Consider the following 144,179-nt stretch of genomic DNA (forward strand, 5'->3'; position numbering starts at 1 on the left):
TTTTATAATTCTACTGTTTGTTAGAACCAAAAAATTAGTATTATAATTCTACTGTTTGTTAGAACTAGAAAATAAACTTTCATAATTCTAGTGTTTGTTTGAACAAGAAAATAAACTTTCATAATTCTACTGTTAGAACCAGAAAATAGTCTCATAAATCAACTGTTTGTTAGAACCAAAAAATTAATATTACAATTGTACTGTTTGTTAGAACCAGAAAATAAAGTCTCATAATTCCACTGTTTGTCAGAACCACAAAATAAACGTTTATAATTCTACTGTTTGTTAGAACCAGAAAATAAACTTTCGTAATTCTAGTGTTTGTTTGAACAAGAAAATAAACTTTCATAATTCTACTGTTAGAACCAGAAAATTAATATTATAATTCTACTGTTTGTTACAACCAGAAAATAGTCTCATAAATCAACTGTTTGTCAGAACCAAAAAATTAATATTATAATTCTACTGTTTGTTAAAATCAGAAAATTAATATTACAATTGTAATGTTTGTTAGAACCATAATATAAATTTTCATAATTCTACTGTTTATTAGAACAAGAAAATAGTCTCATATTTCGACTGTTTGTTAGAACCATAAAATATATTTCCATAATTCCACTGTTTTTTAAAACAAGAAAATAGTCTCATAAATTGACTGTTTGTTAGAACCAAAAAATTAATATTATAATTCTACTGTTTCTTAGAACCAGAAAATTAATATTATAATTCTACTGTTTGTTAGAATCAGAAAATTAATATTACAATTGTAATGTTTGTTAGAACCAGAAAATAAATTTTCATAATTCTACTGTTTGTTAGAACCAAAAAATTAGTATTATAATTCTACTGTTTGTTAGATCCCGAAAATAAACTTTCATAATTCTACTGTTAGAACCAAAAAATTAATATTATAATTCTACTGTTTGTTAGAACCAGAAAATTAATATTACAATTGTAATGTTTGTTAGAACCAGAAAATAAATTTTCATAATTCTACTGTTTGTTAGAAGCAAAAAATAAACTTTTGTAATTCTAGTGTTTTTAGAACCAGAAAATAAACTTTCATAATTCTACTGTTAGAACCAGAAAATTAATATTATAATTCTACTGTTTGTTACAACCAGAAAATAGTCTCATAAATCAACTGTTTGTCAGAACCAAAAAATTAATATTATAATTCTACTGTTTGTTAAAATCAGAAAATTAATATTACAATTGTAATGTTTGTTAGAACCATAATATAAATTTTCATAATTCTACTGTTTATTAGAACCAGAAAATAGTTTCATATTTCGACTGTTTGTTAGAACCAGAAAATAAATTTCCATAATTCCACTGTTTATTAGAACAAGAGAATAGTCTCATAAATTGACTGTTTGTTAGAACCAAAAAATTAATATTATAATTCTACTGTTTCTTAGAACCAAAAAATTAATATTATAATTCTACTGTTTGTCAGAATCAGAAAATTAATATTACAATTGTAATGTTTGTTAGAACCAGAAAATAAATTTTCATAATTCTACTGTTTGTTAGAACCAAAAAATTAGTATTATAATTCTACTGTTTGTTAGAACTAGAAAATAAACTTTCATAATTCTACTGTTAGAACCAAAAAATTAATATTATAATTCTACTGTTTGTTAGAACCAGAAAATAAACTTTTGTAATTCTAGTGTTTGTTTGAACAAGAAAATAAACTTTCATAATTCTACTGTTAGAACCAGAAAATTAATATTATAATTCTACTGTTTGTTACAACCAGAAAATAAACTTTTATAACTATACTGTTAGAACCAGAAAATTAATATTATAATTCTACTGTTTGTTAGAATCAGAAAATTAATATTACAATTGTAATGTTTGTTAGAACCATAATATAAATTTTCATAATTCTACTGTTTGTTAGAACCAGAAAATAAATTTTCATAATTCTACTTTTTATTAGAACAAGAAAATAGTCTCATATTTCGACTGTTTGTTAGAACCAGAAAAAAGTCTCATAATTCTGTTGTTTGTTTATTTCGAATATATATCATAAATATTTAAGATTTTGACCTTTCTAGTCAGTGCTGAAAGTTAAAAAATTGAAGGGTGCAAAGAAATGCAATTTAATTAAAGAAATGTCAAGTAAACAAAAACACACTTTTTGCTAAACGTCGCCTAGCAACGCCAACACTCGCTGCTAATACGTCGCCTAGCAACGAGAACTGATTATAGATAGTTTGTAAGGATAAGCTCAACATAAACTACCCTCAGTGACGTATCATCTCAAATCTTTCCTTACTCTTTGTAATCCTCTCTAACCGAAGTGGATTTGTATCGTTTCGGTTTTTAATGCATAATCTCATACACTAATATATTAATAAGAAAGTTTGGTACTGAACAAAAGAGAAACTGGCATGTTGGTTTCTCACAAATAGGCCTAGATATTTTCAGTAGTTTACTTACATTTCAAAAATCTTGACAGCATTGTAATAATTGTAGATGAAGAAAACAGACATCAAACGATTGTGTAATAATTATAAATTAGGAACACAGCTTTTCAAATCCAGCTGCCGTTGTCATTTCAAATGTTACCCACGGAATCTATCCAATAGTCAAGTCTTCTACTACATGACCATGACATGTATCCAATAGTAAAGTCTCCCGTTCCATGACTATGACATCCATCCAATAGTAGGGTCTCCTGCTCCATGACCGTGACACCATCCAACAGTAAAGTCTTCTACTGCATGGTGTGTCTCCACCATAGTAAAAACAGTTTCAATCCCTGGATGCTCATTAAACGAACAGCATTTCACCATATGACAAAACAATCTATCAATGCTTCCCCATACTAATCTATCAACATTTCCATCTTGTTGGTCCGCCTATAACCTGTCAGTGTTTCTAACTTGTGAATCCCCAGAAAATCTATAAGTACTAGCATACCTTTATTTATTCTACAATAAAAATCTGCCATCAGGAATCATAAGAGTACAACTAGATTTTGAGATTTCACGTTCTACTCCATAACATGTCGAGAAATTTTATTACCATGCACGTTAACACATGTGTTACTTGTTTCACTTCCAAGCTTGTCGTATCCCGCTAGGACAGTAGTAAGTCTTTGGATTTACAACGCTAAAATCAGCGGTTTGAATCTCTTCGGTGGACATAGCAGATAGCAAATAGCACAAATTTGATACATTTTAACAGTTAATTAACTTCTAAATTCAAGTTAAATTTCTGGTTAGTTGAGATATATATATAATAATATGTAACGTACATAACGTGATAAATCTGAGACTCGTCCGAAATAATTTATAATAGGTGACATAATGAAATCAAAAAGAGCTACGGTTCTTAACATATATTATTTTAAAATATGCATTCTAGAATCACATAACATAGTACGATACGCAAATGCCAGTTAATGTGCAATATTTTCTACGGAATTATGGAAACTATTAATTTTATTTATAAAATATATCTCTTCTTTTTCACTTCTATATTTACGTGCAGAAATAAAAAACAGTAAACATAATAATAAATATATTATTACAACTATTATGTATAAATACCATGATTAAATACGTTTATTTTTCCATATTATATTCTGCCAGATCCACTTGGCCCAGCAATTCCGACCAGAGAAATGCGTTCTTTAAAAGAATTTATTCCTTAATCACATGTATAATTAATTTTACAATATTTTGTCAGTTAATCCACAAAGATAAGTCATTCTTTTAAAATCTCTCCACGTGTAATAATTTCATATATTCATACATTTGGAGAAGTATTTCCGCAAAATGTAATTTAAGGCTGTTAAAACTAAATACAGTTAATCAATAACATTTTTTTTATTTAGCGTTCTCCCTAGAGTTACATTAATTACTACTTGGATGTTGAATAACAGTGAACACATCTTTGTAATTCAAGAATTTATAATAAATAATTTCTTCCCCAGTTTTATGCTAATTGTCATATGATTTTGTACATATACATATATCAAGGTCAACATATGAAAAGTGGAACTCAAAATCTAAATCTTTCACTTACAATTAAACTAAAATTTGTAATATTTAAGCAAACAAATCCAAATAATATAAAATAGATCAAATATCGAATCAGTAACACAAATAGAAAACAAAAACGACAAATATTACAGAAATCGTCAACAAAAGGTATAAAGTTAAAGGTAAGGGGCAATGAACAGGTAAGAGGAAGATAATTTTTCATGCCTGAGCAGAAGATTCTTTGGGGAAGCAGCCCAGTAAAGCACTTTTAGTGGAATTATCCCAGGGCCTTTTAGCACTCCTACGTTGTTTCTGGATAGACCAGTGAACCACAAAAACATGGAAACTAAAGATATGCCCAAGCCTTGAGGACAGTGCAGTGGAAATCCTTGAAGGACAGTGCAATGGGAACTGTTGAAAAACTGAGCGATTGGAGCTCTTCTAAACAGTACAGAGGGGATATTTGAGGCTAGTACAATGAAGCTCCTTCAGCACAGTTCAATGGGATAAAACACAGCATGGCCAGGTGGGTTAAGGCGTTCGAGTCGCGGGTTCGAATCCCCGTCACACCAAACATGCTCGCCTTTCAGCCATAGGGGCGTTATAGTGTTACGGTCAATTCCACTATTCGTTGGTAAAAGAGTAGCCCAAGAGTTGGCGGTGGGTGGTGAAGACTAGGGAAGGCATCCCTCTAATCTTACACTACTAAAATAGGGACAGCTGGCGCAGATAGCCCTCGAGCAGCTTTGCGCGAAATTCAAAACAAACAAACAAAGAAATATTCCGCACAATCTGTGTACTGCCGTCCGTAATTTTGAACTTAAAAATAGCTAGTCAAAAACACTCATTGCCAACTCTTGGGTGACTGTAATTGAATAGTAGGATTTTCACAAATATTCTTACAGTGCAAACACAGCCCTAACATGCGAAACAAGTTTTGTTGAAACGGTCCATGAACCATAAGCTTTCTGATCCACATTCCAAACACACTATTATCAGGCCACGCCCGACTTATTGGTAGTGAAAGTTACGTTGTGAAATATAACAGATAAAACTGAAATACATAATACTTAGAACTATCCTCATATTATTTTATGACGCCGTATATAATGACCAAATGTACTGTTTGATATAAACTTTCTTTTTTATTTTGTCCAATTTATATAATTTTTCTCGTTTATAAAATAACCTATTTCAATATTATTAAATTCATGACAACAGAATTTAGAGAGAGAGAGAGAAAAAAAAAAAGCTATAATTTACGTCTCAATAAATATTTAGTTTTAATAGGGGGCGCTCTTTTCCATGCTCATTATTCCAGAGTGATAGCTTAAGTAACTTAGGTTAAGTCTAACTCAAATTTTAGAAAATGACAACTAAAGCTTAAGAGAGCTCCTGGCTTTAAATCCAGAAGAGCAAAAGTCGTTTGAGAGCGATATTAAAGCTTTTCAGAAAAAGGTAAGCTCATTATATTGTTATTGCATTATTAACTTAATAATGTACTTTATGTAGGCTTAGTTATGTATCATATACACACACACGCACATAATTTTAAAACAAGGGAGCTGTTGGTCAATCCTGGCCGTCCTATCTTTCATAATAGACTTGAAAATAAAGCAAATTCTCGTCAATCAAATATATCAACTCTCATATTAGCAACATCTACCACATATAAAGGCCAATTCTTTACCGTAGTGTTACAAAAAAAAACAAGGTTGTTTTATTTAGCTGAAGGTGACTTCTATTTCTACTATGTCAGTATTTTTGTTTGTGCCCCCCTCTAATAACATATGAGATAATTGTGTTTTACTTTGCTTAATGACAATATAAAAATCTCTTTGTTTCTACAACCTGTTGACAGAAGTCAAAAGCTAGTCTGTAATATGTAGTCTGCACAGGAATGTGTTGCTTGTGCACTTTATTTTTGAATAAAATTATTCATTTAAAATATTTTGATATTTCTTCAGAATCTCAACAGTATTTGCTTGCCTAGTTTCTTCCTTGCTTACTCCAGTTGTCGACAATGAGGTGTTAATAAAAGTATGTGTTAATGAAAATAGGGTTGAGTTCTGTTAATATTTTGACATTACTATTTTCCCTCAAAGAGGTTACATCTCACCAGATGACAGAAATTTCAGAATAAAATTTTCTCTCCAATACCCATTCCCTGAGCACTAAAAACAGAACAGTCTAATACAAAACAATGCCGTATTGGAAGTTGGTGTATATATAATGTACTCTTTTACACCACAACAGTGCATATATTAGTCTCCAAATGTTACCATCTTATTTGTTATCAAAGGTAAATGGTTTTCTATGATTCTAGTTTATGAATAACATTGTATTTCATTTCCAACAAGTCGTGATATGCAGACTATTAATTTTGTATGCTCATGTCATGGTACAGGTTATTTTCAAGATGTTTTTTTTATATGAATCATGCCAGAGTGTAACATGTAATATTGGAATTCTTATTTTATCAGGTAAACTTAGCCAACTTGGATGTATATTTTGTTTTTAGGATGTGTTAAATATCTTGTGACATTTCTTGAAATATTAAAGTTGTCAACTCTGTGTAGGGCTGAAGTTTCTAACACTAATTTTGTTACTGTCATTTGGTGATCTGTCAATCTTGAAGTCCTAAAGTTTCTAACACTAATTTTGTTACTGTCATTTGGTGATCTGTAATAAACTCTTTACTCTTTTTTACATCCACCAATAGAAATCCAAATGGATTCAGTCTCTTACTATTATTCTTAATATTTTAACTTCAACAGGATGTAATTAGCATGTTACACATACAACCACTCCTATCTTTATATTCTAACTTCAACAGGATGTAACTAGCATGTTACACATACAACAACTCCTATCTTTAATACTCTATTAAATAGCCTGTAACCTTGTATTTCAAAGAAATTTTTTCATCAAAATCAACTTTGTGTAACAATATTTCAGTTATTCCATTTATAGGAAAATCCTCCATTCTTACCAATGTTCTACAGTCATCTATTTTATTTCTTCTGGCATTACAATAGTGACACTTAAGCCTAACTGTATTACTATTTCCTATATTAAACTTTACTCTGCCCCTAATTCTTTGTGAATTTAGTTTATCCTGTCTCTCACCAATGTCTAGCCTTTGTTTAAAACTTCCCTTACAGTTAGGTTAATAGCCCTGTAAACAAGTCAGCCTCTACCTTATTTAAATGTAAACCATCCATTCTAATGTGCTCTCTTCTTCCATTGAACCGATCCAACCAGTCAGTTTGGTCATCCTTATTAACCTCAGCCTAGTATTTAGTCCTAGTGACACACTTATAACTTGATTCCCATTGGCAGTATCCCACACAAAATTATGTTGTGCCTTTTCCTTTAAATGCCTTTATCAACCCAATGTACTTATTAATTGGTTCCTCAGACCTACCTTTCTGTAAGTTGTTAACCCCTACATTCATTATGAAAACTGTATCTCCCTTAACTATATCTGTCAGTTATATCCTCCACCTGTGCCCCAGGATAGTATAATGTAATTCTTTTTTCCCTATTTACCCCACAGACTTCATGCCTTGCCACCTTTAACCTACTTATAATCCACATCCTTCTCTGATCATTTTGTTTTCTTTCCTCCAATAGTTCCTCATCTGCAGAAGTCAAGGTGTTAAAACAGAATAGGCTTGTTATAACTAAATTCACTACTTTTAACCCTAAAAGTACTCTTAAGTTTCTGAAAGTTCTTGTTAGCTGATGTATTCCTTTCATGTAAGAAGCTCTTCCTGAAATCTTACCACTTCCTAGTCTATGATTCTTTTATTTCTTGTCTCCACTTTAATTGATAGTTTCAGGTCTTTCCTTTAATTATACAGAACTTTAAAATATAACTTAATTATTAGAAATGGCAATAACTTGTCTCTACTTTGACGTATACATAATGTTAATATGTTGAGGTTGAGTTATTTGATAACTTACTCTAGTCTGAATTTAAACCAATGAATTTGTGTTCAAATACATAATAGTTAAAACATTGAGAGACAACAAACTAGTATTTAGATTGTATTTATTGATTAAAACAATATATTTATGCTGTTTTATGATATATCCAGTAAGTTGAAGTACACGTAAGCCTGTTACACGTCCTATGTCTATTTTAACATTGGTAAAATTTACACTACTTGACTCTTAAGTTCAAACTTTGACTGTCTTTTATTTATTTACCAGTTTTACTACATCTAGTTATTCTTGTTTACTACAAGTTGTAATAATTTTAAGAGCTCAACTTTTCTACATTATCTCTCATCTGTCTCTTGATCGTGAGATTATTTTGTTTTAAAGACTGATAAAATAATAGGAATGTTATACTTCAGCTAAGTTATAACACAGAACAGATTGCAAGTCTTAACATCATGGTGATATGCTGAACTAATAATGTCCAGTTAACTCATTATCAACTTAAATTCATATAATCAATTAGTTTTAAATAGTTTTGAAGTTTGTTCTCTGGATTACTTAACTTTTGTGTTAATAACTTCACTTATCCTGTTTTCAAATGTATTAAAATAATGATAGTCACTTGACCTTTTTTATTTCTCTTCCATATCAGAATGTAATCTGAATGTAGAAAGTTTGTTTATATTAATGATGGACACAGTACAGTATTAGATCTACAAGTGACATGCCCTTATTTCAGTGTTATTTCCTATCTGGACATTGTGAGAGCAGTCACAGCTTGGCATTTAGCCTAACTTTATAAATAGTTGATTAGTTACTTGAGAGATAGCTAAAGGTTTGGATATTTGTGATCAAATGATCTCAGTTACAAACAGTTTGATTTTTTCTTTCCCAACAGCAGAGACAAGAGGATGTTCTGGTCCCTGGTGTTGTCTACCTGAAACATATTCCTCATGGCTTTTATGAAAATGAAATGTACAAGTACTTTTCTCAGTTTGGAAAAATTAAAAACCTTCGACTTGGAAGAAGTAAAAAAGTAAATGTTATTTTTGTTAATTATGCAGCTTACTGTAGACCAGTTGACCTATTGAGGTTAAATATATAAAGGTTATTTTTCTATTTTAGCTTAGAATATGGACTTATGACTAACTTAAGTAGTTAAAGGATGAGATCTTGTTGGGAATTCTTCTAAAAATATCACTTATACGAAAGGTAATGAACTGATAAATTGATTCATTGTAATTAATAATGGTATAAGATATGTTCATTAGTTGATCAGTTTTAGTTCTGATCATTCTAATCATTGTAATTAATAATGGTATAAGATGTGTTCATTAGTTGATCAGTTTTAGTTCTGATCATTCTAATCATTGTAATTAATAATGGTATAAGATGTGTTCATTAGTTGATCAGTTTTAGTTCTGATCATTCTAATCATTGTAATTAATAATGGTATAAGATATGTTCATTAGTTGAGCAGTTTTAGTTCTGATCATTCTAATCATTGTAATTAATAATGGTATAACATATGTTCATTAGTTGATCAGTTTTAGTTCTGATCATTCTAATCATTGTAATTAATAATGGTATAAGATATGTTCATTAGTTGATCAGTTTTAGTTCTGATCATTCTAATCATTGTAATTAATAATGGTATAAGATATGTTCATTAGTTGATCAGTTTTAGTTCTGATCATTCTAATCATTGTAATTAATAATGGTATAAGATGTATTCATTAGTTGATCAGTTTTAGTTCTGATCATTCTAATCATTGTAATTAATAATGGTATAAGATGTATTCATTAGTGGATCAGTTTTAGTTCTGATCATTCTAATCATTGTAATTAATAATGGTATAAGATATGTTCATTAGTTGATCAGTTTTAGTTCTGATCATTCTAATCATTGTAATTAATAATGGTATAAGATGTATTCATTAGTTGATCAATTTTAGTTCTGATCATTCTAATCAATAATGGTATAAGATGTATTCATTAGTGGATCAGTTTTAGTTCTGATCATTCTAATCATTGTAATTAATAATGGTATAAGATGTATTCATTAGTGGATCAGTTTTAGTTCTGATCATTCTAATCATTGTAATTAATAATGGTATAAGATGTATTCATTAGTTGATCAGTTTTAGTTCTGATCATTCTAATCATTGTAATTAATAATGGTATAAGATGTATTCATTAATTGATCAGTTTTAGTTCTGATCATTCTAATCATTGTAATTAATAATGGTATAAGATGTATTCATTAGTGGATCAGTTTTAGTTCTGATCATTCTAATCATTGTAATTAATAATGGTATAAGATGTATTCATTAGTTGATCAGTTTTAGTTCTGATCATTCTAATCATTGTAATTAATAATGGTATAAGATGTATTCGTTAGTTGATCAGTTTTAGTTCTGATCATTCTAATCATTGTAATTAATAATGGTATAAGATGTATTCATTAGTGGATCAATTTTAGTTCTGATCATTCTAATAATTGTAATTAATAATAGTATAAGATGTATTCATTAGTTGATCAGTTTTAGTTCTGATCATTCTAATCATTGTAATTAATAATGGTATAAGATGTATTCATTAGTGGGTCAGTTTTAGTTCTGATCATTCTAATCATTGTAATTAATAATGGTATAAGATGTATTCATTAGTTGATCAGTTCTGATCTATGTAGATTATTTTACTTTAACCAGAAGTCAGTGATAAATGCCCATGAACTGTAAAACAAAGATTATTGAACGGGAAACCTATTAGAGAAAGTTATATACTTAGAGTTAAGATTTATATCAACCTTGTGGCCAGTGTAGCTAATTAATTATGTTATGTTTCGAGTGGTGAAGGTTAAAATGTATTTTTTTGTGAATTGGCTACTCTTCCAATGAAATATCACTTGGTTTGACCAGCTTTGGATATTAGGTTGGTCCTAGATACATATATTTAAGTATGGAACAGTAATTGATACAGGAACACTAGTTGTTGACTTCAATTACTGATAATGAATTCATTTCTTGTGAGAAATGTAACATCAGTATAACATGGCTGAAGATTCTCTAAGCCACTCTGCAGGTGACTGGCATCTGTGGCAGAATGCCATGTTATGTTTAACCTGTTAATGTAGAACTATATTGAACAAGTTATCCTTCAGTGTTCCATTATTTGTACAGTATGTTCAGGAAAAATACACAAATAGAAGTCAAATAACCATTACATGTCACTAGAATAAAAACTGGTTTTGTTATCTTTTATAATGTGTCTTAGGTTACATTAAAATGATGTAGGTCTGTGTATTTTCATAGAAATTATAATATAGCCTGTGGACAACAAGTGTACAATTGGTCCTTCATGATAGTCTCTGCATGTCTGCCATTGAGAAAAGTAAACATGTTAAACACATTTGGGTAGTGATTGATTCTCTTCTTAAACTGCTCTAAAGTCTTGTCCTACTTTACTGGATATGGTAATTTATTCAATAAGTTAATTATCTTTGTGTGAAAAATAAAACTGCCTTACTCACAGCCTAGCCCGTCTGTTCCAGATGTTAAAACTTGTTCTGTTATCTTCATTATATGACACAAAGAAATCAGAGGCCTTTATCCTATCAATCTCCCTCATATCATATTTTATCTTAATCTCTCTCCCTCATATCACATTTTATCCTATCAGTCTCTCTCCCTCATATCATATTTTATCCTATCAGTCTCTCTCCCTCATATCATATTTTATCCTATCAGTCTCCCTTCCTCATATCATATTTTATCTTAATCTCTCTCCCTCATATTATATTTTATCCTATCAGTCTCTCTCCCTCATATCATATTTTATCCTATCAATCTCCCTCATATCATATTTTATCCTATCAGTCTCCCTTCCTCATATCATATTTTATCTTAATCTCTCTCCCTCATATTATATTTTATCTCTATCGGTCTCTCTCCTCATATCATATTTTATCTCTATCAATCTCCTCATATTATATTTTTTGTCTATCAGTCCTCTCTCAGATTACATTTTGTCTCTATCATCTCTCTCCCTCATATCACATTTCATCCTATCAATCTCTTTCCCTCATATCACATTTTATCCTATCACTCTCTTTCCCTCATATCATATTTTATCCTATCAATTTCCCTTCCTCATATTATATTTTATCCTGTCAATCTCCCTTCCTCATATCATATTTTATCCTGTCAATCTCTCATATCATATTTTATCCTATCAGTCTCCCTTCCTCATATCATATTTTATCCTAGCAGTCTCCCTTCCTCATATCATATTTTATCCAATCAATCTCTCTCCCTCATATCGCATTTTATCCTATCACTTCCTTCCTCATATCATATTTTTCTATCAGTCTCTCATATCATATTTTTTATCCTATCAGTCTCCTCCTCATATCATATTTTATCCTATCAATCTCCTTCCCTCATATCATATTTTATCCTATCAGTCTCCTTCCTCATATCATATTTTATCCTGTCAATCTCCCTTCTTCATATCATATTTTATCCTATCAATCTCTCTCACCCATATCATATTTTATCCTATCAATCTCTCTCACCCATATCATATTTTATCCTATCAATCTCCCTCATATCATATTTTATCCTATCAGTCTCCCTCCCTCATATCATATTTTATCCTATCAGTCTCCCTCCTCATATCATATTTTATCCTATCAGTCTCCCTCCCTCATATCATATTTTATCTTAATCTCTCTCCCTCATATCATACGTAAGAGTTTAGTACTGTCACTAATTATGTATTTCTCAATATTGTTGAGTGAAAGAAATGACCTCTAGCTCTGATCTGTAAGGTACTTCATGAATCTTTCTTCCATCCTTTAGTAATGTGATTTTCTTAGATAATCCAAAATTTTTTGAGACTATTATTACCTCCTTTTGTTTGTCCAGACAACATCTAATGTCCTTAGTAGAAGTTACTAAAATAAGATATCCATATTGGGTTCATGTTTTTATTTATTACATTTCACTAAATGATCTAATTTCTTTTAGCAGGCTCACAGAAATTTGACTGTAATTTTTAGTAAGTCCATTTTTCTGAACTAACATTAAATCTTTAAAGCAACAATTTTGATTAGTTTCTCCTCAGGACAATTCTACTGTGCTGTTTTATTTAGTGATGGAAATAAACTTTTATTGATTAAATGTTTTCAGACAGGAGGAAGTCGAGGCTATGCTTATATTGAATTTCAGTGTGATGAAGTTGCAAAGATTGTTGCAGAGACCATGAACAACTATCTGATGTTTGACCAACTGATGAAGTGTAAGTTTTACACTTGAGACAAAAACTTTGTTTTTATAAGTTTGATATGACATCTGTCATAACTGAACATAGATATTTACAGACAAGGTTTCTCAGTAAATGTATTGACTTTCTTATAGATGTTTCTGTACGTTCGAAAAAATTTCAATTTCATTTTGTATCCTTTTTACAAGAACCTTTCATAATGAAACCCATGTTTATATGTTGTCTTCTTTTACAGGTAAGTTTATTCCACCAGAAATGGTTCACCCATTAACCTTTAAGGGTGCAAGGAAAAAAATACATCTTGCTAAGTCTGTTACAATGTTTCATCAGAATAAGTGGAAATGTCCTGAGAAGGAGAGGAAGAATCTGGTGAAACGAGCCCGAAGGATCAAGAAAACCCAGGCCAGACTGGCGGAGCTAGGAGTTACATTTGATTTTGACCTCAGAGTGCGATACATTCATTTTACTTTGTATTATAATTGTTTATATACCAGTGTTTATATGTTATGAATTTTTCATATATTCTGAGTGCAAGACTTACTAAATATGATATATGGTGTGAATATTTAGACATAGGAAAGTGTTTTTGGAGAAGTAGATATTTTAACCAGCATGAGGTGCACATCACATGCTTGTACAGAACATCACGTAAGAATGTAGACGTACGTCTTAAAATGTGTGATTCGGAACACGCTGCTCCTCTACAGAACAAATACCAAATACCTCATGCCACTGCTGAAAATAACTTGGAAAGCAAGAGGTCTTTGATTGAACTACAGATAATAATGAGAACTGCACATGGCTGTAGTCAATAAGGAAGGGAACATAGTCCTAGCACAATAGTCCACTTCAGTGGTTTGAGTACATCAAAAGCTTGTTTTGTTCCTCTTTGTTGCACTGTTCATTTGTGTTCTTTCTCATGAAGAACTATGCAACTCTTAGGTTACACTTGTTACCTGTAATTTTCTGTTAACATTTAAATTATTATTATTTCTTTGCTTACTTTTCTTGACCTTAAAGAAAGAAACATGAACAAAAGTATACAAATTGCTGGAATCTCCAAACTGTTTGTTTGTTTCCTGTTGTCAATCAGAAACACTCTGACATTGAGCAGATTCACTGTGAATCAGGAAGTTGATTCTGTTGAACTTCTTTTTGTCAGTTTGACTGTCTGTGAACCTGCTACATATTTGGATGATTTGTACCAATTCTTCCCATTGCTATCTTTGTGTTTGGCTCTTCTTTCCCCGATGAGGTAACCCTTACTTCATCCTTCACCACTCTAATGTCTCAAGTACTTGATATTTTTCTTTCATCCCGTTGTTTCAGCTGGTTTACATTAATGTTCAATCTTGAGCTTTCTCTTTCCCTCTTCTCTGATATTCACAGTAACTTTAATTCTTTTCTGTCTCAGGTTTGTGTTATAACCCACTTGTTATGTCCTCCACAATGTTGAGACTCCCTCTGTCTCAGTTTTGTGTTACATATAACCCAGTTGCCATGTCCACAATGTTGAAACTCCCTCTGTCTCAGTTTTGTGTTACATATAACCCAGTTGCCATGTCCACAATGTTGAGACTCCCTCTGTCTCAGTTTTGTGTTACATATAACCCAGTTGTCCTCCACAATGTTGAGACTCCCTCTGTCTCAGTTTTGTGTTACATATAACCCAGTTGCCATGTCCTCCACAATGTTGAGACTCCCTCTGTCTCAGTTTTGTGTTACATATAACCCAGTTGCCATGTCCACAATGTTGAAACTCCCTCTGTCTCAGTTTTGTGTTACATATAACCCAGTTGCCATGTCCACAATGTTGAGACTCCCTCTGTCTCAGTTTTGTGTTACATATAACCCAGTTGTCCTCCACAATGTTGAGACTCCCTCTGTCTCAGTTTTGTGTTACATATAACCCAGTTGCCATGTCCTCCACAATGTTGAGACTCCCTCTGTCTCAGTTTTGTGTTACATATAACCCAGTTGCCATGTCCACAATGTTGAAACTCCCTCTGTCTCAGTTTTGTGTTACATATAACCCAGTTGCCATGTCCACAATGTTGAAACTCCCTCTGTCACAGTTTTGTGTTACATATAACCCAGTTGCCATGTCCACATTCCACTTTCTTCAAGCATCAATCCCATGAATTCCTTCTTCAAGTTTATGGACTGTTTTTTCTCTTTGATCAGTTTTTTTTCTGACTTGCTTACTTACTTTTCTGTCTGTCCTCTTTTCATATTCTTTCTGAGAAGTCAGATTTTTCTGTTTAAGACAATTCCTTTTGGGTTGTTAACACCCCCATATGCTTTCCTATAATTTAGAAAGATATTAGCTGAAGTTGATGCTACTCAAGTTGAGTGCTACGGTGAAACTTGGATCACACCAATTGGCTTGCTATTACCTTTCTCTCAGAAATTGATCCCATTGTCATCAATCTACCATCTGTTAATGACTGCATGGAAACAGTAACTGATTACATTTTTCAAGTGGCTGTTCATTCTGTATCTCAAACCGTAACCCATGGTATCCTTGTCTGCACTGGTCTTCAGCTTGTCAGCAGGTATAGAAGGCTTAGAAATTGGTCTGGGATATCTTTTGCAGGTATCCCATTCTTTCAAATTGCATTGTATTCCAGCAGGCTCATACCCATGTGTGGAAAGTCAGGCATCAAAACCAAAAGGAATCTTGGATTATTTTCATAACTTCTGTCATTAGTTCCAAAGTCATATGGGATAAGATTTGGAAGGGTAGTGGCAGGTATGTTCACTTTCCATTTTGCTCTTCAATGGCTAGGAAGTTGCTGATGCCCAGAGTATTACTGACACTCTTATCAAGAGCTTTTTTAGTCTTTCCAGTACTTTTGTTTCTTCCACTGCTTTCTTGGCTATCAAGTCCCAGGCAGAGCAATTGTCTCTTTTCTTTGGGCTGATCGTTTCTACAACTGTAATTGTCCCTTTACATTGGTGGAACTAGAGTTTGCTCTTGTCAGGCCTGATGATGTTCACTATGAGATGACGTGACACCTGTCTCCTGCCTCTCTTGCTCCACGTGAATTCAACCCTTTCACATTCTTTCACTCAAGACCTTCGAGTCCTTCAGGGATGTGGCTTAAGTGTCAACCTTTTCAGTATCAAGCAAGATCAGTGTTAACACCACAGCAAACAGTTTTGTCTTTGACTTTTCCAAGATGACCATGCATTTTTGTCATCCTCATCTCAAGCTCCATCTCAGTGATGTTTTTCTTCCCATGGTTCTCGACGTAAAGTTCTTGTTTTTCATCTTTAACCATAAGCTGACTTTAATTCCTCAAATCAAGCAGCTGTGTGTCAAGTGTGTGAGGGCCCTGAACATTCTCCATGTTCTATCTGCAACCTCATGGGGAGTGGATTGGTATTCTGTGTTCAAGATCTTTTGTGCCCTAATTCAGTCCAAACTGGACTATGGGCTTCTGGTTCCACTAGAACCTAATCCTTGAAGATGCTGAACCTCATTCAACACCTGGGGCTTCAGCTTTGCATGGGCACTTTCCACACTTCTCCAGTCCAGAGTTGTACACTGAGTTCCATGAACTTCCCCTTACCCTCTTCCATTTCCAACTTTCTCTGTAGTATGCTATCAAACTTCAATCCTTACCACAACATATCCCACCTGGGGTTGTGTAGCCCCTCCTCAGGGAGATGTGCTCTTTCAGAATAGACGGTTTGCCATTTGTTGAATGACTTTGCTGTTTCCAATAAACAACCCATCCTGCCATGTATTATTAACATCCTCACCTGTGACCTTTCATTGAATTATCTGAGAAAGTTGGGTACTCCTGATTGGAAGTACAGTCTTCTCTTTACTAAACACCTTTCGAACCATCCTTCACTTCTATTTATATATGTGGTTCAAAATCAAGTGACTTTGTGGGATTTGCCACAGTTTGTTGTGGCTTAATGGTTATTCATAGGATACTATCTGCAATTTCTGTGTTCACTTCCAAGATGTTTGCTATTTCTCTTGCCCTTTATCATGTAGCAGATAAGCAGTTCACTGTTTGTACTATTTATACTAACTCTTTTAGCCTTCTGTTGGCCCTGGAATTGCTTAGCATTAGTTCTAGCCCTGTTCTTGTAAAAATTCAAGAAAGGCTAGTTTAGTTTTGTTCATCTTCCTTTAATATCCAGTTTTTCTGGATGCCTGGCCATGTTGGTATTAGCAAGAACAAGCTTGCTGACACTATAGTTAAGTCTTGGGTGGGGGTATATGGAGACTTCTGGTTCGTGTAACCCCAGTGATGTGAAAATGAGTGAACAATACGTTGATAAGAAGTAGATCAAGGGTTTGAACCTCGAAAATAATAGTACAAGCTACCCCAAAATTAACACGTGCACATTCTTGGTGGTTCAGAATTTATATACTCTTTTCACCACTAACACAAGATACTGACTGTGGTGGTAAGGTTGATTATTTATCTGAAGTGGTTTACTTATCTCTGTGTAGACTTAGGATTTGTGTGTTTAATGAAACTTTTATAGTAATGCAAGTGTGAAAAAGGTGCAGCTTAATTTGTAACTATATAATCTGAAGAAGAGACTTTAAACTTTCCTAGGAGACTTTATCATAGATATTATAAATTTACCTTCATTGAAATAGTTGATACCTAGTCATCTTAATAATCTGTTATTCTCTTGGTAGGAATTATTTCTCTCAGAGCTCTAGTTGTAAATCAGCAGAAGCTCTGATTATCAGGGCATTTTTAGTCATAAAATGTTTGTCAGGGGATTCTCGATATGCATCAGAAACTTTGTCCCATATTGTTCAGTGGTAGAATTTATCTCACTAAAAATCAAGTCTCTGTACCTGTGAAGAACACAACTTGGATAACCAATTGTAAAGCTTTGAGCTTAACAGCAAGCAAACTAGCATAAATTATTCTAATGGTAAAACCAGCAGTAACTGTGCTAATCACAATATTTTGAGTTTTAAAATCAGTTGCAACTGTGCTGAACAGGGGATTTTGAGTGTTAAAACCAGCAGCAACTGTACTGATCAGGGGATTTTGAGTTTTAAGACCAGGAGCAACTGTGCTGATCAGGGGATTTTGAGTGTTAAAACCAGCAGCAACTGTGCTGATCAGGGGATTTTGAGTGTTAAAACCAGCTGCAACTGTGCTGATCAGGGGATTTTGAGTGTTAAAACCAGCAGCAACTGTGCTGATCAGGGGATTTTGAGTGTTAAAACCATCAGCAACTGTGCTGATCAAGGGATTTTGAGTTTTAAAACCAGCTGCAACTGTGCTAATTAGGAGAGTCCTAATTGTAATCTCAACAGAAAATGTGTCATGATAAATAAGTGGATATTCAAATGAAAAGCACTTTTAAGTTTCTTTTTCTCTATGTCTAACAGCTTCCTAGAAGACCAACGTCAAAAGTACAAAATGACCTATCAACATCAGATCGTGTTCAGTCAAATATTCAGGAAGATAAGAATACTGATGTTATTGAGGTTGACAGCAGTGAGGACGAAATCTATTTCCGAACACCTCCGAATGTAATCAAAACCAAGAAAATTAAAAACAGCCAAGTTAACGACACTACAGAAACTTCAAAGAAAATCAAAGCATTTAGTTCTAAAAAAAACACTATCGTCTAGTGATAAGGAATTATTTAGTGACATGATTAAGGCAGAGAAGGTTCGACACAGAACACAAAAGAATAGACAATTAAATATTAAACAGAAGGCAATATCTGTGACCAAGAAATCTGTCTCCAAGATGCTAACAACAAAGAAATTTATTATGTAGCAATCATCAATAAATCTTATTTTTGACCATTCTCTGTTCTTGTGGAATGAGTTAACTCCATAATCATGTATTTAGGGCTAACATCGGATTATGGCGTTACATCTAATAAGTTAATCTTTTGCTAAAACTTGTTATTTATGATACAAAAATAATATAATCTCCAGAACAAGGCTGTTTTTATTTCAATCAACATTTAGCTTTTAAAACTCAGAAGCGAACAGGTTGTTATACCGTAAGCCCCCCAATTAGGAACTGTCAGATTTTACTTTCCTTCCATAAGTAATACTCTAGTTTTAGTAATAGTAATAGTCTTAAGTGATCTACTTATACGGATTCTGACTTTTGTTTTTGTGTTCATTCTAAATATCAGATTTCCTAAACATCTATTTGCCACAACTATCATGGTAAACCTTTATGACATTTGTACATTAAAATTATACAGGCATTCTGAAAGAGTGCCCATAAAATATCTAAAGAACTAATTCAGTTTTTTAAAAAATCGAAAACTTTTTCCTTATGTTATAAATTCTTTCATTTCAAAGTTTCCAACATCAACTTGAGGTTTTATAAATAACACCACAGAATAAAGTAAAGAATTACTGGTAGAAAAACGTAAACAACAAATTAATTGGATCGTTTGTTTCTAACATCTTTATCTTAAAATAATCCATTAATACTCAAAATAGGCAGAAATTACTGATCCAATTAAACACGCTGCACAAGCCAAAAATAGACTGGAACTATGTTTTCTGAGAACCCATCTGAACTTGTACATAATCTCTCAGATCATGTTTTAAACAACTCTGAGAAACGTGGTTTAAACTCCTAAAAAAATCGGTTATACTAATTTTTTGTAAATTTTGAAGAAATTACTAACCAGTGTAAACTGCTACTGATTTGGACTGAAAACGGGTGCACTGTTGATAATTCTGTCACACAAAAAAAGAGGTGTAGCGTTTTGTGGGTTCCATACTTATTAATTAAAAAACAAACATAAAAATAAACCTGTCCAACGATGAAACAGCTGATAATCTGAAACTTTTAAACAATGTAGAGCTCTGAAATCCTGACAGAGGAAATGGTGGTGGTGTCATTCTCAACAAAGACCACCTTCATAAGGTCTGTATCATCTTAAATGGTGGTGGTGTCATTCTCAACAAACAAAGACCACCTTCATAAAGTCTGTGTGTATCATCTTAAATGACTACAGTCATAGATAAAAGATTCCACCCAAAAGAGAGAAAATAAATTTCAAAGACCCAATTGGAATTAAAGTGAATAACATTTCCGGTCGCGTATAGAACCAGGTTAAACCTGTTGGATCACATAGTGGCATTGTTGTGTGTGGTCTGTCTAAACTAGTTGTACCAGTCAGACCCATTATACCCAACATAGGAACACAGTTATAAACTAGCTGTATTTTTAATCAAGTTGTTACTTCTGTTTACTAATAACTTTACTGTTAAAGATTTCTTTGATTTCTCTAGTTTCATCAAATCTATGAAATTTTATTTCAGTCATTATACACAAACACTCCATTTGATGATGTAGTCAAATTAAGTTGTGATTTAGTAGTTTCTGACAACAATAAATTTATTGGCTTAACTGAAAATACATTTAGTAAACTACTAAAAATTGTCACCAAAGAATCTCATTTTATGTTTAATAATAAAACATTTGTTTATAAGTGGTACCTTAATGACACTTTTATTGCTTTCAGAAAGCAAAAATGTCACAAAGTTTCAGAATTACTTAAAAACATAGGAATATCGACTTCAAGACACAAAATAATCAAAGCTTCCTTTATTTACACCTAGAAGTTATCAGCCCGAAGCTAAGTACTACCACAAATCAACTTTCCTGACCTCTGCTGTCAGTTCAGTACATTTATATTTGACTGTTACTAAACTAATTTAATAAGTATTTCAGTTCGTAGAGCATACAAACTTACCAGGTATTATGGTTGTCTTCATGATGTAGTTACTGATATTTAAAAAATTTATATTCTATTAAAAATTCCTTCCCTCTAGCACTCATTAATAAGACTATTTTTAAATATATGTTAAAGTTTAAAACCACATGTCCTAACCTCAGCGTTCCAAAGTGTCATATCACCCTGGTTTTGCCATCACTGGTTCCCATAGCATCAAGCTAAAAAGTAAAACCAATAACAATTTACGACCAATTTATCCCCAAGTCAACCTAAGAGTAACTTTCAAATGGATACGCAATTTTCTTCCTGTTTAAAGACAAAATATATTCTTCAAAACAAGATAATATGTCATCTTAAATGACATAATATATAAATTATATATTACCACGTAATCAGTGGTAGAATATAACATTTGTTTCCTTATTTGTTTGTTTTGGAATTTCGCACAAAGCTACTCGAGAACTATCTGTGCTAGCCGTCCCTAATTTAGCAGTGTAAGATCAGAGGGAAGGCAGCTAGTCATCACCACCCACCGCCAACTCTTGGGCTACTCTTTTACCAACGAATAGTGGAATTGACCGTAACATTATAACGCCCCCACGGCTGGGAGGGCGAGCATGTTTGGCGCGACGCGGGCGGCGAAAAACCAACCAGTGAACACTTCAGAATAATAGATTTAGAAAAGGATTGAATGAACGCTGCCTGAACTGAACAATCAACTTGTTACATCACAAACTATCATCGTACCTGAAATAAACACAAAGTTAAAAACTACATACAATAAACAAGTGTCAGTATCTACTGATATGACAAACATCTGAGAGATATAAGATGATCTCAAACTAACAAAATGATACATTTATAAAAGAAACACCAACTTCTACCAGGAAATAAAACATATTAACTGGTATAATTATGTATAAAGTAAGTTCAAATAAACCAAAATATGGTTGAAGAGAATCACGTAAGCATTTTCATCAGTTTCCGGGTCATAAGTCCAAATATTATCAAAAGTTTCGCATAAAACTCTTTTGAGTTTACCATTTAGTCAAAGGGTAACGTGTAACAATAAGTCAATATAAGTGTAACACGTAAAATGTGTTGCTTAACACAGATAATTTACTGTTACTTTGTATCTACGTAACTGTAAGATGTGATACGTGTGTGGTTTAGTTTACACCAGATAATTTACTGTTACTTTGTATCTACGTAACTGTAAGGTGTAATACGTGTGTGGCTTAGTTTACACCAGATAATTTACTGTTACTTTGTATATCTACGTAACTGTAAGATGTAATACGTGTGTGGTGTAGTTTACACCAGATAATTTACTGTTACTTTGTATATCTACGTAACTGTAAGATGTAATACGTGTGTGGTTTAGTTTACACCGGATAATTTACTGTTACTTTGTATATCTACGTAACTGTAAGATGTAATACGTGTGTGGTGTAGTTTACACCAGATAATTTACTGTTACTTTGTATATCTACGTAACTGTAAGATGTAATACGTGTGTGGTTTAGTTTACACCAGATAATTTACTGTTACTTTGTATATCTACGTAACTGTAAGATGTAATACGTGTGTGGTTTAGTTTACACCAGATAATTTACTGTTACTTTGTATCTACGTAACTGTAAGATGTGATACGTGTGTGGTTTAGTTTACACCAGATAATTTACTGTTACTTTGTATATCTACGTAACTGTAAGATGTAATACGTGTGTGGTTTAGTTTACACCAGATAATTTACTGTTACTTTGTATATCTACGTAACTGTAAGATGTAATACGTGTGTGGTGTAGTTTACACCAGATAATTTACTGTTACTTTGTATGTCTACGTAACTGTAAGATGTAATACGTGTGTGGTTTAGTTTACACCAGATAATTTACTGTTACTTTGTATCTACGTAACTGTAAGATGTGATACGTGTGTGGTTTAGTTTACACCAGATAATTTACTGTTACTTTGTATATCTACGTAACTGTAAGATGTAATACGTGTGTGGTTTAGTTTACACCAGATAATTTACTGTTACTTTGTATATCTACGTAACTGTAAGATGTAATACGTGTGTGGTTTAGTTTACACCAGATAATTTACTGTTACTTTGTATCTACGTAACTGTAAGATGTGATACGTGTGTGGTTTAGTTTACACCAGATAATTTACTGTTACTTTGTATGTACGTAACTGTAAGATGTAATACGTGTATGGTTTAGTTTACACCAGATAATTTACTGTTACTTTGTATATCTACGTAACTGTAAGATGTAATACGTGTGTGGTTTAGTTTACACCAGATAATTTACTGTTACTTTGTATATCTACGTAACTGTAAGATGTAATACGTGTGTGGTTTAGTTTACACCAGATAATTTACTGTTACTTTGTATATCTACGTAACTGTAAGATGTAATACGTGTGTGGTGTAGTTTACACCAGATTATTTACTGTTACTTTGTATGTCTACGTAACTGTAAGATGTAATACGTGTGTGGTTTAGTTTACACCAGATAATTTACTGTTACTTTGTATCTACGTAACTGTAAGATGTAATACGTGTGTGGTTTAGTTTACACCAGATAATTTACTGTTACTTTGTATCTACGTAACTGTAAGATGTGATACGTGTGTGGTTTAGTTTACACCAGATAATTTACTGTTACTTTGTATGTCTACGTAACTGTAAGATGTAATACGTGTGTGGTTTAGTTTACACCAGATAATTTACTGTTACTTTGTATCTACGTAACTGTAAGATGTAATACGTGTGTGGTTTAGTTTACACCAGATAATTTACTGTTACTTTGTATATCTACGTAACTGTAAGATGTAATACGTATGTGGTTTAGTTTACACCAGATAATTTACTGTTACTTTGTATATCTACGTAATTGTGGTTTAACTAAAAATTATGGGTTTTTACCGTCTTACATTAAGTATGTTGTGATATTACCCGTCTTGCAGTTTTTGCAGAAGATAATTGTTCTTTGTATTCTCAGAAAAACTGCTGTTGGTTAATCGGGCGAAACCTGTAACACGGTCTCAAACTACACATGTACTTCGCTGTATCTCAGTGATCATTCTTTCCGGAAGTTTATTTCAAATATTGTTGTTTTTCAAACAAGTCATTTCTTAGAATCTCTAGCAAATAAAACTATGAATAAATTAATCTCATCTTCATTAATTTTACTTTTCATCACTAGGTGTCGTTATTTCGTTTACATATCATAAATGCAGGTAAAACTAAACTTGATGTAATATCATTTTTAATAAATACTAGTAAAACTGGAGTTAAAGTAATGTCATTGTTAATAAATACTGGTAAAACTGGAGTTAAAGTAATGTCATTGTAAATAAATACTGGTAAAACTGGAGTTAAAGTAATGCCATTGTAAATAAATACTGGTAAAACTGGAGTTAAAGTAATGTCATTGTAAATAAATACTGGTAAAACTGGAGTTAAAATAATGTCATTGTAAATAAATACTGGTAAAACTGGAGTTAAAGTAATGTCATTGTAAATAAATACTGGTAAAACTGGAGTTAAAGTAATGTCATTGTAAATAAATACTGGTAAAACTGGAGTTAAAGTAATGCCATTGTAAATAAATACTGGTAAAATTGGAGTTAAAGTAATGCCATTGTTAATAAATACTGGTAAAACTGGAGATAAAGTAATGCCATTGTTAATAAATACTGGTAAAATTGGAGTTAAAGTAATGCCATTGTTAATAAATACTGGTAAAACTGGAGTTATAGTAATGTCATTATTATTAAATACTGGTAAAACTGGAGATAAAGTAATGCCATTGTTAATAAATACTGGTAAAACTGGAGTTATAGTAATGCCATTGTTAATAAATACTGGTAAAATTGGAGTTAAAGTAATGCCATTGTTAATAAATACTGGTAAAACTGGAGTTATAGTAATGTCATTATTATTAAATACTGGTAAAACTGGAGATAAAGTAATGTCATTGTAAATAAATACTGGTAAAACTGGAGTTAAAGTAATGCCATTGTAAATAAATACTGGTAAAATTGGAGTTAAAGTAATGCCATTGTTAATAAATACTGGTAAAACTGGAGATAAAGTAATGCCATTGTTAATAAATACTGGTAAAATTGGAGTTAAAGTAATGCCATTGTTAATAAATACTGGTAAAACTGGAGTTATAGTAATGCCATTGTTAATAAATACTGGTAAAATTGGAGTTAAAGTAATGCCATTGTTAATAAATACTGGTAAAACTGGAGTTATAGTAATGTCATTATTATTAAATACTGGTAAAACTGGAGATAAAGTAATGTCATTGTAAATAAATACTGGTAAAACTGGAGTTAAAGTAATGCCATTGTAAATAAATACTGGTAAAATTGGAGTTAAAGTAATGCCATTGTTAATAAATACTGGTAAAACTGGAGATAAAGTAATGCCATTGTTAATAAATACTGGTAAAATTGGAGTTAAAGTAATGCCATTGTTAATAAATACTGGTAAAACTGGAGTTATAGTAATGTCATTATTATTAAATACTGGTAAAACTGGAGATAAAGTAATGCCATTGTTAATAAATACTGGTAAAACTGGAGTTAAAGTAATGTCATTATTATTAAATACTGATAAACTGGAGTTAAAGTAATGCCATTATTATTAAATACCGGTAAAACTGGAGATAAAGTAATGCCATTGTTAATAAATACTGGTAAAATTGGAGTTAAAGTAATGCCATTGTTAATAAATACTGGTAAAACTGGAGTTATAGTAATGTCATTATTATTAAATACTGGTAAAACTGGAGATAAAGTAATGCCATTGTTAATAAATACTGGTAAAACTGGAGTTAAAGTAATGTCATTATTATTAAATACTGATAAACTGGAGTTAAAGTAATGCCATTATTATTAAATACCGGTAAATGTGGGCTTGAAGAAATTACATTGTTAACAAGTACTGGTAAAACTGCTGTTCTTATTCACTTTATTTTCACTGGTTTTACAACTTTTGAGAGTAAGAAACCAGTTTTAGAAGGGTGTAATTAATCTTGCAATCAGAAACCTGTTTGGATTTATCACGCTAAGACTTCAGGTTAGCTATTTGCTTATCAACTAGCAAGCAAAAGCCTTCTCAACTACTTTGATACTTGGTTTATAAGAACAGACACCTAGAGTTAATTACATAAATCCGATCCATAAAACTTCCAGCCACATTTTAAAGTCTCATCACTCGAGAATGTTGTATACACAGCTGTTAATTAGAATAATTCGTCCACATGATTGCATAACCTCTGTTTTGTAAGATATGTGACTTTTATCTTCGTCCAGAGCCCTATCACTTCATGATACTTAGAAGAGATTACAAGGAAAGGTCACCTTGTTACTTTTCGACTTCAAAACATTTTAAACCGGTTATGATCTTCGAGTAAACTCGGATCATGAATATTTAAAAAATAACTGTGTTCTTAACAATTGTTCAAGGACGCTTTAATATATGAATAAAATAACATATAACAAACCTAAAGTAATTAAAATAAGTATTTATCATTACGATAAGACTATTAGAGAAGAAAAGTACAGTAGTGTAATATGAACATTAATGTAATGATGTAGTGTACAGTAGTGTAATATGAACATTAATGTAATGATGTAGTGTACAGTAGTGTAATATGAACATTAATGTAATGATGTAGTGTACAGTAGTGTAATATGAACATTAATGTAATGATGTAGTGTACAGTAGTGTAATATGAACATTAATGTAATGATGTAGTGTACAGTAGTGTAATATGAACATTAATGTAATGATGTAGTGTACAGTAGTGTAATATGAACATTAATGTAATGATGTAGTGTACAGTAGTGTAATATGAACATTAATGTAATGATGTAGTGTACAGTAGTGTAATATGAACATTAATGTAATGATGTAGTGTACAGTAGTGTAATATGAACATTAATGTAATGATGTAGTGTACAGTATTGTAATATGAACATTAATGTAATGATGTAGTGTACAGTAGTGTAATATGAACATTAATGTAATGATGTAGTGTACAGTAGTGTAATATGAACATTAATGTAATGATGTAGTGTACAGTAGTGTAATATGAACATTAATGTAATGATGTAGTGTACAGTAGTGTAATATGAACATTAATGTAATGATGTAGTGTACAGTAGTGTAATATGAACATTAATGTAATGATGTAGTGTACAGTAGTGTAATATGCACACTGGTGTAGTGTGCAGTAGTGTAATATGTACACAGGTTCAGTTTAAAGCAGTGTAATATGTTCACTGATGTGGTGACGTAGTGTATAGTAGTGCAGTATGCATACTTATATAGTGTGCAGTAGTGTAACATGTACACCCATATAGTAGTATAACATGTACACCCATATAGTAGTGTAACATGTACATCCCTATAGTTGTTATAATCCAATCAAACAAGAACTTTATTATGTAGTTATATCGAAGGGTAATATTTTCTAGTAATCTTATAAATAAATGCAGACGATATAATTTTTAATGTAGGCTTAGCTTGTTCACGCTGATAGAACTTTAAGAAGAACGAACCCGGAAACATATTAACGTTAATAATTAGGTTGGTTGCATAAGTTGATTAAACTTATACCACTTTTATGTTGCATCCTTGTTGTTAACACGGTTTTACTGAGGTCTAGAATATGTAAATATTACTGAACCCCACCCAGAATAAGTGAGTACACAATAACATATCTAATTATATGTATAGATAGATTTAACTGTTAGTGCTAACTAATGTATCTGATTACATATATATGTACAGACTTAACCGTTAGCTCTAATTAATTCAACGTTTGAATATCTCTAAACGATAAATAATAGGTTTTAGCCAATCTTCGAATATTATATGTGAGAAAACGGAAGTATGTTTAAAAGTTAATACATGTATTTGTTTCTTAGATTTATTTTATTATGAGACGAACCAGTAAAATACCGATAATTCTAAACTTAATAATATTTAGTTTAGTTAATGTTTAGAACTGAATAATGTATTCCATAGATTAGAATACAGGAGAATGTTATAGTTAAGGATCACATATAGAGACCTCTGGTGGAAGGTTTTCTCTTGATCTACCTCTGAAGTACTCTCATATCATTCAGATAATATTTCTATGTGTACTGTTCGCGCATTATAAACTGTCACACATTAGTAATAAAACTTAATAAAATGGTTAACACTTCTCAAGTTTGGTTAAACTGTCACACAAGAATTACAAGTCTTAATAAGATGGTTAACACTTCTCAAGTTTGGTTAAGCTGTCACTCAAAGGTTACTAGTCTTTACACAATGGTTAATTGTTTTCAAGTTGGTTAAACTGTCATACAAGGATTACTAGTTTTAATAAGATGGTTAATAGTTTTCAAGTTGTTTAAACTGTTACACAAGGATTACTAGTCTTAAAAAGATGGTTAATAATTTTCAAGTTAGTTAAACTGTCACACAAGGATTACTAGTCTTAATAAGATGGTTAACACTTCTCAAGTTTGTTTAGACTGTCACACAATGATTACCAGACTAAATATGATTAAACTCTCACACGAGGATTAACAGTCTTAATAAGATGGTTAATAGTTTTCAAGTTAGGTTTAACTGTCACATGAGGATTACCAGTCTTATTGAGATGGTTAACAGTTCTCAAGTTTGTTTAGACTGTCACACAATGATTACCAGACTGAATATGGTTAAACTGTCACACGAGGATTACTAGTCTTAATAAGATGGTTAATAGTTTTCAAGTTAGGTTAAACTGTCACACGAGGATTAACAGTCTTAATAAGATAGTTAACGGTTTTTAAGTTAGGTTTAACTATCACATAAGGATTGCTAGTCTTATTGAGATGATTAACAGTTCTCAAATGTGCTTTTCCCAAATTAAATATTTCTGAAGACAACACAAGACTATATCACTTAGTGTTTCGATTCTCGAACATCGTCAGTATAACATTGTTACTGTTCGCGTATACTAAACTGATTACCCCTTTCATTGGTACGAGCCGTGAATCAGATGTTCAGTGTTTAACAACGAACGATTCAAGGTAGCAGTGTCTTGCGTACAACTCTCACGTGACAGAATAAGTTGCCTCGAGTTTACACCATCACATCAGACGCAAGGTGAGCGCGTTAGGAGCAGATTGCACGCGTAACACAAACCATTGCACACGTAGAGTGACCGAAGTGTCTTCGCAATGAATTTTCCATCAAGCCGTGAACGACTGGACATGAACATAAGGGACAAAGAAAACAGAGACGAGTCCATAGCTGGCAGCAGAAGGAAGGGCTGGTACGTGGAGACGAAGACGGTAGTAATAGTTATTATACTTTTCCTACTGGCCATATTTATCGTCGGTTTGTTAGTAGGTTACTTAGCGCCTAAGTGTGAAACAACAGAAAGAGACGACAACAGAACAAGCTCAAAGCTCGAGAAAAAAACGTATCCTTACGTTCTTCTACCAAGTAGTGTCGTTCCCATACACTACCAGGTGGAGCTACAACCCTTTCTCATCCCGGACAATTTTACTTTTGATGGATCGGTTCAAATCACAGTGTTATGTACACAGTCCACAGAAAATATCACAGTTCAGATCAAAGATCTGACGATACATCACAACAGCATACAACTTCGTCGAGGAAGAGGTGGCTCGAATCCAAAGATAGAGAAAATCAGTTACGACGAAACAAGAGAGTTTCTCATCTTACACCTGGACTCCAGCCTAGAGTCACAGGAGCAGTACGAAGTAGCCATGAAGTTCAGGGGAAATCTGAACGACAAGTTAGTGGGGTTTTACCGAAGTTCTTACCGTGACAGCACTGGAAAAACAAGGTATGAAAACTAATTAAATATACTAACATTTTGGTTAACAAAGCCACTTGTGGTTTAACAGATTGTGTTAAAAAATTAGTACTGTGGTAGATACAGTCACTGTTTGTGTTAGTTTAATTGTAAAAACAGTGGTATTGTAGTAGATTCAGTCACTGGTTGTATTGGTTTAATCGTTAAACAGTAGTACTGTAGTGGATACAGTCACTGTTTGTGTTGGTTTAATCGTTAAACAGTAGTACTGTACTAGATACAGTCATTAGTTGTGTTGGTTTGATCGTTAAAACATTAGTACTGTAGTAGATACAGTCATTAGTTGTGTTGGTTTGATCGCTAAACAGTAGTATTGTAGTAGATACAATCATTAGTTGTGTTGGTTTGATCGTTAAAACAGTAGTATTGTAGAAGATACAGTCAATGATTGTGTTGGTTTGATCGCTAAACAGTAGTGTTGTAGTAGATACAGTCATTAGTTGTGTTGGTTTGATCGTTAAAACAGTAGTATTGTAGAAGATACAGTCAATGATTGTGTTGGTTTGATCGCTAAACAGTAGTGTTGTAGTAGATACAGTCATTAGTTGTGTTGGTTTGATCGTTAAAACAGTAGTATTGTAGTAGATACAGTCAATGATTGTGTTGGTTTGATCGCTAAACAGTAGTGTTGTAGTAGATACAGTCATTAGTTGTGTTGGTTTGATCGTTAAAACAGTAGTACTGTAGTAGATACAGTCATTAGTTGTGTTGGTTTGATCGTTAAAACAGTAGTACTGTAGTAGATACAGTCATTAGTTGTGTTGGTTTGATCGCTAAACAGTAGTATTGTAGTAGATACAGTCATTAGTTGTGTTGGTTTGATCGCTAAACAGTAGTGTTGTAGTAGATACAGTCATTAGTTGTGTTGGTTTGATCGTTAAAACAGTAGTACTGTAGTAGATACAGTCATTAGTTGTGTTGGTTTGATCGCTAAACAGTAGTACTGTAGTAGATACAGTCAATGCTTGTGTTGGTTTGATCGCTAAACAGTAGTATTGTAGTAGATACAGTCATTAGTTGTGTTGGTTTGATCGTTAAAACAGTAGTACTGTAGTAGATACAGTCATTAGTTGTGTTGGTTTGATCGCGAAACAGTAGTATTGTAGTAGATACAGTCATTAGTTGTGTTGGTTTGATCGTTAAAACAGTAGTACTGTAGTAGATACAGTCACTGGTAGATAAATGATCAGTTATTTACTAATTTTTATGTAAACACAATAATAATTAACTATTATTGAAACATTTCTCTTGTTGCTATCACGACAGTTCTTTTATCATGGGATATATTTATAACACGGTTTAATATCCAGACCTGTTACAAAGTTTTGTAATAATACCTGACGACGCATGAAACTTCCCCACTTGTTTCACATGTACGTGAAGTTTATGACCAGAATTTCATCTTAACAAACACCACTTGCGCTTAGTACACAAATTCGTGTACTATTGTACTAACCTGTCGCTTAGTCACGAGGTTTGTTGTTTCTTTTAAAATGAAGAGAGCTGATTTTGTGTTTAGTAATAAAAACAATGAAATTAGCCACAGAGAACGCTGGAAAACAGTAACAAGTGTAACAAAAGGAGGGAAAGGCCCCATAGTTAAGGGGGAGACACAAAGCTGGTTTAATTTGCTGTAAAATGCTGTAGTTTTAAAAGTTCAGTATCCTCTTGATGTAACTATAGAAGTACCATAAACTACGTTAAAACGTTACATTTATGTATATCACAGTATAATATAGGTTTAGCATCATTACCTAACATTTCATTATACAACATGGACTGTATCATTTTACAAAGATTTCATTGTACAATAAAATCGACAAATATAAATAAATAAACAATTATTGTTCAGCGTCCTCTGGGAGTACAGTATGGAACACATTATAACATTTTTTTTATGGCCCTGTAAATCCATTAAAATAATCCCTGTTTTGTACCACAATACAGCCGTACACAAACAAATTATTCCATAATTATACCGAGAAACTCTTGACTTCAGTGATTACGGTTACAACACAAATCGGTCTCTTTTCGCAGTCATATTCCCAGTGACCGCCACAAAGAAAGGGTCAATGCATCAACATACCTCAAGTTCAATCACACAGTCTGAAACACGATTAACCTAAATACCACGTGATGTTTACACGCATTGCGTTCTAATTAAACAACACATGCCATTTGTTAGATTTCGTCTCACGTTCGGGTGTGTTGGAAGCAAATCACTGTCGCTAAGCTATGTAAAGTTGAATTGGAAATTACAGAGCCGTCACTAGCTCAATCGGAAAGCTGTTAACTAGAAATCTTAGTAAACTGTCTTACATCCCAATTAGAATTCATTAAATAAAACCCAAAACGGTTTGAAGAGTGACGATAAACCATAGTTTATCCAATACATATTAGTAAAACTATCATAAACAGTTAAAAAGAGAAGATATGTCCAACTGAAACTATCAGCAACAAACTAGAGATAATACTACACATCTTACTGAAACTATCAGCAGAAGTTTAGAAGATAAACAAGAACTACGATAATCTGCAACAGTCTAGTTAGTGAACATAAACTAGTGACCACCCGATATATTTAGACCATCATAAAAAGTTTAGAAAGTGAAGATGAAGTCAAAGTCAGTCTGACCTCCGATCGAAGCCGACAAACGATAACCTATCCCAATGGTCTCTTTATCCGCTGGTTTTGTGTACAAAGGAGAGCTGAACGAATATCAAGCCACTTTAGAAACAAGTGTAACAGTTGGAGAGCAGCAAACGATTGTTTCAAAACATGAATTGTTTGAGTTTCGAAACTTAAAAAAAAAAAACCTTCATAAGTATTTTCAAGTTCCATTTCCATGCATTGCTGCTACACGCTGTCTCAGCAGCTATATATTCTTGGTAAAACAAAACTAGAAAAATGCCAAACTGGACGTTTTATACCAACATTCTTTATAAGTGATATAGAAGAAATCCAATATGCAACAGTCTTTCTACAACAATATGGAGACAACTCAACCAAGCAGACTCTTCATTAAGAAACAAAGACATATCAACAATCTCTATAACGTAATGTAGAAATTATCCATCATAGTTGACATTTTTGTCCGGCAACAATGTTATATCAACGATCATTACACAAAAATATAGAAACTGCCCAACATGATCCATAGTTTATCATATAACAACGTATAATTAACAATCTTTGTATAACAATGTGAAAACCGTTCAACTGATGAGGCTGTAATTTCATGACGACAGTTTCTATAAGACAGCATAAATGAAAGCAAAGCCGGCCAGCTGTCAATAATGTCACATCAATTAATAAACAGTGTATCAGACTACAATGTCACATCAATTGATTAATAGTTTATCAGGTTACAATGTCACATCAATTGATTAATAGTTTATCAGGTTACAATGTCACATCAATTGATTAATAGTTTATCAGGTTACAATGTCACATCAATTGATTAATAGTTTGTCAGGCTACAATGTCACATTAAACAGTTTATCAGGCTACAACGTCACATCAATTGATTAAGAGTTTATCAGGCTACAATGTCATATCAATTGATTAACAGTTTATTCGGTTACAATATCATAACCTTTATAAAATGTTTTCGACTAACTTGAAAACAGTTTGTAAAATAATAGTGTCGTACCTACAACACTTTCAGAACAATACGAAAACGAGTAATGTTTGTCGATTTAGGAGTATTAAAGAAGGCAGCTAGTCAACAATACCCACCGCCAACTTTTAGTTTATTCTTTACCAACGAATAATGAGGTTGGTTTTAGTATTATATTATGACAGCTTCCACGGCTAAAATATTGAGTGTGTTCGAAATTCGAACCACAACCCACATATTGCGAGCCGACACACTAGGTCATTCTAGGCCTTTTTTCTGAAGGAATTAATTAAAACTACCTAAAGACGGCGTAAGTACAGTTTGTAAATGCTGGTGTTGCGTGACTACACTTTAGTTTGGCACTGATCCCATACAAGTTCTACATGTTGTGTGACAACCACTGAACGATTCTTGGTAAATTACACACCATTGTGAGAATCCAGTGTTTTTCAAACATACGAGCTGAGGAACTTGTGAAACCAAATCGCAAATACATAAATGTCATCAGCCCTTTTACCTGTTTTAACATCTATATAAAACTTGTTTCTCTTCTGCTATGTCCTATTTTTGTACTTTTGGCTGTGGGAGTCAGAGATAGCAGTAAGATTGGGGATTACCCACAACACTGGAAAAATGCTAATAACACCACAGAACATAGCTATACACTGTACGATGTGTTTTGTTATTTACAAATCCACAAACTGGTTATGAAAAACGTTTCAGAACAAAGTCAACCAATATATTGTACCAGTAACTGGTTATGAAAACAGCTTCAGAACAAAGTCAACCAATATATTGTACCAGTAACTGGTAATGAAAACAGCTTCAGAACAAAGTCAACCAATATAGTGTAGCAGTAACTGGTTATGAAAACAGCTTCAGAACAAAGTCAACCAATATAGTGTACCAGTAACTGGTAATGAAAACAGCTTCAGAACAAAGTCAACCAATATAGTGTAGCATTAACTGGTTATGAAAACAGCTTCAGAACAAAGTCAACCAATATAGTGTAGCAGTAACTGGTTATGAAAACAGCTTCAGAACAAAGTCAACCAATATATTGTACCAGTAACTGGTAATGAAAACAGCTTCAGAACAAAGTCAACCAATATATTGTACCAGTAACTGGTAATGAAAACAGCTTCAGAACAAAGTCAACCAATATAGTGTAGCAGTAACTGGTTATGAAAACAGCTTCAGAACAAAGTCAACCAATATATTGTACCAGTAACTGGTAATGAAAACAGCTTCAGAACAAAGTCAACCAATATAGTGTAGCAGTAACTGGTTATGAAAACAGCTTCAGAACAAAGTCAACCAATATATTGTACCAGTAACTGGTAATGAAAACAGCTTCAGAACAAAGTCAACCAATATATTGTAGCAGTAACTGGTTGTGAAAAGAGCTTCAGAACAAAGTCAACCAATATAGTGTACCAGTAACTGGTAATGAAAACAGCTTCAGAACAAAGTCAACCAATATATTGTACCAGTAACTGGTAATGAAAACAGCTTCAGAACAAAGTCAACCAATATAGTGTAGCAGTAACTGGTTATGAAAACAGCTTCAGAACAAAGTCAACCAATATATTGTAGCAGTAACTGGTAATGAAAACAGCTTCAGAACAAAGTCAACCAATATATTGTACCAGTAACTGGTAATGAAAACAGCTTCAGAACAAAGTCAACCAATATATTGTACCAGTAACTGGTAATGAAAACAGCTTCAGAACAAAGTCAACCAATATAGTGTAGCAGTAACTGGTTATGAAAACAGCTTCAGAACAAAGTCAACCAATATATTGTACCAGTAACTGGTAATAAAAACAGCTTCAGAACAAAGTCAACCAATATATTGTATCAGTAACTGGTTGTGAAAAGAGCTTCAGAACAAAGTCAACCAATATAGTGTACCAGTAACTGGTAATGAAAACAGCTTCAGAACAAAGTCAACCAATATAGTGTAGCAGTAACTGGTTATGAAAACAGCTTCAGAACAAAGTCAACCAATATAGTGTAGCAGTAACTGGTAATGAAAACAGCTTCAGAACAAAGTCAACCAATATAGTGTAGCAGTAACTGGTTATGAAAACAGCTTCAGAACAAAGTCAACCAATATATTGTACCAGTAACTGGTAATGAAAACAGCTTCAGAACAAATTCAACCAATATAGTGTAGCAGTAACTGGTTATGAAAACAGCTTCAGAACAAAGTCAACCAATATAGTGTAGCAGTAACTGGTAATGAAAACAGCTTCAGAACAAAGTCAACCAATATATTGTAGCAGTAACTGGTTGTGAAAAGAGCTTCAGAACAAAGCCAACCAATATATTGTACCAGTAACTGGTTGTGAAAAGAGCTTCAGAACAAAGCCAAACAATATGGTAAATTACAACCAACTTAATATTTTAAACAGCAAATTCTGGATTTTATGGAGTTATTATGAACCTGACACACACAGCTCATAGAGAAGGGAATTATCAACACTTGTTAGGTTTATTAAAGATATTATAACAATCAAAACCAATTTCTCTGGTACTTGTTAAATGTAGAAAATCTATGGTTTCTGGAGTGTTATATAAATAATATAAAATATGTACAACGATCGTGTACTAGGCCTAATAGTTAATCAGGAACAGAAACAGAACGTTATGTATTTACCATTCGGAGGATGGGCCCAACATAAACAGGTGGTAAGGGTGCTCGACTTGTAATCAGAGGTTCGCTGGATCACATCCCCCTTACACCAAATATGTTTTCCTTTTAACCGTAAGAACGTTATAATGTGACAGTTAATCCCACTACTCTTTAATGAAAAAGTAGCCAAAGAATTGGCGGGTGGTGGTGATAACTAGCTGCCTTCCTTTTAGATTTACGGTGCTAAATTACAGATGATTATCGCAGATAATAAAAGTTACTTTGCGCGAAATTCAGAAACCAAACTACTTCGGAGAAAAACACTTCTGAAAACTTATGTTAAAGACAGATCAAATACTTTACTATCAAATGCGGCCCGGCATGGCCAAGCGTGTTAAGGCTTGCGCCTAGTAATCTGAGGGTCGCGGGTTCGCATCCCCGTCGCGCCAAACATGCTCGCCCTCCCAGCCGTAAGGGCGTTATAATGTGAGGGTCAATCCCGCTATTCGTTGGTAAAATAGTAGCCCAAGAGTTGGCGGTGGGTGGTAAAGACTAGCTGCCTTCCCTCCAGTCTTACACTGCTAAATTAGGGACAGCTAGCACAGATAGCCCTCGAGTAGCTTTGTGCGAAATTTAAAAACATACAAACTATCAAATGACAATAGAATTTGAAAACAATTACCAGTTTACTATCTAAAGAACAATAGAACTTTAAAACAATTATTACTTTTCTGTCTAAAAAACAATAGAATTTGAAAACAATTATCAGTTTACTATCTAAAGAATACTAGAATTTGAAAACAATTATTAGCTTACTATCTAAAGAACAATAGAATTTGAAAGCAATTATTAGTTTACTATCTAAAGGACAATAGAATTTGAAAACAATTATTAGTTTACTATCTAAAGAACACTAGAATTTGAAAACAATTATTAGTTTACTATCTAAAGGACAATAGAACTTTAAAACAATTAGTAGTTTACTATCTAAAGGACAATAGAACTTTAAAAACAATTATTAGTTTACTATCTAAAGAACAATAGAATTTGAAAACAATTACTAGTTTACCATCTAAAAGACAATAGAATTTGAAAACAATTATTAGTTTACTGTTTAAAGAACAATACCATTTGAAAACAATTACTACTTTATTGTCTAAAGAACAATAGAATTTGAAAACAATTATTAGTTTACTATCTAAAGGACAATAGATCTTTAAAACAATTATTAGTTTACTATCTAAAGAACAATAGAATTTGAAAACAATTACTAGTTTACCATCTAAAAGACAATAGAATTTGAAAACAATTATTAGTTTACTGTCTAAAGAACAATACCATTTGAAAACAATTACTAGTTTACTGTCTAAAGAACAATAGAACTTTAAAACAATTATTAGTTTACTATCTAAAGAACAATAGAATTTGAAAACAATTACCAGTTTACTGTCTAAAGGACAATAGAACTTTAAAACAATTATTAGTTTACTATCTAAAGGACAATAGAACTTTAAAACAATTATTAGCTTACTATTTAAAGCACAATAGAACTTTAAAACAATTATTAGTTTACTATCTAAAGGACAATAGAACTTTAAAACAATTAGTAGTTTACTATCTAAAGGACAATAGAACTTTAAAACAATTATTAGTTTACTATCTAAAGGACAATAGATCTTTAAAACAATTATTAGTTTACTATCTAAAGAACAATAGAATTTGAAAATAATTATTAGTTTACTATCTAAAGGACAATAGAAGTTTAACACAATTATTAGTTTACTATCTAAAGGACAACATAATTTGAAAACAATTAGTAGTTTACTATCTAAAGAACAATATAATTTGAAAACAATTATTAGTTTACTATCTAAAGGACAATAGAACTTTAAAACAATTATTAACTTACTATTTAAAGGACAATAGAACTTTAAAACAATTATTAGTTTACTATCTAAAGGACAATAGAATTTGAAAACAATTATCAGTTTACTATCTAAAGAATACTAGAATTTGAAAACAATTATTAGCTTACTATCTAAAGAACAATAGAATTTGAAAGCAATTATTAGTTTACTATCTAAAGGACACTAGAATTTGAAAACAATTATTAGTTTACTATCTAAAGGACAATAGAACTTTAAAACAATTATTAGTTTACTATCTAAAGAACAATGGAATTTGAAAACAATTACTAGTTTACCATCTAAAAGACAATAGAATTTGAATGAAAACAATTATTATTTTTCTGTCTAAAGAACAATACCATTTGAAAACAATTACTAGTTTACTGTCCAAAGAACAATAGAATTTGAAAACAATTATTAGTTTACTATCTAAAGGACAATATAATTTGAAAACAATTAGTAGTTTACTATCTAAAGAACAATATAATTTGAAAACACTTATTAGTTTACTATCTAAAGGACAATAGAACTTTAAAACAATTATTAGTTTACTATCTAAAGGACAATAGAATTTGAAAACAATTATCAGTTTACTATCTAAAGAATACTAGAATTTGAAAACAATTATTAGCTTACTATCTAAAGAACAATAGAATTTGAAAGCAATTATTAGTTTACTATCTAAAGGACACTAGAATTTGAAAACAATTATTAGTTTACTATCTAAAGGACAATAGAACTTTAAAACAATTATTAGTTTACTATCTAAAGAACAATGGAATTTGAAAACAATTACTAGTTTACCATCTAAAAGACAATAGAATTTGAAAACAATTATTATTTTTCTGTCTAAAGAACAATACCATTTGAAAACAATTACTAGTTTACTGTCCAAAGAACAATAGAATTTGAAAACAATTATTAGTTTACTATCTAAAGGACAATATAATTTGAAAACAATTAGTAGTTTACTATCTAAAGAACAATATAATTTGAAAACAATTATTAGTTTACTATCTAAAGGACAATAGAACTTTAAAACAATTATTAACTTACTATTTAAAGGACAATAGAACTTTAAAACAATTATTAGTTTACTATCTAAAGGACAATAGAATTTGAAAACAATTATCAGTTTACTATCTAAAGAATACTAGAATTTGAAAACAATTATTAGCTTACTATCTAAAGAACAATAGAATTTGAAAGCAATTATTAGTTTACTATCTAAAGGACACTAGAATTTGAAAACAATTATTAGCTTACTATTTAAAGGACAATAGAACTTTAAAACAATTATTAGTTTACTATCTAAAGAACAATGGAATTTGAAAACAATTACTAGTTTACCATCTAAAAGACAATAGAATTTGAAAACAATTATTATTTTTCTGTCTAAAGAACAATACCATTTGAAAACAATTACTAGTTTACTGTCCAAAGAACAATAGAATTTGAAAACAATTATTAGTTTACTATCTAAAGGACAATAGAACTTTAAAACAATTATTTGCTTACTATCTAAAGGACAATAGAACTTTAAAACAATTAGTAGTTTACTATCTAAAGGACAATAGAACTTTAAAAACAATTATTAGTTTACTATCTAAAAAACACTAGAATTTGAAAACAATTATTAGTTTACTATCTAAAGGACAATAGATCTTTGAAACAATTATTCGTTTACTATCTAAAGAACAATACAATTTGAAAACAATTATTAGTTTACTATCTAAAGGACAATAGAATTTAAAAACAATTATTAGTTTACTATCTAAAGAACACTAGAATTTGAAAACAATTATTAGTTTACTATCTAAAGGACAATAGAACTTTAACACAATTATTAGTTTACTATCTAAAGGACAATAGAATTTAAAAACAATTATTAGTTTACTATCTAAAGAACACTAGAATTTGAAAACAATTATTAGTTTACTATCTAAAGAACACTAGAATTTGAAAACAATTATTAGTTTACTATCTAAAGAATAACACAATTTGAAAACAATTACTAGTTTACTATCTAAAGGACAATAGAATTTAAAAACAATTATTAGTTTACTATCTATAGAACACTAGAATTTGAAAACAATTATTAGTTTACTATCTAAAGAACAAGAGAATCTGAAAATAATTATTAGTTTACTATCTAAAGGACATAAGCATTTGAAAACAATTACTAGTTTACTATCTAAAGGACAATAGAATTTGAAAACAATTAATAGTTTACTGTCTAAAGAACAATAGAATTTGAAAACAATTACTAGTTTACTGTCTAAAGGACAATAGAATTTAAAAACAATTATTAGTTTACTATCTAAAGAACACTAGAATTTGAAAACAATTATTAGTTTACTATCTAAAGAACACTAGAATTTGAAAACAATTATTAGTTTACTATCTAAAGAACAATTGAATTTGAAAATAATTATTAGTTTACTATCTAAAGAATAATACAATTTGAAAACAATTATTAGTTTACTATCTAAAGGACAATAGAATTTAAAAACAATTATTAGTTTACTATCTATAGAACACTAGAATTTGAAAACAATTACTAGTTTACTGTCTAAAGGACAATAGAACTTTAAAACAATTATTAGTTTACTATATAAAGGACAATAGAACTTTAAAACAATTATTAGCTTACTATCTAAAGGACTACAGAACTTTAAAACAATTATTAGTTTACTATCTAAAGGACAATAGAACTTTAAAACAATTAGTAGTTTACTATCTAAAGGACAATGGAACTTTAAAACAATTATTAGTTTACTATCTAAAGGACAATAGAACTTTAAAACGATTATTAGCTTACTATCCAAAGGACAATAGAACTTTAAAACAATTATTAGTTTTCTATCTAAAGGACAATAGAATTTTAAAACAATTATTAATTTACTATCTAAAATAGAGTACAATTTTAAAACAATTATTAGTTTACTATCTAAAGGACAATAGAATTTTAAAACAATTATTAATTTACTATCTAAAGTACAGTACAATTTTAAAACAATTATTAGTTTACTATCTATCACAGTGAGTGTCTTCAGTACATTAATTCTGACATATAAGAATCACATCTTCTCACAATGGGTGTCTTCAGTACATTTATTCTTACATATAAGAACCACATATTCTCACAGCGAGTGTTTTCAGTACATTAATTCTGACACATAAGAATCACATCTTCTCACAATGGGTGTCTTCAGTACATTAATTCTGACATGTAAGAATCACATCTTCTCACAGTGCGTACATTAATTCTTATATTCTTATCTCTAGAGATGAGGATTCAGTCAGTCCATGATTTTGAATACCTACATTTTGACATTTTAAGTTTAACTTTTTAAGTAGTGCAATCAGAATTCTAAGTCATGAAGATACAGCTGGTTTAGTCTACTGACTTACATTAAGCCTGGTAAATAATATACCCTATAGTCTGAAGATAACAAACTGATCTTATTTGCAGGTGGTTAGCCACGACCCAGTTCCAAGCCACATATGCTAGAAGAGCCTTCCCTTGTTTTGATGAACCCAGGTTTAAAGCAACTTTTCAAATTGTGTTGGTGCGATGGAAGAACATGACGTCATTATCCAACATGCCCATTAACAGGACTGTTGTTCGGTAAGTGTCCAGCCTAATTATCCAACATGCCCATTAACAGGACTGTTGTTCGGTTAGTGTCCAAGCTCATTTTCCAACATGCTCATTAACACAACTGTTGTTCGGTAATTTTTCAGTATATTAAATGTTGTTAATAAAATTTGTTCCAAAATCAACACTTTTACACGAAGTTAAACGAAGTTGTTTTTCTCTTCTTTCACTACTACAAGTTACTTTGATATAGAATTTTCTGTAATTATTTTTATCATAGGATATTAGTATTATAATGCGAAAACTCAATACGTAAGAAACATTTCGCAGAAATAAGTCGCTCTGAACATTACTTCATTACTAAAATATCTTGTATTATACACACGTGTCAGAAAAAGACTTCTCTAGCAGTCAACTATAATTTACTGAGAAACGAAATATAGACATATACCTACATATAGAGAGATAGATGGAAGTGGACAATGATAGATTAGGTATATTTAGGAAGGAGATATAGACAGGTATACCTACATATATAGAGATAGATGGATGTGGACACTTATAGATTAGGTATAGTGAGAACAGAGAAATAGGCAAGTATAACTACATATAGAGAGATAGATGGAAGTGGACAGTGATAGATTAGGTATACTGAGGAAAGAGATATAAACAATTATACTTACATATATAGAGATAGATAGAAGTGGACACTGATAGATTAGGTATAGTGAGAAAGGAGATATAGACAGGTATACCTACATATGAACACATAGAGTGAGATGTAGGGTAGTAGTAATTACACACTAAGTGAACACCTAATTTTCATATTTCTCTCTGTCTTACACTTGGTGTCTTATTGCTTTCTATTTTCATATGTTAAAACTTCATAACTTTAAACTTTTATTATACGAAGGTAATTTTAGTTTCCAGTAAGCTCTATCTTGGTAAAATCACATTTAGTTGTAATTAAACTGTGTTAAATTATTAGTTAATTCTAGTTCAACTATTTATAGTTAACTTCTGTCTCTGTTGTAACGTCCTTGCTATTTACTGTGACGTATTTGTCAAACGTAATTTTTTTCCGATGTTCTTTACAGAGACGATGACTGGGTAGCAGATATTTACCAAACCACAGTAAGAATGTCTACATACCTGCTAGCTTTTGTAGTCAGCGATTTCAAGAGCAAATCCAACGCTGCAGGAGATGTTAGTTATAGTTTCTATCATAATTCAAATTCGTAAACTATCTATATAAAAAATTTCTCTCCTAATTTTGCTAGCTCGTTGGTTAATATACATTTATAGAACGTTCTCATCAATAGATTAATGTGAAAATAATCAGCAAGAGAAACTATAACATTCTATTTCAGATATAAACATGTTATTGATTTGTCATGATGAAGACTGGTAACCTTCTCTGTTTACACTTGTTTCACACAGTTTCGAGTCTGGGCCCATCCGGAAATAGTTGACACACTTAACTACAGTTTACAGTTAGGAGAAAGGATACTAAAACACTATGAGGGTTATTTCAACATCAAATATCCTCTACCTAAGACAGGTAAGATGCACAGATAAATATTCAGATGTTTTATTTATATCAATTAATTGAAATTATATTTATCTAGAAATTTATGTCGACAATCAAATCCTTGTTTCAAGGTGTACAAATGTACTACAGTGAAATTGTATCAGTCTAGTAATGTACTACAGTAAAATTGTATCAGTCTAGTAATGTACTACAGTAAAATTGTATTAGTCTAGTAATATACTACAGTAACATTGTAACAGACTAGTAATGTACTACAGAAACATCGTATCAGTCTAGTAGTGTACTACAGTAACATTGTATCAGTCTAGTAATATACTACAGTAACATCGTATCAGGCTAGTAATGTACTACAGTAACTTTCTGTCAGTCTAGTAATGTACTACAGTAACTTTCTGCCAGTCTAGTAATGTACTACAGTAACTTTCTGTCAGTCTAGTAATGTACTACAGTAACTTTCTGTCTTACAAGTTTAACTGGATGTACAAGACAGTGTGACAAGTGTGACTACCTACTTGGTACAGTTTACAACTTAACAAATAAGGCAGTGTGACAAGTTCTTACTACCTACTTGGTACAGTTTACAACTTAATAAATATGACAGTGTAACAAGTTCTCACTACCTACTTGGTACAGTTTACAACTTAATAAATATGACAGTGTAACAAGTTCTGACTAACTACTTGGTACAGTTTATAACTTAATAAATATGACAGTGTAACAAGTTCTGACTACCTACTTGGTACAGTTTATAACTTAATAAATATGACAGTGTAACAAGTTCTGACTACCTACTTGGTACAGTTTATAACTTAATAAATATGACAGTGTAACAAGTTCTGACTACCTACTTGGTACAGTTTACAACTTAACAAATAAGGCAGTGTGACAAGTTCTGACTAACTACTTGGTATAGTTTATAACTTAATAAATATGACAGTGTAACAAGTTCTGACTACCTACTTGGTACAGTTTACAACTTAACAAATAAGGCAGTGTGACAAGTTCTTACTACCTACTTGGTACAGTTTATAACTTAATAAATATGACAGTGTAACAAGTTCTGACTACCTACTTGGTACAGTATATAACTTAATAAATATGACAGTGTAACAAGTTCTGACTACCTACTTGGTACAGTTTACAACTTAATAAATATGACAGTGTAACAAGTTCTGACTACCTACTTGGTACAGTTTATAACTTAATAAATATGACAGTGTAACAAGTTCTGACTACCTACTTGGTACAGTTTACAATTTAACAAATAAGGCAGTGTGACAAATTCTTACTAACTACTTGGTACAGTTTATAACTTAATAAATATGACAGTGTAACAAGTTCTGACTACCTACTTGGTACAGTTTACAATTTAACAAATAAGGCAGTGTGACAAGTTCTTACTACCTACTTGGTACAGTTTACAACTTAATAAATAAAACCGTGTAACAAGTTCTTACTACCTACTTGGTACAGTTTATAACTTAATAAATATGACAGTGTAACAAGTTCTGACTACCTACTTGGTACAGTTTACAATTTAACAAATAAGGCAGTGTGACAAGTTCTGACTAACTACTTGGTACAGTTTATAACTTAATAAATATGACAGTGTGACAAGTTCTTACTAACTACTTGATACAGTTTACAACTTAACAAATAAGGCAGTGTGACAAGTTCTTACTACCTACTTGGTACAGTTTACAACTTAATAAATATGACAGTGTAACAAGTTCTTACTAACTACTTGATACAGTTTACAACTTAACAAATAAGGCAGTGTGACAAGTTCTTACTAACTACTTGGTACAGTTTACAACTTAATAAATATGACAGTGTAACAAGTTCTGACTACCTACTTGGTACAGTTTACAACTTAATAAGTATGACAGTGTAACAAGTTCTGACTACCTACCTGGTTCTGTTTATAACTTAACGAATAAGGCAACGTGACAAGTTCTTTCTATTCACTTGGTTCAGTTTTTAACTTGATAAATACGTGAGTGTGACACACGTTAGGTAGAAGCTATGGTACAGTTTATAATTTGATAAATAAAATAGTGTGACACACGTTAGGTGGAAGCTATGGTACAGTTTATAACTTCACAACTTAAATTGTATATTCACACCTGATCATGTTTCTGTCAGTTATTGTTCGTGTCACATGTAGGCAATCTAAAATGTGATACATACTCACCAGGAACCACATTATTTTCAAGTTTCTATAACTAATTATAACCGTCATGTGTACCTTGATGCCCGACAAATAAAGGTCACAACCCACTTCTCCTTCTGTTACTTTGTTTCTTTAATGCCAAAAACTTATTTCATCATTTAATTTACCTGATGTTTAAGAACTGTCCTAGTACAATCCTACATAAACTGTAGTTTCTGGTCTTCGTTTCAAACTGTTTACTGTCAGGTTACGACAAACAGTAATCTATAATTTACATGTGTCAACAAATAAAAACACGTTACCACCTACTACCAGCAGGTTAATAACTTGGTCATTATGACTAAGTTTGTTACTGTTTATTTCATAATATACTCTTCCAAAAAAGAAACGCACAAGGCAAAATTTGAGACATATTGTTAACAAGTTTATTCCGGGTATTTCTGTATGAAACTTTGCACATTCACTGCTGAACATCCAAAGTCTGCAAAGGCGAAGTCCACGCTCACTGGTTGACGTTTAACGTCACTCAACGTCAATAACGAGTATGTTTCCCGTGAGCATCAACAACTGCTTGGCATCTCCTGCCTATGGAAGCGATGAGATGACGAATCACATCCTGTAGAATGGCTGTCTACTCAGCCTGCAAAGCTGCTGCAAGCTGAGGTAGAGTCTGCAGTTGAGGTTGTCGCCGTCGCAGACGTCGGTCCAACTCGTCCCAAAGATGTTCTATGGGGTTTAAATCTGGTGATCTGGTGGAGGGCCAGGGGAGAACGTTGATGTTGTGGTGTCCCAAAAAGACAGTGGTGAGTTGGGCTGTGTGAGGACGGGCGTTGTAATGTTGAAAAACGTCGTTGACGTTCACCATGATGGGTTGCACATGGGGCCTAAGAATCTCGTCAACGGTTGCGTACGGTCTGATCGGAAATCCTACGCAGCCCTGGTATGGTTGAGGCAGTAGACGTCGCAGTGGTGGTCCTATCCCGAAGGTGACGTAACCGAATGTAGCGATCTTGTGCGGGCGTGGTCACACGAGGTCTGCCAGATCGTGGACGGTCACAAGTTGATCCATGTTGTTGGTGACGATTCCATAGCCTTGTGATGGTGCTTGGGTGGACATTCACAGCTCTGGCAACATCTGATCGAGATTCGCCTGCTTCCATCGACCAATGGCGTTGTTGCGTTGTGCTTCAGTCAGTTTTGGCGTAACTGTATTGCGTGTCGGTGGCTTAACACTGAGCTATGGAAACCGAGAACCCGTCACTTTTATAGGGATTTTGCACACGTTGCACTTGCAAAACATGCAGATCTCTCAAACAAATTTATTGGACACGCATACGTTTTGGCGAAAAATCCGATGTTTTCCTCCGTTTTCAAAGTGCACAACTTTTATTGTCATTTTGGTCTGACAGTCAGGGCCTTAACACGTGTAACATCACATACTCTGAGCTTGTAACGTTATTACATATATTCTTCTTTAAAATAACAAAAATATCCCTTTTGCGTTTCCTTTTTTGAAGAGTATATGTTAGTTGACTCTGATCCCATTGGCTCAGCTGTCTGTATTAATTACGCTGGTAATCTGGTTTCGTAGTGAATAGATTACAGATCGTCCACTGTGTATCTTTGTGCTTAATAAGAAAGGAAGAAACAAGGTTTCTTATAATTAAATGTACTTACACTTTCATTTTAAATTTAATTTTTCTATAAGACTATACATTAATTGTTTCTTTAGATAATTAGTAATTTCTATGTTGTGTTACGCCTAAACCACACTGTAAAATGTTACTTTCATTTACTAACAAATAAAATAAATGTACAATCCCTGATTTTGAATAGTGAATTAATGATTATGTAAAACAGAATTTTAAGAGACCGAAACGTGTGTTTTCAAAACTGTTTGTTATTTTTCCAACAGATTTGGTCGCTGTTCCAGACTTCGGCGCAGGCGCCATGGAGAACTGGGGAATCGTCATATTCCGGGAACGATACCTGTCTTACGATAAGAAACTTTCATCTGGAAGAAACAAACAGAACGTTGCTAGAATTATAGCTCATGAACTAGCCCATCAGGTAACCATGTGTAATTGGAAGGATGAATGTACTGAGCAATAATAACACCTAGGTTCAAATTATAGCATTTTGAGCTTGTTTATTAATAAATCGAGTCATTGAAACCAGATTAGCGTGAAGCTAAGACCTCGCGGTTCGTTTTCTCATTAATGAAAAAAAAACAAAAAACAACGAAACTGACACCGTGGGTGTGTTATAAGAGTGACAGTCAAATCTCACAATTCAGTCTGGCAAGAGAAGTTCAAGTGAATGTGGTTGAAAAGCTACTTTCTCATTGTGTAGGGCTGACTATGTGTGTGGTTGACTAGCTACTTTACCATTGTGTAGGGCTGACTGTGGGTGTGGTTGACTAGCTACTTTACCATTGTGTAGGGCTGACTGTGGGTGTGGTTGACTAGCTACTTTACCATTGGGTAGGGTTGACTGTGGGTGTGGTTGACTAGCTACTTTACCATTGGGTAGGGTTGACTGTGGGTGTGGTTGACTAGCTACTTTCTCATTGTGTAGGGCTGACTGTGTGTGTGATTGACTAGCTACTTTACCATTGTGTAGGGTTGACTGTGGGTGTGGTTGAACAGCTACCTTTTCATTGTGTAGGGTTGACTGTGGGTGTGGTTGACTAGCTACTTTCTCATTGTGTAGGGCTGACTGTGGGTGTGGTTGAACAGCTACTTTCTCATTGGGTAGGGCTGACTGTGGGTGTGTTGACTAGATTGTTTTAAGCTAACTTTCCCTGTACAATTAGGGATAAGTATTTATAGCACTAAAATCAACAATACAAAGAAATCAAATAATCTATGACCAAAAAAGGACAAAAAATACTATCTTTATGTAAGGAAATGATTCTACTAAATATTGACAGGAAAGTTTTACTTTCCACACTGTTCTGGTATAAATATTCTCTAGATCGACTTAGTCGTATAAGAACTGTAGACTTCCATTGCTGACAGAGTAACTATTGGTGTAGACTGTTTATTAACCTGCTAAGCTTCTTACCGGTTTTCTTTAACTCGTGTCTTATATTGTTACATTTGTAATAATTTCATGTGTTATTATTATGTTTTGTAAACATGGTAACTCGTGAATGTTGCGACGCTGTCTTTCAGTGTTGAACATTGACACTTGTTTTCATTCTGTGTATTTTTATAGTGGTTCGGGAACCTGGTAACTCCTGAATGGTGGGACGATCTCTGGCTGAACGAAGGTTTTGCGAGCTACGTGGAGTATCTGGGAACTAAGGCTGTGGAGAAAGACTGGAAAATGGTAAAGAAACCTCACGAAATTCTAGCGTTTGAAATAAAGAAAACAGTTATGTGTTGAAAAAATCGTTAAGTTCTACAATACAGCTTGTGTTAAAACAAGGAATCAAGTTTCAGGGTTAACGTTTGATTTTTGATAGGATGAACAGTTTATAGTGAGCACCCTTCAGCCAGTTCTGGTTTTGGACAGCTTGAAGACGTCTCACCCGATTTCTGTGCCTGTAAACCATCCAGATGAAATTGCTGAGATTTTTGATGGGATATCTTACTCAAAGGTTCGTAAGTAAAACTTTAAGTGTTGTAACAATGCCATAAGGAAAGTGCTTTATCATAACACTGTCTCAATGAAAGTGTTTTATCTCAACACTGTCTTAATGAAAGAGCTGTTTCTTATTTCAGTCTGTAGTGTTGACAGTGAACTTGAAATTACAATATATTTAAATTTAATAGATTAGAATTCTAAGTTCACCTGTTAACGTACAACAAGTGTTAAAATCAACCTTAAATTTTAAAGCTTCTGATAAATGTTAATTGCATTTGTTTTTAATTCCACAGTTGTCCATTCATTAAAGGTCAGTAAAGCCTATTTTTATGGAACTCACTGATGCTTGTTCACGCGTTATACTGCCGCACATGAAAGCGAATGTGAGAGTTTTTCTGTTATTTGTGCTAACATCCGAGATACGGCTTGATGGATAGGAGACGTGAGATAAAGCTTCTGTAAAAAAAAAAAAAAAAAACTTATCCGATAGAGGAAGAGATATGACAGGGTTCTTAAGTGAGATTAAAACTCACGCGAAGAGGCTTATTCAAGTAGAAGTAAGATGTTTATTTACTTGAAATAAAACAGTGAGGATTTAACTAATAAATAATATGAAATGATGGATTTATATATAATCAATAGTCTTAACTCTACCAGCGTTCAACCACCATATCTTATCAACCAGTTCTGCCAGTGTTCAGCCATCATATCTTATCAGCCAGTCCTGCCAGTGTTCAACCATCATATCTTATCAGCCAGTCCTGCCAGTATTCAACTACCATATCTTATCAGCCAGTCTTGCCAGTGTTCAACCATTATATCTTATCAACCAGTCCGACTGAATCTTTCACATCACTTTTAAAACGACTCCTTTCTTTTCGTACTACTAATATATCTTCGATTTACAAATGTTTGATTTACGTTTTTCACTATAATGTACAGTACTGTGCAAAAATTAGATTTCAGGCTACTTTCAAAGAACAATGGATTGTAAGCAACAAGCGAAATGTTAAGATTGTATTAATCTTCATATTTAGTACAACAAAAGTTTCTGTTGGAAAGTGTTTGAGTTCAGCAAACAGTTCATATTTTGTGTGTCTCCCTCTTGGTTTAATCACTACAGACAATCTTTCAGGCACTGTTTCAACATATTTAATCAAATTGTCCTTAGGAATTTTATTCCAAATCTGCGTGATACACTCTGATGAAGTTTCTTTTAGAGTACTTTTGATTTGTCGAATCCCAGATCTGCTCCACTGGACTGAGATCGGGGTTCTGTTTGGGCCATTGTATCATTTGAACGACTCCAGCAGCTTCTTTCTTAACTAAGTAATTTCTGTATAGGTTGGAAGAGTATTTAGGTCATCGACCTCTCAATAGTAGAATCGTTTACCAAGAATACACAAACCACTAGGTATACCATGATGTATCAGATGGTACATCTGCTGGTCCATTATTTCATCTATTTTACAAATATCTCCTGTTGCCTCAGCAGATAAACACCCAAAACTATCACACTGCCTCACTCGTGTTTCATGGTAGGTGCTATGTATTGAGATAAGTATCTTTCGCCTTCCTTCTACTGGACATACAATCCACACTTTGAACCAAATATTTCAAATTTGGACTCATCCATCCATAACACCCTTTATCAGCAGTCCATTTTTTGTACTTTTTAACAACTTTCACTTTCTAACAATATCTGTAGATCAAAGTAAAGTTTTTTAACTACTGTATGACCAAATATTCCATTCTTATCAAGTCTTCTTGACACTGCATATCTGGACACCTTTCTGTCATGTAGTACATGGTTGTTTATCTCATGCTTGAGATCAGTAGCAGTTTTCCTTCTGTCCTGATGGCTGCATAAACAAAGACACTTGACATCAGTATCATTAAGTTTAGGTGTTCTGTCTCATCTTTTCCTATTTTCAAATCTACCTATCTCAATCTCACCATCCAGGATGTACTTGACATTGTTTGTGGAATATTTCAAGTCTCCAACAATTTGTGAGAGTCCAACTAGTATTATGTAAAGATTTTATGTGAAATAATTGTTCTGTTGACAATTCTCTATGCTTTTTGTTAAAACTGTTTTTACCAAGGTTTATTTGTGGAGTGATAATAAACTGATTTTTTCAAGTAAATATGCTAGTACCATATGCTAGCTTCTTTATTTATAGTTAAGACAATGCATAGTGTACCATAACAGTTACTTCAGGTCCTAAATTTTATCAGTTTGTTTGTTCGTTCAAGCAGAACCCTTTTGACATGTCCTTGGTACAAGTGTATGGAATTCTAAAAAAAGACAAGTATTCTCACCTTGGCTCATTCAATTGTCAACATGGATCAGTGAAATATTACCATACTGTTGAAGTTTATATTCTGTAATGGTATAGAAACAATGATAAAATATGTTATCATCCTAACACATTTCTACTGTACTGTACTAAAACTTTATGAGTACGTTTTTCGATTTTCGTTCTCATTTTTCACTCCAACGAAAAGTTACGTAACAATTTGTAACACAATTTTGCGTGTTACGAAACATTTTTATTATTACGCAATTCAAGTAGCTAAAAAGCTATTATTCTCTGTTGCGAAACTGCAACATCTCGCTGTCTCTTGAAGCTTGTTTTCGACGACCAATATGGGCCGTTGTAGCTCCTCTCTCCTCCCTTTACATCAACAAACAAAGCAACATGTATTCATGGCGAGTATTTTATTCATGAAAATGTTTTTAATTTCAGGTTTTTGTTTGCATTAAATGTCACAGCGCATGCCGTTTTCTTATATTATAGTGAAAAACTTGGGTCAGAAAAACGCCCTTATTTCTTATCTTTAAAATAGTGTGAAAAGCGCTTTTGATTTATGTTTCATATTTACTGGTTACGGTCTCCAAGATAATATTTCTTGGGTATTGAGGGTTACCTGTACATTAAAAGTTGTTTTTTAAACATTTTAATCCATAAATTATTCATACATGTGTATGTAAGAAAAGCTTTGGAAAGCTTTGTATTTTTCACAACTTTGTAAAACAAAACAACAAACAGAGATACTAATGGATTGATGTACAATTAATTATATGTTTCAATAGTCGTTTCAAACAACACACTATTTACTCAATCTCTTAGAGTTTTTCGAGAGGAAGAGTGTATAATAGAACTTATATCCTGACCATATTCTGACCCCCACCACCCCAGTAGCATAGCGAAATGTCTGAGTAACTTGGTTTCGGAACCCGTGGTGGGAAGAATACAGATGTCCCAGTGAAAGGAAATAAAGTCAGAGGAAAAGTCACAATTTTATTCAAATACCATAGATAATTAAAGTAATAAAACAGAACAAATTAAATCAGTTATTAACTAACAATACATTACTTCTATAAATTGACAACACAAATTATGTGTGATGGCATCACACATACCCTAGTGTGCAAACAATGGAACATTTAAAAAAAAATGAATTTTTCCTAATAAATAATGGTTTGAATGAAATATTTAAGTCATTTAATTTTATCACCATAACCTCAACAATATTATGTTGTTTTTAATACATCATTAGTTAGTAGTCATTGTAGGTTTAATTTATAAATTCTAAGTGTGACAAACAATGGAACAAAATTAATTATAACTAGAATCATGTTTTCACGAAACTTCCCGTCTTTTTTTTTTTTAATATACCTGTGACTTTTTTCCTGGATTTGATGGCCAAATATATAGATTTGCGCTTAACGACAAACAGACGAGGCGTTTTACTGATATCCGAGCTCAGAAACGGCTTTCAAACCATAACAGTTGTTTTCCTAATATCTTATATAAATAGTTTTGAATAAAGAATATATTTTTACAGAAAACAATAGGCCTAACACAAATGTCTTATGCCAATATAATCAATATAATTATGCTTTGCCACCTTAGAAGCAGTGTTCGCACCAAAACAGTTGTTCATACATAATTAGGCCTAAAACGGTTTCTTGACCGGTTCAATATTTTACACATTTGGTATATTTACAATATATAAATATCTGTTGTTTAGAAACAGTCAGCTTTAAGACCAACCTCCCTTTTTCGACAGAGAAACCTGAACTACACATCTGTAAGGCTTTACAGCCTTAATTTTCTTTATCATTTACTTAATTATTCTTGCAAAAGCTGTACAAAAAGCTCATTTTTTATTCACCAGAAGTTCAGAACAAAATATTCGTATCTTGTCAGTAAATCATCCAGTACGTTTCAGCTTTTGCAAATTATGCAATTTATTTTACACGATTTCATTTCCTCAGTTAATTAATTTATAAACCTGACAGTTATACATCTATAAACGTTTAAATGAGTTCTAACAACAGGAAAAATAACATGAAACTATTGTCGACAAAAACAAATATATGAAAAGAAAAATTATTCATACTATATATGCACGCAAAATTATAACAAACACAAAATTATGTCAATAAGATGTTTAAGAAATCAACTGCTATAAAGAATAATTTTAATAAATATTTCTTAGTGAACCAGAAATTATAACCTTTAAATCATAAAAAGGAAGGAAAAAACACCGTTATGATAACAAGTTATCAACTTATTATTTAAAGTCGTATAATATCCACAATGTTAGGATAAACCATCTTTGCAATCTGTACATTAAAATAGCACATCAAGGACTAGTAGTTTAAGTCATTGCCCAGAGAACCACGGAACCCAAATCTGATAAAACATGTCGAAAATCTTAGACTAACTCATCGTCCATAGAGTCACATAACCGTCAGTCTATAAAAATAACACATCAACAGTTCTATACCTAAAAAACAAAACAAAAAAAACAACTGGAAGTTTTATGTATTTAGAAATGTATATAAACTAAACTTACTTTACAGACTTATGTTTAAATGAAGTTTTCTGTATTTCTGATTCTAGGGAGCCAGTATTATTAGGATGATGAATCATTTCCTTGGCGAGGAGAACTTCAGGACAGGTTTAACAGTAAGTATGATTCACTTTGTATTTTCTAAGGAAAAATTACTCAGTTATTTAGAAATACATGTGCCTAAATGAGAATATTATTATAAAATTCGTTATTTAACAGATTATAGACCTTAAGTGATGGATTTATTACAAAATTCGTTAACAGATTATATACCCTAAGTGAAAGATTTATTATAAAATTCGTTATTTAACAGATTATAGACCTTAAGTGATAGATTCATTATAAAATTCGTTGTTTAACAGATTTTATGTCGTATACGTTTCAAGACATGAGGAATTTCGTACCTTAAATGTGATTATTTATTATGGAAACATGTGCGACGCACAACATCTCAGCTGTTAATAACATGATACAGTTTTCTGTACTGTTTGCATAATATATACGTAATATGCGAAAAATACGTGTTTAAGTTTGTTTTGTTTTTGTTTTGAATTTCGCGCAAAGCTACTCGAGGGCTATTTGCGCTAGCCATCTCTAATTTAGCAGTGTAAGACCAGAGGGAAGGCAGCTAGTCATCATCATCACCACCCACCGCCAACTCTTTTACCAACGAATAGTAGGATTGATCGCAACATTATAACGCCCCCACGGCTGAAAGGGCGAGTATGTTTGGTGCGACGGGGATTCGAACCCGCAAATTACGAGTCGAACGCCTTAACACACTTGGCCATGCCAGGCCTATGTGTTTAAGTTTAAGATACGTAAAACACATATATTTTAACAATTTGAGGAGAAACTGTGTATCAACATTTCCGATGTTAAAAGAAAGTTCCTTGTTAAGTAAGTTTTCTACCAATTAGAGTAAATTTCTTACGTATTACTAAATAAAATAGAATGAAAAATCGGCCGTTGATTATTATATATTTATTTGTTTTGAAATTACGAGTCGAACGTCCTGACCACCTGGCCATACTGGGTCTGGTTATTAAATATATTCTAAGATATTAGCCTAGCAAACAAACGAAGTTGCAATCAGTTAATAAGATAAAAAATTGTTGCAAAAATACATTAGCTTACTTTTATTTTATTTAGAAACCAGGTTACACTGAGGGGCGATCTTAGTCATTCTGGAGCCAAATTCAGTAACTGGAGCCCCATAATGAAATAGAAATTCAGAAGTAGATTAAAAGGCTTAGCATCGAGGTTACACTACCATACAGGACGGTTTGTTCTGTTACACACAATTAAATTTACATTAACTCCAAGTACGGTGTAGTCCTACCACATTCACATCATGTTATACATAAAATACGGCGCAGCTTTGTAACACACAGCCAAGGTTGCATTACCTTCAAGGTCGCTATAGTTTCGTCAGAAACGCTGAACGCATAACGTTAGTTCCACAACGGTATAAGTTTTGTTCATTGCTCAGACATTCGGCATTTGCAGATTTTACGCACAAATAAACTTGATTCTTGATCAGTGATATTTCGGCTGTCGATTAGTTTTTCAGGCTTTTAAAAAATGTTTTTAACATTACTTGTTTTTATATACAATGTTGCATTTTACAGAAATATTTGATCGACAGATCATACAAAAATGCCGTACAAGATGACCTGTGGAAGCATCTTACAATGGTAAAGTTATATTTTTATTAATTCATTTTCGTTTTTTATTCTTTATAAATAAAGGAGGCAGGATATATGATTAAGTACACAAGCCACAAACTGCTTCAAAGACGTATAATCTCAACTGGTGCAAGAAACATAAACCACAAACTGCTTCAAAGACGTGTAATCTCAATTGATGCGTACCTGGAACAGCTTGATAATGACAAGAGTATTTATAATATTCGATAAGAAGACATGTCTAATCAATGAGTCAACGTCTAGACTTTGATGAGATCATACTGTAAAATCAGGCACTGTAAAACCTAGAAAACCGTAGTTTTTGTACATTAGATGGATTATGAATTCTGGAAGATAGGAGAGGTGTGCTTGGATCATGACAGCCATAAAAAACAGTTGTTGTTTTTTTCACTGAAAACTATGATGCAGCGCTATTGTCAGGATGCACAGTGGTCAGGTAGAGCATGACTGAACGTATCTACGTGTATTGTAACGACATTATGAGATTGAAAAATGATTTAAATATACCACACTAAATATATTTTGTAACTACTTCGTAGTAAGATTGTGTGCGCTCTTTAAATACAGGTTCTGGGTTTCTGAGCAAACTCCATAAAGATGTAAATGACAAAGTACATGTGTTATCTTAAACTACAAAGGCGAATGGTAACTGGTTTTAAACTACAAAGGCGAATGGTAATTGGTTTTAATGTTAAAAGCTAATAAGAATACAGGTTTATGCGGTTATCACTGACAAAAACACTTTTGACACAGCTAAAGTGAGCACTTTGGACAGAAAATTTATACTTATAGCTAAAATGAGCACTTTGTATGAAAACTTTATACTTGTAGCTAAAGTGAGCACTTTGGATGGAAACTTTATAGTTATAGCTAAAGTGAGCGATTTGGATGGACACTTTATGTTTATAGCTGAAGTGAACACTTTGGACAGAAACTTTATACTTATAGCTAAAGTGGGCAATTTGTTGAAGACAAACATAATAATGAAGGAATTTCCGATAATTCTAAACCGTGTAGCTGTCATTACAGGTTTGTAAAATTATGTGAAAGTATTATGTTGTTCATGTTTGATAACACTTTTTGGCGTCAGGAATAAAGCCTCGGACCTACAGTTCCAAACGCAAATCGCGGCTGGTTATTTCTTATTTTAAATAAAATTATGTTATTATATAACCTTCATACATATAACATTATACTGGAAAATCAATGTTTGGTTTCGCAGATATTCAAACTGATTTGGTTGTTAATTATACTAAGTTTGACCAGAGTGTTTCATTATACTCATGTCAAAGGCTAAATACAGATAACAACTTTTATTTCTTTGACTTGAAGGTCCAAAAGGTTGACAAGGAAGAAGACAGAATTAACGTCAAAACAGTTATGGATTCCTGGACCTTACAAACTGGATATCCGCTACTTACAGTGATACGTGACTATAAGCAAGGCATTGCAACCATTACACAGAACCGGTTTCTCTTAGAAAACCAAGGAAACAACACTATCAGGTTAGTGCATAGTGACAACATGTTGTCATGGCCGCTAAAGTTCTGAAAATACTAAATTAATATAAAACCAAATTTCAAGGAAAAAATATAACTAAAGTTTTCCAATTGGTTATAATACCTACTTCAGGAAATGAAATGTTAAAATTTTTTTTAAAATAAATAGATCAACGTTTTGATGCATTTATGTTATTATTTGATGTGAAACATTCTTCATTCACACAGAGTTAAGACGGCGGTGTTTAATGATATTCGGTATAAAGTAATTTAGCCCACAGAGGATTTAGATATTGAAGTCTGATGGTGGTTTCATATGTAATATTTCATTATAACAACTTACGTTATAATTGTTTTGTTAATATATCATTTTTTTTTCAATTTAACCAATTAACTTGAATAACAGTAATTGTATTACAGTAATAGGTTTTCTTTATTCTGTAAAAAGACGTCCCCAGTAGCACAGCGGTATGTCTGCGGACCTACAATGCGGGAAACCGGGTTTCGATACCCGTGGTGGGCAAAGCACAGGTAGCTAGCTCATTGTATAGCTTTGTGTTTAACTACAAACTGTAAAAACACAAAAATTTTACTTGCAGCGACACCAAGTGGGAGGTACCAGTAACTTACACAGACTCGAAGGAAAAAAATTGGCAGGACACCACTCCACGCCTGTGGTTACATAAAACGAATGGTAATGTTTGTAGATTACAGCTAGTTAAATTTGTTTGGATTTTTGTTGTTTACTTAGAAAACAAAATATTCAATAATTTCTGCTCTCTTAGTTTTAAACTATTTTAATTATTTACAGACAATAATAAATAGTTCAAGATGTTTATATTTCACGTGTAAATTAATACTAATAGTACAGATATTTGTGAATAATTCGTGTTGTTTAAATAATATATTTACAGACACTAGTGAACAGTGCAGTTTTTACTGCTTTTACTTTTAACGAAATGTATTTGAATTATGCGCGTAACTGAATTGTTCATAATAATATTTCATAATATCATATGTAGCTAGGAAGTAAAACTATTCGTTTCACTTACAGGCCAGCTAGAGAACCTTGTAGGACCTGACCATTGGCTAGTAGTTAATGTTCAAGAAGTTGGATATTACAGAGTGAATTATGACACCCACAACTGGCAGTTGCTCATCAACCAGCTTGTCCAAGATCATAAAGTCAGTGTTCACTTGTAGACGTCCACCTATAATGTCAAAAAAACAAACTATATATTCTTATTTGTTACTACATTAAGGTTTCAAACTGAAAACTGGGCACATTTATGTGCTGGAGGAGCACATTAAACAATTCTTACAAATTGCAAGTTGGGCCCAAAACAAAAGTATGATGTGAAAATCTCTAAAACTACAATTTCAGTCATGTATATTATACGAATAATTAATGTAGCAGAAATAAAGAAATACATAAACTGTTTAACACCATATCTTTACTTAGGAATGGAAGAAGTGATACCATTGATATTTGTGATTTAAAACTTTGTAAACTCTCTGCAGTGTCAAGGAGCTATGGGTAATTAATAGTAATTAATGTCTTCATTAGTGGTAATTGGACACACATCAAGACTGTTAATTATGCAATGTATAAGTTTACTATTATCAGTATCACATTACTTTATACTGTTATTTTTATTGTAACTTATCTAAAAATATTCTATATTTTAAGTTGATTTTTGTATGTTTCGGTTGACTCCGATTTCTAACACCTGATTGTGACTTGTTTAAACTGATTATGTGTTTTTTTTTTGTGTCTTTGAATTAAGTTTAATATCTTTTCTTTCATCGTGGTCTGTCTGAGCCAACTCTTAGTTTTTGTATCTGTTGCAGTTTGCTAAACCTTGGATTGAGAACTCGAACATTCTTCATAAAAAAAAATTTAAAAATCCAAAACTGTTTTCATAGAATAGAAATTTGAATAACTAGGCCATGTGGATTGTAGGTGAATAACTATGCCATGTGGATTGTAGGTGAATAACTATGCCATGTGGATTGTAGGTGAATAACTAGGTCATGTGGATTGTAGGTGAATAACTATGCCATGTGGATTGTAGGTGAATAACTAGGTCATGTGGATTGTAGGTGAATAACTAGGCCATGTGGATTGTAGGTGAATAACTAGGTCATGTGGATTGTAGGTGAATAACTAGGTCATGTGATTTGTAGGTGAATAACTAGGTCATGTGGATTGTAGGTGAATAACTAGGTCACGTGGATTGTAGGTGAATAACTAGGTCACGTGGATTGTAGGCGAATAACTAGGTCACTTGGATTGTAGGAGAATAACTAGGTCATGTGGATTGTAGGAGAATTCACTCCTAATAATTTGACTTCCTGTATTATTACTCCTGGTAAATTCACTTCCTGTAATACATTATTAATGTTAAAAAAATATATTTTGCTATTCCATAACCAGAGTTCTTCTTGCTACATGTAACATAGATGTTTTATTATAATATATAAAACAAGATGGATATTTTACAATGACTATATCATAACATACATCACTTTTAATCATTTTTATTAAATGTTAATTTTATTGTGAGTATAATTTGACATTATTAGATTATTACAGAATGAATCTAGTGGCATTCAAGTTAGTGGTCACTGTAAGAAAGCATGAATTGGTTTCATGTAAGAAGTGTCAGAGTTGTAAACTGTACTCACTGTTGTTATTGACAGGTGGAAATAACAAAGGTTCATGAATAGACAGATTTAAAAAAAAAATGAGGGGATTTTGGTTTAAGAGAAGAACTAAATAAACAGCCAATAGTATTATTTTAAATAAACAGTATTATTTATTAACATTCGTTGTTGAATGTTGTTCAGTAATCTCATCTGAAAGATTCTTGATTTTAAAGAACTAGTTATTCATCTAACTAATTCTAAACATTCACATTTCAGGCCATTCATGTCATAAACAGGGCTCAAATAATTAATGATGCAATGAACTTAGCTAGGTAAGTTTTTTTTCTTATTTGTTTTATTTAAACAAACACTTTTGTAATTACTACAATTTTACATAATTTGTAATGTCTGGAAAGCAGTTCTCATTGTTTTTCATTTAACTTTATTTATTTTAAATGTCTTTCACCGTCTCACCTGGCATTTTGGAGTGTCTTGTGTTTTCTGTTCTGTGGCCTTGGTTTTAAAACAATCCATATTTTCTTTTCAGTGGCCTGGATTTTCAAAATATCTGTTTTCTACCCTGTACCTGTCACTTAAAAATTACAATATTTTCTGCCGTTAGTACATAAATGTCTCTTGTTTTCTCAACTCTAGCCTGTATTTTTGTAAATGCTGATTGTGACCTGTATCATGGCTTCTGTATCATTACTTTCTTTACTATTCCGCTCTGTATCTCATTCACTTGTGCTAGTTTAACATTTCTTATTGACCTTTCTGCTTTTGTTTGTTTCATTGTATACAAAATTATGTTATTGAAAAGTAACGTTAAAAATGGCAGATAGTATCAGTAATTCATATCAGATAGTATCAGTAATTCATATCAGATAGTATCAGTAATTCATATCAGATAGTATCAGTAACTCATATAAGTTTTTTCATATCATCATATTATGTTTTTTTTTCTTATTTAATCAGTTTATGTGGTTTAAATTGTCACCAATGATAATAGAGTTAGAGTTGTGCCTTATACGTTGGCACTAAACACGACCCTCTACCTGAATAATGAAAAAGAATACATCCCGTGGGCAGCTGTTTTGGGTTCATTTTCTTATCTCAATTCAATGCTATGTCGAAGTAGTGTCTATGGAAAATGGAAGGTAAGGCTCAGACACTAGAATCCTTAAATGTTAGATAGCATCTAAAGCTTAAAGAATAAAAATTGTATTTGTAGTTAGAGTTGAGAACCAAGAGGTAATACTTAGAGTTGGAAACATTGTGTGTTTTTAAAATAATGTAGGTTTTACCTGTGTGTTTTTAAAATAATACAGGGTTTACCTGTGTGTTTTTAAATAATACAGGGTTTACTGCATGTTTTAAAGTCACATAGGGTTTACCTGCATGTTTTTAAAGTAATGTAGGGTTTACCTGTGTGTTTTGAAGTAATGTGGGGTTTACTGCATGTTTTAAAGTCACATAGGGTTTACCTGCATGTTTTTAAAGTAACATAGGGTTTACCTGCATGTTTTAAAGTAACATAGGGTTTACCTGCATGTTTTAAAGTAACATAGGGTTTACCTGTGTGTTTTTAAAATAATACAGGGTTCATCTGTGTTTTTAAAGTAATGTAGGGTTTACCTGTGTGTTTTTAAAATAATACAGGGTTCATCTGTGTTTTTAAAGTAATGTAGGGTTTACCTGTGTGTTTTTAAATAATACAGGGTTTGCCTGTGTTTTTAAAGTAATGTAGGGTTTATCTGTGTGTTTCTAAAGTAACGTAGGGTTTACCTGTGTGTTTTTAAAATAATATAAGGTTTACCTGTGTGTTTTTAAAATAATGTAAGGTTTACCTGTGTGTTTTTAAAATAATGTAAGGTTTACCTGTGTGTTTTTAAAATAATGTAGGGTTTACCTGCATGTTTTTAAAATAATGTAGGGTTTACCTGCATGTTTTTAAAGTAGCATATGGTTTACCTGCATGTTTTTAAAGTAGCATATGGTTTACCTGCATGTTTTGAAAGTAATATAGGGTTTATCTGCATGTTTTGAAGTAATGTAGGGTTTTACTGCATGTCTTTAAAGTCACATAGGGTTTACCTGCATGTTTTTAAAGTAACATAGGGTTTACCTGCATGTTTTAAAGTAACATAGGGTTTACCTGTGTGTTTTTAAAGTAATGTAGGGTTTACCTGTGTGTTTTTAAATAATACAGGATTTTCCTGTGTTTTTAAAGTAATACAGGGTTTACCTGTGTGTTTTTCAAGCAATCTAAATGAGCATGTACAAATGTTATATCAAAATGTGTCATGTAAATGAACATGATAACACATGATACACAGAGTAAATGGTTTCATTTTTTTCTTCTTAGAAATATGTAAAAAAACAAATTCATAGCATGTACAAAGAACTTGGATGGGATGAAAAACAAGATGATGATTTACTTACACAGTAAGTATCACCAGTGTTAGTGTTACTGATTTACTATCACAGTAAGTATCACCAGTGTTAGTGTTACTGATTTACTTACACAGTAAGTATCACCAGTGTTAGTGTTACTGATTTACTATCACAGTATCACCAGTGTTAGTGTTACTGATTTACTATCACAGTAAGTATCACCAGTGTTAGTGTTACTGATTTACTTACACAGTAAGTATCACCAGTGTTAGTGTTACTGATTTACTTACACAGTAAGTATCACCAGTGTTAGTGTTACTGATTTACTATCACAGTAAGTATCACCAGTGTTAGTGTTACTGATTTACTTCCACAGTACGTATCACCAGTGTTAGTGTTACTGATTTACTATCACAGTAAGTATCACCAGTGTTAGTGTTACTGATTTATTAACACAGTTATTATCACGAGTGTTAGTGTTATTGATTTATTAACACAGTTATTATCACGAGTGTTATTGATTTATTAATACAATATCTCCAAAGTTAGATTTTATTGATTGTTTAATGCAGTATTTTCAATCAAGTGCTGTATATTGTTTTAGTGAAAACAAATATAGTTGTACATTGAAAAGTTTGATGGACACACTGACTGACTCTAAAGTGAAGGCATCTTGACATAAAAAAATTACAGAAATTATGTAATTAAACTGTGCTAATTTTCCAATCCTGTAGGTATAATCGAATCAATGTTCTCAGTTGGGCATGTAGTATGGACCATCCTGACTGTATAGCATCAGCAAGAGAAATATTTCAGAGATGGATGGAGGATCCTGACAACAAAACAATGTGAGTGGTCAGTCAGTAGCACTTTGTAAGTGTGTAAAAGTTTAACTGAATAAATGTGAGTGGTCAGTCGCTAGCTATTGTAAGTGTGTAAAGATTTAACTGAATATGTGTGAGTGGTCAGTCACGAGCACTTTTTAAGTGTGTAAAAGTTTAACTGAATATGTGTGAGTGGTCAGTTGCTAGCACTTTGTAAGTGTGTAAAGGTTTAATGGAATATGTGTGAGTGGTCAGTCACTAGCTATTGTAAGCGTGTAAAGATTTAACTGAATATGTGTGAGTGGTCAGTCGCTAGCACTTTGTAAGTGTGTAAAGATTTAACTGAATATGTGTGAGTGGTCAGTCACGAGCACTTTTTAAGTGTGTAAAAGTTTAACTGAATATGTGTGAGTGGTCAGTTGCTAGCACTGTAAAGGTTTAACTGTAAGTGTGTAAAGGTTTAACTGAATATGTGTGAGTGGTCAGTCGCTAGCACTGAATATGTAAGTGTGTAAAGGTTTAACTGAATATGTGTGAGTGGTCAGTCGCTAGTACTTTGTAAGTGTGTAAAGGTTTAACTGAATATGTGTGAGTGGTCAGTCGCTAGCACTTTGTAAGTGTGTAAAGGTTTAACTGAATATGTGTGAGTGGTCAGTCGCTAGTACTTTGTAAGTGTGTAAAGGTTTAACTGAATATGTGTGAGTGGTCAGTTGCTAGCACTTTGTAAGTGTGTAAAGGTTTAATGGAATATGTGTGAGTGGTCAGTCACTAGCTATTGTAAGCGTGTAAAGATTTAACTGAATATGTGTGAGTGGTCAGTCGCTAGCACTTTGTAAGTGTGTAAAGATTTAACTGAATATGTGTGAGTGGTCAGTCACGAGCACTTTTTAAGTGTGTAAAAGTTTAACTGAATATGTGTGAGTGGTCAGTTGCTAGCACTTTGTAAGTGTGTAAAGGTTTAACTGAATATGTGTGAGTGGTCAGTCGCTAGCACTTTGTAAGTGTGTAAAGGTTTAACTGAATATGTGTGAGTGGTCAGTCGCTAGTACTTTGTAAGTGTGTAAAGGTTTAACTGAATATGTGTGAGTGGTCAGTCGCTAGCACTTTGTAAGTGTGTAAAGGTTTAACTGAATATGTGTGAGTGGTCAGTCGCTAGTACTTTGTAAGTGTGTAAAGGTTTAACTGAATATGTGTGAGTGGTCAGTCGCTAGCACTTTGTAAGTGTGTAAAGGTTTAACTGAATATGTGTGAGTGGTCAGTCGCTAGCACTTTGTAAGTGTGTAAAGGTTTAACTGAATATGTGTGAGTGGTCAGTTGCTAGCACTTTGTAAGTGTGTAAAGGTTTAACTGAATATGTGTGAGTGGTCAGTTGCTAGCACTTTGTAAGTGTTTAAAGGTTTAACTGAATATGTGTGAGTGGTCAGTTGCTAGCACTTTGTAAGTGTGTAGAGATTTAACTGAATATGCATGTACTGGAGTAATATTGTAGTAGTAATAAGTAATTCATTTCTTTAGTGTAACAGCTAAACCTGGTTTTATCTTACGAGATGTTTTCATTGCTATTATCTTTTCTATTTTTTCCTTGAGTAGTATTTCTCCAAATATGAGAAGCCTAGTTTACTGTACTGGGGTTAAACATGGTGGAGAGGAAGAGTGGGACACTCTTTGGAAGCAATATCTGGTAGAAGAAAATCCTATTGAGAAAAATAAGCAGCTAAGAGCTCTTGCTTGTACTCGTGAACTTTGGATCCTTTCCAGGTGACTCTTGTCCAACTTCTTATTTGTTTACAAAATGGATTTCCTTCTTTATTCAAAGTATTTATAATCATTGTAATATAATGTGACTTTTCTGTCCAAACAAAATAATCTAGAAACAAATCTTTTGTAGTAACTGTGTTATCTGATAATTGGGTTAAAAGTAAGCTGAAGTTAACAGTGTGTTTGGTGATTCTATTAACAGTAATCTTGTGTGTTTGGTGATTCTATTAGCAGTAATCTTGTGTGTTTGGTGATTCTATTAGCAGTAATCTTGTGTGTTTGGTGGTTCTATTAGCAGTAATCTCCTGTGTTTGGTGATTCTATTAACAGTAATCTTCTGTGTTTGGTGGTTCTATTAGCAGTAATCTTCTGTGTTTGGTGGTTCTATTAGCAGTAATCTCGTGTGTTTGGTTCAATTACCAGTTATCTGGTGCGTATGTGGTGGTTCAGTTAACAGTAATCTGATGTGTGTGTGGTGGTTTGGTTAACAGTAATCTGATGTGTATGTGGTGGTTCAGTAAACAGTAATCTAATGTGTATGTGGTGGTTCAGTTAACAGTAATCTGATGTGTGTGTGGTGGTTCAGTAAACAGTAATCTGATGTGTATGTGGTGGTTCAGTTAACAGTAATCTAATGTGTGTGTGGTGGTTCAGTTAACAGTAATCTGATATGTATGTGGTGGTTCAGTAAACAGTAATCTAATGTGTATGTGGTGGTTCAGTTAACAGTAATCTAAAGTGTGTTTAATTATGCTATTTACAATAATTTGCAATGTGTTTTGTGGTGCTTTTAACAGTAATCTGAGATGTGTTTATTGGTGCTGTTAACAATAATCTAATTGTGTTTTGTAGAGCTGTTAACAGTAATTTGAGGTATGTTTGTTGGTTCTGATAACAGTAAGATGGGGTGTACAGTGTATTTGACAGTTGTGGGATATTCACTGAGATACGTTTCTGGTAATTTTACACTGTACCTATCAATATTATTGTCTATATCATTTTTTTTTATTTTTTTTTTATAAGTTCTACATTTGTTGCACTCCTTAAATATATAACTATTGTTAGTTTATTTCATCATTGTTACATAAGTCATTTGAAACGTCACAAACGTTCTTTGTTTAACAATGTAGATTACTTGACTGGACAATAGCTGAGGACTCGCAAATTAGACATCAAGACGGGTTCTCTGTCATCACAGCTGTAGCACAAAACATCTTTGGGCGGGAAATGTGTTTTAGTTTTTTAAGAAACAAGTGGGACACCCTGAGGAAAATGTAAGTAATCCAGTAGAGGTGTTGTTGCTCAAACTGAATGGAGTTATATTTTATTATCATTTTTATTTGACAACATGGCTTAACATTCCTAAAGTTTAGAGGTTTCATTTTTTTTCACTTTTTATAGTTTCTATGTTACACTAGGCAGGCTTGGAAGTGTGAGATTATAAACCTGAACAGTAATTTTTTTTCAGATTAGTCATTCTTTGATATATTTCATCGTGTAAGATAAATCGACAAGTTACAGCATGCTATAATCAGATTAAGTTGTAAATAAAGTACTGTGCTGCACATCTAAAGCCAGTTCCTCAGTGGCAGAATAGGCTAGATTCCTCCTCTGTGCAAGCTAGCTCACAATTATTACCAAAAACCAGAAATAAGAATTATTTCACCTTTACATGACACACAATGTTCAACGTGCCTCACAAGGTGCCACTTACACCTGACACAAACACAGGGTAACACTGAGTAACTTGGTTTTCTTTTATATCTCTTTAACCATAATAATAATGTTTTGTCTTTCAGCATCCACAAAACACAAGAACATCATTTGATAATTGCCCTGTGAATGTGGGTTTTCTTGAGTTTCTCCTGTTTTCCCTACAACCAATTCTAAGACACAGAGGTTAGCAGAGGTTATATCTGTGCCTTGAGAAGATGCCTTCTTCTTTCCTCTATCTATCACCAATTTACATTCATGTTTTGTACATCCTCAAAGTGACACAAGGTGCCTTCACTTTACCTTCCTCTGACTCTCTAACCTGAAAAACACAAACAAACAGTTAGTTCATAAGTGTTTATTTTTCTCACAGTGGCTTTAAAAGTTCCACCTCCATTTGCAGAGCAAAGAGGAAAAAAAACACCTATTCCTTAAAACCCTAGTTCAGCAATGTTCTCCTTTGTCAGAGTTTACCTACCTGTTTAAACAAAGAAGTTTGGATTGGTTACTAATTCAACTCATCACTCCACACATGAAGCAAACAGGTTTCAAACACACAATTTCAAAATCATGACCCATATTTTGTATCCATGGTTTCACTAAAGCAGGGATAACTGTTTTACATAAATACTTTTTGTTCATACATATTTTATGAATAAAAATATAACCCTATTACACTTCCTAGGTTCAAGAGCATTATGAACAGTAAGAAAACTAATTAGAAACAAGTATGTTAAACATCTATACTTACATCATTAGTTACTGTTAAACAACTGATATATTAAACATCCATACTCTACATCAGTACTTAGTGTATAAATACTGATACATTAAACATCCATACTCTACTTCAGTACATAGTGTATAAATACTGATATATTAAACATCCATACTCTACATCAGTACTTAGTGTATAAATACTGATATATTAAACATCCATATTCTACTTCAGTACTTAGTGTATAAATACTGATATATTAAACATCCATACTCTACATCAGTACTTAGTGTATAAATACTGATATATTAACCATCCATATTTTATATGAGTAGTTAGTGTATAAATACAGGTATATTATACATTCATATTTTACATTAGTAGTTAGTGTATAAATACTGATGTACTAAACATCTATATTTTATACCTGTAGTCAGTGTATAAATACTGGTATAGTAAACATCTATATATTATACTAGTAGTCAGTGTATAAATACTGGTATAGTAAACATCTATATATTATACTAGTAGTTAGTGTATAAATACTGGTATATTAAACATACATATTTTATACTAGTAGTTAGTGTATAAATACTGGTATATTATAAATCCATGTTGTAAATTCAATTTGTTGTCCTACTCTTGGAAATAACCTTTAAACTTATGAGTAACCCATTGACTGCTGGTTCACTTTATGTGGTACGGTTTGTCTGCCTGTGGCAGATATTTGTGTGATGATACACTGTATGGCTTCGATACGTGTTATTCACTGTTAGAGGGAAAGTATCTTTGTGTGTCAGTTTGAAATATATATTTGTTATTGTTTTTCATGATAGTAAGTTATTTCATTGTTTCAGATATGGGCTATCTATTGGTTCCTGGAACTATTTAGTGAAAAGTGTGTTTTCATCTTTCAACACTCCTTTTGAAAGAAAACAGGTAACATGGCTCTTGTACAGCTTGTAGTTTTTACTTTGTTTAGAATATTTGAAGAATATACATTTTAAAGTAATAATTAATAAACATCCATATTACTGCAATAGTAAAAATAATAATATAATAATAGTAAAAATATATCTGAACAATAATACTTGTAAGGAAATATACCGTTGTAAACATGAGGTATTTATGGTACAGTTGTAAACATGAGGTATTCATAGTACAGTTGTAAGCATGAAGTATTCATAGTACAGTTGTAAGCGTGAAGTATTTGTGGTACAGTTGTAAGCGTGAAGTATTTGTGGTACAGTTGTAAGCTTGAAGTATTCGTGGTACAGTTGTAAGCATGAAGGATTCATAGTACAGTTGTAAACAACTCTAATGTAGAACAGTTGTCACAATACTCACTAATTACTCATAGTTAAATGTGTTGGTGAGGTTCTAAATATTATTTTTCTTACTCTGATGTAGATAAAAGATTTTTATGTGAAAAACGAGGACAATATTGGCCCTGCTAATAGGGCTTTTCTGCAATCCATCGAGGAAGTTGAAGCTAACGTGCAGTGGATGAGAGATAATTTTGATGATATCAAGAACTGGTTGAAGAGAGTTGTTTAGTCAAATTTTATTATACTTGTTAAACATATGTTATTAAAGTAGCCCTATAACATAGCTAACATTATTAAAGTGGCCCCATCACATTCCAAATGTTATGTCTGCATATCAAGAAATTTAGAAAACTTGAAAATTTGGGAACTTCCAGAAATGACCGAAGGTGGTTAAGATGTTTATTTTCTTGTATGTTTAAAAATTAAACAGATATTAAAGCTTCCCTGTGATGTATATCTGAAATAGAAAGACCTTCCTGCGATGCATATCTGAAATAGAAAGACCTTCCTGCGATGCATATCTGAAATAGAAAGACCTTCCTGCGATGCATATCTGAAATAGAAAGACCTTCCTGCGATGCATATCTGAAATAGAAAGACCTTCCTGCGATGCATATCTGAAATAGAAAGACCTTCCTGCGATGCATATCTGAAATAGAAAGACCTTCCTGTGATGCATATCTGAAATAGAAAGACCTTCCTGTGATGTATATCTGAAGTAGAAAGGCTTTCCTGTGATGTATATCTGAAGTAGAAAGGCTTTCCTGTGATGTATATCTGAAGTAGAAAGGCTTTCCTGTGATGTATATCTGAAGTAGAAAGGCCTTCCTGTAATGTATATCTGAAGTATGTATTGCTCAGTTCTGCATAGTGTAATGTATACCTGAAGTATGTATTGCTCAGTTCTGCATACTGTAATGTATATCTGAAGTATGTATTGCTCAGTTCTGCATAGTGTAATGTATACCTGAAGTATGTATTGCTCAGTTCTGCATACTGTAATGTATACCTGAAGTATGTATTGCTCAGTTCTGCATAACTTGCACCATATTCATGAATGGAATAACAGATGCTGTATTCATGAAACCCATTGCTCTTTGTCCTAGCCCATATTCATATGTGTACAAAATATCAAACTGAGATGAATCACCCGCCCCTGGTTGGAGAACAAAGTGTTTTTTTGTTGTTTTTTTTGCTGTAAGGTCCATACCACAGAATAATAAGCAGTTATTGTATTATTTTATTCGTAATAAATAAACAAAACAAGAAGTTATATTTTGTAATGTTTTAAACTGTTGTAATATTAAATTTATTGAACTGGCAATGATAACATAGGCCTGCGAATTTAAACTGCATTCAAGTTGGTTTTTCTACAGTTCAGCTATGCAGATTTAAACTGCATTCAAGTTGGTTTTTCTACAGTTCAGCTATGCAGATTTCGAAAATTACGTTCATTTTTTTAATTACGTATTTTTTTTTTATAATTCGATGACAAAACTTTCACTTAGATTGAATTATTATTGAATATTTTTTATTATTATTGTTTATTATGTTTGGAACAGTCGATAAGACTCAAGTCGCGATTGGTCTAGAGAAATCTATAGCCAGTGGTTGTCAACATTTTAAGTAAAACAAAATGTTACCCGATTTCAGTGAAAATGATTCACTTATATATACGAGTACATACGACGTTTTGTGAAAAATCTGTACGTGGGGAAAAAATGGATATTGCTTTCGAATTTTGCGTACAGGAATAACCGTAGAAAATGTAGCAATTTCAAGACATTGCAGGCCTGCATGAACTGTTGGAAATGAATGACATTTGTTTTTAAGTGTTTTAATGTTTTATTTCTATACGGATCTTCTGAGAAAGCTATTTTCAGTATTTAACCTAAAATAATATCAAAGTTCTAGTGGTGGCATATAGTGTTGTTTGTACAATATTGATATTTGTCTTTGATCTACTTTTCTTTTGCAGATTTCAGGAGTAACTATTTCCCCTAAATAAATTACAGATTTTTCCCTACCTTAAATCAAGATTTTAAAATATTCCATACTGTTTCATCGTGTCTGATCGATTAACGACAGCGCCACAACGGCCTTAATCCAACGATGAAACCCTGTAGTTAACATTCAGTTTCGGTTAACGACAGCGCCACAACGGCCTTGATCCAACTATGAAACCCTGTAGTTAATATTCAGTTTCGGTTAACGACAGCGCCACAACGGCCTTGATCCAACGATGAAACCTTACAGTTAACATTCAGTTTCGGTTAACGACAGCGCCACAACGGCCTTGATCCAACGATGAAACCTTGTAGTTAATATTCAGTTTCGGTTAACGATAGCGCCACAACGGCCTTGATCCAACGATGAAACCTTACAGTTAACATTCAGTTTCGGTTAACGACAGCGCCACAACGGCCTTGATCCAACGATGAAACCCTGTAGTTAATATTCTGTTTCGGTTAACGACAGCGCCACAAAGGCCTTGATCCAACAATAAAAACCCTACAGTTAACATTCAGTTTCGGTTAACGACAGCGTCACAACGGCCTTGATCCAACAATAAAACCCTACAGTTAATATTCAGTTTCCTTCCACCCTTGTTTACCCCTTTGTTTGCCTTTACCTTTTCCTTTCATTCATTTTGTGCTCATTTTCGATGACCCAGAACTCTTTCAGAAGTTTCAAAATCTCGAATTATAACTTTTACTTTTCAAAAAAAAAAAAAATCGCTAACATTCATAAGTATATCTGTAAACAAGAAATAAAGTTATTTCTGTTTTAACAGACTTTCACGTTTTATAAGTACAATCAATAGATAACTGGTAATTTCAATTTACAAAGGAAAACGGTGGAAAACTTGCTTTTAATTTCAATAAAAGTAAACAACCAACATTTTCTGCCGAATCCAAACAGAATACTGTAACATAAAGTATAAGAAACTTTAACACCAAGTTTTCTTTCATGCATTACATATATAGCGACTATTTTATTACACCCGATTTATCTATAATGATTATACAAAAATATCAGCGCTAAATATTCACTGCTGGCCAAAATCTTAAGGCCAATGTACATAAAGAAAAAATATGCATTTTGCGTTGTTAGACTCAACCACTTATTTGAGTAGAGCTTCGAAAGATGAAAATAAGAAAAGGGAAAATAAAAATAAAAAACTTTTTAGCATTTAACAGGGAAAATGTGAACACTATGAAATTAGCCTAAATACTAGCTGGTCAAAAGTTTAAGACTATACCAAAAAGAAGCCCTAAACAGGGCAGGAAATGTCTAACAAGAGGTCTCAGTAGTGACTTGCACGGCCAAGTGGTGAAGATGGCTTCATGAAGATCATGCACCGTTCGGAATTGACGTCCATTTCTATAGACTTCCCTTGCCATCCACCCCCAAATATTTTCAAAGGGGTTCAGTTCGGACGAATACGCTGGATGGTCTAAAAGAATCATTCCTTGGGACTCAGCACATGAAACAAAACAAAAACTCAACATACTAAGAAACCCAATAAACACAGCTACAAAACTATGCTCACCAGATAAAATTAACGATGAATTAAACAAAATAAAACAATACTTCATCAACAACATCAATAAGTTTCCTCCACAAACCGTAGAAAACATTATACGCACACACCTAGACAGAGAGCAAAATCAACCAACAAAAGTAAATATATCTCACGAATAAAAAAAATCACGAAACCATATACTGCTGTATACCATATATTCCCGACATCAGCAGACAAATAACCAACATTTGGCAAACACTGGTAACAAAATATCACATCCCAGTTAATACCACATTTATTTAAAAACCAGGCACAAAACTGAGGTCTATACTATGTAAAAACTAGACTGACAAACACCACACCAACATTATTTATAAAATACAATGTGGTAACTGCCACGACTTCTATATTGGAGAAACAAGTAGAAAAATGGAAACCAGATTCAAAGAACAGAAAAAGTCACCTTCACACGTTTTCGAACACTGCAAGTCAAATAAACACAACATAACCATAGAAAACACTTAAATACTAAATAAAGAAACAAACGCAAAATTAAAGAAGCCTTACTTATACAACAACTTAAACCCAAAATAAACCAATATAAAGGAACGCCTTTATACCTATATTAATATAATAAAATTATATATTCAAACATCTAACACCGCCCTCTACATTCCGACACTCAGTTACACAACCCCTTTCAAACATGTGGTCAGCTTCCGGTCAGTTACCTCTTTCTTTGTGAACCTGACGATGACCGAAGAAGGTCGAAACGTTGTTCGCTCTTCTATGTAAAATATTTTCTCAACACAAATGAGCCGTTTTTGAATATATATATTTGATGAATTTATTTTCCAAAACCTGTGATACTGAGAACTCTAAAATTTTATCGTTTAATTATATATATATATATATTACACTAGCGATAGTATGATATTTTGTTATAAGAAAACAAAGAGAGAAAAATTATAGACATAGTAGTAAGGTTAGGAAAATTTAACATTTAAACATTTTATGAAAGAAAATACAGCATTAAATTAAAAATGATTAATCGACTTTCTGAGACTCAGCGGTAAGCTGAAACCTAAATTTTGATTCTCTTCGGAGGACAGAGTGCACACAGCCTATTTTGTGATAGAAACACAAACAAGTATACCTAGTTTGTCAATCAAGCAACAGTATGTTTATAAAATTACGAATAATCAGATGATGTTTTGTTTTTGGAACTATAAAAGTAATTCAAAATCTTGTAAAAAACAAGATATCCAATCAAGCACATTTTTCTCTCCCTTAGCTTTCTCTAATTAAGACACGATATTTAATACTCTTTTAAATATCCAAACATTCTTTCAGAATCACTGAAACATTTGGAAAATATTTGGAATTTTTGCCGATGTAAAGCAATACGAAATAGTTTATCACAAATTTCTTTACAAAGCTTCCGCGCACTCATTTCAGATTATATGTGGTTTATGAAAAAACGAATTGGAAAAATTGAGTATATAAATTTAAAGAGAACAAAGCTAATTTAAATATTTGAAATGCTCATATATTAATACATTTAAAATATTAATTCAGAGGATGTTAAATACCGACCATAATGTATTAGTAAATACTCTAGCTTTCGAAAATATTTTTATAAATTTACATATTTATGAAGATCACGTATATTTTTGGCCCGGCATGGCCTAGCGCGTAAGGCGTGCGACTCGTAATCCGAGGGTCGCGGGTTCGCGCCCGCGTCGTGCTGAACATGCTCGCCCTCCCAGCCGTGGGGGTGTATAATGTGACGGTCAATCCCACTATTCGTTGGTAAAAGAGTAGCCCAAGAGTTGGCGGTGGGTGGTGATGACTAGCTGCCTTCCCTCTAGTCTTACACTGCTAAATTAGGGACGGCTAGCACAGATAGCCCTCGAGTAGCTTTGTGCGAAATTCCCAAACAAACAAACAAACAAACACGTATATTTTTCGACAACTAAAACTACACATAGATCAAACAAATTGAACTATTAATATAATAAAAGAAATAAAGCGGGTATAATCTCGACTGCAAAGTAATATTTGCTGGCAGTAAAATTGAAATAAGAAATTACAAAATAATGAATTCCTTGTATTTGAGGAATACACGCTATTGTTTGGGAAAACAACAGTAACTCAGAAAATAAAAGCAAAAGTAAAGAGAAAAATTCGTTGCGTTATATTGATATAAGTTTATGTACTTTTTCAAAATGGTGATGAAAGAATAATAACATTATGGATTTATAAAATTTAACTTTTATCATTTTATTTATGTACACTCTCAAGTGTAAAAATTATAATTTAAATACTAACATTTAGTATTTTTTTAATCTACTGTCACCTAGTGGCCGGTTAATAGCCGGAGTATAAGTGACGTGTATATGAACATATCGTTGTTTCTAGTGTAATACTAATAACTGAAGGCAGAAAGGTGGACTTAATATCGAGAAAGTAACATATTTTGGTGTTTTATTATATATTATAAACAAAATGCTGGAATATTTGGAGGATGTTAAGCGAATGAATAAGCGTCAAGTAAGATTGAGTTATTTTTTTTCTAATGTACAATTGCTTTTATATTTCCTTATGACGAGAAACCCACTTGAAGTAAAAATGTATCTCAGGACGGCTGGTATAGGTATTAACACTTTTGCAAATGAAGAGGAGAACAACGTTTCGACCTGAAGATGATTTAAGAAGGTAGAAACGTTGTTGTCTGCCTTATTAGTAAAAGTCTTAATGCCCATACCAGCTGTCTTGAGATACATAATTGCTTTTACATTTAGTACAAGCTATTCGCTTTTTCAATTTGATTTCTGCATTAGCGTTACGCCTTGGAACTTAACAAAATTCAAAGTACTAATAACAGCAATACTAAATGGTTGTCGTAACAAATGTGAGATTAAAGTTTTAATTTAGTTTATGAATTTTATATATATGTTGCTTGTGAACATAAGTAAAGTAATATAATCATTTAAACAACGGTGTTTTTGAGTACACAATGACTAATTTACCTTAAATATTAAGTGAATCAGTCTTTGTACAAGAAAACTACTCAGCCATAAACTAGCGTAGTAAGAGTTAGAAGATACTTTATAATAAAATATACTCTGCCATATGTCAGAGTTCTTTTATAATAAGTTAATTGCATTTTTCGTTTTAGCCTGCTTATTTGGAAGTGTGGTCTGGTGAATGTAAACGTCTGATAGAGAATTATTTGAAAGGGATTTTCATTCTTATTTTGATGGTTCTTGATTGGTATTTGATGGTTTTAGTTTCTACTAGCTGATAACGATTACTTGTTTTAATTTAGTGGAGTGTATTAATGCATTGTCTGTCAGAACATTTTGTTCTGCTGACACAAGGAAAGTATGATCAAGGTAGTTTGTCTTTATCTGTCATTGGTACAGAAGAAATGTGATTTTTAATCATGGTCACTTGTTGTTCACTGACTTCAAATTGAAGTAAATCTTAATTATTTTAAGTGTAAGCCAGAGGAACTGAAGTTTACAACAGTTGTTTAGAGTTACAGTGAATCACCAGTTGAGTAAATACCAACTGTGTATTCAATACTTTCCAATGTAATTCAATTTTCTTACCCCACTAAGCATGAAATATAGATAGCAAGTGACCATCCATTTGGTCCTTTAAGTGTAATGCCTTATTGTCCACTACCAATACAACTGAAATAAATCTTAGTGATTAGAATAAAGGTTTCAGTACAATTCAAACCAAATAGGTTTGTCATTTATTGTATTCTAAAGTTCAACTATCCCCCCCCTCGATCCATACCAGTGTGATTTTCTTAGCTAGTCATCTATGTGTAGTACCTCATCAAAAACTTGTTCAAAAGTTAATAAATCATATCAAAACGGTTTTGGTATCCATACCAGTGTGATTTTCTTAACTAGTCATCTGTGTGTAGTACCTCATCAAAAACTTGTTCAAAAGTTAAATCATATCAAAACGGTTTTGGTATCCATACCAGTGTGATTTTCTTAACTAGTCATCTGTGTGTAGTACCTCATCAAAAACTTGTTCAAAAGTTAAATCATATCAAAACTCTTCAGCTCCCAAAATGTTAAGGGGAGTATATGTATGTTAGCATTCTTTTATAATGTCACATCTAACTAAATAATTTTGGAAAGTTAATGATTTTATCATTAGGAGGAATTGGCTATATGAGAAAGGTCTATTAGTGTAATTACTCTGATGTTTATTCACATCACAATGACAGAGTATATCCATTTGACAGTAGGAAGTGTGAGTGTTACTGTAATAAATAACATAAAATATGAAGTCATACTAAAAACAAACATTTCAAATGTGTTTAGAATGTCTTGGAGATTATGCAAATATATGAGATTTTGGGGATGAAAATTAGTTGTTTTTTATTGTAAGAGGAAATCTCTTTACACTAGAACTAGAAACAAAACAGGCTTTATTTTCACAAACAAATCTTTAGTAAAAATATTTAATTAAAAACCTAATCTTTTGTGTACAAATAATTTGTAATCTTTACTAAAAGTTTAACAAATTTTAAAAGATACACATGCTGTATTAAAAGCTACAGTGTAAATAATTGTGTAGAAATGTGTAGAACTTGTGTGTATTATACCAAACCTGTAGCAAAAGGGTTAATATGTTCACAGAAGTGAATACAAGTTTCCTGATTTACTTATTTTTAAAAATGTAGTACAGTTTGTAAACATCATTTAATCTAATCTATCAACTAAAATTATAAAATAAAATAAAAAATTGAAATATCAAACATGGTAAAAAATCACACTTTGCAATTTAAGTAGGAAGTGTGAGGACATTAAAAGAAATACCGTTATTACTTATTAAAGAATCCAAAAATATCTGAAGGTAAAAGTATGTGTTTCAATATTATTTTTCAATAATACATACATTTCAAGGTATTTATAAAGTTAAATGATATGTGTACATTAGTTATTCATTATAAAATGAATGTTGTTAAATAATAAAACCATTTATTTATAGCTTGTGTATCAAGCACTAAATTTTGGTATGATCGTATCCTCTGCATTGATGATTTGGAAAGGCTTAATGGTAGTTACAGGCAGTGAAAGCCCGATTGTCGTTGTTCTGAGGTAAGATAATATCTCATGAATGTTGTTTAGTGTAATGTGGTTAGATATTTTTATCTGACAGTGTAATATAACACTACATTGTTTAACAAAAGTGTATTTATTATATTGTAAGAAAACACGTGCAAATAAGTTTGGTATTTGTACAAAAACTAAAATTACAAAGTTTACAGTAATTTTAAGTTCTGAATGTCTGTAAAATTTAGTTTTTTTAATTAGATAGAAAGATACACAATATTACAATAAACAGGTCTGGAATGAACAAACTTACCTGAATTATTAAGTCTTGTGAAATAAGTATATAGTACTGATCTGTAAAATTGGTAACCTGTCAAGTTCTAGCAAATAAATTATATTTATTGAGCATGTACTTCAGTGTTCAGAGTAACCTGTCAAGTTCTAGCAAATAAATTACAATATTTATTGAACATGTACTTCAGTGTTCAGAGTAACCTGTCAAGTTCTAGCAAATAAATTACAATATTTATTGAACATGTACTTCAGTGTTCAGAGTAACCTGTCAAGTTCTAGCAAATAAATTACAATATTTATTGAACATGTACTTCAGTGTTCAGAGTAACCTGTCAAGTTCTAGCAAATAAATTACAATATTTATTGAACATGTACTTCAGTGTTCAGAGTAACCTGTCAAGTTCTAGCAAATAAATTATATTTATCTGAACTATGGATTAAAATTTTTCTAATATTTTGTTAAACTGAGGGAGTACTACAGTGTTTTTGAAGTAAGATAAATTCTTGAATATTTTGTAATAGTAATGCCATATCAGAATTTAGTTTTCACTTTTGTTACTCATATAACATTTTTATTCAGTGAATATTCATTTTTGATTTTGGCACTACTTAAACATTTATAGAAATATACTTTTTAAGTACAAATTTATTTTTTCAAAGTGGAAGTATGGAACCTGCATTTCATCGAGGAGATCTGTTGTTTTTAACTAACCATAAGGAGGATCCCATCAGAGTTGGAGACATCGTTGTTTTTAAAATAGAAGGTCGGGATATTCCTATTGTCCATAGGGTACTGAAGCTACATGAAAAGTGAGTCATTAACATTTTTTTGTGAGTTTTTAAGTTAAGTCTCCTACACACAGTTTTAAAATAAAGGAAAAACTTGTAGCATGAAAATTAAAGTTTTGTTTATATGTATAGCAAGAAAAGTGTTTTTAATGTCTGTTATTCAATTTAAGTTGGTAAAACAGCAGTAAGTTTTTAAAAACAAATTACTTGTTTTATTTGTAAACAAAACTTTAAGTATGAATGCAGTGGCTTGAATGTTAAATGTAAAAGTTACTGAATTGTTAGAAGTACTTCAATGGCTAAAACCATTCTATACAGCTTATAAGTAAGTAAACAGACTCCCATCTAAGGGAAACAGCTTTATTAAAAGAAACATAAGGTACAAGATTAACATTTGTGTTAATTAGATCTGCTCTCTGCAATATTTAAAGCAAAACATGGTTGTTTATCATATTTACATTATTTAAAGTCTGGGTCTGCATCACACTTTTGTTGAAGAACTTGGATGATGGTGCCCACAAAAGTCAAGGATGGATTACATGTGCTGATTGGGCTTTCTACAAGAGTGGTGATGCCATGGTCTTCAAGCCATCATTTTGTAAGATGTGCTGAATGAACAGTAGCCCCCAACATTACATGAAAATAGTGCTCATCTGGTCTTCACAGGTCTCGCTCAAGAGAAGTGGTGACTGTCTATTTGGATATGATTGGCCACCTGCTGCAAAATTTCTGTACACCATGATAGAAATACTACTGTATTTTGTTGTGACTTGCCAACTGCTCAGTAAGATTTTCTGAGAGTATTGTAGACAAATGCAGGTGTATCTACTGTTCAACAGTTGTGCAAGTCTGGACACATCATCTGAACAAAATGCACATTCCAACAGGCTAGAGAATATATCTAATGCTCACTGTTGTTGATGTATGGTGTTGCCAGGAATGACAAGTGGTTTACATTTACCCAAACTATCGTTTGACTGAGAGTGTTAAGTTACACTTCCCTGTGTGACACACCTGTGTGAAACACAGGTTATTCTACACTATTCTCACAGTTTGTTTGGAGCTCTTGGGCTGTGCAGAAACACTTATTTATCAAAATCACTGGAACTACTGTAGACAGCAGTATTGCAAGTACCTTTACTGGACTTTGTTAAACTGTGCAATCTCATGAAAATTGTTTTAATTACTAGGATCCTTATTATATTCTATAGACTGAATTACGTCTGTTTTATATGTCAGGGTTATCATGTTATGAGGATGGCTGACTTGTATTTTTCAGGGTTTCTTTAGGCTCATTGTTATCAGTAAATAAAGTTGTTGGGATGTTAAAAAAAATCTAAACGTAAATTTTGGTGGGAGAATTATAATAAAAAAACATTTATTGTCTGTCTAACAGTTAAACTTGCAATCAGTAGAAGTATTAATATATTATCTTTTGTTTCTTTATTTAGAGAAGATGGATCTGTTAAAATTCTAACCAAAGGTGATAATAATTCTGTGGACGATCGTGGACTGTATGCAGCTGGTCAGCTGTGGCTAAACAAAAAAGACATTGTGGGTCGTGCAAGAGGGTGAGATGTTAGATGGTTTCTTATAAGTGTCAGCTTTGGACAGGACTTCTGTTAATATCAGTGCAATAAAGCGTAAAACCTCAGCTAGAGTTTAAGTAGGCCACGTATGATTAGTTATAATGTGATATTACACATGTTGGTTTAAAGATACGTCGAATTGTGTTTGCTAATTTAGTATCCTTGTTATTAGATCTGCTGTTACTAGAACTGTTAGGTTGTAAAGTTAGTGTATTCAAATACTCGTGTACATTTGAATTTGATGTCATGCATATTTTGTATCAGAATGTTCAGTGATTTTTAGAATAATTTCTTAAATTTCATCCACGCTAAAAAAGCTGATAATGAAGCAAATATTCTACGTGTTTGTAAAAATGATTGGACGTCTTTGTGAACAAATAACTGTATTTATAACCTTGACGTTTGAATAATACAGCGTTAAAATCACGTGCCGTGTTTATCTTCTATATGGTTTTAAAATTCTCAATAACTATAAATTATTTTGTTGGAACAATACAGAGTAATGTTTTCTACAGGTAATAAAATTAATTATCCATGTTTATAAATGTAGATATTGTACACTTGTTGAATAATAAAAGAAAATTAATAAAATTACTTAGAATACATGCTTGATCTCTCTTGTAGGTAAATGTTTCAAATGTTTTAATACATTCATATCAATAAAAAAAACATAACCAGAGAGCTCTTAAAAGGTGGCTCCCAAAGAAGAAAGGTCCACCTTTTGAAAGTGTTCAGGTTGTAAAGTCTTTGTCGTTTTCTGTGTAATCTTCTTGAACCTCCATGTTTTTCTGATATCAATAATAAGTTTATATGTAATAAAGTTTGAAGATTAGAGTTGAGTCTGATAATTAACGTAAATTCTATAACCCAATAGCAATGCAATTACATGTAATTCAAATACACGTATTTAATATTCCTTCACATGTTTAAAATTGGAAATATATTTCAGGTTTGTTCCATATGTAGGAATTGTTACAATACTTATGAATGACTATCCAAAACTGAAGGTAAGTCATGTAAAGATGTCTTCTTGTTGAAGTTAATCTTTTAAAAATGAATCTCCATTTAAATAGTAGCATTTGATTTCAGGAAAAATCTCTAATGTTTGAGTTAATAAATATTTTATTAGCACTATTTACATCTTCTGTTTCTAGTTCATGATTTTACTGTCTGGTTGCTCTTTGAAGTATTTACCCTAATTATGTGAAATTTAAAATTATTCTTATTAACAGTACTTTAACCTATTAGGGTCATTCCATGTCAGATCATCCAGGGGGCTGCAGGTGACCCTTTCAGAATGCCTTGAAAACATTCACATGTGCTCATCTACCCATATAATGAACAATTACCAAAGATTAGATCAATATCTCTAATAGTTTCTGATTTACAGCCTTGTAAAATGTAATTTTTTGTTATTTTTGGTGAATTCATTTTTGGGCAACTTTGGCTGTTAAAGCTGCAAGAGTAATGGTGGTAGAAGGCTGAAATTTGCTACACTGACTAAATTAATCTCACAGAATTCAAAAATGGTCTCAAACCACGTTTATCTCTCTTAGGATTTTTATAGTGAGGCTGTAAAATCACTTGAAAACCCAAAATTGTAAAAAACATTGGTTTATTTAATAAGCCATAGCTCTAAGACTTAATATGATACAAAGCTGATTTTTTCTAATTTTCTATAACTGTAGCTGGTAACCCTGTTGGTCCTGCTGGTTAGATGTAACAAGAACTGTAGCTAGTAACCTGTTGGTCCTGCTGGTTAGATGTAACTGGAACTGTAGCTGGTAACCCTGTTGGTCCTGCCAGTTAGATGTAACAAGAACTGTAGCTGGTAACCCTGTTGGTCCTGCTGGTTAGATGTAACTAGAACTGTAACTAGTAACCTGTTGATCCTGCTGGTTAGATGTAACTAGAACTGTAGCTAGTAACCTGTTGATCCTGCTGGTTAGATGTAACTAGAACTGTAGCTAGTAACCTGTTGGTCCTGCCGGTTAGATGTAACAAGAACTGTAGCTCGTAACCTGTTGGTCCTGCCGGTTAGATGTAACAAGAACTGTAGCTCGTAACCTGTTGGTCCTGCCGGTTAGATGTAACAAGAACTGTAGCTCGTAACCCGTTGGTCCTGCCGGTTAGATGTAACAAGAACTGTAGCTCGTAACCTGTTGGTCCTGCTGGTTAGATCTAACTTGAACTGTAGATGGTAACCTGTTGGTCCTGCTGGTTAGATGTAACTAAAACTGTAGCTAGTAACCTGTTGATCCTGCTGGTTAGATGTAACTAGAACTGTAGCTAGTAACCTGTTGATCCTGCTGGTTAGATGTAACTAGAACTGTAGCTAGTAACCTGTTGATCCTGCTGGTTAGATGTAACTAGAACTGTAGCTGGTTACCTGTTTGTCCTGCTGATTAGATGTAACTAGAACTGTAGCTAGTAACCTGTTGGTCCTGCTGGTTAGATGTAACTAGAACTGTAGCTGGTAACCTGTTGGTCCTGCTGGTTAGATGTAACTAGAACTGCAGCTGGTAACCTGTTGGTCCTGCTGGTTAGATGTAACTGGAACTGCAGCTAGTAACCTGTTGGTCCTGCTGGTTAGATGTAACTGGAACTGTAGCTAGTAACCTGTTGGTCCTGCTGGTTAGATGTAACTAGAACTGTAGCTCGTAACCAGTTGGTCCTGCTGGTTAGATCTAACTTGAACTGTAGCTGGTAACCTGTTGGTCCTGCTGGTTAGATCTAACTTGAACTGTAGATGGTAACCTGTTGGTCCTGCTGGTTAGATCTAACTTGAACTAGATTCCACAGGTCAGCCCATCCCACCATGGCTTATTACAGCCCCCAAATGTTACCTTTCTTTCAGTCACCTAAAAAAGGCAGATTCTCCAGATTGGAAGTACCGTCTTTTATTCAATGAATATCTTTCAAACAATCATTCAGTTCCCATTTATACAGATGGTTCCAAATCAGGTAATTCAGTGGGCTCTGCTATGGTTTGCTATGGGTCAGTAGTTGCGCACAGAATCCCTTCTACAGCTTTTGTGTTCACTGCTGAACTGTATGCCATATCTCTTGCCCTGGATCATATTGCAGCTGAGCAGTACTCCAACTGCACTATTTATACTGATTCGCTTTGTTCTATAGTTGCCTTGGAATCGCTACACGTTAGCTCACATCCTATTCTCGCTGATATTCGAAATCGACTGGCCCATTTCTCATTAGCAGCTACTTCAATCCAGTTTTTCTGGATATCAGGCCATGTCCGTATTCGCGGATACGAGCTTGCAGATATGGCAGCTAAATACGTCTGCTTCAGCACCATCACTCCTATGCCTATTCCGTACATGGACTATGGTGTTGTCTTCAAGGCTCGGCTCCGTGCCAGCTGGCAGTCCACTTGGAGTGAGCAACGTGACAACAAACTTTTTCAAATTAAACCTAAAATTGGACTTTGGCCATCTAGCTTCCGTAAAGTTCGGAAGGAGGAAGTTGTTCTCACTAGGCTACGCGTTGGTCACAGTTTTTTAACTCATCAATTTCTTTTATCTGGAACTGATGCACCAATGTCTAGTTTGTGTAACACTCAAATCACTATCAGCCACGTTTTACTTTCTTGCCATTGTTACAATTCTCGACGACGGCAATATTTTAAACATATTTTTTCCCAGGGTCAGTCTGTAACATTGGACAGAGTTATTGGTGATGGTGACTCTGTCCACCTTGATAATGTTTTTAATTTTTTAATGGCCATTGATCTTTTTAATCTCATTTAAGTGTTGCATATTTATTCATTACACCTTTTTAATTGTGGTTCCTTTTTTACAGTTTTAATCTCTCTCATTCAATTTGACATTGGACAATGGCCAGAACATTAAATAACTCGACACCAGGACTGGAAAGGCCAACTTCAGGTGACTAACACTACTGTTTGAACTATCCGTTTGAACTATTCGTTAGTCGTCCTGGCGAGTTGTTATTATACTTTTGCTGCATATCATTTCACACTTTTACTACTTTACTTTTTAGTACTGGCCATATTGACTCATAACCCGGAACCAGGACTGGAAAGATCAACTTCAGGTGACTGACGGTGGTTTTTATACTTACCTGTTAGTCTTCCTGGCGGGTTATGATCATTACCATTCTGCTACAGGTAGTTCTTTACAACTTTGTTGACTGGATGTCAACATTGGTTTTTACGCCATTTTCTGTTTTAATTGCCGTTTTGCTTTTATCTTCAATTACTTTTACAAATTTTACTCCATTTACTTGACTTTTATCTTTTACTGGACATTTGGCTACTCATTATTACGATTTTGCTTTTAAAACTTTTATTCTTTTACATTTTGATAATAGCAGCTATGACACATAACCCGGAACCAGGACTGGAAAGGCCAACTTCAGGTGATTGACGGTGGTTCTTGAACTTACCTGTTAATCTTCCTGGTTATGATCATTACCATTTTGCTAGAGTAAATATTTTACAACTTTGAAGACTGGATGTCACCATTGGTTTTTACACCATTTTCTGTTTTAATTGCTGTTTTGTTTTTACCTTAATTTACTTTTACAAATTTTACTCCATTTACTTGACTTTATCTTTTACTGGACATTTGGCTACTCATTATTACGATTTTAGTGTCTTTTAAAACTTTTATTCTTTTACATTTTGATAATAGCTGCTATGACACATAACCCGGAACCAGGACTGGAAAGGCCAACTTCAGGTGATTGACGGTGGTTCTTGAACTTACCTGTTAATCTTCCTGGCGGGTTATGATCATTACCTTTTTGCTGGAGTAAATACCTTACAACTTCTTATACTCTGCCTTCTATCTTAACATTGTAGACTAGGTGTCAACATTGGTTTTATACTTTTTTTTTACCTTCATTTCCATTTATGTCTATTACTACATTTATTTATTTTTTTTATTACATTTTTACCGAATGTCTGGTGCAGATAGCCTAGCTGCTTTGTGCCATAAAACACTAAATCAATCAATCAATCAAAGTAACCTGTTGATCCTGCTGGTTAGATGTAACTAGAACTGTAGCTGGTTACCTGTTTGTCCTGCTGATTAGATGTAACTAGAACTGTAGCTGGTTACCTGTTGGTCCTGCTGATTAGATGTAACTAGAACTGTAGCTGGTTACCTGTTGGTCCTGCTTTATTTTGCTGGTTTGATGGATGATGTTATTGGTTGATGTTTATTTTCCAGTTATGATGATAAATTGGTCTATTGTGATTTATTTTATTGAAAAAAAAAGTTTTGAGATGTTTTCATTATATCAGGTTTTATTGTAAATATGCAGTTCTAATTATATTTCTAGACCATTGAGTCTTTTTTATACATTTAGTGCACATTACTATATCAAATTTTAATTCAAATTGTTAACACACACTTAAATACAAAACAGCTACAGGCAATATTTAGGTACCACTGAGTGGAACGTATGATTAACTGTTCTAATCAATGTAATGTGGATTAGATGTTGTGAGAAAGTCATTTTCTATACCTCCTTTATCAATTAGTTTTCCATAACTTGACAATGGGTGTTGCTGCATTCTTTTTACTCAAGATTATAGATGGTTAGTGCAAATAGAAATTGTGTAGCTGTGCTCAAATATTTGATCCAAAACAAAACTAAAAAAACAAGGTTTTATTCATTGAGCTCTTTTTATCAGTTTTTTGTTTCTAACTGGTTTGTTAATTTTGTTTCAGTATGCAGTACTTGGATGCCTTGGACTCTTTGTTCTAGTTCATCGAGAATGAATCGAGTGGAGATTGAAAGAATTTTATCTCATTCTTGTGAATGTTTTAATGAGAAGGACATTATATTAAGGATAAGGGAATGAAACATCATATATATATCTGGGGAAATTCTGATGCCTGGAATCTGTTTCCATGTTATGAATAATTTCAACAGCCTGCATTTATATTCTGAAACATTTGTACTTGTATTTTTCAGAGTATGTCATTTAATAATATCTTATTGTTTTTTTTTTTGTTTTTTTTTGAAGTGTCATGCAAGATGTTTAATAAACTTATTTCTCATATAAATACAGACATCACAGAGTTAAAACCCAGTATGTGTTAAATGCGTGTTTTAGGTGATGCCACATTTGACAGTTTTTGGAAACGCTATCTCGTGTGCTCTTTCAACAGTGAAATAATTGGCTATTTAAAGCATATATCTAGATATCAAAAATCCCTACGTGAGGTTTTTTACAAGATAGTTTTGTTTGTGAGATGTTCTTAAGGAGACACTTCAGTTAGATAATCAGTATTTAAACATGGTTTCATCCTATATGTGAGGTAATTGTGGGTTATTGATGTGGAGAAATTATTCCATAAGTGTGTGTATTTTTTACATAGTCTCACATTGACTAACTCTACCATAAAATACTGATATTAAATATACAAAGGTTAGGTTCTGGAAGTTTAAACAGCACCTGGGTATAAATTGAATGATTTCAGACCTAACTTTAACACCTTTATTACAAAATGCTCAAAAATAAGAATTCTAATCAAAATATAGAAAGTTTTGTGGTTTCCTTGTCTAGCAAGCTTCCATTCATGGACAGTGCACCATATGAATTAGTTTTATCCATTTAACTGTTTCTGGATGAAAAATTCAAACAACCATTATCTTGGGAGTGAACTTAGGCTATTCTGAATGACCAGTTAAGCTATACTTTGTTTTATTTGTATGGGAATAATTAGTTGTATTCAACTTTTTCTAAAACAAATTTATAAAAACAACAGTTGAACGTAGTCTTTGATCTTGTAGCACAAACTTAAATATTTCAAAAACATGTTATATTGTGAAATTTTTTTGTTTTACTGGATATAACTATAAAAATCAAAATGAAATCTGGCCCAGGTCGTAATTAAATGACTTTGTCATTGTCTTGGTTATTAAATATTTATTATAAAGTTATCATTGCTATTAATTTGCTGGTATTAGGGGTCTGTCATCCTAGAGTATAAGGGGTCGTCTGGGTAGTATACAGATGAGGAGTGAACGTTAAAGTTATGTACAATATAAAGTTATGACAGCTGTCTCGGTCATGAAAGTTCTTAGCTATGTTTTGCAATATAATAAAACATGAAGTTGACCATTTGTTTTCACAAAAACAGTGGTTTTCATTGGATTTTGATTAAAGTTTTATTTCTACACATACAGAAGTAACTAGTAATATTTGTTTTGTTAACAGCTTAAAAATATTTCATGTTATGAGCTACAATTGGTAATAATATTAATTTCTTATCTCATGTTTTTAGTTATGTCTGCAGTGTTTACTGTTATTTAAAATGTCTAAACTATACCATGTAGTAATGTGCTATTGTTTTAAGTGTTAGTAAGGTTTCACACCTAATGGCGTTCAACCTCAAACATAAAAGAATGTGTAGACTTTTCTGTAAACTTATCAGCTCAACATCCATGACTGAATAAAATGAGTCTTCCAGTCTTGTTGAGTGCTTGAAACACACACAAGCTGATGGTAGTTGGGCTGGAATTGTCACATCTTTGCTGATGGGTTAAAGATGAACAGAAAAACTAATAAAACATTTAATTTCCAGAGAAATACTTAATGGTTTAATAAGTTTCTTAGTTACTGACAGTGTGCATTATGTTATTGAAAACATAAAGAGCATGTTCTGTCTGGTAGATTGAAGTGTCAGAATTCCCCACCTTACACTAAACTAAGTTCAAATGAAGAAATGTGTAAACCTGTAATTATATCTAGCTGAATTTGTATTGCTTTTCTATCTGGTGCTGATAATAAAATGTCCAACTCATCATGGCTGCTGTTATGAGTCCACATATTTAAGTCGATTGGAGATGGAATGAAGAAAAATGACAGTGAATAATATTAAAAATGTATTCTCAAGACGGCTGGTATGGGTATTAAAACTTTAAAATAATGTACAAAACAACTTTTTGACCTTCTTGGATCATCTTTAATTTAAAGTTTTAATACTCGCATCAGGTGTTTTCAGAATACAGTTTTACTTCTAGTCATCACGGAGTGTATAAAGGTGGTTATTGAGTTTGGTGAGGTTAAGTCAACTTGTTTAATTAATAGTACTGGCTCTGTTGACTCAAGCCTTCCTAATGCCCTAAAATCACTAAAATCTGTTAGTGATTTTATGAATAGTATTCATTTTATTCTAGCATTATACCACTGATGTTTTAAGGCTACCTGGAAATAATTCTTTGTTCTGAAATATACGGTTAAACTAGTTTTTTGATAAGAAAAGGTAAATTATTCATAGGTTTTCAATAAAAATGTTTGTCAAAAGTTAGATTGCATACTTACACACAATTGTCTTTTGAGCTACATGGTATAACTCTGGCTTTATGTCTCTTTTAACAACTGGCAACCTTTGGCCTGTTTTCTTTCTAAACCTCCCATTTAAATCTGGTCATTGGGCAGACTCAATTTAGCTTGTGATTAAAACAAGTAGAACTTGTACACACACAAGCTGTGATACTGTTCTGTGGACATCTAACCAGAACTTGACAAACAAATACATGTTTATATGTGTTTATACACCTGACAGTATTAACAAAATCATTCAATATTTATTTTTAGTTATTGACAGCAGTACATAATATATAACATTACATTATTAACAAATTGCACCACAGGAAGCTTTGCATACTTAATTTCCACTTTGGTTCTTTGTAATATGTTAAGCAAGCCTGTCCTGATCGGATTAGGCCACACTACTAGCAGCAAGTAATCATGGAATAGTTTGTGGTTTTAATAATTAAGGTTAAGTGTTATTAATTGTATTGTTGTTAAAGTCGCTTAGCAACTCTTCTGCTAGAAGTTGTTACATTAGTCTAATACTATACTTAGTTGTCTTCCTATACTGCATATACCTGTTAATATATCTGTACTGTTTAAACCTCGATTAGAGCCCCCCGCTAGTACAGCGGTATGTCTCCGGATTTACAACGCTAAAATCAGGGGTTCGATTCCCCTCGGTGGGCTGAGCAGATAGTCCTTTGTGGCTTTGCTATAAGAAAAACACACAAACCTGGATTAGGTTTTAAATTTTTAAAAATATAAAACTTTTATCTTCCAATATAAAAACGTAAATGGTAACACAGAATAATAATAATTTATAAAAATAATTCAGAAAAAGTAAGACATGATGTTGCATATTTTTATAGTTTAACGTGGAAAATATGGTCCCTAAGAAACAAAGGATCCGTGACTCTGGCTCATGCAGGAATATGGACCTGGATATCTTTTAAGAAAGCGGTTACTACTCTTAAGTGTTCAGTCAAATAACGAAGCTAATAATATTATAGAGAATAGTAGGGTATTTATGAAATACTAATTCTAACTTGGCGGTGGGTGGTGATGACTAGCTGCCTTCCCTCTAGTCTTACACTGCTAAATTAGGGACGGCTAGCACAGATAGCCCTCGCGTAGCTTTGTGCGAAATTCCAAAACAAACAAACAAACTAATTCTAACAGAAAGCTTCACGTGGCCTAGAGATAAGAATAAACTAATTATATAAACTCTCATCAGTACTGAAGTATTTCCAGGTAAAATATCACAATATGACTACCTTCTTGGTTACAGTGAGTTGAATGTGCGACCAAACACCAAAATATTATTGAAGTAGACTAGTTCCTTGAATGTTTCTAATATTAGCCACTTTAAAGTAAACAGTGTATTACGCAGACATGACTTTGGACTCATTTAGATTATCTTTCGTTAAAAAAGCAATCTAGTTCTTTCATTGGCTAGTTCGACTTGCAAGTATCTAGAAGTTAGGCTCAGTTTTTAATCTAATAAAATCCCTCTAACAATTCCAGACGTTGATCTAACCATGGTTTTAAAAAAGACATAAAGTTATTTCGTTAATCCAACTAAAATCAATACAGACCTTTGTGTACATTCCTGATGGAAACGATCAAGCACTCTCAAGTTTGTGTGTTACAAAAACTTCCTAGTGGTCTAAGGAAGTGGTGACGTGGTTCTTTGCTGGACATGTGTTAACATGGTGCTGAGTCACTGTTGTTCAACCCAATTATCTATGTGGTTCGACATACGCATTGTGGTATTCACCAAACAAGTTACTTTTTCTACATTGAACTAATTGTTAATACAGTCGTCGGCCAATGACATAAGCTGTGTCGGTTGCCTTCTATTTGCCTTTGGCCGCACCACAATGGGTGCAACCCTTAATGTTACTGATGGCATCAGTTACTTCTACTTTGTTTACTACGCTCAAAACCATTCCAACATGCAACTATATAGCAAATTATATATAGCTTAAAAGCAAGGGCGTAGATGTTTTACACCCGATGGGGGGATGATATTTATAACCACTTATGTGGACTGTTCAATTTGCAAATTGGTAGTCTCTGATTACGTGAACCTGAAAGCTGTAAACATGCAGTCACAGAGTAATCTTGTTGCCACAATACTTGTGTGTATACTTAGGCCTACTTACGAACTATCTCTTAGATCGAAAAGCGGCCCGGCATGGCCAAGCGTATTAAGGCGTGCGACTCGTAATCTGAGGGTCGCGGGTTCGCATCCCCGTCGCGCCGAACATGCCGTTCAGCCGTGAGGGCGTTATAATGTGACGGCCAATCCCACTATTCGTTGATAAAAGAGTTGGCGGTGGGTGGTGATGACTAGCTATTTTCCCTCTAGTCTTACACTGCTAAATTAGGGACGGCTAGCACAGATAGCCCTCGGGTAGCTTTGTGCGAAATTCAAAAACAAACAAACAAACAAGATCGAAAAGCTTAGACGCACGCCTATATTACAGATGTACATTTCGGCTACTGAAAAAGTTTACATCTAGGCCTAATTATATAAGTCTATTGGTAAGAACACGAGAATCACAAGAACAAACACACAAATCAACAGACAAAATTGTAGAGGGGATGATTGTATGCACCATACCCCCCACCTAAAATGAAGGGGGGATGTATACTCTCCATCCCCCCCAGGATCTTCACCCCTGCTTAAATGTAAAATCAGACTTCATTTCTTGTCGAGTGGATTACTTCTCCTAAATTCTAGACAAATCATATTATTTCATGCGTGGTTTCTATGATTACATAACAAAGTACTGAAAAATTGGACTTTGTTCATATTAAACAACAAAATATATAATGTAGTTTAATTTCCTTTACTACATACACTCTGGCAACCTGCTGTTCTTGGGTTCGTTTTGGGCAGCATCCGATGATTTGCGTGTGAAACATTAACTTATCATAAGTATGAACTTGTTATCCACTAGTCATAACTGTGTTATCACTTGGATGACTTGAAAGATCACAAAGTCTACTTGAGTCCTTCCAACTCCTTTATCTATTAGGTATTCAAACTTTTGCCCGTGTCAGCTCATACCAAATTTATATCGGTCCTGATAGAGTTAGGCTGACTATTAAACTATTTGGTGCATCAATTTTTTCTAGAGTATTTACAATAATATCCAATCCTGGACTTACTGCACCAATGGCTGGTATTGATACCATTGCCTATGTTGCTACTCAGTAAAGTGATAATGTCGAGGGTTAAATAGCGTTTGCTGAGCCATCAGATGGAACAAATACCTGTGCCATCTTTGCTAAATAGGAAAGGAGAGGCAGTTCCTTTGTGTTTCACTAGTCCACATGTGAAGCAAAGGCTTTGTTCTTCATGTCCCGGTTGATATAGAGACAGAAGCATCATCCATGAATGCAATGTGTATCCCATGGGCAGACGTTTCTACAACATATATTCCATGTCCAGACTTGTGTAATAAGCCAACTCGTTAGAGGGAAGTGTGGTTACATTACATTTCTTTCTAGGGGAGGTAGCTGAATGTTAAGCCTCTGATTGGTTCTAACTCGCCATAGTTGAGGTACTTCGTTCACACCATCCACGAGTCTAAATTGCCTAGTGTTGTAACAAAAGTTAATTGGGTCAATGAACTTATTAACTAGAATATATTTTAAATCTGTAGAGGCTGTTGCCATATATTGGTGCATCTTGTCTGCCAGCTCCTTCATGTCAGTCTCTTCAAGTCTTGAACTCGACTGATCCCTCATTGATTTGAATTGACAACACAGCTTGCACACAGTTGTCTTGCTGATTTTCATTTAAACATTTACAGTGTTGATGATTAAGTTATCTAAACTCTAAACCAGTCATTGCACATCTTGTTCCTTGGTCAATTAATTTTAGGCAGTAATTTGTTTGAAACGTTTCAGAAACTGGTCTGGGTTTTCCCTTGTTGTCTGTTTGAACATTGGAGACGTAATCTATTTGGCTTTACTTATACATACCTGTGTACAGAGTCAAATTCACTCTTTTTTATAATAATGACGGTCTTAATAAGGGGTCCTGCCAATGTTCCTGATTCTAATTAAAAACAAATGGTAGGAAATTCAACATCCCAATGGGCAGTTGGTCTCAAATTCAGAGCTACAGGGTAACAAGCTACTCGAGGCAGCTCATCATACAGCCCTGCACAACCCCAGCTATTGGAAGCTGCCATCAATGACATGGGAATCTCTTTCATGTTAAAAAATGTCTCGTACTATTTGTTATGTTTTTACCCATAAGAACTTAACTTCCAAACATACAACTCGGTGGAGATTATCTACCTGTAGTACATCCAACTTCTGTTCACTAATTGCCAAAGATTTTGACCAGAGCTGGGGGCTGTTGTGCTTTTAATGACAACAACTTAAGAGTTATATAGAGATTCCCTTAGAAATTAAGGACAGTTATTTTGAATATAATAACCTAAATTTTTAATGTGTGTGTGTGAAATAACGAAACTAAACAAACTTTAAAAATTAACACAATCTTTATCACAGAACAGGCAGAAAGAAAATATAAGAGTATGTATTTACTTAGACAGAATCGTAATCGAATTGCTTTCAGATTGTATACAGTTATATTCCTTTCACTGATCTCTGTAGAACTAACATACAATAATTCTGAAGTATAATCTTCATTCGTAGTGGATATGCACCAAGAAAGCCTATTATAATTCAAAAGATAAACTAGTTTTTTGTGTGTGTGCAATCGACAATGTCACTTCGAAACCTTTGTTCTATCACAGCATTGGCCAGTTGTAACATTCAAAAGATCTCAATTTGACCATCAAAGGATATTAAAGTCACTAATCCTTTAGACGCAAATGTTGAACGCTATTGGTAAAATAGATATTATCTATTATAGGGAACAAAGAAACAAAGCAAGTGGAACAAGACCGTCTCAACGACTTTGGTGAAACACATGTTTATTCTGGAACTATCCACAAACATTATTTTTAATAATTTTTATATAGTTAAAACGTATAATGTGGTTGCATTTTCCATGTAGGGTTTCACCTAACTTATTTATTGCTTTGTTCATGTATAGATATATTAATTAATCTTATTCATTTATTATAAACATTTATATTTTGTCTATCAAAAAAATGCTGGAATCGATACTTTGCTCTCTGTATAGTTCGATATGAATTCATACACGATTATTCATGAAACTTACAAATAGAGAAATCATTTTATATTCAATCAATGGTTTTGTTATTTAGCATTCTATGTGTTGTATAGTGTGAAGTAGGCACATATTTTATTAGTATAAAAACTGTAAATTCTATTTATCAACAGCTTTGAAATATTTTATAGTTTAATTCTCCTAACAATGTATTAAGTGACAACACTATAAAAATATATAAATATTGAAAATAATATCATTTTTGGAATGATTTGGTTCTTTTCAGCAATTATGAACAGTGATTTTGAAATCGCATTGTGACTTCCATTAACCTTGAAGTGTCAATTTTTGTTTGGACGGGCAGGTTAGTCATACTATGTAACCTGAACCGAAAGAAGTATTTCCAAGTAAATGAGGCCTAGGGTTATAAGCGGGTTTAACTATTGGGCAAAGTGGGCAGTTTTTCGGGGATCCACAGCTCCCGATGCTATGCTTCTTAATCTACTTCTGAGTTTTCATATCATTATGATGTTCAATTTACTGCTTTTTTCGGTTCTTTATATATATAAGTAAATAAATAGACGCTTCTTAAAGGTTAAAAATCTTGTTACCTATGTATTCAATAAAACTTGCAATCCTTCTAGTATAGCTAACTCCTTTCTTTCAGGACCCCTTACCCCAATCTTAGAAACGCCATAGTTCATATGTGGGCTTTCATCTGAGTCGTAGTACGGTATATTCATACGGGATTTCTGATTAAAAAAACAAACAATCGGAGCATTTGCCTAACGAGGGCGTTTGTACATTCATTTCCGCTTATTCGTTTCCTGCAGGGAGAAAGCAGCAGGTTCGATTGCTTACCTCTTCGAAAATATCATAGTCTCTGTACCATGCTCTTAGGTATAACAAGATTGGATAATAGCGTATTTGAGAAGCAACATGGTTCTATTACTTGAGACTAAGCGTTTGGAAGTCACCCGAGTTTGTATAACGAACAGAAAAGGAAGAAGAAGTAGCAAGATGGCGATAGTTGGTCAGCCTCTGTGATTTGATATTATCAGTGAACGATACCTTGGAGTAGAAAATATTTATTTAGTTTTATTCAAACTGTGCCAATATTAGGTTAGTAAAGTCGTTTGTTTTCGTATTTTGTGTAATCGCACATTTACTTCGTTCGAGTGCAATTAATGTACAAAGCAGCACAATATGAAGTTATTTACTTAACAACTTATATTGTTATTATTAATATTATTTATTAATATTTAAGACTTTTATGTAAGACTAGGCAATAATTCTGGTTATAATATAAAACAATTTGTAAATGTTATTTGACTGTAAGTATAAATACATGTGATTTATAAATTAAGTTTGTCATATCAGTGTATGTAGTGAATAAGTGCGATTTGCTAATACTAATTTATTAATCTTTCTACCACCAGTATTAGGGTTGCTATTTAATAATTACTTCGTATGATTATATTTAACTTTAGCTGCAGAGAATACTTAAATATCTTATATTTTTAAAAATTATTTATAAAGTAAGTAAGAGATATTAATAGCAAGGTTTTCTTCTAAGATTAATAAAATATGGCTAAGTACTTGTTACATTTACTTGTTAGAAAATGAATTTGTGTTTTGACCCTTAGCATGTAGATATTAATCTGTTAGTTGTGAGTAGAAAGTTTGAGGAATAGGGAAGAACTCAATAAGTTATTTTTGTACAAAAGGTTTTCCTCAAGAATTCAAAGAATTTCAAAATTCAGGTTTTCAAGTTCCTGTTTTTAAATTTTGATATGATCATAGAAAGTGGGCAAGTGCCTGACAGTTGGAAACTGGCACTTTTTTTTGTTTTTTTTTTGAGGGGGTAATAAGACTTACCCTGGAAATTATAGGCCCATTTTTAGTATGATATAATAGGTGATAGCCAAGATGGATTCACCAAAAGGGAAACAAATAATTATTTATTTGAAATGCTTATGTTGGAATTCATTCATCAGTAAGTATGTGGTTCATGTTTGTAATGATAATTACAAAATGGAAATTGATTCTTGGCAGCTGGATGAAGTGATTAAGAAAAAGAACCAATATTTTCAGGAAGTAGCAAGAAGAAAAAGATGAAATCATCCATCATGTTAAAAAAAACTAACAAAAATACACATAAGACTTACCTGTAAATATTATAGTTTAGTATCTTTTTACCATTTTCTCTTTTTATGCATATATATTTCTCTTGAGTATATTATTTAATTGTTGTGCACATTAAACATTTAATCAGTCTTGTGTGATAAGTATTTCTAATACTGTAATTATTACAAGTATGTCTTCATTAAAGGTGTGCCAAATGTAACCAAATATTATACAAGTTTACCTGACTACTTACTGTATTAAACTTTAGTTGAACTAAACTTGTTTCATTGGACTACATGCTGAACATCCTTCAGGTAGCTATGGCTTGGTGAAAAGAATTACAAGTGTATATTTTATATTACAGATGTGAAGAAATGCTTGATACAATTTTATTTTATTTTTTAATATGGTTACCTGGTAGTTTATACACCAGTATAAATAATTTCTTGTTTTCATAAAAGAAAACATATTAATGTGATAAAATAATATTTTTAAATACCACTAGGTATTATGTCATTATTATTAGTGAAACTGCTTCTTTAAAGTGAATATGGTTGTGATATTATTTAGTGTGTCTTGATTCAGTTAATAACAGTAAGCATAATGCCAGTATTGTTACCCAGCTTAGGTGCAACTTTTATGTTTCCCAAGTATCTCTAGGACATTGTGGAATAAATTATGTTTAATTCTTTGCTGCTTACTCAAGCATGGTTTATTTTTCTTAAACCATAAAAGTAATTATGTATTGATTTCAAATTATGTATTTTTAGGTATAGTATGGAGCTGGCAAGTTCTGCTTTCAAAAATATGAATTCTGTCTCTCATAAAAATGCCAAAAAGAAAACATGGAAAGAAATGAGACAGGTTGTTCGTCAAGTTCGTCGCCAGTTGTCAAGCACGTCTGTCAAAGATCCTTGCATGTTTGTTTTTAAACATGGATTTGATGATAAAAATGTACCGTATACTAGAATTTACTGTCTTAGTACTTTAACAAGTGGAAGGGAAACTACTCTTTTGTTCACAGATATTAATTATGGTGACTTGGGTGATGGAAAGACAGTGTTTCCATGGCAACCTTTATTAGAGTCAACGTTTCAAGTAGTTCACCCTTTAGGAAGGTTTTCTCGTGAGGAACAGCTACAGTGGGAACGAAAGAGGCTTGTTATGTGGGGCATCACTTCTTATGACCATCACGAAGAAGCAAGCCGATTTGTTTTTCCAGCTGGTGGCTCGGTGTTTTATTGTGATGCTGGTAATCAAGTGGTAAGGAACATTGTTCATTGTACATAGAGTAGACTTTTATTTTTTAATGAAAAAGTACCCATATTTGTTGATGTTCATATTGTGTTGTATGACTTAGTGTTTTAATGTTATGTTTGTAATCATGTTAGTTGATACAGATATTGTTCTATATAACTTATTGTTTTATTGTTATGTTTGTAATCATGTTAGCTGATATAGGTATTGTTCTGTATAACTTATTGTTTTATTGTTATGTTTGTAATCATGTTAGTTGATACAGATGTTGTTCCATATAACTTATTGTTTTATTGTTATGTTTGTAATCAGGTTTGTTGATACAGATGTTGTTCCATATAACTTATTGTTTTATTGTTATGTTTGTAATCATGTTAGCTGATATAGATATTGTTCCATATAACTTTGTGTTTTATTGTTATATTTGTAATCATGTTAGCTGATATAGATATTGTTCTGTATAACTTAGTGTTTTATTGTTATGTTTGTAATCATATTAGCTGATCTAGATATTGTTCTGTATAACATAGTGTTTTATTGTTATGTTTGTAATCATGTTAGTTGATATAGGTATTGTTCTGTACAACATAGTGTTTTATTGTTATGTTTGTAATCATGTTAGCTGATATAGGTATTGTTCTGTATAACTTATTGTTTTATTGTTATGTTTGTAATCATATTAGCTGATATAGGTATTGTTCTGTATAACTTATTGTTTTATTGTTATGTTTGTAATCATGTTAGTTGATACAGATGTTGTTCCATATAACTTATTGTTTTATTGTTATGTTTGTAATCATGTTAGCTGATCTAGATATTGTTCTGTATAACATAGTGTTTTATTGTTATGTTTGTAATCATATTAGCTGATATAGGTATTGTTCTGTATAACTTATTGTTTTATTGTTATGTTTGTAATCATGTTAGTTGATACAGATGTTGTTCCATATAACTTATTGTTTTATTGTTATATTTGTAATCATGTTAGCTGATATAGATATTGTTCTGTATAACTTAGTGTTTTATTATTATGTTTGTAATCATATTAGCTGATCTAGATATTGTTCTGTATAACATAGTGTTTTATTGTTATGTTTGTAATCATGTTAGTTGATATAGGTATTGTTCTGTATAACATAGTGTTTTATTGTTATGTTTGTAATCATGTTAGCTGATATAGGTATTGTTCTGTATAACTTATTGTTTTATTGTTATGTTTGTAATCATGTTAGCTGATATAGATATTGTTCCTTATAACTTAGTGTTTTATTGTTATGTTTGTAATCATATTAGCTGATATGGATATTGTTCTGTATAACATAGTGTTTTATGGTTATGTTTGTAATCATATTAGCTGATATAGATATTGTTCCATATAACTTAGTGTTTTATTGTTATGTTTGTAATCATGTTAGCTGATATAGATATTGTTCTGTATAACTTAGTGTTTTATTGTTATGTTTGTAATCATATTAGCTGATATAGATATTGTTCTGTATAACATAGTGTTTTATGGTTATGTTTGTAATCATGTTAGCTGAAAAAGGTATTGTTCTGTATAACTTAGTGTTTTATTGTTATGTTTGTAATTATGTTAGCTGATATAGATATTGTTCCGTATAACTTAGTGTTTTATTGTTATGTTTGTAATTGTGTTAGCTGATATAGATATTGTTCTGTATAACTTAGTGTTTTATTGTTATGTTTGTAATCATGTTAGCTGATATAGATATTGTTCTGTATAACTTAGTGTTTTATTGTTATGTTTGTAATCATGTTAGCTGATATAGATATTGTTCTGTATAACTTAGTGTTTTATTGTTATGTTTGTAATCATGTTAGCTGATATAGATATTGTTCTTTATGACTTAGTGTTTTATTGTTATGTTTGTAATCATGTTAGCTGATATAGATATTGTTCCATATAAATTAGTGTTTTATTGTTATGTTTGTAATCATGTTAGCTGATATAGATATTGTTCCATATAACATAGTGTTTTATTGTTATGTTTGTAATCATGTTAGCTGATATAGATATTGTTCCATATAACATAGTGTTTTATTGTTATGTTTGTAATCATGTTAGCTGATATAGATATTGTTCTTTATAACTTAGTGTTTTATTGTTATGTTTGTATTCATATTAGCTGATATAGATATTGTTCTGTATAACTTAGTGTTTTATTGTTATGTTTGTAATCATGTTAGCTGTTATAGGTATTGTTCCATATAACTTATTGTTTTATTGTTATGTTTGTAATCATGTTAGCTGATATAGATATTGTTCTGTATAACTTATTGTTTTATTGTTGCATTAATTTATCACTGGAGAAGAAATTCCAACATTCTTTTTATGTACAGGTTTTAAGAATCATAGTATGGAAAGATTGGATCACTTTTAATGTTTTACTGAATGATACTTGTATTTTTTCTGATGCATAATTGTGTTGTGGTAGAAGTGGTTATTCACAAACACTGAAACATTTGTATGTTTGCAAGTTATTGAGATAAAAACTGTATAGTTTTAGAATACTGTTGTGGTCACATATTTCCTGACTACATTATTTTGAAAAGTTCTAATGTGTTATCTAAGTTTATAAGGGAGTAATTTGTCAGATATTTTCCACAGCTACATGTGCTGGTTCAGTAGTTGAAACACTGTGTTAAAAACAAATGAAGCTAAGAACTGTTTATATTTATATAACATTAACTGTTATTTAGCATAATTAATGCTAGGTTTTGGGTTTAAAGGATAAGAAACATTTAGATGTAACTAGAGCAGATTGTGGGGCTGTAATTTTAACTTGTGAAGACTCTAACAGATAGTTGCTAGGTAATTTCTTCTTGACTAACAGATTTGAGTGCTACTAATAACAGTATCATCCTGTCTATTTAATCAACTGTGAATGTCATAAATAATCATTTCATATATGGAATTTTTATATGTATACATGATAGGGTGAAAGCTACAATGAAAGTTGTTTCATTTGAAAGATGTCTTAATTTTTGACCATTACTCTGAGAAAACAAACAATAATTAAATTGGTTTCAGTTTTGTTTGCTGTATTTTCTTGAGTATACCAGTAACATGTTTCTTTTCACATACTTTTGAATATCCGAACTTTTATTCTTAAGCACTTTAATTAAAATAAAGTACAGAACTATGTTTTGACCTTCTTAGGTCACCTTCAAGTTAACACCTCTCAGACAAGAACTCCAATCTTTTATACTTGCTGGGATATTTCTCATTTTTGGTAATGCTCCCTTATATACGTTTACTTCTGTCTATAGCACGTGAATAGCCAATTAAATGCCCAGAATGTTTTGCTAGTGGCTTTCTCAACCACATTCTAGTGTTACAACATCATTTCGTTCATTTGATACAAAAGGTCAAAGTGGTAAGTTGAATGTTTAGTGTGCTTCATATTTCATTTTTTGTAGACCCAGATGCAGCTTAGTTACTAAGTGTGTTAAATTATAGTGGAATTATGTAGTATTATTATAGCATTTGATGACCTTTTGGATATATATATATCTAAAACTTAAAACAATTACTTTGTTTCACATCCTTCATGTGCAAAATTTTATAAGGCTTTCCATCCTATGTCAAGCAGCAAACAAGTTCAAAGGTCAGTAGCTCAGAATGGCTGGTATGGATATTATCACTTTTATTGATAAACAGAGAACAATGTTTTGACCTTTTAGGTCATCTTCAGGTTGAAACATTGTTCTCTGCTTTATCAGTAAAAGTGTTAATACCCATACCAGCCATCCTGAGATACATTTCTGTTTCAAGTGGGTCAAAGGTCAAAGCTAGAAGATAAAGTTCTTGGCTTTACTTTATTTACTCTTTTATGCATTAAGAAAAGTAAGTTTAAGAACTGGTTTCTAAATAGAATTTTGTTTTACCTTCATTCCCTTTTATGTATTTTACCATATTTGATTTCTTTTTACCTTTTTACTGGACGTTTAGCGCAGATAGCCTAGCTGCTTTGAGCCATAAATCAATCAATCAATTCTAAATAGAAATAACCATATACATATACAGTTTATAATTGAAATGTGACTGTATTTTACCAAATACTGGTCCATTAAAACCCAGCCAAGACAGGGTTGGTTTGTAAAGACAAAAGGTCAGTTTTATAGTATTGGATATGGTAACATAGTGCAAACGTACCATGTCAATACAGGTTCTGTGATGTTAGCCAGGCACAACTGGAAGGTTAATGTAATAAATATATATATAAATCTCATAATATTATGCTATGTAGACTAAAATCTGATAACTATTTGGATGTTATGTAAGAAACATTTGATAACCACCTGGACGTTATATGAGAAACACTTGATAACCATCTGGACGTTACATAAGGAACATTTGATAACCATCTGGATGTTACACCAGAAACATTTGAAAACATTTGGTCCCAAGCCCATGCTGAAAAAGTTGACTACAATTATAGTAACTTTCTGGGCTCAAAATTAGTCATGAAAATGGTAGTTAGTGTTACAGATTTACTAATTTTATAAAGCACATGAAAAGTAATTATTAGTACATATACTGGAGAGTTCACAGATATGAAACTTCAAGTACGAATACACATTGGAAACAAGCATATCAGTCACTTACAGTGAAACATTATGAGTACAGAAAGCTACTATAATTGTGGTCAACTCTTACAACATGGGCTTGGGACCAACCTTGTAACTATTTTGTAGTTGTCACAGTTTTTATAACTTAAAAGTATATGTTTAATGTAAGTTATCGTAAAACTGAAAATGTAACTGTTATATTATGGAGTGAAAATATTACAGTTATAGCATGTTTCTGTTGGTATTAACTGTATGTAATATAGTTTGTATTAACTGTATGTAATATAGTAGGTAATAAGATTATATTACTTAGGTTTGAATGTGATCACCTTACAATTAAATGTGTCTAGGCTCATGTTAGTTCTTTACATAATTACATAAAAATATAGTGATACTAGTCTGTGTTAGCTCTGTCTTCGTAAATGCAATAAAATAATTCTGTGTATAGTAAATGGTAAATGAAAACAGATCTACTATAGTTATGTGTTCTATTGAACCAGAGAAATGACAGTTGTGGTTGGAGTCTGTTGTGTTTTTTAAACCAGAGAACAGTTGAACAGTTGTGGTTGGATTCTGTTGTGTTTTTTAAACCAGAGAACAGTTGAACAGTTGTGGTTGGAGTATGTTGTGTTTTTTAAACCAGAGAACAGTTGAACTGTTGTGGTTTTTAAACCAGAGAACAGTTGAACAGTTGTGGTTGGATTCTGTTGTGTTTTTTAAACCAGAGAACAGTTGAACAGTTGTGGTTGGAGTCTGTAGTGCTTTTTTAAACCAGAGAACAGTTGAACAGTTGTGGTTGGATTCTGTTGTGTTTTTTTATATTAAATATTAAACCTTTTTTTTTTCCCTACTATTATGGTATAAAAACTCATGTAATTATACAGCATGTGTGTTTTTATGTTAACCTTTCAGATTCCTCCATTATTTCCAAGAGAACTTAACAGTAGTATCACTGGTGCTAAACTTAACCCTCAGATGTGCCCTTCGAACCCAGATCTCGTGGCCTATGTCTACAACTGTGATTTATGGGTGCATCAGTTAGCTTCATCTTGTGAATTACGACTTACATTTTGTAGAAAAGGTGTGAAATTTCTGTATATTTTTATAAGAAGCAATATCTAAAATTTAGCTTTTTACTAAATTCAAGGGTTTTTCTGAGTGTGTTATTTGTCAGCTATTTTGTAAACTGGTAAAATTTTGATTTCTAAATTATAGCATTAAAATCTTGAAAGGCTATTTTTTGAGTGTTTATTTTTTATTAAGTGTTCATAGTTAGATAGTTTTAAAGTTTATTTTTAATATATTATACTGAGTTTCAAAAGTTATGTTCTACTCTGAATATTTACTAATTAAAAATATTGTTAACATTAGATATTGATGGAACACGTAGCCAGTACCATGAATAAGGAACAGATATATATTTGTAATATCTAAAACTACTATTTGTATATACTTATAAAAGTATACCTAGCTATTTTTAAATTTAAATATAAATGCTGTCATATAAAACTACTTAAAGAGTTTTTTGTTGTTAGGGTATGGAGACCTCAGTGTTGATCCCATCAGTGCAGGAATACCATGTTATGTCACCCAAGAAGAGTTTAGTAGATATACTGGCTATTGGTGGCAACCTGTTTGTGCTCAAGGTAAATATTAATTGAACCATCAATTTGATCTTTATAATTTAGCTTTCCATTCACCATGAAACTATACATGCTATGACTCATCAATTTGATCTTTATAATTTAGCTTTCCATTCACCATGAAACTACACATGCTATGACTCTTAATGTACTAGCTATATTTTCACAAATGTTGGCAAAATTTGTAGTGAACATTACAAGTCTGTTGTTTATTTTCTAAAGATTTGTCTGAATTTATCAAGCCTTCACTGAAACAGTGACTGAATAAAAAATACTTATTTTCAACTTATGATTTCCATAATCTAATGAACTTTTTGAGTGAATATTGAAAACTGTCTTGTTTTCTGAACCCTAACTCTAATGGTAATAAAATTATGAAACAAAAAATTAAAAACACAAAGTCAGTAATACATTTTTCTTCTCTAGATTGTAACAATGACAACTATTTATAAAACAACTTGTCTAACATTTCCACATCTGCCTACTTTTAAGTTTAATGCTGTACAATTCCTTTTAGTCTGTGTGTGTGACAGGTATTTATAAAACAACTTGTCTAACATTTCCACATCTGCCTACTTTTAAGTTTATTGTTGTACAATTCCTTTTAGTCTGTGTGTGTGACAGGTATTTAACCACAGCAGGAGAACTTAGTGCAAACAGTTGTTCAGATCACAACTTGTTATACATTTTGAGTAATTTAAGTTTAATTTTTTGTTGTGTAATGTAATAAATGTTTACTTATGGGATGGAAAACAGATAATCATATAAAGAATGTTGTAATATAAAATTCCACTTTCTGTTAGTTGTAAATAACCTGGTAGACACTTCAAGGGAATTATTGACATTTTATGAAATGACATGGGAAGAGAGTTCCATGTGAGTTTAAACCTTTTTTTTTATTATTATATATCAGTGAAGGAAGAAGATTGATGGAACTGTGTTTCTCTTTTTGGCACATTGTGTTTATAATTTGTTGGACATGTAAGAAAATTATATAAGGGAAGAAATAAAACCTAAAATGGGTATTTTAGATAAAGAAAATTGAAACTGTATTTAAATATTTACTTTTAAAAGTAAAGATAAAGAAAATTGAAACTGTATTTAAATATTTACTTTTAAAAGTGAGAAATAAAAACTTGAATTATGAACTCTGTTTTGATACCAAGTTATTGATGTATTTTGAGAGCAAAGTTCTTTAATTAAGTTTTGTATGTAACTCTATATAAACGGTCACGGCATGCACTTTGACCTTCCTGTATGCATATGTTTATTTGCTGCATTCAATTACTCATTATATACTGGATACATTTGAATTTTCTAAGTAATTTCCTTGAACAGTTGGTTGCATTTAGAGTTAAATAAACATCATATTCTGAACTTGGTGACAATAAACTACATACTGAAGACAATGAGAAGGATTCTAATTGTCCAGTTTTTATTTAATTTTTGTATTTTTTCTTTTAACTTTATTCTTTTTGGGATTGGAAGGTTTTCGTGACTTATGTTTTTCTTTGTTGATGTACTGATTGTTCATTTTATTTGAACCCTTATCTAAAACTACCAGTGATTGTGTCTTCAAGGAAGTAAGTGGAGTAATTATTCTGTATTTTACTTCAGTTTGGAAAGTAAGAGGTTGTTGACTTTGAATTTGCCTTCTGTAAGTGAAAAAACAGCATTTTGGAGTTAACATGATAGGCAAGAATGGGTGATCGTGACAGGCAAGAATGGAGTGAACGTGACAAGTAACAATGTCTAGAAACATTGTAGATTATATTCATTCTGGAAAAGAAATCAAGGTGCTCAGAACTTTTCTAGACCATTAAATCACCTCTAGAATTTTGCCAGAACAACACTGGAAAGGTCAAGTTGTTCATTTGTATTTCTCCATATTTTCACTTTTGCTCAGTTTTTGAAAAGCTAGTGAAAAACAGTTCATTAGTTCGTGACTTGACCTTTCACTCATTAATTTTCTATAATTTGTACTTTCTTGTTTGTGAGTGACATTAACATGTTTCAGAAGGACGTTCCATTACTATGACACCTTTGTTGTGCAAACTGAAAGTGTTTTTATTTTTTGTAGGAGTTGGTGTGTATCGTATCCTCTATGAAGAAGTGGATGAGAGTGATGTAGAAATTCTTCATTTACCACCGTCTGATGACAGGGGAGTGGAAAAATTTAGGTTTCCTCGCAGGTAACTTACCATAAACTTTGGAAAATTATTTTTCTTTCAAGGAAAATTGGATTTCAATAGGTTAAAGCAGACGTCTTACTGTAACAATACACAACATTGGATCTATATAGGTCAGGAGAAACGTCTTAATGTAACAATACACAACATAATAGATCCCTATAGGTTAGAGAGACATCTTACTGTAAGTATACACAACATATTGGATTTATATAAATTAGGAAAAAATGTCCTGTTCTAACAATTTGCTATGTGTTGAATTTAACCTCTCTTTCTCTGAAACCATTTGAATGCACTTTTGCTGATAATGAGGTGTTCACCCCAATCCTGAACTCTGTATCGGCAAAGTTGTGCTACCTGTGGTTCATGAGACAAAGTTCTTGAGACTTGTCTTTGACCGTAAGCTGACCTTTATATCACACATCAAGCAGCTACAGGTCAAATGTACAAGAGCACTGAACATCCTTCGTGTCCTCTCTTCCACCACTTGGGGAGTGGATTGATGTTCTATGCTAAAGATATATCTTGTTCTTATTCGATTGAAACTTGACTATGTATCACTGGTCTATGGCTGTAACAGAACCCTCAGCCTTAAAGATGCTGCACCCCATTCATCATCAAGGACTTCGGGTTCTGCACTGGGGCTCTCTGCACTTCTCCAGTTCAGAGCTTATACATAGTCTCATGAACCTTCTTTGTACCTCCACTGTTTGCAACTGTCTTCACTACAGTGGAACCCCTCTAAAGCATCCACCTTTGAGACTGAGACAAACTGGCCTGATTAGAGGGAAAAACACTTTAACATGGGGGTAAATGGAGGAAAAAAAAGGGACTGTGATTGAATGACCGAATCTGAGGGGTGGCTGCTTAGAGGGGTTCCACTGTATATGCTTTGACACTTTGTTCTTTACCAAAGTATTCCACCTGGGGTTGTGTTTTCCTTCCTTTGTTGGCCATATTTTTCAGAAAAGGTGAACTGCTCTTGCTCCTCTTGGCCTTTGTATCAAGGCGCAGTTGGATGAATTGGGTCTGTCCTTGGATAACATTGCTGTATCCACTGGTCAGTCCATCTCACCATTGCTTGTTACAGTCCCCAGATGTGACCTATCTTTAAGTCATCTGAGAAAAACAGACACTCCCAATTAGAAATAATGTCTGTTATTTGTTGAACATCTTTTGAACCATCCTTCAGTTCCTATTTATACAGATGGTTCAAAATCAGGTGACTGTGTGGGCTCTGCCATGGTTTGTTGTGGTTTGGTGGTTGTGCACAGAATCCCCTCTATAGCTTCTGTGTTCACTGTCCTGGAAGAAAAGCAGTTCTCAAACTGCACTATTTATAGTGACTCGCATAGTTCTCTCCTGGCCCTGGAATCGCTTCACGTTGGTTCACACCCTGTTCTCCCTAATATTCAAAACCGAATGGCCCATTTCTCTTTAATATCTACTTCTATCCAGTTTTTTCTGGGTACCAGGCCACATTGGTATTCGCGGGAATGAGCTCGCCGACACTACAGTTAAGTCTATCTGCTCTGGCACTATCACTGCTGTGCCTGTCCCATACATGGACTATGGTCCTGTATTCAAAGCTCAGCTCTGTGCCAGCTAGCAGTCGACTTGGAGTGAGCAACCCGAAAACAAGCTTTTCCAAATAAAACCTTGTATTGGATTTTGGTCATCTTGCTTTCGTTAGGATCGGAAAGAGGAAGTTGTTCTAACTAGACTACACATTGATCACAGTTTGTAACTCTTTTTTTTTTTTAATCTGGAACTGATATACCAGTGTAGTTTGTGTAACACTCAGGTCACAATAAGCCACATTTTACTTTCTTGCTGTCATTACAACTCTGAAATGTTGTGTCGCAAGGTTTATCTGTAATGTTAGACAGTGTTGTTAGTGATGGTGACACTGTCCATCTTGAAATGTTTCTAGTTTTATAAAGGCCATTAATCTTTTTAATGGTATTTACATTTATTAATTTATACATTAGACTTTTTTTAATGTGATTCCCCTTTAAGAACCAAAGTCCATCTAGTTGGATTTGAAATTAGAAAATGGCTGTAACGTCAAATAACTTAAAATCAGGACTGGAAAGGCCAACTTCAGGTGATTGACGTTGCTGTTTGAAATACTCGTTAGTCGTCCTGGTGAGTTATGATAATTACAGTTATGCTGCAGAAAGTCCTTTACAATTTGTATTACTATAGTTTATCTCTTACTGTTGTAGACTAGATGTAAACATTGGTTTTTTGATATTTACGTTTTTTAAACTTTGTTTTGTTTTTCTTTAATTTCCTTTTATGAATTTTACTAAATTTACTTTAACTTGTTACCAGATGTTTGGCACATCTAGGTGCTTTGTGCCATAAAACACTAAATCAACCAACCAACCAACTATTTTCTTGTTCATTGATGAATTTAACCTTGGGGAAATGGAGTTTATGTGTTTATAGAAAGTGTTTACATGTTTGTTAGAAATGAAACCAACAAAAGTGTCAAAGACATTTTTGTGTCAATCCAAAGTGTGGATTGTATGGCTTGTATTTCAAACTGAGTCTTAAAGATATTGGTGAGAACAGCTAAAACAAGATTGTCTGTGTTTAAATCATCTCTTTAAAGAAAGTTTTTGTTGAGAAAATTAACTTGGTTTTTGTTGCTGTTGTGAATTCTAAGAAGGAAACAACAAGTGTCCTGGGGATGTCAGTTAAATGACTGTGGTCATTATGTTAGAAATTATGTTTAATATTAAAACTTTCCTGACTGGAACTTTGGTGAAAAGTGACATCAGAACTAGTAATTAAGTTGTTAAGATTTAATTGGTTTAGTGTGCTCCTGAAATTAATGATATCTTTTAAAAAAAGGAACCTACAGATGTTATGTATGAGGACCCAGGCTATGTATTTACTAAATGAATCATAAGTGGATAATATGTAGTACTGTGCAAAAGTGTTAGGAAAAAGTTAAAAAAGTAAAGCTACTTTTAAAGAACAATGGAAGATAAATCACAAAGGGAACATCAAAATGTTATTAATCTTCATATTTAGTACAACAGAAACTTGGTGAAAGTGTTTGAGTTCAGCAAACAGTTCATATTTTGTGTGTCTCCCTCTTGGTTTAATCACTACACACAATCTTTCAGGCACTGTTTAAACATATTTAATCAAATTGTCCTTAGGAATTTTATTCCAAATCTGTGTGATACACTCTGATAAAGTTTCTTTGAAAGTACTTTTGATTTGTAGAATTCCAGATCTGCTCCACTGGACTGAGATCAGGGTTCTGTTTGGGCCATTGTATCATTTGAACAACTTCAGCAGCTTCTTTCTTAACTAAGTAATTTCTGTATAGGTTGGGAGTGTATTTGGGTCATCGACCTCTCAATAGTAGAATCATTTACCAAGAATACACAAACCACTAGGTATACCATGATGTATCAGATGGTACATCTGCTGGTCCATTATTTCATCTATTTTACAAATATCTCCTGTTGCCTCAGCAGATAAACACCCCAAACTATCACACTGCCTCACTCGTGTTTCATGGTAGGTGCTATGTATTGAGGTAAGTATCTTTCACCTTCCTTCTACTGGACATACAATCCACACTTTGAACCAAATATTTCAAATTTGGACTCATCCATCCATAACACCAATCATCAACAGTCCATTTTTTGTACTTTTTAACAAATTTCACTTTCTAACAATATTTGTAGATCAAAGTAAAGTTTTTTAACTGCTGTATGACCAAATATTCCATTCTTGTCGGTCTTCTTGACGCTGTATATCTGGACACCTTTCTGTCATGTAGTACATGGTTGTTTATCTCATGCTTGAGATCAGTAGCAGTTTTCCTTCTGTCCTGATGGCTGCATAAACAAAGATACTTGACATCAGTATCATTAAGTTTAGGTGTTCTGTCTCCTCTTTTCCTATTTTCAAATTTATCTATCTCAATCTCACAATCCAGGATGTAGTTGACATTGTTTGTGGAATATTTCAAGTCTCCAACAATTTGTGAGAGTCCAACTAGTATTATGTAAAGATTTTATGTGAACCAATTATTCTGTTGACAATTCTCTACACTTTTTGTTAAAACTGTTTTTACCAAGGTTTATTTGTGGAGTGATATTAAACTGATTTTTTCCAGTTAGTACGCTAGCACCATATGCTAGCTTTTTTATTTATAGTTAAGACAATGCATAGTGTACCATAACAGTTACTTCAGGTCCTAAATTTTATCAGTGTGTTTGTTCATTCAAGCAGAACCCTTTTGACATGTCCTTGGTACAAGTGTATGGAATTCTAAAGAAAGATAAGTATTCTCACCTTGGCTCATTCAATTGTCAACATTGATCAGTGAAATATTACCATACTGTTGAAGTTTATATTGTGTAATGGTATAGAAAGAATTAGCACTTTAACATGAGTCAATTTTCATTAGATAAAAATAATCCAGTAATCAAGTTGTCTTTATTTATTTATGACAGTTTTGTTGAGTTGTTTATAGTGTGTTTTTGTTTGGGATGGGGTTAAATTTCTTATCTTATGAAATGATGTTTGTTTTGTTTACGTTTTCTGTGTGATTCATAATTACAGTAGTATTACCATTGTCAGCTTTTAGAATTTTAATGGTGGTGTTTTTTTTTTATTTATAGATACAGTTTATCTTGTTGGTTATAGATATAGTCTATCTTGTTGGTTACAGATACAGTTTATCTTGTTGGTTACAGATACAGTTTATCTTGTTGGTTACAGATGCAGTTTATCTTGTTGGTTATAGATACAGTTTATCTTGTTGGTTATAGATACAGTTTATCTTGTTGGTTATAGATACAGTTTATCTTGTTGGTTATAGATACAGTTTATCTTGTTGGTTATAGATACAGTTTATCTTGTTGGTTATAGATACAGTTTATCTTGTTGGTTATAGATATTGTCTATCTTGTTGGTTATAGATACAGTGTATCTTGTTGGTTATAGATGCAGTCTATCTTGTTGGTTACAGATCCAGTTTATCTTGTTGGTTACAGATCCAGTTTATCTTGTTGGTTACAGATGCAGTCTATCTTGTTGGTTACAGATGCAGTCTATCTTGGTGGTTACAGATACAGTTTTTATTTTGTTACAGGAACTCCAAATGCCAAGTCAACTCTTAAAATGATACAGTTTACACTGAGTGCCAATAGACAGGTAGGTCTTGTATTTTCAAATTAGCAAAATGTTTTATACATTGTTTGTTAATAACTACATGAGTTCTGTGTTAGATTCGCTAAGGTAATTAATAAATGTAAGAAAATACTAAGGCGAACATTAATTAGATTATAAAAATGTCACGGAAGACAACTGAATAATGTTCAGAAGTGTTGACTATGAAATAATTGGTCCAGAACTTGAGACTAAGTACACTGATATTGTTTGACAGTTTAAATGGACAGTACATGTATCCAACAAGTTTAAAACAACCAACACTGATATAAAAATTGAAACTACTTTTAGATTCACTAAAAAGTTGAAACTACGTGAGTAACACATCTACAACAAGATTAACCAGAGAGGGTACATAGCATTGCCACACTACTTCTTTTAAAGATTATGTTTATATAGGATAACATAATATTTCACCTCTGAAAACTCTGAGAATCTTTCTCAGATCCAGAATGGTCACTGATTTGGATCATTTTATGTAATGTTATGAAATTTGATTCTCCTTGATATTTGGTGCAAATCTGATGGCACTTGTTGATGTTAACCCCAAATTCCAAAAATGCCCTGTCATCCTATAAAAAAACAGTTCAAAATGATTTTGATGGAGACCAAATTTAGGGAAGACTGTTCCATAGTGATTTTCCATCTTGTGTAAAATGTTTGTGCATCAGTATTGTGAGATATTGGAGCAGAAAGGTAGACAGACACACCCACACAACAGCACTCATCCAATTGCGCTACCATCGTAGAGGGTAGGTTAAAAAAGAACAGGAACTGTTTAAAGAAGACTTGGAACATTTTTAAGAATGATTGAATTAATTCTCAGTGGGCTTTCTGTGAATCAGAATGAATGCTGAGATTAAGGAGATAAGATATACAAAAACAAAAAAAATTATAGGTAATCAGTACAATTCAGTGATAACTTCTTGTGTCTAACACAACTGTGAATTATAACCTTTACATTTAAAAGACATGTAGCAGTAGCATTGGCTGTACACTAAATATCTGATGAACTTTATTTCCTCTATATATACAGCACTGACTACCTCTTTCAGTAACACATTTGCTTTTATTTTACCTAAACATTAAGATTATTTTGAGCTGTTTTCTTTAATTATTTCAGATTGAAAATGTTACTTATCTTGTGATGAAGGAATCCCTATTGAACTTGTGTCCAGCATTTGAATATCTAGTCCGTGCAGGGTGGACTCCAGATGGAGTACAGTAAGTATAAGATGTGCTGTTTAATTTGTCTCTATATTAGGATACCTAGATCATACAGGGTGGAGACCAGATGGAGTACAGTAGTTATAAGATGTGCTGTTTTATTTGTTTCTATATTGGGAAACCTAGATCATACAGGGTGGAGACCAGATGGAGTACAGTAGTTATAAGATGTGCTGTTTAATTTGTTTCTATATTTGGAAACCTAGATCATACAGGGTGGAGACCAGGTGGAGTACAGTAAGTATAAGATGTGCTGTTTAATTTGTTTCTATACAGGGTGGAGATCAGATGGAGTACAGTAAGTATAAGATATGCTGTTTAATTTGTTTCTATATTGGGATACCTAGATCATACAGGGTGGAGACCAGATGGAGTACAGTAGTTGTAAGATGTGCTGTTTAATTTGTTTCTATATTGGGAAACCTAGATCATACAGGGTGGAGACCAGGTGGAGTACAGTAAGTATAAGATGTGCTGTTTAATTTGTTTCTATATTGGGATACCTAGATCATACAGGGTGGAGACCAGGTGGAGTACAGTAAGTATAAGATATGCTGTTTAATTTGTTTCTATATTGGGATACCTAGATCATACAGGGTGGAGACCAGATGGAGTATAGTAGTTATAAGATGTGCTGTTTTATTTGTTTCTGTATTGGGATACCTAGATCATACAGGGTGGAGACCAGATGGAGTACAGTAGTTGTAAGATGTGCTGTTTTATTTGTTTCTATATTGGGAAACCTAGATCATACAGGGTGGAGACCAGGTGGAGTACAGTAAGTATAAGATGTGCTGTTTAATTTGTTTCTATACAGGGTGGAGACCAGATGGAGTACAGAAAGTATAAGATATGCTGTTTAATTTGTTTCTATATTGGGATACCTAGATCATACAGGGTGGAGACCAGATGGAGTACAGTATGTATAAGATGTGCTGTTTTATTTGTTTCTCTATTGGGATACCTAGATCATACAGGGTGGAGACCAGATGGAGTACAGTAGTTGTAAGATGTGCTGTTTTATTTGTTTCTATATTGGGAAACCTAGATCACACAGGGTGGAGACCAGATGGAGTGCAGTAGTTATAAGATGTGCTGTTTAATTTGTTTCTATATTGGGATACCTAGATCATACAGGGTGGAGACCAGATGGAGTACAGTAATTATAAGATGTGCTGTTTAATTTGTTTCTATATTGGGAAACCTAGATCATACAGGGTGGAGATCAGATGGAGTACAGTAGTTATAAGATGTGCTGTTTAATTTGTTTCTATATTGGGATACCTAGATCATACAGGGTGGAGACCAGATGGAGTACAGTAGTTATGTGCTGTTTTATTTTTTCTATATATGAATGCATAGTTTGTGCACTGTTGAGCCCAGGTTTGGCTCATGTATATTAATGGAAAGTTTGAAGATGTGGAATTTCATTTAAAACAGCTAAAGAAATCATCTGTGGAATGTTTATAAATTGATGTTGAGTGTTTATAAGTTAGTCTGATTAATTTGTTCCTTCAAAACATAATTAAAAACAAATATTTTAGTCTATCCAATATATTTCTATTCATGTATGTGTGAACTCAGTGAGTTATAAAAGTTAGACCTTAATCACAGTAACTGGTCATATTTTAGCTCTATTTGGACCAATGAGCACTTTACAAATATTAAGTGCACACTTATCTGTGAAGTACATTTTTAGAATTTAATTTAAAACAATCATAACAACATGTGGTCTGAACAGTTTTTACTGAAACTCAAAATGGAGACATTCATTAAGTAGATTAGACAGACCAGATTATATAGAAAAATGGTGTAGCTTTAGTGTTTGTATAAAGAGACAATATTAAGATCTTCTAAGACTATGAAGAACATGGGAAACTTGTAATCAAGTTTCATTGATGAAAATGTTTGTTATATAATATTCTTTTAAAACCCTCAACGAAAATTCTAAGCCCAACCATTATGTATGCTATGTTCAGTAAACATAACAATGTATCAGGACAAGAAAGATTTCTGGATCCACTATGTTTAACAACTACAATAAATTCTTCAAACCCAATCTTTATCACTCAGTTCTTTCCTTAAATTTACTCTATCCACCATATCTGAAGGTATTCTGTTCCGGTAGTTAATGGACCTATTAGAAAAGTAAAGATGTCTTAGCTGAAGATGGCTTCTTTCCTCCCAGAATTTATATTTGTGTTCCATAGTCTCATTCCAGTAAACATGAAAATACAATGATGCATCAACATTATGAATTTCTTTAACAGTGGTAAACACATGAGGTTAAATTGTGATATTCCAGATGTATTACCTTGCATTCACTATAACTTAAAATGATCTGCCATTTATTTGTCAAACTCACTGAATAATACAGTGTTTAAAATGTATATATAATGAATATTATTGTTAAATGTGTTATATTTAAGCAACACAAGCAATTATGTGGGCTTATTGTTTATTGAAAAGAAACTACTATTACTAGATGTACTGTCAAACAAGAATACTGCCCATTACTAGATGTACTGTCAAACAAGAATACTGCCCATTACTAGATGTACTGTCAAACAAGAATACTGCCCATTACTAAATGTACTGTCAAACAAGAATACTGCCAGCAAATGTCACGATTCCTACTCTAATTTCATTTCTTGAAATTCATACTAAGTAGTGAAAACCAGGAAGTATTGTTCTGTTAATAAGTGTTTTTTTTCTCTTAGATATTGTATATTTGTTATCAGTGAGTTTACTTGTGTGGTACATAATCTAATCAAAGAATGTACTTATTTTTAGTTACTTTACTAATGGGATGTGTAATTTGATTGCTGACAAGGTAAGGACCCAATATGTCTCATTTAAACTGTGATTTAAAATGAGAAAGTATGACAGAGAAGGCTGTTGTTACTAGAAACACACATCTTAATGTTTGATATGGTGTTTTTGTGTGGTAGAATCTTTGTGTTGTTATGTTTTGGCAAGACTTAAAACATGAAGTTGTTTGTGTTGTAAACAAAGCTGTTTGTCTATTTTGTTTTTCACTTTATTCTTTAAAAATTTATGTATATTTTTTTCATGTTTGTATTTCCCCTTCTTGATTTCAGTGTTTGGGCACAAGTACTTGATCGATCACAAAAACATCTGCAGCTCATCCTGATACCTCTGTCAAATTTTATTCCCATGGATCACATGGATGATATATCATCAAATCATGTTGTCCAGGCTCCTCTCATGCAGCTGATATGTGAAGAATACTCTGATGTGTGGATCAATGTGAGTTTTCTACCTCTGTACCATTTGTGTTCATCACAGAAATAACACTCTAGGATTGGGTTTTTAAATAATAAGTTAGTTTTGATGTCCATTTATTATAAAATGATATGTTTATCTGTGCTTTCAGCTAGGATCTGTTTTAAAAACTCTGTTAAGGTGGTTAACTAGTTACCTACTATTGAGTTTTATCTACATGTCAATTTAGTATTTGTTCCAAAATCTGTTTGAGGGATTGGCTAGTTAACTTTGCTTGTATTTAATGTACACTTTCATTTAGGATCTCTGGTTCCCATATCTGTGTTTAACCACATGTGCATTGCATTGGAGAAGTGCTTATTACAATTCAAAATTTACTGAGTATATCTGTATGTAATGTGCAAGTGATAAGTAAAGTTTTGTACACACAATATCAGGCTTGTTGTAACAGTTCTTGTATTCCAGTTTGTCTGCCAACAAACAAGTTGATGTTCATGTACAGTTTCATAACTGCTAGAACCTCCAAACTTCATAAATATAGTTTTTATCATCATTCCTCTGTATTGTATCTGGTATTTAATCTCATCTATTGCCATTAAATAAGAAATAGGTGGTAAACCAATTGTTAATAACTCTTGACATGACATCAAATGCATGTTGATTGGTACTCTGTTGAAAGTAATGGTCTGTGTTCTTGGAGCCCAATATGCACACATAGTGTTAATTTGTTGAATACAATTGTGAATTAATTACACATTTATTTAGGAACTGTTCTTGTAGAAATTATGTATATACTTCTACTAGACCAAGTTTTATCTACATCTTTATTGTGTAGATGTTCTTATACTGCTACAAAGTATTATCTACGTCTTTATTGTATAGATGTTCTTATACTGCTACTAAGTTTTATCTACGTCTTTATTGTATAGATGTTTTTATACTGCTACTAAGTTTTATCTATTGTATAGATGTTTTATACTGCTACTAAGTCTTTTTTATTGTATAGATGTTTTATACTATTACTAAGTTTTATCTATGTCTTTATTGTATAGATGTTTTTATACTTTTACTAAGTTTTATCTACGTCTTTATTGTATAGATGTTTTTATACTGCTACTTAGTTTTATCTACGTCTTTATTGTATAGATGTTTTTATACTACTAAGTTTTATCTGTCTTTATTGTATAGATGTTTTTATACTGCTACTAAGTTTTATCTACGTCTTTATTGTATAGATGTTTTTATACTATTACAAAGTTTTATCTACGTCTTTATTGTATAGATGTTTTTATACTGCTACAAAGTTTTACCCACGATTGTATAGATGTTTTTATACTGCTACTAAGTTTTATCTGCAGTTTTGTACTATAACTAAGTTTTATTGTCTTTATTGTATGATGTTTTTATACTGCTACTAAGTTGTATCTATGTCTTTATTGTATAGATGTTTTTATACTATTACTAAGTTTTATCTACGTCTTTGTTGTGTAGATGTTCTTGTACTATTAGTAAGTAGTATAGATGTTTTATACTGCTACTAAGTGTTATCTATGTCTTTATTGTAAAGATGTTCTTATACTGCTACTAAGTTTTATCTATATCTTTATTGTATAGATGTTTTTATACTGCTACTGTTTTATCTACTATTTAGTTTGTTCTTATACTGCTACTAAGTATTATCTTTATTGTATAGATGTTTTATACTGCTACTAAGTTTTATCTACATATTTATTGTATAGATGTTCTTATACTGCTACTAAGTTTATCTATATCTTTATTGTATAGATGTTCTTATACTGCTACCAAGTTTTATCTATATCTTTATTGTATAGATGTTTTTATACTAAGTTTTATCTACTATTGTAAAGTTTTATACTGCTACTTAGTCTACATATTTATTGTATAGATGTTCTTATACTGCTACTAAGTATTATTTATATCTTTATTGTATAGATGTTCTTATACTGCTACTAAGTATTATCTATATCTTTATTGTATAGATGTTCTTATATACTAAGTTTTATCTACTAATTGTTAGATGTTCTTATCTACTAAGTTTTATCTATGTCTTTATTGTATAGATGTTCTTATACTGCTACTAAGTATTATCTATATCTTTATTGTATAGATGTTCTTATACTGCTACTAAGTTTTATCTACGTCTTTATTGTAAAGATGTTCTTATACTGCTACTTAGTTTTATCTATATCTTTATTGTATAGATGTTCTTATATTGTATGATGTTCTTATACTGCTACTAAGTTATTATTATACTGCTACTAAGTTTTATCTACATATTTATTGTATAGATGTTCTTATACTGCCACTAAGTTTTATCTATGTCTTTATTGTATAGATGTTCTTATACTGCTACTAAGTATTATCTATATCTTTATTGTATAGATGTTCTTATACTGCTACTAAGTTTTATCTACGTCTTTATTGTAAAGATGTTCTTATACTGCTACTAAGTTTTATCTACGTCTTTATTGTAAAGATGTTCTTATACTGCTACTAAGTATTATCTATATCTTTATTGTATAGATGTTCTTATACTGCTACTAAGTTTTATCTAGATACTGCTACTAAGTTTTATCTATATTGTAAAGATATTCTTATACTGCTACTAAGTTTTATCTTTGTAAAGATGTTCTTATACTGCTACTAAGTTTTATCTCGCCTTTATTGTAAAGATGTTCTTATACTGCTACTAAGTTTTATCTCGTCTTTATTGTAAAGATTTTTTATACTATTACAAAGTTTTATTGTCTTTATTGTATAGATGTTTTATATACTTTTACTTATTGTATAGATGTTTGCTATCTTCGCCTTTATTGTATAGATGTTTTTATACTATTACAAGTTTTCTTTATTGTATAGATGTTTTATACTGCTACTAAGTTTACTAAGTTTTATCTGTACTAAGTTTTATCTTTCTTTATTGTATAGATGTTTTTATACTGCTACTAAGTTTTATTTACTGCTACTAAGTTTTATCTATCGTCTTTATTGTATAGATGTATAGATGTTTTATACTGCTACTAAGTTTTATCTATGTCTTTATTGTATAGATGTTTTATAATGCTACCTTAGTCTTTATTGTATAGATGTTTTATACTTTTACTAAGTTTCATCTGCTACTATTGTATAGTTTTTATTGTATAGTTTTATCTATGTCTTTATTGTATAGATGTTTTTATACTGCTACTAAGTTTTATCTACGTCTTTATTGTATAGATGTTCTTATACTGCTACTAAGTTTTATCTACATCTTTATTGTATAGATGTTCTTGTACTATTACTAAGTTTTATCTACATCTTTATTGTATAGATGTTCTTATACTGCTACTAAGTTTTATCTACATCTTTATTGTATAGATGTTCTTATACTGCTACTAAGTTTTATCTATATCTTTATTGTATAGATGTTCTTATACTGCTACTAAGTTTTATCTACATATTTATTGTATAGATGTTCTTATACTGCTACTAAGTTTTATCTACATCTTTATTGTATAGATGTTCTTATACTGCTACTAAGTTTTATCTACATATTTATTGTATAGATGTTCTTATACTGCTACTAAGTTTTATCTACATATTTTTTGTATAGATGTTCTTATACTAAGATTTATCTATATCTTCATTTTTTCCAAATGAAATATTTAAACTTTGACTTTTAAAGTAATTCTTATGTTGTTGTAGTGAAACTATAACCAAAACAGTGACTATATTTTAAAGTGTTATTGAAACCACTTTAATGAAAAGTGTTGTTGTAGTGAAACTATAACCAAAACAGTGACTATATTGAAACCACTTTTAATGAAAAGGGAATCTATTTTATTTCCATCCTAGATACTGTGTTTTAGTTTCTTTTGAAATGTATGTAGGATGTGTTATGTTTAGAAATAATGTATGTAGGATGTGTTATGTTTAGAAATAATGCATGTAGGATGTGTTATGTTTAGAAAAGACATTGATGTTTTGTTTAAGTATAACAATGTGTAGAGAGTATTTCTTAAATTAGGTGGAAAATAATAAGTGCTATTGTACTTGTTACTTTGTATGAGTGATGTGAACAACTTTAAATAATTCCACATAAAAAACTAACCACAAGATATATATAGTGTTTGTTGTAAGTAATAACCACTTTGAAGTTAATGAATTATATCTGCAGAAGTTGTTATTCCTAATGATGCTGTGATTTCAAACATGATTAAACATATCTTATTTTTACTTATTATTACTTCTGAACTCATGGAACTGAACCGTGTCTGATGTGTAGTGTTAACGTGTGTTACGTGAATCTTATTCTTGTCTCTTTAGTGTGTAGTTGATGTGAAAGTAAATAATAAACGAAAGTGTTTGATGAATGAATGTGGAAATAGTTTCAGGTGTAGTGAAAGTGAGTTGATGTTTACTGAATAACAGGTTTTCATTGAATACTTGTCTGTCCCTATGTTGAAATGTTTCTTATCTACGGTTGTGAACAGTAATTGGAAGCTTTGCTTACATTCTGGGACGTGTTTCTTGATGGTAATTAAACCCAAACTTCTGTTTTTACAGGTTCATGATATTCTACACTTCTTTCCCCAACTCATAGATGATGAAATAACATTCTTATGGGCCAGTGAAGAAAGTGGATATCGGCACTTGTACATAATTACTGTAGAGCTGCTTCGAGAAGACTTCACAGGAAATGTGACCGACCCTGCCATTCTTAGACCTGAAAGTAAAAACCTTTTATCACATGATCTCGTTAAATGAGTATTTTTTGTTACAGGAAGAACTAGTCACACGTTTCTGTGTGTTGCATTCCTTAAAGTTAAGCAGCATTTACAAACCTATAAATTGTAGAACTGTAACCCTAAATATTTGACTCTGAATCTAGGGATAAAGCTGAAATTGCACCTGTTTTAAGTAAGTCTTTTATCTTGATATAAATTTTGTTTTAAAACTAATTGTCTTATAACCTATATGTTTGGTAATTAGGGAGCTTAGAACACTTTTCCTCTGATTCAGATTTTATCACTTTTACAAGATACGTCTCTCCTGAGTAACTAAGAAGGTTCTTTATCTTTGCAGCACAGGTATCATCTAGGATGTTGAAGAAGATAGCTCTGACAGATGGTGATTGGGAAGTTTCAGAGAAAGATGTATGTTTTATTATAAACTTCACTATTAAAAGTTGGATGATACTTGAAAAGCATGGAAATTGTCAGTATGATTTATATAAAGACTTATTAGACTGGGACAAGAAAAGTTTACTGGTCAATAAAGGTTAAGTGAAAGAAAAGACTTGTTTGTTGATAATATAATTCAAATCATGGGGTTTAGTCAATTATATTAATTTATTTGATGTCTTACTGTATGATGCTTTGTCTGATAATTGTGCTTTTTCGTTAGCTTTTCAATTCTTTCCATAAGCTATCCAGAGTATGAGGATAATAGTTTAACAACACCCATTTTGATAGTCAAATCACACAGAGACCCATAGTCATTGTATCATGTTATTTAATCAGTATGTTTTTATATGTAATGGAATGAACACCTGATTCATTCTTTGGCTGTTTAAGGTATCAGATGGTTAAATGTGAAATATGGATGGAAGTCATTATGGTGAACCCATATGTTGTTGGTTTATGTTTTCAGCTGGAGATCTTTCTTGAATGTGTTTCACATTGTTGCCTGTGACAGGTGGATGGATGACTTTTTCCACTGATATTTTTAATTACAGATTTTCACCTGTTTGTTACAAGACCGATAGATACTTTGCTCACCATGGTTGGGGTTTGCAAGGTTTATTCCTGGAGGTCCTAATGCATCTTTTCCTGAACAGACCTGATGGCTCACATTCTTTTATTTGTACTACTGTTAAGTGCAACAGATATCCCTGGTTTCTTGATCGAATGACTTGGGTACATGAATAAGTCAGAAATGGCTGCTGTAGTTCTTTTCCAAAACTTAACAAATTTTGATGACACCTGAGTATCCAAATACCAGACAATGTGTAAATGTAGTTCTGATACATACTGTTCCACCATGACTTTAAAGTTACTGATTTAGATATTCAGAATTATGTAGTATACTCTTCTACAAGGTGTTTGAAAGTCATTGTGCAGTTTTGTCTGTTAATAAATAAATATATAAGTGCACAGTGACTTTCCAAACACACCCTGTATATTTCAGTATTTTTCATTTTTCCTGAATGTAAGGCAAAGTTTACTGGAGGATTTGGTTTAGACTTTATAGGGTATACCTTAATATAAGGTAGTGCAGGAGTTTTGATTGTTTCTGAATTGTATAATATTGTTTTATTGTGAATACAAAACTTTGATATTTGAATTTTGTGTTACTTCCAAGTTGTTTAATAAACGTAATATATTACTTGATGGATCCATACTGGTATTATTTACAGGTGTGGGTTGATGAAGAAAATGAACTAGTCTACTTTATTGGATTAAAAGATACACCTTTAGAAAGGCACTTGTAAGTTATGGTTTAAATGTTTTTTACTGTTCATAATGATTCTTCTAATTTATTGTTGACTCAGTAACTCTTTGTATTTACTACATTTTACTGTGATGTATGCAGATATATTTTTTAAGGTTAGTAATTGCAATGATCTATTACAGAAAACTGGAAATGTAATCATAGTAAACTGATTTTCAGTAAGAAAAACCATTTCAAGTGCACTTTGTTTGTTGTAGACCTTTGTTGTCAATGTTTTACTGTCTTCACAGTAAGTTTATGGTTATTGTATTTCAATAACTGTCATGGTTTGTGACCTATACAGAGAAGGAAGAAAGGACATTACTATGACTGTCTTTAACAATGGATACTTGGAACATTCAGGGATTGAATAACATTAACATCAAAATAAAAAGACAGTCATACAGTCACATTTCTCTGTTTAAGAGAAAACACAGATGAGAATTCACAATATGATCACAGTTAGTACACAGCAAGCCACTCACTAGAGAGAAACACTATTAGGAACATCTGTTGTGAATTTGGACTGCAATACACTGAAGAAATAAAACAACCAACAAAGGTTATAATTCAATATAATAGATTAACAAGTTAGTACTGATTTATCTGACATAGTCCATTATTCTGGGGAAGAACTTCATATAATTGATAATATAAAAATAATAGGATATGTGAGAAGAACATAAGAAAGAAGACTTCTACATGTACTTTAACTGAAAACACAGATGTCACCAAAATCTGAGAACACTGAAAGAGCTAGTTGAATTTAAGATAACACTAGTTATATGTATGTGAAAATGATAGAGGTGATCACACACGGTACTAGCAATGAGACTGAAGAAGGTTTCACTGTTTGACTTAAATTATGAAGTGTTCTAGATTTAATGTACTGTTGGCAAACAAATGCAGAAATTAATTTTTTTGGATTATTTTTAGTGAGGTTTTAACTTAGTGTTTATAGCAGTTAAAATGTTCTAATGGTTTTATAATATCGTAGGTACGTTGTGTCAATGAAACACCCGAAGGATGTAATTCGGTTAACAACACCTGGATTCTCTCACAATGTAGCAATGGATAGGGTAAACAAGTGTTATGTTTATGTTTTTAATTCAAAAATCATTTCAGTCTTGAAGGAAACAGAGTTTTAATGAGTGTAATGTGTTACCTTAAAATATTGAAGGAAGGGTTTGTGTGTTTAGTTATGTTAAAAACTGGAGATATTTAGTTAAAATGACATGCTATGTTACTATGTTGATGGAAGGGTTTGTGTGTTTAGTTATGTTAAAAACTGGAGATATTTAGTTAAAGTGATGTGCTATGTTACTATGTTGATGGAAGGGTTTGTGTGTTTAGTTATGTTAAAAACTGGAGATATTTAGTTAAAATGACATGTTATGTTACTATGTTGATGGAAGGGTTTGTGTGTTTAGTTATGTTAAAAACTGGAGATATTTAGTTAAAATGACATGTTATGTTACTATGTTGATGGAAGGGTTTGTGTGTTTAGTTATGTTAAAAACTGGAGATATTTAGTTAAAATGACATGTTATGTTACTATGTTGATGGAAGGGTTTGTGTGTTTAGTTATGTTAAAACTGGAGATATTTAGTTAAAATGACATGTTATGTTACTATGTTGATGGAAGGGTTTGTGTGTTTAGTTATGTTAAAAACTGGAGATATTTAGTTAAAATGACATGCTATGTTACTATGTTGATGGAAGGGTTTGTGTGTTTAGTTATGTAAAAAACTGGAGATATTTAGTTAAAATGACATGCTATGTTACTATGTTGATGAAAGGGTTTGTGTGTTTAGTTACCGTATTTTCCGCCTAATAAGCCGAATTTCTGGCTCTAAATTTTGGACCTGATTTTTGGGGGTTGGCTTATTGGCCGATCACTCCTTTCGGAAATGTCTTTTTCTTAGGAAATGTTTTTCTTTTGAAAATTACCATAGGCGGTAATTTTGTCCCATCAGCAAAGCACGTTAAGACTACAGTGAAACGTTGTTTCTGGAATTTCATTGGTTACCTAATTACAGTGAGTGGAGCCAATAACGAATGACATATTGATTCAATCTCTGTCTCAGTACGACACGCTCTGCTTTACTACAGAACGCCAATGATCACACACAACATGCATGCTGACGCTGAAACGAGACTAAGAAATCATTTTGAAGAAACCTGTCACTTCTTAACATTGGCTTCGGCTTATTGGGCGGTAATAAGCAAAAACCCTCATTTTCAGAGCTTAAAATTGGCCTCGGCTTATTAACCCGAAAATACGGTATGTAAAAACTGGAGACATCTAGTGAAAGTGACATGCTATGTTACAGTTTTGATGGAAGGGTTTATGTGTTTAGTTATGTAAAAAACTGGAGACATCTAGTGAAAGTGACGTGCTTATGTTACTATGTTGACGGAAGGTTTGTGTGTTTAGTTATGTAAAAAACTGGAGACATTTAGTGAAAGTGACGTGCTATGTTACTATGTTGATGGAAGGGTTTGTGTGTTTGTGTTTAGTTATGTTAAAAACTGGAGACATCTAGTGAAAGTGCGTGCTATGTTACTATGTTGATGAAAGGGTTGTGTGTTTTGTTATGTAAAAACTGGAGACATCTAGTGAAAGTGACATGCTATGCTACTGTGTTGATGGAAGGGTTTATGTGTTTAGTTATGTAAAAAACTGGATACATTTAGTGAAAGTGACGTGCTATGTTACTATGTTGATGGAAGGGTTTGTGTGTTTAGTTATGTAAAAACTGGAGACATCTAGTGAAAGTGAGGTGCTATGTTACTGTGTTGATGGAAGGGTTTGTGTGTTTAGTTATGTAAAAACTGGAGACATTTAGTGAAAGTGATGTGCTATGTTACTATGTTGATGGAAGGGTTTGTGTGTTTAGTTATGTTAAAAACTGGAGACATTTAGTGAAAGTGACGTGATATGTTACTATGTTGATGGAAGGGTTTGTGTGTTTGTGTTTAGTTTTGTTAAAAACTGGAGACATCTAGTGAAAGTGCGTGCTATGTTACTATGTTGATGGAAGGGTTGTGTGTTTTGTTACGTAAAAACTGGAGACATTTAGTGAAAGTGTCGTGCTATGTTACTGTGATGATGGAAGGGTTTGTGTGTTTAGTTACATAAAAACTGGAGACATCTAGTGAAAGTGACGTTCTATGCTACTGTGTTGATGGAAGGGTTTATGTGTTTAGTTATGTAAAAAACTGGAGATATCTAGTGAAAGTGACGTGCTATGTTACTATGTTGATGGAAGGTTTGTGTTTAGTTATGTAACAAACTGGAGACATCTAGTAAAAGTGACGTGCTATGCTACTGTGTTGATGGAAGGGTTTATGTGTTAAGTTATGTAAAAAACTGGAGATATCTAGTGAAAGTGACGTGCTATGTTACTATGTTGATGGAAGGTTTATGTGTTTAGTTATGTCATATAACTTTCAGTTTAAATTCAGGTCCATGTATTATAAGTTATAGTTAATTGGTTAGTTACTGTTGATAATATATTTATAACTTTTATTGTGTATATTCTTTAAATAAAGACCTTTTGTTACATGTATTTTGATGGTGCCATCTGGTGATGGCACTTATTATAGTTCATTAACTCTCAACACAATTCAAGGAGTAATACATTTATAATTAAATATTAAATATTTGTAAGTTTCATTTATTATAATGGCGTACGAGGATTATAAATCCAAGACAAATTAGTTTACTTGTTTTATCTGTTTGATTAATGTAAGGCTAAGGTTTACAAATATTTTTTAGTGTCTCTTATAAATAATTTGTTTCCTTGAGCGTAAAGTTGTTAGTTGTGTAACTTTGAAAGTTTCTTTTGTGTCTTTACAGGATTGCTCTATGTTTGTTAGTATACAAAGTAATATAACACAGGTCCCATTTGGATTAGTTTATCAAATACTACACAACTCTCAAGAACTGTCAACAAGACCATTAGGTTACATCTTGGAACATATGTGTAAGTATGGTTTTGATTTATATATAGTGTTATAACTCTCAACCATTAGGTTACATCTTGGAACATATGTGTGAGTATGGTTTTGATTTATATATAGTGTTATAACTCTCAACCATTAGGTTACAGGCATGTGAGCAATGTATTGATTTATATTTAGTGTTATAACTCTCAACCATTAGGTTACAGGTGTGTAAGTAATGTATTGATTTATATTTAGTGTTGTTATAACTCTCAACCATTAGGTTACATGTGTGTAAGTAATGTATTGATTTATATTTAGTGTTATAACTCTCAACCATTAGGTTACATGTGTGTAAGTAATGTATTGATTTATATTTAGTGTTGTTATAACTCTCAACCATTAGGTTACATGTGTGTAAGTAATGTATTGATTTATATTTAGTTTTATAACTCTCAACCATTAGGTTACAGGTGTGTAAGTAATTTAGTGATTTATATTTAGTGTTCTTACAACTCTCAACCATTAGGTTACATGTGTGTAACTAAGGTATTGATTTATATTTAGTGTTGTTATAAATCTCAACCAGTATGTTACTCAAGCAATATTTATACATATGTTCAACACCACAGGATTGTTTTAATTCATATTACACCTTGTAATTAAACCATATGGTTCAACACCACAGGATTGTTTTAATTCATATTACACCTTGTAAGTAGACCATATGGTTCAACACCACAGGATTGTTTTAATTCATATTACACCTTGTAAGTAGACCATATGGTTCAACACCACAGGATTGTTTTAATTCATATTACACCTTGTAAGTAGACCATATGATTCAACACCACTGGACTGTTTTAATTTGTATTACACCTTGTAAGTAAACCATATGGTTCAACACCACAGGATTGTTTTAATTTGTATTACACCTTGTAAGTAAACCATATGGTTCAACACCACAGGATTGTTCTAATTTGTATTACACCTTGTAAGTAGACCATATGATTCCAACACCACTGGACTGTTTTAATGTATAGTGTTGTTATAACTCTCAACCATTAGGTTACATTTTGGATAACTTATGTGGTTCAATGATTTTAGTTTATATTAATATACATGTAAAAATTAGAAACCTGTTCAGTTATATAGGTTAAGATTATGAAAAACAATTCCTCACAAGATATTTGTGCATGCAACCAGTGCATTAAATAATGTGCAATAGTCACAGAAGCTGCTTGTTCACTGATTGATTTACAAGTTACATGGCATGATTATTAGTTAGACACAGTTCCATGAAACAGTAAAGTGAAGTTTTAATAGATGTATACTCTTATGAGATGTAATCTAGAGTAAACAATTGTATTCTTTTTATTGCAATTTGCAGTCATGACAGAAAGATGAAAGGGTGATTTTGATTTGTTTAATTCTATATAGTTGTTATGATGGTGGTCAAATTAATCAACATAAGATATACAATTTCTTCTGAAAGTTTGATGTTTGTGTAGGAGGTTTTAGAGATAATAGAAATGAAAATGAAAATTTTTCAGATGAAGGAAAGTATTTTTCATCTCAACACAAAAGTCACTTTGCACTTGGAAAAGTCAATGCTCTAACTTCATGTATTTATTGACAAATTTTCTGTAAAGTTTTAAATTAAAATTTGATTTTCTACTCATAAAGTAATTGTAATGTTTACTGAAAACGTGCCAGTTTTTTTCCGTAAAATGTAATACACGTAACACATAAAACTATATCTTCATGTATCATGTTATACATAACTTAAATTGTTAGGATGTATTTAAATTGTTCTTTGCTGTTGTATGTTCAGTTGTGACAACTTTCATTGTAAAAAGTGTGTGAAATGCTACAAAACTATGGTAACAGTTTGTTGAATTAATTGTCTCAGTGATAGTTGTTTGTTTATATTACCTGCATGACTCATATGGTATTAGTGACCCTTTAATCAGAACTCATGGACACATAACATAGTTTTATAAAGAACCAACTTTGGTCAACTTTAGCCATGGATCCAGAATACCCTCCACCAAAACTCTTCACTCACCAGCTTCAGTGTGGAGAAGTTGTTTATGGAATGATCTTCAAACCTCTTCACATGGTAACTGGAAGGAAATATCCAACAATTCTTATTATCTATGGTGGTCCTGAAGTCCAGCTAGTAACGAACACATTTAAAGGAATGAGGTAACGTGACATTTGGTTATTTTACAAACATTTTGTATAACAATATTTACAAACACTTGGTATAACAATATTTCTTTATATAAAAACTTGTATCTTATGGGACATAATTATGTATGTTGTACCAATTAGTATTTCCTCAGATGGGAGTGAATTCAGTTATAAAGTTATAATGCTGTGATACAAAGTAAATAACACAGAATGTAACTTGTGTTCTGAAACTTAGCTACAAGTAGGGACAACTAGTTTTCCATCATGTGGTTGAGGAAGACAAATTTTGAGTTGTATTAAAGCATTCCACCTGTGTTCTAGAGTAATGTGTAACTGTCACAGAAAGTTGAAATTGGTTTATTTAGAAAAAGGTAAATTCCTTTCAAAACCTGTGATACTCCCTTGTTCACTACCATTCTTATAAAGTAAGTGAGAACATAATAATTCATTTTGAGCTTGTAATTATTATGATATTTGTAATAGTAGTTCGTCAATATTCAAAACTGATTTAACTAGGAAGTGATGAACTTCCACCAATATGAAGTTTCCTTGTTGTGACATAAAAACAAATTAGTTACAACTGTGTTTAAATAGTGCTGGGTGTATTATAAAACTTTGTTATATCCTGACACAATTAAGAACAGCATCCATTTGTTTAAATTTACAGACATTTACGACAACATGTACTAGCAGCTGAAGGTTATGTTGTTGTAGCAGTGGATTGCAGAGGATCCAGACATCGTGGAGTAGCATTTGAAAGTCATATTAAGGGTAAAATGGTATGTATCATCACTCATAGTCCAGTAATCAAACCAAAATGTGAATTTACTACCTGTAATAAGTATTGTTTTTGTGAAACCCACTGGAAGTGAAAATGTATTTCAGAATGGCTGGTGTGGGTATTAAAATAGAGAACAATGTTTCAACCTTCTTACATCATATTTAGGTTAACAGAGAGAGTTTGCACAAAGGATCATTTTCTCTATCTTTGAATAATTTTATACATGTGGACACAAAGTGTGTTCTGTTATCCTATAAACGAGTTTCACTAACATTTAAAAACTGTGTTACGTTTGTGGAAATAACTTAGAAAATAAACCAGAGAAGTCAATATTTTTATAACATAATTTAATGTGAACTTCTGATCTAAATACATTAGAACTAAAATATGTATATCTGTTAAAGGTCAGAGATAACTAAATATAATGTTCAAACATCTAATGGTAACTGCATCAGTTGGTGACCCCCACTATTAACAGTAATTAATTCATAGTGCATAGATTCTAACTAGCACAAAATAAGTTTCACATATTATATTTTGTCGAACTAGTACTTGATTGTAGTACATTTGATGTAGCCAATAATACATAGTGTTATATTTTGTAGAACTAGTAGTTGATTGTAGTACATTTGATGTAGCTAACAGTACATATTTTGTAGAACTAGTAGTGGATTGTAGTACATTTGATGTAGCCAATAATACATGGTACATATTTTGTAGAACTAGTAGTTGATTGTAGTACATTTGATGTAGCTAACAGTACATATTTTGTAGAACTAGTAGTGGATTGTAGTACATTTGATGTAGCTAACAGTACATATTTTGTAGAACTAGTAGTGGATTGTAGTACATTTGATGTAGCTAACAGTACATATTTTGTAGAACTAGTAGTGGATTGTAGTACATTTGATGTAGCTAACAGTACATATTTTGTAGAACTAGTAGTTGATTGTAGTACATTTGATGTAGCTAACAGTACATATTTTGTAGAACTAGTAGTGGATTGTAGTACATTTGATGTAGCCAATAATACATAGTGTTATATTTTGTAGAACTAGTAGTTGATTGTAGTACATTTGATGTAGCCAATAATACATAGTACATATTTTGTAGAACTAGTAGTTGATTGTAGTACATTTGATGTAGCTAACAGTACATATTTTGTAGAACTAGTAGTTGATTGTAGTACATTTGATGTAGCTAACAGTACATATTTTGTAGAACTAGTAGTGGATTGTAGTACATTTGATGTAGCTAACAGTACATATTTTGTAGAACTAGTAGTGGATTGTAGTACATTTGATGTAGCTAACAGTACATATTTTGTAGAACTAGTAGTTGATTGTAGTACATTTGATGTAGCTAACAGTACATATTTTGTAGAACTAGTAGTTGATTGTAGTACATTTGATGTAGCCAATAATACATAGTGTTATATTTTGTAGAACTAGTAGTTGATTGTAGTACATTTGATGTAGCTAACAGTACATATTTTGTAGAACTAGTAGTGGATTGTAGTACATTTGATGTAGCTAACAGTACATATTTTGTAGAACTAGTAGTTGATTGTAGTACATTTGATGTAGCTAACAATACATAATTTGTAGATCTTGTAGAATGGGTGAATTTAAATATTTGTTGTTTTGTTTCTGGTGGATCAGCAGTGTGCAGAAGGTAGCTGTCATTTAAAGTATTAAATTATGTGAAAAGTGTGGATAATTTATAAATAACATGTAAACATGGCAATCTGAAGGTTAATTCACAAATTTGAACACGTTGCTACTGATGACATGGGAATGTGGAGGTTAATTCAGAAATCCGAACATGTTGCTTCTGATGACATGGGAATGTGGAGGTTAATTCAGAAATCCAAACATGTTGGTACTGATGACATGGGAATGTGGAGGTTAATTCTCAAATTTGAACATGTTGCTACTGATGACATGGGAATGTGGAGGTTAATTCAGAAATCCGAAAATGTTGGTACTGATGACATGGGAATGTGGAGGTTAATTCAGAAATCCGAAAATGTTGCTTCTGATGACATGGGAATGTGGAGGTTAATTCAGAAATCCAAACATGTTGCTACTGATGATATGGGAATGTGGAGGTTAATTCAGAAATCCAAACATGTTGGTACTGATGACATGGGAATGTGGAGGTTAATTCTCAAATTTGAACATGTTGCTACTGATGACATGGGAATGTGGAGGTTAATTCTCAAATTTGAACATGTTGCTACTGATGACATGGGAATGTGGAGGTTAATTCAGAAATCCGAAAATGTTGGTACTGATGACATGGGAATGTGGAGGTTAATTCTCAAATTTGAACATGTTGCTACTGATGACATGGGAATGTGGAGGTTAATTCAGAAATCCAAACATGTTGGTACTGATGACATGGGAATGTGGAGGTTAATTCAGAAATCTGAAAATGTTGCTACTGATGACATGGGAATGTGGAGGTTAATTCAGAAATCCGAACATGTTGCTTCTGATGACATGGGAATGTGGAGGTTAATTCACAAATCTGAACATGTTGCTACTGATGACATGGGAATGTGGAGGTTAATTCACAAATCCAAGCATGTTGGTACTGATGACATGGGAATGTGGAGGTTAATTCTCAAATTTGAACATGTTGCTACTGATGACATGGGAATGTGGAGGTTAATTCAGAAATCCGAAAATGTTGGTACTGATGACATGGGAATGTGGAGGTTAATTCAGAAATCCGAAAATGTTGCTTCTGATGACATGGGAATGTGGAGGTTAATTCAGAAATCCAAACATGTTGCTACTGATGATATGGGAATGTGGAGGTTAATTCACAAATCCAAGCATGTTGGTACTGATGACATGGGAATGTGGAGGTTAATTCTCAAATTTGAACATGTTGCTACTGATGACATGGGAATGTGGAGGTTAATTCAGAAATCCGAAAATGTTGGTACTGATGACATGGGAATGTGGAGGTTAATTCAGAAATTCGAAAATGTTGCTTCTGATGACATGGGAATGTGGAGGTTAATTCAGAAATCCAAACATGTTGCTACTGATGATATGGGAATGTGGAGGTTAATTCACAAATCTGAACATGTTGCTACTGATGGCATGGGAATGTGGAGGTTAATTCAGAAATCCAAACATGTTGCTACTGATGACATGGGAATGTGGAGGTTAATTCACAAATCTGAACATGTTGCTACTGATGGCATGGGAATGTGGAGGTTAATTCACAAATCCGAACATGTTGCTACTGATGACATGGGAATGTGGAGGTTAATTCACAAATCCGAACGTGTTGCTACTGATGACATGGGAATGTGGAGGTTAATTCAGAAATCCAAAAATGTTGCTTCTGATGACATGGGAATGTGGAGGTTAATTCAGAAATCCAAAAATGTTGCTTCTGATGACATGGGAATGTGGAGGTTAATTCAGAAATCCGAACATGTTGCTTCTGATGACATGGGAATGTGGAGGTTAATTCAGAAATCCAAACATGTTGGACTGATGACATGGGAATGTGGAGGTTAATTCAGAAATCCAAACATGTTGGTACTGATGACATGGGAATGTGGAGGTTAATTCAGAAATCTGAAAATGTTGCTACTGATGACATGGGAATGTGGAGGTTAATTCAGAAATCCGAACATGTTGCTACTGATGACATGGGAATGTGGAGGTTAATTCACAAATCCAAGCATGTTGGTACTGATGACATGGGAATGTGGAGGTTAATTCACAAATCTGAACATGTTGCTACTGATGACATGGGAATGTGGAGGTTAATTCAGAAATCTGAACATGTTGGTACTGATGGCATAGTAATTTAAAGGTTGAAAATTATTATAATTTTCTGTTTTTCAAATTACAATAAATTCATTCTGTATTGAAAATGTTTTATATGTTGCATGTTTATAAACTTGTTGACAGCTATAAAGTGAAGATATAATTATTAGCAGATGTAGTAATGTCCTGTTTATAGATATCATTGTGTGTTTAATGTGTAAGAACGTGTTACTTTTTTGATTTTCAGGGCACAGTGGAGGTAGCAGACCAAGTTGAGGTTCTTCAGTGGTTAGCGGAGAATACTGGTTACATCGACATAAACAGGGTAGCTGTACATGGCTGGTCTTATGGTAAGATAACATTATTAACAAACTCAGGTACAGTTTCTTTATTAAAACTCTAATCTGATAAGAGATAATATTATGTTTTTACTATCGTAATAACTCGGTGTGACATGGACTCTATGAAATGCTGGAGGGAAGCTTGATTGTTGTACTGTTTTTGAGTAGTATGGATGCAGCTTAAGAATGTGTTGATGATAGCAGATAGTACTTATATTGTTATTCATATCAAATGATAACTTTGGGTAAAAATAAGTGATGAAGTAATGTTTTTTAAACCAGTTTGAGATAATGCATGTATAGTGGATCATTTCTTTAATGTCTTGAAAGAGCCCTTTGTCCATGAGGTGGAAGTGGTTGACGAAAGCAGTTACTAAACAGCTGAATTTAGTTACGTTTTTTTATAAAAGAACAATGGACCAATCATGGTCCATGAGAATGTATCTCTCATTATTATGTTGTTTTATTGACTAAAAACAATTTAAGTTAATGCAACTTTTGTTTCCTTTAGTTTTCTAATATCTGTACACCCAACAACACAATGTTTTGTGTTGTTAATTCTTCACATTTAACACAATTTTGTGCTTTCCTTTTTATGGTTGGATAAATAACTTGTATTATTTGAATAGCCACATGCCAGCTTTGTGGTATCTTTTGTGTGGCACTGTTAAAGGAATAGGTCAACTGGTACATAATATATTATCATATTTATTGACTCTCCAGTCACAATAGTTCTTAGCTATTGTTGTACAGTGGCAGATGTAACTAGTCAAACCACATTTGCTTTGACAAGCTGTCTTTCAAAGACCTTAGAGAGGATGGTAATGCTTGTCTTGTTTGGTGTCTAACAACGTCCTTTCACACACCTGGCGTGGGTTCTGATGACAGTGCTCCACCATTGACCATCTGATTCTACTTGAAATGTCAGTCAGAGAAGCCTTTTTGAAACAACAACATCCTGTATCAATATTGTGTGACATTGAGAAGGCTCATGATACAACATGTAGGTATGGCATTTTGTGAGACCTCCATATATATCGGTTATGTGGCCATTTGCCCATTTTTTAAAAGTTTTTAAATGGACAGGAGACTTGTAGTTTATGTGGGTTGGACACTTTCCTGTTCTTTTCTACAGGAACTTGGAGTCCCTCAGGGCTGTTTTGAGTGTCACACTTTTCAGTCTAAAGATTAAAGAACAACTCTCACTGTTACAAACAGACTCTATGTTGACAACTTTCACATTTCATGTCAGTTGCCGAATATGAGTTATATTGAGTGGCAGCTACAGACTGCTCTCAGTCATTTACTGAAGTGGACCACAGCAAATGGCTTCAAGTTCTCTCTCTCTAAAACTGTTTGTATGCACTTTTACTGCCAATGAGGGGGTATTCACCCTGATCCTGAACTCCTTATTGGTGAATTTGTGCTTCATGTGGTCCCTAAGATAAAGTTCTTGGGCCTTATCTTTCACCATAAGGTAACCTTTATACCACACATCAAGCAGTTACAGGTCAAATGTACAAGAGGTCTGAACATCTTTTGTGTCCTCTCTTTCACCACTTGGGGAGTGGATTGATGTTCTGCTCTAAAGATATATCGTGCTCTTATTCGATTGAAACTCGACTATGGATCAATGGTCTGTGGCGCTGCCAAGACCTCGGCCTTGAAAGATGCTGGACCCAACTTATTATCAAGGACTTCGGCTCAGCACTGGGGCTTTCTGCATTTCCCCAGTTCAGAGCTTAGGCATAGATGCTCATGAACATTCTCTGCACCTCTGCCATTTGCAACTGTCTTTACTATATGCTTCAAAACTTCAAACCTGACCAAAGCATCCCACCTGGGGTTCTGTTTTCTTTCCTTGGTGGGCCATACTTTTTCAGAACAGATGATCTGTCATTGCTCCTTTTGGCCTTTATATCCAGGTGCAATTGGATGAATTGGGTCTGTCCTTGGATAACATTGCTCTATCCACTGGTCAGCTCATCCCACCATGGCTTCTTACAGGCCCCACATGTGGCCTATCTTTAAGTCATCTGAGGAAAGTAGACACTCCCGATTGCAAATACTGTGTGTTATTTGCTGAACATCTTTCAAACCATCCTTTCACTCCTATTTACACAGATGGTTTGAAATCAGGTGACTGTGTGGGCTCTGCCATGGTTTGTTATGGTTCAGTGGTTGCGTGCGGAATGCTCTCTGTGTTCACTGCTGAACTGTACACCATTTCTCTTGCCCTGGATCACATAGACGCTAAGCAGTACTCAAACTGCACTATTTATACTGACTCACTTAGTTCTCTACTGGCACTGGAATTGCTTCACATTGGTTCACACCCTGTTCTTGCTGATATTCAAAACTGACTGTCCTATTTATCTTTAACATCTATTTTTATCCAGTTTCTCTGGATACTGGGCCATGTTGGTCCTGGATTCAAGGCTTCATTGTATTGTTTGAACTGTAAGCTGTAGAGAAACCCAGTGCTTCATTGTATTGTTTGAACTGTAAGCTGTAGAGAAACCCAGTGCTTCGTTGTATTGTTTGAACTGTAAGCTACAGATAAACCCAGTGCTTCGTTGTATTGTTTGAACTGTAAGCTACAGATAAACCTAGTGCATCATTGTATTGTTTGAATTGTAAGCTGTAGAGAAACCCAGTGCTTCATTGTATTGTTTGAATTGTAAGCTGTAGAGAAACCCAGTGCTTCATTGTATTGTTTGAATTGTAAGCTGTAGAGAAACCCAGTGCTTCATTGTATTGTTTGAACTGTAAGCTACAGATAAACCCAGTGCTTAATTGTATTGTTTGAACTGTAAGCTACAGATAAACCCAGTGCTTCATTGTATTGTTTGAACTGTAAGCTACAGATAAACCCAGTGCTTCATTGTATTGTTTGAACTGTAAGCTGTAGAGAAACCCAGTGCTTCATTGTATTGTTTGAACTGTAAGCTACAGATAAACCCAGTGCTTAATTGTATTGTTTGAACTGTAAGCTACAGATAAACCCAGTGCTTCATTGTATTGTTTGAACTGTGAGCTACAGATAAACCCAGTGCTTCATTGTATTGTTTGAACTGTAAGCTACAGATAAACCTAGTGCTTCATTTTATTGTTTATCATAATTTATTTCTTTTTTAACTTCAAATTCATCAGTAGCTGCTCTGGTTCCTTTTATTTTTTGGGGAACTTTGAATTATCACAAAACATTTTAGAAATATCTTAAATAAAACTTGCTTCAAGAGAACTTGCAAGTTAAAGATATTTTTCCTGTTCTAGGGGGTTATTTGTCACTCATGGCCTTAGCTCAGAGACCTGACATATTCAAGGTAAGTATTGATTATTACAAATATTTTCAGACTATATTGAACTAGACAGCTCAAGTAATGATTTTGGATTTTGAACTAATGATCATTAATGAAATATTTAGAAGTTTCCAATGTTAAAAGCATGAAAGAATGTAGTAACTCATAAAAGATATTTTGAGTGTGGCCTAGTGATTAAAATATGAGAGTTTATAATTCGTATTGTATTACCTCAAAAATGCGCTTTTGGGCAGAAAGATTTATGGTTAATTCCCAGAATTGACACATACGATCATGTGTTATGCAGCCAAAATAACCAGTACAATACAGTAAGTTATTAATGGGAGTTATTGTTCAGTGGTTTTCCACTTTCTGTAGCTCAGAGTGTATTGAACTAAACTATCACATATTTTGATGTTCTGTACCAGATTATTTCTTCACGTACGAGATTTCAAGGCAATCCATTAAGAAATACATGAGGTATAAATCTATAATTATGATTGAAGTCTTTCTCTTTTATGTACATTTAACTGTTACTCTAGGGACTGTATTTGATAGAAAAACATACTTTATGCATCTATTCACTATGTCAGCCACAAGTGCAAATTTATTTGACAAAAACAACTCAAACTTGATTAAATATTTGCACACACCTACTCAAAACATTTTGAGCTATTGGTCTAAAAAGTTTAACTATAGCTTCACTTAAGAGTAGAAGTGACTTTATTTTTTATCATTCAGTTTAAAGATGATTAGTTTTTAGCAGTAAAACTGTAGAGTGAAAGAATAAGAAAACAGATAATTATTCCCCAAGTTAAATGAAAACTAAACACCTGAGGTGTTTCTGATTTTAGTTACTCATACAACAGTTGACAGTGAGTGATGTCAACTACCTTCCTTCCTCCTTTTTTGTCAGTTCAAAATTGTTAATGGGTATTTAACATTTGTGTAGCCTTGCACCAAAAGTCTAAACAAACAAATGATATAAAGATCGTTAAACTTGAAACAGGTGATTCAAGGTTACCATTTGTATGAAGATGCTTCTTTTGGGTTTTGGTTTTATTTTATATTTTCTTTGTAATGTGTACTGGGAGAAAATATGGTTGGTGTTTAATTCAGATATTCAAACTATTAATAAAAGTTGTGAGTACTTTCTTTGTGGGTAACTTTTTAATTCCAGTCAGTACTGTCAAATTAAGAAAGATATTGGAGTATTTCATGATCAGTTTTGAGTGACTGTTTTTAGACTGATTTGGAGATGTGAATCATTTTGATTTTGATAGATAGCTAAAATGTGTAAATGTTAACATTTATAGAACTTAAAATTCCAATTTTTATACATAATTCATTTCTGATGACTAAATGTCAAAAAATGAACTACTTTTGAATGAAGTTAAGTTGGATGTGTAATGTTTCATTGTTGTGAATTATAATCACACATTGCAAATTACTGCACTGTATTACCATATGGTAACAAGACACACATTGTAAATTACTCCACTGTATTACCATATGGTAACAAGACACACATTGTAAATTACTCCACTGTATTACCATATGGAAACAAGACACACATTTTAAATTACTGCACTGTATTACCATATGGTAACAAGACACACATTGTAAATTACTCCACTGTATTACCATATGGAAACAAGACACACATTGTAAATTACTCTACTGTATTACCATATGGAAACAAGACATGCATTGTAAATTACTCCACTGTATTACCATATGGAAACAAGACACACATTGTAAATTACTCCACTGTATTATCATATGGAAACAAGATGTTTTATTTTATTGTAAAATTAATGTGATTATTATTGTTTTTTCTTCTATGACTTGAAGATAGCTATTGCTGGAGCACCAGTAACCTCATGGAGGTTATATGATACAGGTTATACCGAAAGATATATGGATACACCAGAAAATAACCTGAAAGGTTATTCAGAGGGGTCTGTTATGTCCTATGTGGACCAGTTTCCTAATGAGTGAGTATTTCTAATTAACCATCATCGTTCATCACAAATACCATGTCTTATGTGGACCAGTTTCCTTATGAGTGAGTATTTCTAATTAACCATCATCGTTCATCACAAATACCATGTCTTATGTGGACCAGTTTCCTTATGAGTGAGTATTTCTAATTAACCATCATCGTTCATCACAAATACCATGTCTTATGTGGACCAGTTTCCTAATGAGTGAGTATTTCTAATTAACCATCATCCTTCACCACAATTACAATATCTTATGTGGACCAGTTTCCTAATGAGTGAGTATTTCTAATTAACCATCATCGTTCCTAATGAGTGAGTATTTCTAATTAACCATCATCGTTCCTAATGAGTGAGTATTTCTAATTAACCATCATCGTTCCTAATGAGTGAGTATTTCTAATTAACCATCATCCTTCACCACAATTACAATATCTTATGTGGACCAGTTTTTAATGAGTATTAGTAGATGTGTTAACATAAATAATGGCAGATAAACAATAACTGGAACATTTATTTATTAGTAGATGTTTTAACATAAATAATGGTGGATAAACAAGAACTGGAACATTTATTTATTAGTAGATGTTTTAACATAAATAATGGTGGATAAACAAGAACTGGAACATTTATTTATTAGTAGATGTTTTCAGACTAACAGTGATAGATAAGTAAAATCTAATTATTCGTTCATAGATATTTTAAGTATGACATTGGTATAACATAAGTAGTTCAATAGTAAATAATTTAAGCCTGGTAATGATAGGTAAAGTTACATCTCTTGCTTATATCAGAAAAGAATAATGAATATCTTTAAATGTTCACTAAGTTTGTGAAAACAATTACTCTTGTGTATTTCACGTGTTATTAAATGCTAGTTACGTATTTATATATATGTATTTATATATTTATCTTATAGTAACTTCAAAATTTGCAAAGAACTTTTTTATTTCCCAGAGAAAACCATTTACTTATAATTCATGGACTCATGGATGAAAACGTGCACTTTTCTCACACTACCCAGCTTGTTAACTCTCTTGTAAAGGCAGGAAAACCTTATCATTTGCAGGTGAGCTCTAAAGAAGGTGGCTTGATATAAGTTAGGTAGTTGGATAATGTACAGTGACCTGCAGTGAATGGTGGGTTAACAGTGTGTTTACATAAGTCATTGTACCATATACGGTGGGTTAATTAGTGTGTGTTTATATGCATCATTATACCATATGTAGTGGGTTAACTGTTTTAACTGTTTATAGAAAACATTCTTGTGTAGTTAGTTATAAGTTCAACTTATGTGATATTGTTTTTAATATTGCTAAAATAGCCTAACGAGTGTTGTACATTTGATTACAGTTAGAATTACTGAACTGACTTAGCTATGTTTAGAACTATGTTTGATATTAGTTATATGATTCCAGTAGTATTAGAAATTCTATAGAAATATGTCAGTTGACTCTACAAACTTAGAGTTACTGTCTTTGTGTGTGAATTGGTTCAACCAGTTTGGAGCTAATTGTTTAAATGTATGAAGTTACTAACCAGTGATAAGATGTTTCTAGTTATTAGCAGTGGTTACCCCAATAAGTGTAAACTATTTCAATTGATGTTTGAAGTAACTCATTCTGTGTTGAATGTGTTTAGATGTTAGTAGGTACCAGCAGTGGCTACTATCTGTGTTGAATGTGTTTAGATGTTAGTAGGTACCAGCAGTGGCTACTATCTGTGTTGAATGTGTTTAGATGTTTGTAGGTACCAGCTGTGGTTACTATCTGTGTTGAATGTGTTTAGATGTTTGTAGGTACCAGCAGTGGTTATCTCAACTAGTGTAATGTGTAGCTTTAAATACTTGTTGAAAGAAAATGTGTTTACTTTGTTAATGTTTTACAGGTTTACCCTACAGAGAGACACAGCCTACGACATTTAGATGCCAGCGAACACTATGAAACAAATTTACTCAGCTTCCTACAGCAGTATTTATGATTTCCAGCTTACAACTTTTAGCTTTATATCCAGTTTGTAGTCACCACGACAAGTTTGAAAATTGGATAAATTCAACAGAAAAGTGTTGGATTGCAGTGTACGGGGCTGATTGGTTGTGCAGAAAGAACTGTAATAAACTCTGTTTTTAATTTGTCTTCCTTAATGTTGGTACATTCTTGTTTTGTAATTAAATACAAAATGAACTTTTAGTGTAAAAAAAATCAGCCTTAAGGAAGATGACTTTAGAATTCTGTGTTGAAGTCTCACTTGAGCTACCATCACGATTCTTGGTTTGATTATGGAAAACTTGTTTGTACATAAGGTTAATAATTCATAACATCTTATAGCGATTGGCTTGAAATGAATAGACCTGTAGATTTGCTTTTCTGTTGGTGTTAGCATACAGTGATGTTGTCTCTAAACAATAAAGTATTTTATTGTGTTGAGTAATTTTATTTTATGACAAACCTACATCTATGTTCAACTAATATTTATAATTATTTCCAAAGTAACCGTATAACATCTGTTGTATGAACTAGGTGTGATTACGTTAATAACTGTGTACTGTTCGTAAACTGGAACGTATGTTGTGAATGTAATTAAAAGAGGTTTTCATGAAGTTTTCATTTGTAAACTTGAGTTTTGTAAGTAAAGGTCTCTGAAGAATAGGATGGTAATATGTCTGCCTTGAAATTCTCTATTTTTTAGTAACGACACTTCCCAGCACAGAAGAGTTTGTTAACAGCTTTCTGTTCCAGGACATGATTTTATATGTAAGAAAGAATGTCTTTTGTTCAATTAAACTGTTCCTTACTGCTCCTCATGTCGTGTCTTTATCTATTGATATTTGTCCTGAACTAGTGGAACTTCTGTTATTCTGCAACAGAACAAAATTCCTGTTATAAACCAAAGCAGAATAGGACAAACATAACCTTAAGAGAAAGAAATTACAAGACACACAGCCTAAACTGGAAAAAATCATTTATAACACAGTCAAAAGTTGAGAAAATATGTGAAACACTGCCTGAAGTTATCAAAAGATAAAGTGAATGTTAATTATCTTGTAGATTAAGTTTTTTAAATGATATGTATTGACACTGAAAGTTCAGACTGTTTATTGAAGTTTTGTATTTCCCAAGCAAGGTTTGGTACTGTACAAAATAGTAATGTCCATTGTAGTTAAACTTTGTTTTCATTGGTCTTTCTAGAGTTCTGCTTGAAAGACCTTGTGCATTGTGTGATCCATTTATAGGCTTGTGACAGATAATTTTGACAGACCTTGTGCATTGTGTGATCCATTTATAGACTTGTGACAGATAATTTTGACAGACCTTGTGCATTGTGTGATCCATTTATAGACTTGTGACAGATAATTTTGACAGACCTTGTGCATTGTGTGATCCATTTATAGGCTTGTGACAGATAATTTTGACATTTTATTATGAAGTCTTGACACTTGAATAAAGCAGTGTGATGATTTCTTCATTTGTTCCAGGACAACCAAGATCTTTTAGTGAACTTTTCTGTATTTGGTTGTAATGTTTAATGGGACTGGCCACCTGGTGGTGCTTGACTCACACTTTATCATAGGTTTCTTCATATTTTCCTGCTGCACATTAAGGTTGTTAATGAATTGGAACTTTGTTTTTATAAAACATTGAATGATCATGTCTCATTAGCCCATTATGTCACAAACAAGTAAATTGAGAAATTGCTATTTGTGTTATGTTTTAATCTCTGTTAAATAAGGGTTGATTTTTTGCCTGTTCTTTTGGCCCACTAAGTACGTCTAGCAATAAAATCATAACGAGAAACTTGAACAGGATAGAATGGGTGTTTTGTACATTTCAGCTTGAGACAAGCATGCCTGCTGTGATATATTTATGATATAAAACTGATAAGTACAACAACAATTTGGTTTTAATGACTACTGATCAAGTGTTTCCAGCTAACTTAATTAAACATGCAAACTTGAGTATGCTCAGCTAGTCTGTGTGTAACTCCTAGTGCTGCAGCACAGATCCAAGTGCTGATATTTGTTTTTAGAATGTGGAATGTTTCATTGTTGGCTTGGAAGTGATACAGAGTTGGATGTAACTTATAGCAAAAGATATTTGTTCAAATAAAATCAGTGTGGTACCTGATATATAGATTTAATCATATATCCAGGAGATCTAATTCTATTCATTCTAAAATTTTCAAATTTAGTTCCAAAACAAAGTTGAAATCTTAACAAAGGAAATCTTTGTTGTTATACATTATAGTCAATTTCCCATGAATAATAAACATCAAATATTATCTCTTGGTAACACTGAATATTAAATATCCAACTATTAATTAAGCACATACTCAATTGTACATGGTATGTGTGAGAAATGTGTATTGTACAAGTTGGTGACGTTAGAAAAGTATGAATCACTGTCATCAGAAGAAACGCATGTCATTGTACCAATAAAGTAAACCTTAAAAACGTCATCCACCAAAACGTGCAAGTTATTAACTGATATCAATGATTTAAAACAAGCCATAAGACAGCATGTCAATATTCAAGTTATTACAATGGTATAAATTATTGTAAACAGCAAACAAGCCCTAAGATAGGATATTCATATTCAATTTATTACAATGGTATAAATTATTTTAAATAGAAAACAAGGCCTAAGGTATGGTATCCATAAATCAAGTTATTACAATAGTATAAATTATTGTAAAGAGAAAACAAGCCCTAAGATAGGGTATCCACATTCAGGTTATTACAATGATATAAATTATTGTAAACAGGAAACAACCCCAAGATAGGGTATCCACATTCAAGTTATTACAATGGTATAAATTATTGTAAACGGAAAACAAGTCCTAAGACAGGGTATCCATATTTGTTACAGTGATATAAATTATTGTAAACACAAAACAAGCTTTAAGATAGCGTATCCACATTCAAGTTATTAAAATGATATAAATTATTGAAAGTAAGATAGGATATGCACGTTCAAGCCATTTTAATGATATAAATTATGTAAACAAAAAATAAGCCACGTTTGTTTTGAATTTCGCGTAAAATTACTCAAGGGCTATCTGCGCTAGCCGTCCTTTATTTTGCAGTGTTAGACTAGAGGGAAGGCAGCTTGTCATCACCATCCACCGCCAACGTTTGGGCTACTATTTTACCAACGAATAGTGAGATTAACCGTCACTTTATAATGCCCCCAAAGCTGAAAGGGCAAGCATGTTTGGTGCGATGGGGTTTGGAACCCCCGACCCTCAGATTACTAGTCGAACGCCTTAATCCATCTGGCCATGCCGGGTCTATTGATGATAGAATCCATATAATGAATCGTTTGTGAAAACATGATCCAGCTTTCGGTGGGCTTTTTTGGATTATCTGGTATAAATAAGACAAATGATAATTTATTTCTTCATTAAACGTTTGCTACAGCCACGTTCACTAGTAGGCTTGATTTCAAATGTTTCAACAGTAATTCGGAGGCTATCGTAAGTGTTAATCAACTTAGATCCAGAATAAGCTTGCTGATATTTAACTGACTCACTGTTTATATTACCAACTGACTGTGTGTGTTTTCTTACAGCAAACCACATCGGGCTATCTGCAGAGTCCACCGAGGGGAATCGAACCTTTGATTTTAGCGTTGTAAATCCGTAGACTTACCGCTGTACCAAGTGACTGACCAACTGATTTCTATTATTCATATTGTACTCTTATTTCTGTGTTTTACACGAAACTTCTCGATTGTTGATTTTTACATCTAACGTCACGCACTCTTCAGTAAAAATTTAGATTAAAATATTGGAACCATAAATAATATATATGTTGAATACATTTTATGTTTTTGCTAACTAAAACGGCCGATCTAAAAAACTGACAAAACGAGTAAATTCACGATTTCTTATGTAAAATTTAAAAAGGATCAAACTGAGGATAATTGAAGTGTTAATTTTTTTTTTTTTTGCTTACATTAGCTATTTCTATCGTCATCTGGTATAACTTAAGACTAAAAATAGTTGTTTTGTTACGAATTAAATTAATGTTGATTTGTACGACTAAAAAGCTGAAGATTAGTCGCTTTATTTCGAATTAAACTAACAGTATGGCCAGAATGTAGAAATTATTCTTTTGTTAGTAATTAATACTGACTGAGATACGACTTGGCACTGAAGACGCGATTGGTTACGAACTGTTTATGGCAGATGCACACCTGAGTAGCGCTTAACAGGATCAGTCAACGAGTTTTTTTTACACAACTACTAACCTAAAGTTTTCTTCCACACACCCGATCTGTAACTATCAGTAATAGCATGAAAAAGGTATGTTAACCAGTAATTAACAGAGTGATTAGTCTAGTTCCAACTCCCCTGAAATATAAAATAATAGGGTTTGTTTATATAAGCAAGTTAGCCTTTTAAGTTATTTGAATTCGAATGTTTTCTACACTCCCAGTAATTTAACTTATATAGTGCAATGGATAGGCCTTAGACCTACTTCAGGAAGTGATTGAATTACAGTTAGGTACGGATGTGGATAAATATTGAAAATTGATTTAGCAGGACTTGGGAAAATATTAAATAAATTAAAATTCATCTTGTTTATGTATTTAAATGATTTATACATTAAACTTAATTAGTCAGTTTTTGTATTAGGTGTTTCTTACGTTTTTCACATTGGTTATTAAACTTCAA

The 144,179-nt window shown here is 32.5% G+C and overlaps 4 protein-coding genes and 1 long non-coding RNA gene across 5 annotated transcripts; 4 read left to right on the plus strand and 1 right to left on the minus strand.

Moving 5' to 3' along the window:
• The first annotated feature begins 5,298 nt into the window (after nucleotides 1-5,298).
• LOC143242401 (MKI67 FHA domain-interacting nucleolar phosphoprotein-like) lies at nucleotides 5,299-19,047 on the plus strand. The gene is made up of 5 exons (XM_076485764.1): nucleotides 5,299-5,459; nucleotides 8,848-8,985; nucleotides 13,142-13,250; nucleotides 13,471-13,682; nucleotides 18,619-19,047. The coding sequence occupies exons 2-5, from the start codon at nucleotides 8,923-8,925 to the stop codon at nucleotides 18,862-18,864; spliced, it is 630 nt and encodes a 209-aa protein (XP_076341879.1). The 5' UTR covers nucleotides 5,299-5,459; nucleotides 8,848-8,922; the 3' UTR covers nucleotides 18,865-19,047.
• A 10,039-nt stretch (nucleotides 19,048-29,086) lies between these two features.
• LOC143243172 (aminopeptidase N-like) lies at nucleotides 29,087-68,840 on the plus strand. The gene is made up of 20 exons (XM_076486967.1): nucleotides 29,087-29,827; nucleotides 41,498-41,653; nucleotides 42,721-42,829; nucleotides 43,064-43,184; nucleotides 47,264-47,418; nucleotides 48,568-48,681; nucleotides 48,818-48,952; nucleotides 53,856-53,921; nucleotides 55,437-55,502; nucleotides 56,847-57,019; nucleotides 57,613-57,707; nucleotides 58,068-58,198; nucleotides 59,939-59,994; nucleotides 60,672-60,819; nucleotides 62,028-62,107; nucleotides 62,791-62,904; nucleotides 64,471-64,638; nucleotides 65,769-65,912; nucleotides 67,927-68,008; nucleotides 68,480-68,840. Exons 1-20 carry the CDS (start codon nucleotides 29,193-29,195, stop codon nucleotides 68,624-68,626), a joined length of 2,895 nt encoding a protein of 964 aa, XP_076343082.1. The 5' UTR covers nucleotides 29,087-29,192; the 3' UTR covers nucleotides 68,627-68,840.
• On the minus strand, nucleotides 68,812-69,670 carry LOC143243173 (uncharacterized). Its single transcript, XR_013024121.1, has 2 exons — nucleotides 69,365-69,670; nucleotides 68,812-69,322 (listed from the first exon to the last, which is right to left on the minus strand). It is a non-coding gene; the product is annotated as an uncharacterized LOC143243173 (long non-coding RNA).
• A 4,626-nt stretch (nucleotides 69,671-74,296) lies between these two features.
• Nucleotides 74,297-87,484, plus strand: LOC143243042 (signal peptidase complex catalytic subunit SEC11A). Its single transcript, XM_076486676.1, has 6 exons — nucleotides 74,297-74,476; nucleotides 76,946-77,055; nucleotides 77,965-78,114; nucleotides 79,545-79,664; nucleotides 80,632-80,689; nucleotides 85,400-87,484. Exons 1-6 carry the CDS (start codon nucleotides 74,432-74,434, stop codon nucleotides 85,448-85,450), a joined length of 534 nt encoding a protein of 177 aa, XP_076342791.1. The 5' UTR covers nucleotides 74,297-74,431; the 3' UTR covers nucleotides 85,451-87,484.
• Nucleotides 87,485-94,136: 6,652 nt separating this feature from the next.
• On the plus strand, nucleotides 94,137-140,301 carry LOC143243043 (dipeptidyl peptidase 9-like). Its single transcript, XM_076486677.1, has 20 exons — nucleotides 94,137-94,279; nucleotides 96,055-96,547; nucleotides 102,047-102,215; nucleotides 102,670-102,780; nucleotides 104,858-104,969; nucleotides 110,078-110,156; nucleotides 111,295-111,395; nucleotides 114,500-114,668; nucleotides 119,211-119,376; nucleotides 119,730-119,800; nucleotides 121,063-121,133; nucleotides 122,134-122,215; nucleotides 124,999-125,125; nucleotides 127,112-127,292; nucleotides 127,948-128,059; nucleotides 132,106-132,208; nucleotides 135,476-135,525; nucleotides 137,356-137,498; nucleotides 138,462-138,573; nucleotides 139,392-140,301. Exons 2-20 carry the CDS (start codon nucleotides 96,062-96,064, stop codon nucleotides 139,482-139,484), a joined length of 2,538 nt encoding a protein of 845 aa, XP_076342792.1. The 5' UTR covers nucleotides 94,137-94,279; nucleotides 96,055-96,061; the 3' UTR covers nucleotides 139,485-140,301.
• The last annotated feature ends 3,878 nt before the right edge of the window (nucleotides 140,302-144,179 follow it).

Source organism: Tachypleus tridentatus, unplaced genomic scaffold (assembly GCF_004210375.1).
Source record: "Tachypleus tridentatus isolate NWPU-2018 unplaced genomic scaffold, ASM421037v1 Hic_cluster_2, whole genome shotgun sequence".
Taxonomy (NCBI): Eukaryota; Metazoa; Arthropoda; class Merostomata; order Xiphosura; family Limulidae; genus Tachypleus; species Tachypleus tridentatus.

Excerpts from the sequence above, each read along its gene's own strand:
- LOC143242401 (XM_076485764.1), top strand. The coding sequence starts at position 8,923 with ATGTACAAGTACTTTTCTCAGTTTGGAAAAATTAAAAACCTTCGACTT. Across the intron at positions 8,986-13,141 it reads GACTTGGAAGAAGTAAAAAA|ACAGGAGGAAGTCGAGGCTA; the intron begins GTAAATGTTATT and ends AAATGTTTTCAG. Across the intron at positions 13,251-13,470 it reads GTTTGACCAACTGATGAAGT|GTAAGTTTATTCCACCAGAA; the intron begins GTAAGTTTTACA and ends CTTCTTTTACAG.
- LOC143243172 (XM_076486967.1), top strand. The coding sequence starts at position 29,193 with ATGAATTTTCCATCAAGCCGTGAACGACTGGACATGAACATAAGGGAC. Across the intron at positions 48,953-53,855 it reads ATGGGATATCTTACTCAAAG|GGAGCCAGTATTATTAGGAT; the intron begins GTTCGTAAGTAA and ends TTCTGATTCTAG. Across the intron at positions 55,503-56,846 it reads TGTGGAAGCATCTTACAATG|GTCCAAAAGGTTGACAAGGA; the intron begins GTAAAGTTATAT and ends TTTGACTTGAAG.
- LOC143243042 (XM_076486676.1), top strand. The coding sequence starts at position 74,432 with ATGCTGGAATATTTGGAGGATGTTAAGCGAATGAATAAGCGTCAA. Across the intron at positions 78,115-79,544 it reads GTACTGAAGCTACATGAAAA|AGAAGATGGATCTGTTAAAA; the intron begins GTGAGTCATTAA and ends TTCTTTATTTAG. Across the intron at positions 80,690-85,399 it reads ATGACTATCCAAAACTGAAG|TATGCAGTACTTGGATGCCT; the intron begins GTAAGTCATGTA and ends ATTTTGTTTCAG.
- LOC143243043 (XM_076486677.1), top strand. The coding sequence starts at position 96,062 with ATGGAGCTGGCAAGTTCTGCTTTCAAAAATATGAATTCTGTCTCTCAT. Across the intron at positions 119,801-121,062 it reads GGGAAGTTTCAGAGAAAGAT|GTGTGGGTTGATGAAGAAAA; the intron begins GTATGTTTTATT and ends TATTATTTACAG. Across the intron at positions 132,209-135,475 it reads TGTACATGGCTGGTCTTATG|GGGGTTATTTGTCACTCATG; the intron begins GTAAGATAACAT and ends TTCCTGTTCTAG.